At 37.9% G+C, this 144,179-nt stretch overlaps 8 protein-coding genes across 8 annotated transcripts; 3 read left to right on the top strand and 5 right to left on the bottom strand.

Annotated features, from left to right (window-relative positions):
* Window positions 1–8,879: 8,879 nt before the first annotated feature.
* LOC122996651 (mas-related G-protein coupled receptor member B1-like) lies at window positions 8,880–10,225 on the bottom strand. The gene is made up of 3 exons (XM_044372250.1): window positions 10,115–10,225; window positions 9,547–9,731; window positions 8,880–9,412 (listed from the first exon to the last, which is right to left on the bottom strand). The coding sequence occupies exons 1-3, from the start codon at window positions 10,142–10,144 to the stop codon at window positions 8,905–8,907; spliced, it is 723 nt and encodes a 240-aa protein (XP_044228185.1). The 5' UTR covers window positions 10,145–10,225; the 3' UTR covers window positions 8,880–8,904.
* A 4,806-nt stretch (window positions 10,226–15,031) lies between these two features.
* Window positions 15,032–18,502, top strand: LOC122997401. Its single transcript, XM_044373499.1, has one exon. It carries the CDS (start codon window positions 15,032–15,034, stop codon window positions 18,500–18,502), a length of 3,471 nt encoding a protein of 1,156 aa, XP_044229434.1.
* Window positions 18,503–30,774: 12,272 nt separating this feature from the next.
* LOC122997400 (G-protein coupled receptor 4-like) lies at window positions 30,775–42,236 on the bottom strand. Its single transcript, XM_044373497.1, has 4 exons — window positions 42,061–42,236; window positions 32,775–33,081; window positions 31,481–31,668; window positions 30,775–31,346 (listed from the first exon to the last, which is right to left on the bottom strand). Exons 1-4 carry the CDS (start codon window positions 42,234–42,236, stop codon window positions 30,839–30,841), a joined length of 1,179 nt encoding a protein of 392 aa, XP_044229432.1. The 3' UTR covers window positions 30,775–30,838.
* A 10,329-nt stretch (window positions 42,237–52,565) lies between these two features.
* On the top strand, window positions 52,566–54,731 carry LOC122996653 (G-protein coupled receptor 4-like). The gene is made up of 3 exons (XM_044372252.1): window positions 52,566–53,188; window positions 53,857–54,041; window positions 54,176–54,731. The coding sequence occupies exons 1-3, from the start codon at window positions 53,159–53,161 to the stop codon at window positions 54,675–54,677; spliced, it is 717 nt and encodes a 238-aa protein (XP_044228187.1). The 5' UTR covers window positions 52,566–53,158; the 3' UTR covers window positions 54,678–54,731.
* A 6,755-nt stretch (window positions 54,732–61,486) lies between these two features.
* On the bottom strand, window positions 61,487–65,917 carry LOC122997399 (ovarian cancer G-protein coupled receptor 1-like). The gene is made up of 3 exons (XM_044373496.1): window positions 65,803–65,917; window positions 62,148–62,367; window positions 61,487–62,013 (listed from the first exon to the last, which is right to left on the bottom strand). The coding sequence occupies exons 1-3, from the start codon at window positions 65,915–65,917 to the stop codon at window positions 61,506–61,508; spliced, it is 843 nt and encodes a 280-aa protein (XP_044229431.1). The 3' UTR covers window positions 61,487–61,505.
* A 6,209-nt stretch (window positions 65,918–72,126) lies between these two features.
* LOC122996658 (mas-related G-protein coupled receptor member X1-like) lies at window positions 72,127–72,989 on the bottom strand. Its single transcript, XM_044372257.1, has 2 exons — window positions 72,960–72,989; window positions 72,127–72,825 (listed from the first exon to the last, which is right to left on the bottom strand). Exons 1-2 carry the CDS (start codon window positions 72,980–72,982, stop codon window positions 72,330–72,332), a joined length of 519 nt encoding a protein of 172 aa, XP_044228192.1. The 5' UTR covers window positions 72,983–72,989; the 3' UTR covers window positions 72,127–72,329.
* Window positions 72,990–85,382: 12,393 nt separating this feature from the next.
* On the top strand, window positions 85,383–89,233 carry LOC122997398 (ovarian cancer G-protein coupled receptor 1-like). Its single transcript, XM_044373495.1, has 4 exons — window positions 85,383–85,399; window positions 85,528–85,774; window positions 88,407–88,594; window positions 88,729–89,233. The coding sequence occupies exons 1-4, from the start codon at window positions 85,383–85,385 to the stop codon at window positions 89,231–89,233; spliced, it is 957 nt and encodes a 318-aa protein (XP_044229430.1).
* A 2,373-nt stretch (window positions 89,234–91,606) lies between these two features.
* On the bottom strand, window positions 91,607–129,279 carry LOC122997396 (ovarian cancer G-protein coupled receptor 1-like). The gene is made up of 3 exons (XM_044373492.1): window positions 129,073–129,279; window positions 115,170–115,354; window positions 91,607–91,748 (listed from the first exon to the last, which is right to left on the bottom strand). Exons 1-3 carry the CDS (start codon window positions 129,256–129,258, stop codon window positions 91,607–91,609), a joined length of 513 nt encoding a protein of 170 aa, XP_044229427.1. The 5' UTR covers window positions 129,259–129,279.
* Window positions 129,280–144,179: the final 14,900 nt, after the last annotated feature.

Here is a 144,179-nt window from a genome sequence, read left to right as displayed (position 1 = left end):
AGTCAGTGGGATTTTAACTGCTGAAAGTATGGAAACCTGATCACTGTAATCTCAAAATAATAATATTTGTTAAATATTGTTCAAAAATTAAATCATAAATTTTAATCATGCAAAAAATCATCGTACACAGTTGTCAGGACTTGATCAGCTCTCCAAGGTGCTGATCCTGCTGCTGGCTGCAGCTAGAAGCTGTGCAGATTTATTTCCTTCTTTAGTTTAATTGTTTTCTCCTTATTTATTTCCTCATGTGTTCCTCATGTCCTCATGTATTGATGTAGCTGGAAAGTCGATCCGTGTCTGATCTGTTGTTGATATCTGTTTGTTGGGTCTTGACAGACAACCTGAAGAGTCTGTTTAATTACCTTCATATATTGTCACGATTTGGTCAAATTATTTGACAATTTCATCCATCATTACTGCGATTAGTTAATTCTGATAAATAATATGACTAACCGTTATATGTATCTTTTAAAATACGTTAATGTAGACTACAAAATAATGATCTTTCACATTGTCATCTTTTTGTTTGCAATCTTTTGCATGTTTGTGCGCTGCTGTGTGTCTGTGTGTGCGTAACAAGCAGAAAGAGGAAGAGAGGAAAAAGTAGACAGACATGAATATGTAGAGTACATCAGTACAATGTGCGCCAGCTTGACTAAGCCCAGGACACACTGGCTGTAGAGGATTGTAACTTTTCTTGTAAAACACTGAGAAACACATTTAAAATGAACTGATTACAGATCACATTACTCTCTGTTTGGCCAAAACCACACAGAATATGTAACACCCTCAATGATTTTCCATCTAGTTATAGTTTTATCTTCTCTTTAAGTGTCTGAACTCTGTCATGAAAGTATTTTAGAAAAATTTGAACAAATCAAATGAAAATATTATAAACCAGCTTTCATCACTTCCAGGAATTCTTGGAAGAATTTCTAGACAGTGCCACAACCTTTATTCTCATTCGTCTCTGTTTATATTCGTTTTACTTCCCTGTTTTTGTTTTTTTAAATACTGTATATTTCCTGTGTTGTCATCACATGTTTTTCATATTATTTGTTTATGACACAGACAGATACTTGTATTTCTCACATTTCAAATTTGTATAGAAGGGAAGAGAGGGAGAAACTTATTGGTTGGACAGCAGTAAACTGTCACTGTTTGCATGTTTATTTACATGACTGTTTGCATCTCTGTTTTCCTTGTTTTGTATCACTACATTTACAATTTTATGTGCTACATTAAACATAGAGTGACACCATTATTGCCTCAACACTGGATGTTGATAAAACAAAAAAGTACACACAAAATACACAAAATTTACCTGGCTGATAAATGCTCCACTATATTCACCAGCTAGTCTACAGCTAACTGTGTCTGTTTGCCATTTGGTGCTGAGCAGGTAGTGTACAGTGGATTTCTAGATCTTTTTCACTGTAAACAGCTGCCTGCTGCAGTTGAGAATGACACTTTGAGAGCACTGAGAGTGAACCAAGAGAGTGACAGCTAAACAATGAGCTGAAACATTTTGATCTACAAGAGAAGGGAAAGTAGATCAGCCCTGATATTTAATAATGGAAGCATAACTGACTGTAATTTTGTAGGAACTTAAAAGAGTAGAAGTATGTCTAGATAAAGGTTGCCAGTTGGAATGGCAGGTAGAAGAATGCAAAATGCTTTGATTTAGGTTCAGTATTACATGAAATTATACAATGGATTTATGGTTCAGTTATTTATTTATTTATTTATTTATTTATTTATTTTCTCCCTTCATACAGTCATGTGTCTGCTTTATTACTTATACAAGTCTTTCCCAAGCCAAACTGAACAAACCACCATTTTCTGCAAAAGCTTGGTTTCAGCAGTGATTTTTGTCATTTCAATGCACATGAAGTGTGCAGAGTTGATGAAATTCAGTCACAGTTATGCCTAAAAAGTCAGAGGAAACCTTAAAATACAAGATTTCAGTTGCAAAGGTATCTGTGGACTAATCAAACAGGTATTTTGGGCTGGGGAGAGCAAAATTACAGATGTGTGCACTGAATGGAGTTGAAATGACTCAATACTTGTTTTTTATTCAATCACGTATGATTAAATAAATTACAGCTACTTTAATTTATCATCTTTTTTTTGAGCAAATATAATTGACTAATCGTTGCAGATCTATATTTCATCAAAGGATAATTTTTCATATAATACAAGACCTTGTGATGTACTATATATAAATAATTTTCCATGATGATGTGAGGTCATTACTACAGAATTTCATACAGTTCTTTCAGTAATTTAAGGTACAGAGACATTGGTCTAGGATGGTTTGTCTTCTGCACTTGACATCCCACCAGTTGAATAACTCTGTGCTCTCTGATTTTGGACAAGGAGGTTTGCATGTCTGACCAAACCATTTTATGAATCATCTGCATATTTTATATTTTGTTCATAGATTGTGCACTCTGACTATGTTTTGGAGTTAGCATGAAAATAAATTAGAGGAAACAACTGCAGGTTGGTACATTCACCATATTTAACAACACTAACATACTGGTCATCCCTGTAGCGTACTGGTTAAGACTCATACCACAAAATTGTGGTATGAGTCTTAACTTAGTTGCATGTCATCCCCATCTCTCTCTCTCTCCTTGTTTCCTGTCTGACTCTACTGTCTCCTCTCTAAAAAGGATAAAATGTACCAAACACCAAAAAATAAACAACAAACAACTATGTATGCAAAGCTGAGTTTTATAATATTTTCATTTGAAATGTTCAAAATTTTCTGAGTTACATTAATGACAAAATTCAAACTCTCAAAGAGAAGATGAAACCACAACCACAATCAAAATTACACTTAGGTGAAAAAAATGCAAATGAAATAAAACACAGTTGGTTTAACCACAATATTCTGTACACCTACAGTCTAAAGCTGTCTGCTTGTCACAGTTTGCATACTCATTATCATAACTGTTTGCAGTTCTAATGTCATTTTTACACTCCCTTCCTTCTTAAGTGAAAAATAATGTCACAAAATTTACCTTGAAAGTTGCAAGACCACACCTGGATGAGTTCCCTACACCAAGTTTGATGTTTTGTCCTCTGCATCCAAACAGTCTACAGTAAATATGGTGAGTGATAACATGCAGTAGGTTCCTGATACTACGGAAGAGAGGAAAAAGTAGACAGACACGAATATGTAAAGTACATTAGTACAACTAGCTGGAACGTGGTTCCATTTACAACTTTGGGGAAGCTAAAACGGGACGATGGCACTAGTGATGTAACCGACCTACACGCTGATATTTGACATGTTTTTTTCTCTTCCCGAAAACCAATAGTTTTAAAATATTTGTATGAAACAAATATTCGTAAAAAAACAAACAAACAAAAAACACTATTTGTGCTTTGCTGAATAAGGTATTTGTATTTAGGCACACCCTTAGTAACTTAATTAAATTGTGTACCGTATTGTAAAGTGTTGGTTGGAAGAAACAACTGCAACTGACATCAACAGGAATATTCTTTCTGCCAATAATATACTCCCAAGCATATACAGTATATCAGTCCAGTTTAAGATTATCTTGTAGTTTTTTAAGTTTAAGTGACATTAAATGTGTTTGGTGATAATTGTAACTTTTGTCATATTTAAATTGATGAACTCCCGACATTGAGTGTGATCTTCATTTCATCCGCACCTCAACATTGATGTTTCAGCACTGACTCGTGCAACCACTGTGTCATTTCATGTTTCATGCTACCATCTAGTGGCCGAACATAAAACCATCTGTATAATCTCCTACATATGGAATAACTGGCAAGCTGCCAAGCCACATTGCTGATGGTGCAGTGCTGCACTGGCTTCATCCACTCATCTCCAAACTAACAACAATAACAGGTTTGACTCCTGATTCATTAGAAACGGTTTTGTATGGTGGCCCTGAAGACAAAGCACATACAAGAGTGAATGCACAAACATTAATAAAAATGCATGCTCCAAATCAAGAAATGCTACAAATACCAAAATTCATATAAAAAAGGACAAACACATGAAACAAGAAAAATGCTACAAAGCTAATCGCTACACATGAAGTGCTCCAGGCTGCTAGGAGGATTTGGAGCGTGTTCTTCTTATTGTTTGTGCTTTCACTCTTGTTTATGCTTTGTCCTTAGGGGCCACCGTAGTTTTGGACTACAGAACCAAGAAGAGAGTTCAAACAATTTTCTAGTTTGTGTTATTTTTTTTCCCACCCTCATTCTGTGAAGACCCGCCCTTACTGTGCCTCTGATTGGCTCTGACCCTGATATTCTTACCCTAACCCTAACCATCTCACTCCTCTTCTGCATTATGTCTATGACCACTTTAGAGCACACAGTTATGCTCCGTGTGCACTCTAGATATGAAAGTTTGTGTCTATGGCTGCTTCAAAAGGCATGTTTTCACTCTATGCAGGCTGTACATTGGATGATTAAAGTCTCTAACCACTTTAGTTCTGCTCCTTGAGTGCTCTAGATCAGACAGTTCACGTCTCTGACAGATACATTTCATACTGGTTTATTATCCATGTGGATGCCCAGGTACTTGAAAGAGTCCAACTTTTTGTGTTGAGGGTGAGATGATGTTCATCACACCACTGTAAAAAGTTCTGTATTTTAGACTTATACATCTGGTCCTGGATGTCAGAGTTATTTAGAATAAGGGAAACAAAGTCTAGGGAAACACAACAAGGGAACTTTATATTAAAATTAAGATATCCACTTGATTTGATTAATTTGGATGGCTGGCACCTCTCTGTAGGTTCAGATAAACATTTGAACCCATTTTTGCACAAAACATGCAGAAATCAATGACTGTGGATTTTGTTCCCCATTACTTACATTGAAAGCACATTAGGAAGGGATCTTCTAATGGTCAGTGTGAACAGGAGGAATGATTCCAGCGAGCTATTTCAATGTTCATTTGAGCAACTGACTGTTGTTTTAAGACTTGAAAAAATGTGAACATATCCTTTAAGTAATATATGGGGTTATTAAATGTTACATGCTGAACTAAAATCAACAAACAATAGTCTGGCATAGGCCCTCGGAAATGGAGTTTGCAATGGACTCCCATTGTCTAAGCAGCACTTTTGGCGCTATTCCTTTGTCTCGGGTGAAACAAAGGAACAAGCACCTCGTGGTCAGGCCTCACAGGTTACATGTAGGCAATCTATGTGTGACCTCATGATCTGAGGCCCAACACCTCTGTGTTTTAAATTGTGTTCATTTGCATCACCACCATCTGAGATTAATGCACTGAAATCAGGGCTATGCTTTAAACAAACAATAGTTTGTACAGTGTGTCAAAGTTTTTATAGCTGTTCAAAACAAACACACTCAACCTTTGGTGAAAACCTGGAGGGGCTAGCCGAGATTATCTTGGGGATAATGGGGCACACTTTCAAACAATCTCTCCTTGAAAGAATTTATGGTGTTTTACATACTTTCTCACTTCTGCATCACTGGCCAGTAGCATTAAGTTGGCATGACCAATTTTGGAAAGTTGCAACCCAGTGGTTTCAAATACTGTTTGACCATCTGACAAACACTTAAGTGGAAGCATACTGACTCTATAAGATCTCTACAAAAATGAGGAGATGTTCCATTCATTCATTACTGAAATATTCCCACTTGGCGCTGCTATTTAATGGTATCTGACCTTCTCTGCTCTTCTACACCATGGTGAGCTATTCCACACAGATTTCAAGTGTAGACATTAAAATCATTCGGCTCTAGCACACACTGAAAATGGTCTCTGGCTACTTATATCATCATTAAACCCCAATTTGGAGATATAAGTGTCCAAAACAACTAGAAATCCATATCCTTTAAGTAATATATGGGGTTATTAAATGTTACATTCTGAACTAAAATCAACAAACAATAGTCTGTCATAGGCCCTGGGATTCTCCAGGTGTTTAGTGACCATGTGCACTATACTAGTGATTACATCATCAGTTCCTCTGTGGTGTCTGTATGCAAATTGGTATGGGTCTAACTGTGGGCCTTCCTCAGACTGCAGGTTGCTCACCATAGTTATTTCCATACATTTCATCACTTCAGGGGTCAAAGCAGGTTTGATACATATTAGCATAACAATAGCATGCATAATAAATGATAATTAATACTTGTCATATCTAAGTTAAATTCTTGTTTTTTCTTTTAATATTCATCTCAACACTGATGTTAGCAGACAGGAATATCACTCAAATAAACCTCACAATATTTTGCTCAGAGCAAAAACTGCCACTTGTTAGTTTGATATTGGAAGAGTACGATGAAAGCCAACAATGGACGCTGGATATCTGTATTAGACACTGAAAAGGAATAAAACTGACATTTTGCAGCCTTGTGGCCTTTTACAGGATCATGGCTTTCAGAATAACCTCTTGACTTGTATGAGTGTCCTGTTGGATCTCTGCAGTGTCAGAGGGTTAGAAACTATAAATCTGATAGTTATAAAAATCAGTCAGGCGGTCTGAGAGTAGCCCCACTGTGGTCACCACGAAACAGCTAGGGTGAACCGACAGGGCGCACAGTTCGCTCACTCTCATAGCTGAGGTCAGCGTGAGCAGCAAAGCTGTTTTGAATGACAACGCCTTCAGAGAGGAGCACTCCAGAGGCTCATAGGGATCACTCACTAGGGCCTTGTGCACTACCGGCACATTCCACTGGGGGGCAGAGACAGGTCTATAGCCAAAACTCTCATGAAAGGAGGAAACAGCTGCTGCATACACTTTAACAATGGCATGAGACAGCTGCCTTTTTAGGGTTGAACTTTTCCATGTACCTTATTTGTACATCACTTAGGATAACTCACTCCATGGCCATTTAACCTATACATCTAATCAGTTATATGAAGGTATCATTCAGGCTGGATGGAAATATGTCATGTAGCTCACATTAGTCTGTTCTGCTTGTGGCTTTTTAGTTGTTGTTTTTTTTTCATATGAGCAGACAATCAGGACTGTTTGTTGCTCTAAATGAGTTTTTATCCTTCAGGTTAGCCAAAACTTTTTCAGTTCTGCCATTGCAATGCACATAAAGTGTGCAGAGTTGATGAAATTCAGTCACAGTAATGCCTAAAAAGTCAGAGAGAAAACTTTAAAATACAAGATTTCAGTTCCAAAGGTATCTGTGGACTAACCAAACAGGTATTTTGGGCTGGGGAGAGTAAAATGACAGATGTGTGCTCTGAATGGAGTTGAAATGACTCAGTACTTGTTTTTTTAAACTGTTCTTTAATCACATATGATTAAATACATTACAACTACTATAATTTATCATCTTTTGTGTACACTATACAACTTATCAAGTAGTAACCTTAAGCTCTTAGCAATCATACGTTATCTTCTGAAAATGCATGTTTTTCTCTATAAAGTGTCACCCTGCAGAAAGCCAAAGTATTTAAAGAGATTCTGGGAAATATGTTTTTGTTGGATCTCTGCTGTTGCAGTGTCAGCTGATGAGTGCAACAGTTGGTAATCAACAAGTTATAGAAGGGGGAAATGTACAGTAAGCCTCACTACTGTAACTTATAGTGAAAAATATGATATAATTTCTGCTCCACATTATTATCTAAAAAGTATGAGAACTTAACATGAATAAACATACGTTGGTGATTTGAAAAAAAAGCAAATTGCCTCCATGGTATTACACAACAGTAGAGTTGTGCTATATGATGATATATACAAGAAACAATCAGCAGATATTTTGTTGATTTGTAGGGTTTAATTCACATAATTAGTAAAAAGGAAACATTCTCATTTTTGACTAGAAACATATTTTTGTAGAATTTCCAGAAAATTTACAATTTCTTATAAAAGTACTATGTATCTATAAGATGTTATCAGTATTGCCAAGCCATAGCATGCCGACCACAAATCCCCCCAAAATATAACTTATATTAAATAAAAAGAAATAAATCATATGTTGTTTAACTTTTATGCATAAAAATACCCCCCACACACAATAATAGACATATATAGTTATAAGTAGGAAAAGGTAACATATTATAATGTGTATGAGAGGCTAAAGAAGAAGAAAGTCTATAGACTTGATATGATGATCTCCCTGTAGAAATAAGACGGAGTGGCAGCTATAATAACAGGGTGATCATGGTGTTGAACAGCTCAGTTGATCAACAAGTAATATCTGGTTTGCTTCTTTGATTAAAGGGGACATAACATGCACATTTCCAGGTCTATAGTTTTATTCTGGGGCTCTACTGGAATATTTCTGCATGACTTACAGTTCAAAAAACTCCTTATTTATCTAATACTGCCCCTTTATGCAGCCCCTCAGTTCAGCCTCTGTCTGAAACAGGTCGTTTTAGCTCCTGTCTCTTTAAGGCCCCCCCTTGATGAGCCTACTCTGTTCTGATTGGCCAGCTCCAGGAAGCTGCCCCTCAGCAGACTTAAATTATGAATATAAATGACAGAAAATCACAAAAAGCATGCTATGTCCCCTTCAAAGGATAATAATGAGATATCAACTTAATGCACATTTGTTGAAGCCCTAACAGTGAACCAGAAAAAGTTCACCTGCATGGACAAACATTTCCCACCAACCACTTCTCTCACAACATAATCAAAACAATGCTTCCTTTTCATCTACTTGTGATGGTCACACCACTGGCTGACAACAACCAGTCTTAGTAGTTTTCTTTGAGCATAACTGACACAAACATTTCAACTAATGATGTGGCACAAAGTCTTTTGTTGTCATACAGCAAACACTTTATTTATCTCTTTTTTGCTAGTTTAAGTGCATTTTAGTTAACATTCAGACACATTACAGTTAACATCTGTTTTCTCCCTTTTCTTTCTCCCTCTTTCTCTGCCTGCATGGAGCTGACTGTGTACATGTTGTTGTCTTTCATGCTGATGATCTGCTGTTATCATCACTGTCCATTCTGCAACAACACAGAGAGGCCAAAAGCTTGTCTATGACCCCTTTCCTCATGAAAACATACAGAATCAAGTCTGCAAGAGGACTGAATCTGAGAAGAATGAAAGTCAGGTTGTCGAAAGTATAATTATCACTGGCTTCTTCTACCAGGGACCAGATGATGGAGGGTAGAAACAGCAGCGTGTAGATGAGCAGCACCAGGACCAACATTCCCACAATTCGTCGTTTTTCATCAGAGGAGACCGAGATGGCAGCAAACAGCGATTTGAGGGTCCCACCCAGGAAGAATATGAACAGTGGGAAAGGAATGAGGAGGAAGACAGCGAAAATGGTTTCTGAGATCTCAAATTTAACCAAGAAATAGAGAGGAAGGACATAAACAAGAGGAAGGATCCAGACCACGACACAGACTACAAAAGAGATCTTGATGGTTCTTCTGACGCGGTACCACAGTGGCCATGCGATGAGCAAATACCTGAAACACAAGATACACAGTCTATCATCAGATACAGAATATCCCTGACTTTGAGGAGCTTCAGATTTATATGGTAATATAATGGTCATACACATGGAAGTAGCTAAAAACATACAGGACAGACAGATAGCTACCTTTCCAGGGCGATACAGACCATGAAGCCAACACTGGCCAGCACACCAAAGCAGTAAATATAAAAGAAGATTTCTTCGTTCTTCCAGTCAGGTTTTGCCACTTCGACGATCATGCAGCAGAGCTGAATGATGTCAGAGATGAGGAGGTTGATGATGAAGATTGGAGCAACATTGTTATTTTGCACCTGCAAGAAAACAATGGTAGAAATAAAAAAAGCAGCTGGAAACATTTTTTTTTTCAATTTTCATTTAGGACCTTTGCACAAAATGTGCAAAAATACAAGTGGATGGAATTATAGGTAATGATAAATATGTCATTTTGCTCTGCTCAGCAATTGCAGTCAGAAACATTCATGCATTGACCAATGTGTCATCAAATATGACACACTGGCCAATCAATGTTACAAGACTCAACAACAAGAACATATACATATATATAGAACATATATTTCTTGATTGTTTAAATCAAATCCCAAAATAATGAGCTCAAATAATGCTGTACAAATTGTCCTGACAAATCTTTTATGACAATTTCTTCTCTACAAGTTAATGGTGCTGTTAACTTCACCTTAAGAGAAGCTGGAATGAAACTACACATGTTAACTGCATGTGTTTAAGGTCCAATTAGCTTAAAATTATAGGTCATTACAAGACTTCCTTCCAGCCCCCAAGCAGGATGAAGATTCTTCACAGACAGACTGTATGACAGACACATGACCTAAAATTAATAAATCTTAGTCATAAAGTACTCACCTGGGAATAAAGAGAGTGGATGGCCACTAGAGTCAAAAGAAGGCCGATACTAATGATTACGCATGTTATCACATACTCAGTATATAAGTCAAAATAATAGGAGTAGGTTTCATTCCTATAATCACAGTCAGTGCAGTTATGATCATAGTAGGTGTAGTTATGATCATTGTAGTCGGATGTGACATTGCTGTAATCATTGTTTTCCATCTGTGAGGTGTTGATGTAGAAATCTTCTTCTTCTTCAGAGTGAAACCTGTTGTATGAGAGATCAGGTTATGGAAGTTTTTCAATATCTACATAACATTGTTAAGTGACATCACTAAAGTCTTGAGGTGCAAGTTCACACAAATACAGTGTATATTATAGCCACAAAAAAGGTGTCTTTGTTACATTTTCTCCTAATAATATTTCTTCAAGGCTGCAACTTACAATTGTTTTCATCACAGATTAAGCTGCTGATTATTTTCCCTATTAAATGATTAACCTTTGAGTTTATAAAATGTAGTGTTTTATACACTGTAAAAAAATGACACACAATTTCTTTGAGCCTGTGGGGATGTCTTCAGTTTACTATTTGTTTCTCACCAACAATCCAAATCCTAAAGATTTTTAATGTACTGTTGCATATGACAAAGAAAAGGAGCAAATCATAATGTTTAAAAAGCTGAAACCAGAGAATATTTGGTCTTTTTGCTTGAAGAATGATTGAAACAATAATTTGAAAAAACAATAAAGCAATAAAGTAGCAATGAGAATAATCGACTAATCATTGAAGTTCTATATTTCATCAAAAAATAACTTGTCAGATAATACAAGTCCTTGTTATGTATATAAATATTTTTACATGATGATGTGAGGTCATTAATACAGAATTTCATACAGTTATTTCAGTAATTTAAGGTACAGAGACATTGGTCTAGGATGGTTTGTCTTCTGCACTTGACATCCCACCAGTTGAATAACTCTGTGCTCTCTGATTTTGGACAAGGAGGTTTGCATGTCTGACCAAACCATTTTATGAATCATCTGCATATTTTATATTTTGTTTACAGATTGTGCACTCTGACTATGTTTTGGAGTTAACATGAAAAAATTAATTGGAGGAAACAACTGCAGGTTGGTACATTCACCATGTTTAACAACACTAACATACTGGTCATCCCTGTAACGTACTGGTTAAGACTCATACCACAAAACTACAACATTTGTCCAAAACAACAGAACTGGGAAACACTTATTCTTTATGAGATGGAATCATTAATTGACTTTAACGTATCTTGGTTTGTGTAACTCTATCCCTCTGTTAGACTTTTATTTTTTATCTTATTTTATTTCTTTTCATATTGTCACAGCACAAGAAACTCTTTCATATCTCAGCTGTTATCAAAACTGCAAATATCACTATAAATAAATAAAACACAGTTGGTTTAACCACATTATTCTGTACACCTACAGTCCAAAGCTGTCTGCTTGTCACAGTTTGCATACTCATTATCATGACTGTTTGCAGTTCTAATGTCATTTTTACAATCTCTTCATACACAAGTGAAAAAAGTCACAAAATTTACCTCGAAAGCTGCAAGACCACACCTGGATGAGTTCCCTACACAGAGGTTGATGTTTGGTCGTCTGCATCCAAACAGTCTACAGTAAATATGGTGAGTGAAAGCACTGTAACACATTTATAATTAACTGATCTCAGATCACATCACCCTCCGGTTGGCCAAGACCACACTGCATATGTAACATCCTCAAAGATGTCACATACAGGGGTGTGGTTTTATCTTCCTTTGAGAGTTTGAACTTTGTCATGAAAGTAACTTCATGTGAATATTTCCAATGAAAATATAAAACTCAACTTTCATCATTTCCAGGAATTTCTGGAAGACATTTCTAAACAGTGCCACTGCCTTTATTCTCATTCGTCCCTGTTTCTATGTTTCTATATTATGTGTCTTACTTTACCTCAGTTTTATTATTGAAAATACTGTATATTTTACTGTATATTTTATGACACACAAATACTTGTTTTTCTCACATGTCAAATTTGTATAGAAGGGAAGAGAGGGAGAAACTTACTGGTTGGACAGCAGTAAACTGTCACTGTTTGCATGTTGGTTTTCATGACTGTTTGCATCTCTGTTTTCTTGTTTTGCATCACTATATTCACAGTTTTTATGTGCTACATTATGCACAGAGTGACACCATTATTGCTTCTACACTGTATGACAGTAAAACAAAAAAAGTACAAAGGAAACACACAAAATTTACTTTTGAAAGCTGCAGGATCTCAACCTGATTGAGTGGTGAGTATGAGACACAGAGGTTCCTCTACTTAGACTTCTAGAGAATAGAGAAGTTGTACTATTTCAAGATTGTTTGATTGGCATTCTTGCTATAAAGCATGCAGGAGCATTAAAAAAGGCATGAATATTAGGACAAAGCTTAGTCTCGTTCACCTGGTGAATGTAAGTCCAATATTCACTCTCTTTTAGCTCTGTTTTTGTTCTCTACCAACTCATGAGGGGAATATCTGGATGTTTAGCTTCTAAATGCTCCACGATGTTCACCAGCTAGACCACAGCTAACTGTCTGTTGGTGCTGAGCAGGTAGTGTACAGTGGGTTTTTAGAGCTTTTTCTCTGATAACAGCTGCCTGCTGTGGCTGAAAATTAAGTTATAAGAGTGCAGAGAGTGAACCAAGAGGGTGACAGATAAACAATGAGCTGAAACTCTCTATAAAGCTCCGTAAAGCTGAAGAGAGCTGCAGAGTAGCTGATAAGTAATGAATGAGTCGTTAGTATTTTGTGCCGTTCAGTCTGGTTAATCAGACTTCAAAATAAAATTAACCTGAAATTTGTCCCCAAAAGTAGCCTTTGACAGACACACACACAGACACACACAGACACAGATACACATCTCCTGTTCCCCAGCTGTATATCAATATATATCTCATGCTTTATTTCTCACATTTCACACAGTTTTTTAGCATCTAATAATCTCTGTTCCTACCAAAACCATTATTTCCACTATTACAATGTTCCCCAAAGTTTCACACAAACATGCCGACAATGCACAAAATGGAACTGAAGAAAACATGGAGGCATGGAGAGGAACGCAAAACCTGATCATGAAAACTCACAAATAAAAGTACTGTGAACACATAATGAAAAGCAGCAGGAGTACTACTACTACTATCATTACTACTACTACTACAAATAATAATGATAATTAAAGCAGGGAAATACAGCAGGACTAACAGGAAAATATAAACATGTTCAAGAAGTTCCTGTTTAAAATTGTATTCATGCTAAATAGTAAAATACTTCAAAGCTTCCTGGTTACGTGCTGCTGTCCCACCACTACGATGTGTTAAATGTATCAGTGACCACAGATTGTTATCAGCTTCTGAACAGCCCCTGTACAGCAGTTTCATGACACTTATTGCACATCTAACTTCTTCCCCTTTTTTTGCTTACTTCAAATACTTATAGACAATTTTGTGTCTGGTTACTACATTATTCAGTATTTCTAATATAATGTTCAAATTCCTTGAAAAAGAAAAAGAAAACAGGCTTTTCTTTGAAAGTTTGTAACCATCTATATGAGACGTGGCCCCAAAGAACATATTTGGGTAATACAGAGAATAATTCTTTCCAATGAGGTCAATAATAAATTAAAGCTGCAAGCAGTGTTGAACGGGCCCTCGCGCCTCCATGCACGTCGGGCCATGACGCAATCGAAGGTCTTCTGTCACGGGCATGTAGATGTCTTCAGACCCGGGCTGTTTTCAGACAGTGCAAGAAGGAGATAAACATCACTTCCTTTGTCCACTGTTTTGCCTGCTGCTGGGGCTGCTTCGCTGAAATTTCGTAGGGGGCGCTATTCAACCAGTTTGCATCACTGATGGAATATTGTCATGTAGACGTGTTCAGACCAGGACTCTTATCAAACATGTAAAGTTTGGTGCAGACTGGAGCATGTACAATAAAGTTATAGCAACTTCCTCTGTCATGGCGAAGCATCAAATCTCAATGGTGCGAGGATGACAATTTTCTGCAGGGTGAGACATGTCTGTCTTGCTCACACCTGTGGCATCAAAGTTATGCAAGTTTTGGGCCCATTCACTTGAATTTCAATTAGTAAACAAAACTCTTGATGAGTTTGTGTGTAAAACAAATTAATTTCCTAATTTTCATCAAGTTTATTTTTACAAAAGTACAGACTTTTAACCCACATGACCTGGTGAAAGTTTGATTAAAATGTGTACTGTCAGGTGTGTAGAGACAAGAAGTAACTGCAGCTGGACACAGAAAAATACTCATATATTTGAATGGAGAGTGTGAACGAACCGCTAGGTGTTTGGGCCCTAATAAAGGAAAAACTGCAGTACAGAGCTACAAATTTTAGTTTTGATTTTATTTTTCTGCAGCACTTTATCACTAAACTGTCACTCTCACTCAATGAGCTCCATTCAACCCCCCCCCCACACACACACACACACACCCTCCTATTCTCTCTCTCTCCCTCTCAGTTGGAGAGGAGAATGTCACTCTTCATGAAGTTTATAGACTTATAAACAAAGTTCGGGAACCAAAGACCACGCCTTGTACGCAACCCATTTCCGCACCACAGGGTATTTAAACACACCATATCCGCTCCTCTCCCCTCTGTCTCAGCTTGCAAGCACCCTGTGACACACCAGCATAAACTTAAAACTTCTTACTCACATCATGGACCTCGAACTGCTCCTCAACGCTTCGGACGAGGACTCGTTCGAAGTCCCGGAGTCCCCCGGCGTCCGATCTTTCCGGCAGCCTCGCCTGCGCTCCTCGGTTTCCCTCATCCCGGCCTCTCGGCCCTCATCCTCCGTCGACGACGGTATCGTCGAGCCCTCGATCCCCAGCGGCTCCAGGGGAAGGTCCCGTACTCGGCGTCCGAAGGAAGCTACTTATTCCCGACGCTCACTCCAGCCTCGCTCGAGATCCCGGAGCCCGCCCAAGAGGAGCAGCCACCGCGCGCAGCGCTCTCCTCGCCTCCGGTGTACGGACCGCTCCTCGGCCCCAAACATGTCCGAGTGGACCGTCGCTCGCTTAAAGCATTTCCTCAGCCAAAATAACATTCCTTTCCACCGCACCGACAACAAGGCAAGACTGTTTCAATTATACACAAACTCCCTGAAGGACAGCACTCTCTCCCGTCCATCTTCCCACGATCTTCCGGGTTCCCGACGTCGCGCGCGCGACGACGTCCATGACGTCACGGCACGTCGCTCCGCCACACGCACACCTTCCTCCTCAGCAACCTCAGCCTCCCTAGTGCAGTCCGCTTCTAACCCCATGCAGGCGCTCTCTGCTCCACAGCCATTTCCTCCTCCCACTTTCTCTTCAGCTGCACTTACATCCCACGCATATACATTCCATCAACCCAGCATCCCTTCCTCCTCTTCGGCTCCTATCTCTGCTGCTCCTTCCCTCCCGGCCATCCCAGCTGCTCCTCCACCCGCACCAACCACGGCAGCCGCTCAGACAGCACAAACAACAGTGGGCCCCAGCAGCTCCACGAGTTACACCCAACCTGTTCCTCCTCTTCCTTCTTTTCACCCTCCCTGTCTCCTCCCCTACCCCCCGGCTCCCCACGACCCGCACTCTAGCATTACCCGTACCACAGCACCTGCACCTCCTTATCCTACGGCCTTACACACGGCCAGCCTCGGCCTTTTCCTGGCTCCCACACCTCCATCCAGCAGCTACACCCTGGCCACCGCCCAGCCACCAGTGCGCCCCCTAGCATCCGCCCGGCCCTCCCCCGTGTCTCCCACCCTCAGGCAGCAGATCCTAACCGGTAATTACATTGATCTCGCTCAACTCATTCACCCTACATCAATTAATCCTCACATCCCCAGGGAACTGCTCACCTTATTCGGCCCCTCGGAACTTAAACAGCCACTTCCTGCTCGCTCCAAGGACCTCACAGTCGCCGAGTTCGCTTTTGCATTCTCATTGTATAGAGACATAATTTGTTCAGCCTTCCCCGACCGCAGGTCCGAGCTCGATGATTACTTGTCATTAATTCTCGACCTGGCCTTGCGTTTCGGCGGCAACGGTTTCTATACCTACCATATCCTCTTCGCCTCCCAAGCCGCCGGTCGCCTCCAACAGTTCAACCAGGGCACGTACTGGGGAACATTGGACCACGAGCTATACTGCCAAGTTTTCGCAGCTTGCGCTTCTCCGCACTGCGAAACGTGCGGCGCCCCTTCCCATCCCGCCGCAGCATGCACCCTCTCCGCCCCCCTGCCCCGCGCCTCGGTAACAGACAAGCAAAGCCCAGCCACGCCACACTACTTGCCATCGGTGGCTCCCCCACCATCCATCACCCCCAAACCTGCCTTAGATCACCCGTCCATCCTCGGCCCCCTCCCCAAAGGCACGGACAGGAGAGGGAGACCTGTCCTCTACCAGGGAGGACGGATGATCTGCAATAACTTCAACGACCTCAGTTGCAGCTCCTCCAGCTGCAAATTCCTCCACACTTGTTCATTCTGCGGGGGAGCCCACGCCAGAGCCACATGCCCACACAACCCGACAAAGCAACAGCTGTGTAAGCATCTCAATACCCCCGTTAACATCAACGCCCTAGCCACCGCCCTACAAAACCATCCAGACACCCAGTTCGTCAACTTCCTCATTCAGGGCTTCACTTACGGTTTCCATCCGGGTCTGCAGGCCATGCCTGAGTCCACTCACATATGCAACAACTTGCAATCAGCCCTGTCTGAACCCACCACAGTTGACAGACTACTGCAAAAAGAAGTTGATGACGCCTTCATGATTGGCCCTTTCTCCAGCCCCCCTTTCCCGTCTTTCAGAGTCAGCCCAATCGGAGTGGCAACCAGGAAGTACTCTGGGAAAAAGAGGCTCATCATCGACCTCTCGTCCCCCCACGGTTCCACTGTTCCAAGCATTAACAGCCTGATTCCCAGCCTGGACTTTTCCATGCAATACGCCACCATAGACCACGCCATTTCCCTCATCCGACTCGCGGGCCAGGGAGCATGGTTGTCCAAGGCGGACATCACAAGCGCCTTCAAAGTCCTCCCCATCCACCCCGACTACTGGCACCTCTTCGGGGTCTCCTGGAAGGGCGCATACTATTTTGCCGTGCGTCTAACCTTCGGCTGCAAGAGCAGCCCAAAAATTTTCGACTCATTGTCCGAAGCCCTCTGCTGGATTCTTTCCAACAATTATAAACTCCCATACGTCATCCACCTACTTGACGACTTCCTCACGGTCACGCCACCGTCTTCGCCCCCGTCATACGGTCTCACCACAATGATTTCCGCATTCACTGATCTTGGCGTTCCCCTGTCTCCAGAGAAAACAGAAGGCCCAAGCACATCCTTGGAATTCCTCGGCATCACCCTCAACTCCATTACACTCCAAGCATCTCTGCCTACTGAGAAACTCCACCGCATTTCTCTACTCATTCAAAACTTTCTCATGGCCAACACATGCACCAAACGTCAATTACTCTCTCTGCTGGGCCATTTCAACTACGCCACCCGCATCATCCCTCAGGGCCGATCTTTCTTGTCACACCTTCTCTCCATAGCCACCGCCGTCCCATCCATCCACGACCACGTCACGCTAGACAGCGCGCGCAAGATGGAACTAAAAATGTGGCACCAGTTCCTCTCTTCCTGGAACGGCATCTCCTTCTTTTACGACGTCCACGTTACAGACGCCAATGACATCCAGCTGTACACCGACGCCGCCCCTTCAGTCGGCTTCGGTGGTTACTACGGCGGCAGATGGTTCTCCGCCGAATGGCCACCCGACTTCTCTTCCCTGGCCCCTTCCTCCACCATTGCGGAAATGTACCCGATTGTCATCGCTGCCATTCTTTGGGGGCATGAATGGTCCAAAAAGACCATCGCCATCCACTCTGACAACAGCGCCGTCGTCGACATCCTCAACAAAGGCCGGTCACACAATCTGGACATCATGCAGTTCGTGTGCAAGCTCACATTGGTTTCAGCCCAGCACCAGTTCATCATCCGTGCACTCCACATTCCAGGCCATAAAAACGCAATCGCCGATTCACTCTCCCGTTTCATGTTTCAGAAATTCAGACTACTAGCTCCAGCCTCCAACCCTCTTCCAACTCCAGTCCCACCGTTTTCAGCCACAATCTACAACTGAACCCACAACTGGAACAACTGGTCACCAATTCACGGGACAACATCATCAACAGCGTCACCCCTTGAACACTATCTCCATACTTCACCGGTTGGAATTCCTTTAAAACCTTTCACGTCTACCACGGACTCCCATTCCCTTCACCGGACATTCTTACCCTCTCCTGCTTCATCACATTATCCCACACTCAACTCAAGATCAAGTCTTCCACCATACAGACCTACCTCAGCGGAATCAATTTCCCGGATTCCCGGAGCACCATGCCCAGCCTCGTCCCACTCTCATACCCACATCCATCATGACCCGGATAACGTTAAGAAATCCCATTCTCGCTTCTCTGGTTGAAGTCTCTTTGGGGGCCTCGTACAGATGCCAGATCATCGAGACAGCACCCCCACCCTGAGTCTCAACCCCTGTTCCCACTTACCTCCCCGACGTCGACGCATCTCCTCCTTTCATCTATCACTCTCCTATCCACTCCCTCCTTCCCCTCTTTCCCGCCTGCTCTTCTTTCTCCCCATCCCTCGCCCCTCATCCCTTCGACCCCTACCCCCTCATCCCGCATCCCACGACCTCGACCCTCACCCCCGCATCCTCACACCCCCCGACCCTCTCCCTTCCCCCATCCATCCTTCCCTCTCCAACCATCCCTCTAACTATCCTTCCTCCTTTTCACCCTGCCTTCCATCACACTCCCAATAAACCATTACATCCATATTCTAGAAGGAGTGGTCTTGGTTAGTGAAATGAAGTTTATAGACTTATAAACAAAGTTCGGGAACCAAAGACCACGCCTTGTACGCAACCCATTTCCGCACCACAGGGTATTTAAACACACCATATCCGCTCCTCTCCCCTCTGTCTCAGCTTGCAAGTCCCTCCCACCCGACCCCTCCGCTAACTTTCTTCTCTGTTCAAACACAGGAACAGGGGGGCCTCGTACAGATGCCAGATCATCGAGACAGCACCCCCACCCTGAGTCTCAACCCCTGTTCCCACTTACCTCCCCGACGTCGACGCATCTCCTCCTTTCATCTATCACTCTCCTATCCACTCCCTCCTTCCCCTCTTTCCCGCCTGCTCTTCTTTCTCCCCATCCCTCGCCCCTCATCCCTTCGACCCCTACCCCCTCATCCCGCATCCCACGACCTCGACCCTCACCCCCGCATCCTCACACCCCCCGACCCTCTCCCTTCCCCCATCCATCCTTCCCTCTCCAACCATCCCTCTAACTATCCTTCCTCCTTTTCACCCTGCCTTCCATCACACTCCCAATAAACCATTACATCCATATTCTAGAAGGAGTGGTCTTGGTTAGTGAATTGTGAAATATCCTCATAAATCCCATGACTTTGGCCAAATCCTAAATTAAAAATCACATTTTTTTGTAGGAAATTTGTCGGGAATCCACTGATACAGATTTCAAACTGGTCAGACTTATAGTTTAGACATCAGAACCATTTGTTTGACACAAAGTCCATGCCTAGAGATGGCCTCCCCATTGGTTTACATTGTAAGGTGTGATGTGGCACTACAACTTTCAGGGCTTACAATATCTCAACTGTTCGAGTTATTACAAAGTTTTTAACAACTTTTGTTCAGCACAGTGTGATAAGTCATGTATTCAAGTTTGAAGCCGATACCATTAACGCCCTAGGAGGAGATAGCGTTTCTTGGGGGTCCAAAGTTGGTGCAAAGTTGTACTTTGATGGGCTTATTGCGGACTTCCTGTTGGATTTAGTTCAGGGTTGTCAGTGTATGATTTGTAGGTCTTGATGAGACAAAGCTTTGGTTCAATCTCTCTACAACATTCCTATGGGCCGTGGCAGCCATATTAGATACATAGGTGGCGCTGAGTTTTTGAGCATGTTTAGGGGGTCAAATTAAGGGTTGAAGTGGCGTAATAATAAAGAAAGAAGAAGAGAGGAAGAAGAAGAAACAAACAAACACATGAAATACAATAGGGTCTTCGCCCCTTTGGGGCTCAGTCCCTAATAATTAAGTCAATAATAGTTTGTTGTGGATAAGACAGAGAAAAAAAAGGACCAGTAGTAGCTAAAAACATACAGGATAGATAGACAGATAGCTACCTTTCCAGGGCGATACAGACCATGAAGCCAACATTGGCCATCAACCCAAAGCAGTAAATATAGAAGAGAGAAGAAGATTCGATAGATCTTTAAATCCACGGGTTCTGTCACTTTTACGATCATGTAGCAGAACTGAATGACGTCAGAGATGAGGAGGTTGATGATGTAGATTAGAGCAACATTGTTATTTGCACCTGCAAGAAAACAATGGTAGAAATAAAAAAAACAGCAGGAAACATTTTCTTTTCAGTTTTCTTTTAGGACCTTTGCACAAAATGTGCAAAAATAGTGGATGGAATTCTAAGTAATGATAAATATGTCATTTTGCTCTGCCCAGCAATTTCAATCAGAAACACTGGCCAATCAATGTTACAAGACTCAACAACAACAAGAACATATATATAAATAGAACATATATTTCTTGACTGTTTAAATCAAATCCCAAAATGATGAGTTCAAATAATGCTGTAACTGTTCTGACAAACCTGACGACAATTTGTTCTCTACAAGTTAATGGTGCTGTTAACTTCACCTTAAGAGAAGCTGGAATGAAGCTACACATGTTAACTGAATGTGTTTAGGATCCAATTAGCTTAAATTTATAGGTCTGGTGAACAAGACTTCCTTCCAGCCCCCACGCAGGATGAAGATTCTTCACAGACAGACTGTATGACAGACACATGACCTAAAATTAATAAATCTTAGTCATAAAGTACTCACCTGGGAATAAAGAGATTAGATGGCCACTAGAGTCAAAGGAAGGCCGATACTAATGATTATGCATGTCATCACATCCAAGATGAATAGAATTTTTATGTAATGAAATATCTGGATCTTTGGCTGCTAAATGCTCCACTATGTTCACCAGCTAGTCTACAGCTAACTGTGTCTGTTTGCCATTTGGTGCTGAGCAGGTAGTGTACAGTGGATTTCTAGATCTTTTTCACTGTAAACAGCTGCCTGCTGTGGATGAAAATGACGCTATTAGAGTGCTGAGAGTGAACCAAGAGGGTGACAGATAAACAATGAGCTGAAACTCTCTATAAAGCTCCATAAAGCCGAGAGGAGCTGCAGAGTCGCTGATAATTCTCTGCAGGTTCATCATTACAAGCTTCACCTCTGACATTATACTGTACATTGATATTTGATACATTGTTATTATGAAAAATATCAATTCTAGACGCTTTAAGGCGGTCATTATGATCAATTCACAGATATGAACTAATCATTATCTAATGATTCATTAATATCTTCTGCTCTGTTCTTTAGTAACTCATTATTATCAACTTTATAGTCCTATCTACTATATAGTACTTATTAATGATTGTTTAAATTACCACGTTGTTCCTGATTATTACTTAGTGACTTCACTAAATTTTGTGTACTGTATTGTAAAGTATTGGTTGGAATTGGAAAAAACAACATCCCACCAGTTGAATAACTCTGTGCTCTCTGATTTTGGACAAGGAGGTTTGCATGTCTGACCAAATCATTTTATGAATCATCTACATATTTTATATTTTGTTTACAAATTGTGCACTCTGGCTATGTTTTGGAGTTAACATGAAAATTAATTGGAGGAAACAACTGCAGGTTTGTACATTCACCATGTTTAACGACAATAACATACTGGTCATCCCTGTAACGTACTGGTTAAGACTCATACCACAAAACTGCAACATTTGTCCAAAACAACAGAACTGGGAAACACTCATTCTTTATGAGATGGAATCATTAATTGACTTTAACCTATCTTGGTTTGTGTAACTCTATCCCTCTGTTAGACTTTTATTTTTTATCTTATTTTATTTCTTTTCATATTGTCACAGCACAAGAAACTCTTTCATATCTCAGCTGTTATCAAAACTGCAAATATCACTATAAATAAATAAAACACAGTTGGTTTAACCACATTATTCTGTACACTTACAGTCCAAAGCTGTCTGCTTGTCACAGTTTGCATACTCATTATCATGACTGTTTGCAGTTCTAATGTCACTTTTACAATCTCTACATACACAAGTGAAAAATGTCACAAAATTTACCTCGAAAGCTGCAAGATCACACCTGGATGAGTTCCCTACACAGAGGTTGATGTTTGGTCGTCTGCATCCAAACAGTCTACAGTAAATATGGTGAGTGAAAGCACTGTAACACATTTGTGATTAACTGATCTCAGATCACATCACTCTCCGATTGGCCAAAACCACACTGCATATGTAACATCCTCAAAGATGTCACATACAGGGTTGTGGTTTTATCTTCCTTTGAGAGTTTGAACTTTGTTGTGAAAGTAACTTCTTCTCTATTTCTACTCGTCTTACTTTCCCACAGTTTTGTTTTTCAAAATACTGTATATTTTCTGAGTTGTCATCACAACTTTTTCATACTGTTTGTTTATGAGACAGTCAGATACTTGTGTTTCTCACATGTCAAATTTGTATAGAAGGGAAGAGAGGGAGAAACTTACTGGTTGGACAGCAGTAAACTGTCACTGTTTGCATGTTCATTTTCATGACTGTTTGCATCTCTGTTTTCTTGTTTTGCATCACTAAATTCAGTTTTTATGTGCTACATTATACATAGAGTTACACCATTATTGCTTCTACACTGGATGACAGTAAAACAAAAAAAGTACAAAGGAAACACACAAAATTTACTTTTGAAAGCTGCAGGATCTCAACCTGATTGAGTGGTGAGTATGAGACACAAGAGGTTCCTCTACTTAGACTTCTAAAGAAGAGAGAAGTTGTTCTTTTTGAAGATTGTTGCGATTGGCATTCGTGCTATTAAGCATGCAGGAGCATTGAAAAAGGCATGAATATTAGGACAAAGGTTATTCTCATTCGCCTGGTGAATGTAAGTCCAATATTCACTCTGTGCTCTGTTTTTGCTCTCTACCAACTCCTGAGAGAAATATCTGGATCTTTGGATTACTTTGTTCACCAGATAGTCTACAGCTAACTGTCTGTTGGTGCTAAGTAGGTAATGTACAGTGGGTTTTTAGAGCTTTTCCTCTGATAACAGCTGCCTGCTGTGACTGAAAATGACGCTATAAGAGTGCAGAGAGTGAACCAAGAGAGTGACAGCTAAACAATGAGCTGAAACTCTCTATAAGGCTCCATAAAGCCAAGGGGAGCTGCAGAGTCACTGATAATTCTCTATAGGTTCGTAAGTACAAGCTACACCTCTGACATTATACTGTACATTGTTATTTGATATATTGTATATATGAAAAATCAATTATAGACGCTTTAAATAATAAGTAATGAATGAGTAATTTTGTGCTGCTCAGTGTCTGGTTAATCAGACTTCATCAGGAATGCAACAGGGTCACTATGATCAGTTCACAGATGTGAACTAATCATTATTTAATGATTCATTGATATCTTCCACTCTGTTCTTTAGAAACTCATTATTATCTACTATATAGTCATTAGGGAAGTACTTAATGATTGCTCAAATTAGCAGGTTGTTCCCGATTCATTCCTTAGTAACTTGGCTAAATTTTGTGTACCATATTGTAAAGTGTTGGTTGGAATTGGAAGAAACAACTGCAGGCTGACACATCTCCATTTCTAACAACATTAACACAGAATGTCTTCAATATAAATGTTACGACTGAACTTAAACCCAGTTTGTGCTTCTCATTTATTAGCATTACATTTTAAGTCACAGTCTGGTAACAATAAACAAAGAGAATAAGGCAGAAAACAACTGACATCAACAGGAATATTCTTTCTGCCAATAATGTACTCCCATGCATATATAGTATATCAGTCCAGTTTAGGATTATTTTGTAGTTTGCTTAAGTTTTAAGTGGCATTAAATGTGTTTGGTAATTAACTAATTGTAACTTTTGTCATATTTAAATTGATGAACTCCCGACATTGAGTGTGATCTTCATTTTATCTGCACCTCAACATTGATGTTTCAGCACTAACCCATGCAACCACTGTCATTTCATGTTTCATGCTACCATCTAGTGGCCAAACATAAAACCATCTGTATAATCTCCTACATATGGAATAACTGGCAAGCTGCCAAGCCACATTGCTGATGGTGCAGTGCTGCACTGGCTTCATCCACTCATCTCCAAACTAACAACAATAACAGGTTTGACTCCTGATTCATTAGAAAGGGTTTTGTATGGTGGCCCTGAAGACAAAGCACATACAAGAGTGAATGCACAAACATTAATAAAAAAGCATGCTCCAAATCAAGAAATGCTGCAAATACCAAAATTCATACAAAAAGGGAAGACACATGAAACAAGAAAAATGCTACAAAGCTAATGGCTACACCTGAAGTGCTCCAGGCTGCTAGGAGGATTTGAAGGATGTTCTTATTGTTTGTGCTTTCACTCTTGTGTATTGTTTGTCCTTAGGGGCCACCGCAGTTCTTGGAATAAAGAACCAGGAAGAGAGTTCAAACAATTTTCTAGTTTGTGTTATTTTTTTTCCCACCCTCATTCTGCAAAGACACACCTATACTGTGCCTCTGATTGGCTCTGACCCTGATACTCTTACCCTAACCCTAACCATCTCACTCCTCTTCTGCATTATGTCTATGACCACTTTAGAGCACACAGTTATGCTCCTTGTGCACTCTAGATTTTACAGTTTATGTCTATGACTGCTTTAGAGTTCACAGTGCTGATCCCTACTCGCTCTAGATTTGACAGTTCATGTCTCTAACTGCTTTAAAGGGCATGCTATCACTCCATGTAGGCTCTACATTGGATGGTTCAAGTCTCTCACCACTTTAGAGTAACAGTTCTGCTCCCTGAGTGCTCTAAATTGGACGGTTCACATCTCTGACAGACATTTCTTACTAGTTTATTATCCATGTGGATGCCCAGGTCCATGAAGGAGTCTAGCTGCACTATAGTTTAGTCATGGATGACCACTGCTGAATGATCACCAAACAGAAGAGATGATCACCATCACCATCTCTTCTGTTTTTTTTTTATGTTGAGGATGAGATTATGTTCATCACATCACCGTAAAAAGTTCTGTATTTTAGACTTATACATCTGGTCCTGGACATCAGAGTTGTTTAGCATAAGGGAAATACTGTCTAGGGAAACACAACAAGGGAACTTTATATTAAAATTAAGATATCCCCTCAGTGTGATTAATTTGGATGTCTGGCACCTCTCTGTAGGTTCAGATAAACTTTTGAATCCATTTTTGCACAAAACGTGCAGAAATCAATGACTGTGGATTTTGTATATATAGTGAACTAGTATAATAATTATCTATTTCAATTATCTCTCTTAACTGCTGTACAGTAATTTACTCATTGGCCATATGGTGATTATGATTACAATTACAGTTAAGTTCAGCTTCACGTCACGGTCTAAAGGACACTGGATATGACATATGACCTTAAACTTTCTCCTCCAACTACTCCTTTTAATGTCATTAGGGCCTGAGCCCCAAAGGGGCGAAGACCCTCTTGTATCTTTTCTGTTTCTTTCTTTCTTTCTTTCTTTCTTTCTTTCTTTCTTTCTTTCTTTCTTTCTTTCTTTCTTTCTTTCTTATTTCTTTATTGTTCCACCACTTCAACCCTAAATTTGACCCCCTAAACATGCTCAAAAACTCACCAAATTTGGCACGCACATCAGGTCTGGTGAAAAATTTGAAAAAATGTAAAAATTATCCCCAAAAGTGCCAAAATGTGCTCTATACCGCCACCTATGTATCTAAAATGGGCACCACGGCCCGTAGGAATGTCGTAGAAAGATCGAACCAAAACTCAATTATTTGTCACTCTGGGTGTTGAATGTAGCTCACTTTTATAGGATCTACATTATGTACAAACTTTGTATGAAGTTTGGGGTTATTATCATTTATTTTATTTTACAATAATTGTAGGTCTTATATGTATAATCAGTAGTGGGGATGACCTATGAGGGGAAGGGAAAAAATGGAGTGAGGGTGACTGTTAAGTGATAAAGTGCAGTAGAAAAATAAAATCATAACTAAATTTTGTAGCTCTGTATTGCAGCCCGAGCACCTAGCGGTTCGCTCACACTCTCCATTCAAATATATGAGTATTTTTCTGTGTCCAGCTGCAGTTACTAATTGTCTCTACACACCTGACAGTACACATGTTAATCAAACTTTGACCAGGTCATGTGGGTTACAAGTAAAAATTGACTTGATGAAAATTAGGAAGTGAATTTCTTTTACACACAAACTCATCAAAAGTTTTCAAATTATTTATTGAAATTACAGTGAAAGGGCCCAAAACTTGCATAATTTTGATGACACAGGGGTGAGCAAGACATCTCACCCTGCAGAAAATTGTCGTCCTCACTCTGTTGAGATTTCATGTTTCGCCATGACAGAAGAAATTGCTATAACTTTATTTTACATGCTCCGGTCGCACCAAACTTTACATGTTTGTAAAGTCAGACCTGTCAGCCCAGGTCTGGAGACATCTACATGCCTGTGACAGAAGCCCTTGAACTGCACCGCACCCCGACTTGCGCAAGGGTGCGAAGGCCAGTTCAATGCTGCTTGCAGCTTTAATATTATACTGGAAGCTTGTAAGTGTTTAACTGGATGTAAAAGTATCATGGAAACAGGTAACCAGGGTCGAAGCAGTGTGACATCCAGCATGAGTGAGTTTCATCCTGGATACCAGACTCCTCTGTGCTGTATAAATACTGACCAGGACAGTCGGCCTCAGCACACTGGCGACAGACTCCAGAAAGGTAAGTCGACTCACAGACAACAACAGGGACATTTATTTATTGGTTTCATCCAAAAATTTTAATGTATGAGTAAATAATAGTAACTGTATTATTTAACTGTACTTTTTAAATTCCAATATCATAAATAGAAGTCAATGAATATAAATGGTAGAACAGCAGGTGACATATTGCCTGGTTGTGTCTATTTCATCTTCACAACAAGCCATAAAGAGTTCAGATGTCTGAACTCCTCATCTGGTCCGTAAAGGTGAACTGAGACACCCTGAGAAGTAAACTAATCTTAGATGCTTGTAACCTCGAATCTAGAGACACAGATTACAGTTTCATTTTTGTTGTGGGTTTGTATTTTCTACCTTTTCATAGGTAGAGCTATTTCACTTCTTTTGTGATCTTTATATTTTGGCTTGTTTGGTGTTTTGTTGAACAATGTGATTTTAAATTGTCGTTTGTTTTGTTGTTGCTACTGTTGTATGGATCCCAGGAAGACCAGCAGCCACTTTGTGAAAGTTAATGAGGATCCAAATGAAGAATAAAAAAGAGATTGATTAGTAAATCAAAAGTGTCACTTTCATACAGTCCAGTGTTCACATTATTACTTATACAACTCTTTCCCAACACAAACTGAACAATCCATCATTTTCTGAAGGTGCTGAATCTCATCACATAATATTAAAAAGCTGGTTTCAGCAGTTATTTTCTCAGTGAAAGACAGTTGATTAAATGAGGGAAATAACATTTAATGCTGGGATCTCACTTCCAGGTTTTATCAACCCAAGACTGCACTGATGTTTGCAATAAAATGTCTCCTGACACATTCACCATGTAACAACACAAACATTCAGCATAAATGCTTTTGCCAAGCTCACATATTTCAGTTTTCAGTTAAAAGTTTGAAAGCTGTTGGTTAACAGCCTCAAAGTTTTGCAGAGTTTGTTAAGCTGTCACTCAGTCACTGCAGCAGTTTCCTGTTTTTCACCTTCTCACTGTACAGACTGTGAAAAACATGTAGGGTTGAACTTCTCCATGTACCTCATTTGTACCTCACTTTGGATAAAAGTGTTTCCCACATGAATAAATGCAAATGTGAATGTAAAATACAAGAGATACTCAAACAAAACTGGTACAGATACAAGTCTTATCTCGTCCACTTGGGCCTACTGGGCAATATTTTATACATAACCTATACATCTAATCAGTTATATGAAGGTATCCTTCAGGCTGGATGGAAATATGTCATGTAGCTCACATTAGTCTGTTCTGCTTGTGGCTTTTTAGTTGTTTTTTTTTTCATATGAGCAGACAATCAGGACTGTTTGTTGCTGTAAATGAGTTTTTATCCTCACTACTGTAACTTATAGCGAAAAATATGACATAATTTCTGCCCCAAATTGTTATCTAAAAAAGTATGAGAACTTAACAAGAATAAACATAATTGGCATTGGCAATTTGAAAAAAAAAGCAGTAGAGTTGTGCTATATGATGATATATATACAAGAAACAATCAGCAGATATCTTGTTGATTTGTAGGGTTTAATTCACATAATTAGTAAAAAGGAAACATTCCTCATTTTTGACTAGAAACATATTTTTATAGAATTTCCAGGAAATTTACAATTTCTTATAAAAGTACTATGTATAATAATATAAGATGTTATATATATTGCCAAGCCATAGCATGCCGACCACAAAACCCCCTAAAATATAACTTACATTAAATAAAAAGAAATAAATTATATGTTGTTTAACTTTTATGCATACAAATACTCCACACACACAATAATAGACATATATAGTTATAAGTAGGAAAAAAGTAACAAATTACAATGTGTATGAGAGGCTAAAGAAGAAGAAAGTCTATAGACTTGATATGATGATCTCCCTGTAGAAATAAGACAGAGTGGCAGCTATAATAACAGGGTGATCATGGTATTGAACAGCTCAGTTGATCAACAAATAATGTCTGGTTTTTCTTCTTTGATTAAAGGGGACATAACATGCACATTTCCAGGTCTATATTTTTATTTTGGGGCTCCACTGGAATATTTTTGCATGACTTACAGTTAAAAAAAATCCTTATTTATCTTATACTGGCCATTTATGCAGCCCCTCAGTTCAGCCTCTGTCTGAAACAGGCCGTTTTAGCTCCTGTCTCTTTAAGGCCCTCCTCCTGATGAGCCTACTCTGTTCTGATTGGCCAGCTCCAGGAAGCTGCTCCTTGGCAGACTTAAATTATGAATGTAAATGACAGAAAATCACAAAAAGCATGCTATGTCCCCTTCAAAGGATAATTAATAATAGACATCAACTTCCAGCTAAAAAACAAATAAAAACATGTTTAATGCATATTTGTTGAAGTCATACCAATGAACCAGAAAAAGTTAACCTGCACGGACAAACATTTCCCACTAACCACTTCTCTCACAACATAATCAAAGCAATGTTTCCTTTTCATCTACTTGTGATGGTCACACCACTGGCTGACAACAAACAGTGTTAGTAGTTTTCTTTTAGCATAGTTAACACAAAGATTTCAACTAATGATGTGGCACAAAGTCTTTTGTTGTCATACAGCAACACTTCATTTATTTTTGTTTGCTAGTTTAAGTGCATTTTAGTTAACATTTTGTCATTAAACCTCGTTTTTGCTTTCAATTATGTTCTGTGTTTCTTCTCTCTGGCCAAAAGATGCAGCAACAGTTAAGGTGGCCTCTTGTACTGTGACAGACAGGAAGTAGAAGAGATCAACTGGGTGTGCCAGAGGGGAATCTGCCTTTCAGGATCCAGTTTAATCAAACTACTGTGGGACTTTATGACTATGTCTACATTAAACCGGCTAAATTTATTTCCTCTTCTTCCTCTTCCAATAAAATGCCATTTGCTGTTTTTTTTTTTTTTTTTTTTTTTACAAAGCTCCTTTTTCCCTGTACAAACCACAACACCAAGCTGATGTTTTCACATTTACACTCTGGAGCCCATTTTTGGAAAAGCTGTTTTAGTGTGGACACAGAGAAAAACATACATTTAAGAATGTAGCCGGCTGGACATGGTCTACGTTTTGGTGTTTTTATTTGAGGTTAATTTGTAGTACATACTTAAATGTTTATTCCTGCCCACCTGTGTGTCTGTGTAGTCTAGCCTTTGTCTATAAACCCTTCCTTTGTGTCACTAGTCAGGTCAGTTATGTTCAGTCCCAAGTTGCTGTTTGTTTAGTTGACCTCAGTTTAAGTTAAAGTGTCCTTGTTTTAGAAATACTATTTTCTAGTTGTCCTAGTTTTGTATTTTTAATGATTATTTCTTCATTCCAAATGAAGTTGTAAATAAATTACTATTTTTGTTTTTCACACCAGTTGTCCTCACTGCTAGGTGACACTACTGTTAGGTGTCTTACTGGAAATAGTATCGATAGAGGACAGTGACTCTTGTCTCTTTCCTCTTTATTTGACTACATTTCTGTCTGTTTTCTCCCTTTTCTTTCTCCCTCTTTCTCTGCCTGCATGGAGCTGACTGTGTACATGTAGTCGTCTTTCATGCTGATGATCTGCTGTTATCATCACTGTCCATTCTGCAACAACACAGAGAGGCCAAAAGCTTGTCTATGGCCCCTTTCCTAATGAAAAAATACAGAATCAAGTCTGCAAGAGGACTGAATCTAAGAAACATGAAAGTCAGGTAGCTGAAGGTATGATTATATCTGGCTTCTTCTACCAGGTACCAGATGATGTTGGGTAGAAACAGCAGCGTGTAGATGAGCAGCACCAGGACCAACATTCCCACAATTCGTGGTTTTTCATCAGAGGAGACCGAGATGGCAGCAAACAGCGATTTGAGGGTCCCACCCAGTAAGAATATGAACAGTGGGAAAGGAACGAGGAGAAAGACAGCGAAAAAGGTTTGTGAGATCTCAAAACTAACCAAGAAATAGAGAGGAAGGACATAAACAAGAGGAAGGATCCAGACCACGACACAGACTGCAAGAGAGATCTTGATGGTTTTTCTGACGCGGTACCACAGTGGCCATGCGATGAGCAAATACCTGTAACACAAGATACACAGTCTATCATCAGATACAGAATATTCCTGACTTTAAGGAGATTCAGATTTATATGGTAATATAATGGTCATACACATGGAAGTAGCTAAAAACATACAGGATAGACAGATAGCTACCTTTCCAGGGCGATACAGACCATGAAGCCAACACTGGCCAGCACACTATAGTAGTAAATATGATAGAAGGTTCGATAGATCTCCCTGTTGAAAGTATTTGCCACTTTGACGATCATGTAGCAGAGCTGAAAGATGTCAGAGATGAGGAGGTTGATGATGTAGATTGGAGCAACATGGTCATTTTTAACCTGCAAGAAAACAGTGGTAGAAATAAACACAGCAGTTGGAAACATTTTTTTCAATTTTCTGGTGTTTTCATTTAGGATCTCTGTACAAGATGTGCAAAAATACAAATGGATGGAATTCTGAGTAGTGACATATTTGTCATTTTGTTCTGCACAGCAATTGCAGTCAGAAACATTCATGCATTGGTCAATGTGTCATCAAATATGACACATTGGCCAATCAATGTTACAAGACTCAACAACAAGAGTCTACAGCTACACTAACTGCTCTGTGAGGCTGCACAGGGGTCCATTGAGCTAAATGCTAATATGCTCACAATGACAACAACCATCTTAGTTTAGCGAGTTAGCATGCTAAACATAGAGTGATAGAGATTGATTGTCCTCATGGGGAAATTTGTTTCCATTGTGCATTATGTGTACCTCTAAAACATACAGTATAGATGCATAAACACACAAACACACAACAATTTCATGCAGACAAAAGACTAATATACATTGTAATCTTGTGATTAGTGGAAAATTGAATCTAAAACTGCTTTTTTGTCTTTTATCTGTGACCAGATGGAAGTGGAGTGAAAAAGTGATTGCAGGGGTGTCCAGGGTCATGTTACTGTTGATTATCACTAAACACAAAATACAGCTGAGGCAGATCACGTTGTCATTACTTTAGCTGGTATTTGGTTGTGAACCAAAGTATTGGACTTTTTGACCTGATGATGGCACTAAAGGAAAAGTCATCGGATCATCCAGGTCAGTGGGCTTCATCGTCTGGAGACCATGAATGTTTGTACAAAATTTCATATATTTCTTGATTGTTTTAATCAAAACCTAACATAATGAGCTCAAATAATGCTGTACAAATTGTTCTGATAAACCTGATGACAATTTCATCACTACAAGTTAATGATGCTGTTAACTTCACCTTAAGAGAAGCTGGAATGAAGCTACACATGTTAACTGCATGTGTTTAAGGTCCAATTAGCTTAAATTTATAGGTCATTACAAGACTTCCTTCCAGCCCCCAAGCAGGATGAAGTTCATTACAGACAGACTGTATGACAGACACATGACCTAAAATTAATAAATCTTAGTCATAAAGTACTCACCTGGGAATAAAGAGAATAGATGGCCACTAGAGTCAAAGGAAGGCCGATACTAATGATTACGTATGTAACCACATCCAAAATGAATATAATATCTTCAAAATAGTAGTTGCAAAAATCATAGTAGGTGTAGTTATAATCATAGTAGGTGTAGTTATAATCATAGTAGGTGTAGTTATAATCATAGTCAATGTAGTTACAATTATAGAATGTGTAGTTATGATCATTGTAGTGGGATGTGACATTGCTGATATTATTGCTTTCCATCTGTGAGGTGTTGATGTAGAAATCTTCTTCTTCAGAGTGAAACCTGTTGTATGAGAGATCAGGTTATGAAAGTTTTTTAATATCTACATAACATTGTTAAGTGACATCACTAAAGTCTTGAGGTGCAAGTTCACACAAATACAGTATATATTATAGCCACAAAAAAGGTGTCTTTATTACATTTTCTCCTAATAATATTTCTTCAGGGCTGCAGCTAAAAATTGTTTTAATCACAGATTAAGCTGCCAATTATTTTCTTAATTAATCGTTTAGTTTATAAAATGCAGTGTTTTATACACTGTGAAAAAATTGCACTCAGAATTTCTTTGAGCCTGCAGGGATGTCTTCAGCTCACTATTTTTTTCTGACCAACAATCTAAATCCTAAAGATTTTTAATTTCCTGTTGCATATGACAAAGAAAAGGAGCAAATCATAATGTTTAAGGAGCTGAAACCAGAGAATATTTGGTCTTTTTGCTTGAAGAATGATTGAGATAATAATTTTATTGTCAAAATGCCAATAACTATAATCGACTAATTGTCACAGCTCTATATTTCATCAAAAAAATTTCAGATAATACAACTCATTGTGATGTACTGTATATAAATATTTTTCCATGATGATGTGAGGTCATTACTACAGAATTTCATACAGTTCTTTCAGTAATTTAAGGTACAGAGACATTGGTCTAGGATGGTTTGTCTTCTGCACTTGACATCCCACCAGTTGAATAACTCTGTGCTCTCTGATTTTGGACAAGGAGGTTTGCATGTCTGACCAAACCATTTTATGAATCATCTGAATATTTTACATTTTGTTTACAGATTGTGCACTCTGACTAAGTTTTGGAGTTAGCATGAAAATAAAATAGAGGAAACAACTGCAGGCTGGAACATTCATCATGTTTAACAACACTAACATACTGGTCATCCCTGTAGCGTACTGGTTAAGAAATTGCAACATTTGTCCCCAGTTTGATTCCAGCAGATCTTAGTTGCATGTCATCCCCATCTCTCTCTCTCTACTCATTTCCTGTCTGACTCTACTGTCTCCTCTCAATAAAAGTTAAATTGTACCAAATCACCAAAAATGAACAACAAACACCAAGAAAAACCCAACAAAAAAACTGAGACACACTTATTCCTTGTGCGACAAAATCATTAATTGACTTTAACCTATCTTGGGTTGTATAACTCTATCCCTCTGTTAGACTTTTCATCAATAACATATTGTCACAGCACAGGAAACTCTTTCATATCTCAGCTGTCATAAAAACTGCAAATATCACTATAAATACCTCTATGTGGATCAATGTTGTCTCAGAACATACAGTAAATACAAGTAATACAGATAATATATAATAATATAATATAATATTGAACATTTGTTTTTTCATTCTTCTTAACTTAGATCATTTTATTTAATTCAAAATAGTGTAACTTTTTTTGAATGTTATTATCATTTTAGCTATTTTCTCACCCTTTGTTACACAACTTTTAAACATCAAAATTACACTTAGGTGAAAAAAATGCAAATGAAATAAAACACAATTGGTTTAACCACAGTATTCTGTACACCTACAGTCCAAAGCTCTCTGCTTGTCACAGTTTGCATACTCATTATCATGACTGTTAGCAGTTCTAATTTCATTTTTACAATCTCTACAAACACAAGTGAAAGGTAATGTCAGAAAATGTACCTTGAAAGTTGCAAGAACACACCTGGTTGAGTTCTCGACACCAAGTTTGATGTTTCGTCCTCTGCATCCAAACAGTCTACAGTAAATATGGTGAGTGATAACATGCAGTAGGTTCCTGATAATCTACACCTCCTTCTATGGAAGAGAGGAAAAAGTAGACAGGCATGATTATGTAACCAGTAGACTTACTGGTTGGACAGGAGTAAGCTGTCACCGTTTGCCGTCACCATTAGAAGTGGGTTTTTTAGAGCTTTTTCTTTGAAAACAGCTGCCTGCTGCAGCTGAAAATTATGCTATGAGAGCACTAAGAGTGAACCAAGAGAGTGACAGCTAAACAATGAGCTGAAACTTACTATAAAGCTCCATAAAGCCGAGGGGAGCTACAGACTCACTGATAATTCTCTATAGGTTCATCACTATGAGCTACACCTTTGACCTTCTACTGTGTGTTGTTATTTGATATATTTTTTTTATGAAAAACATCATTTATAGATGCTTAAAGTAACTAACAGTTATTTTCATCATTGATTAAGCTGCCGATTATTTTCTCGATTAATTGATTAATCGTTTAGTTTATAAAATGTAGTTTTTTATACACTGTAAAAAATTGCACTCACAGTTTCTTTGAGCCTGCGGGGATGTCTTCAGTTTGCTATTTTTTTCTGACCAACAATCAAAGCCTGAAGATTTTTAATGTACTGTTGCATATGACAAAGAAAAGGAGCAAATCATAATGTTTAAGAAGCTGAAACCAGAGAATATTTGGTCTTTTTGCTTGAGGAATGGTTGAATCAATAATTTGATTATCAAAATACCAATACATATAATCAACTAATTGTTGCAGCTCTATATTTCATCAAAGGACAATTTTTCAGATAATAGAAGTCCTTGTAATGTATATAAATATTTTTACATGATGATGTGAGGTCATTACTACAGAATTTCATACAGTTATTTAATTAATTTAAGGTACAGAGACATTGGTCTAGGATGGTTTGTCTTCTGCACTTGACATCCCACCAGTTGAATAACTCTGTGCTCTCTGATTTTGGACAAGGAGGTTTGCATGTCTGACCAAACCATTTTATGAATCATCTGCATATTTTACATTTTAGATTATGCACTCTGACTATGTTTTGGAGTTTGGAGCATGAAAATAAATTAGGGGAAACACCTGCAGGCTGGTACATTCACCATGTTTAACAACACTAACATACTGGTCATCCCTGTAGCGTACTGGTTAAGACTCATACCACAAAAATACAACATTTATGTCCAGTTTGATTCCAGCAGATCTTAGTTGCATGTCATCCCCATCTCTCTCTCTCTCTCCTCATTTCCTGTCTGACTGTACTGTCTCCTCTCAATAAAGGATAAAATGTACCAAATCACCAAAAAATAATCAACAAACAACCAAAAAAAAAGAGAAACACTTATTTCTTCTGAGATGGAATCATTAATTAACTTTAACGTGTCTTTGGTTGTATAACTCTATCCCTCTGTTAGACTTTTCATCAGCAGAGGAAACTCTTTCATATCTCAGCTGTCATCAAAACTGCAAATATCACTATAAATACCTCTATGTGGATCAATGTTGGCTCAGAACATACAGTAAATACAAGAAATACAGAAATGTAATAATGAACATTTGTTTCTTCATTCTTCTTTATTTAGCTCATTTTATTTAATTTAAAATAGTATAACTTTTCTGAATGTTATTATCTTTTTAGCTATTTTCTCACTCTTTGTTTTGTCTTTGTTACACAACTTTTACACATAAAAATTGCATTTAGTGGAAAAAATGCAAATAAAATAAAACACAGTTGGTTTAACCACATTATTCTGTACACCTACAGTTCAAAGCTGTCCGCTTATCACAGTTTACATACTCATTATCATGACTGTTTGCAGATCTAATGTCATTTTTACAATCTCTACATACACAAGTGAAAAATAATGTCACAAAAGTTACCTGGAAAGCAGTAAGACCACACCTGGATGAGTTCCCTACACCAAGTTTGATGTTTCATCCTCTGCACCCAAGCAGTCTTCAGTAAATATGATGAGTGACAGCATGCAGCAGGTTCCTGATACGAGGAAAAAGTAGACAGGCATGAATATGTAAAGTACATCAGTACAATGAGCAGGAACAAAGCAGGATGAAATAGGCTGGCATAGACAGTATAGGCAAAAGCCAGGAACTCCAAGGCAATATAGGAGTGACCAATGACACTGTAAAAATAAATAATTGACAAATGACAAATAAAAAAATCAACACTAGAAGACAAAAGAGCCCTCTGTGTTTTCAGTTGTGTTCATTTGCATCACCACCATCTGAGATTAATGCACTGAAAGCAGGGGTATGCTTTAAACAAACAATGGTTGTGTGTCAAAGTTCTTATACTCGTACAAAACAAACACACTCAAACGTTGGTGAAAAACTGGAGGGACTGGCTGGATAATCTTGGGGATAGTGAGGCACACTTTCAAACAATCTCTCCTTGAAAGAATTTATGGTGTTTTACATACTTTCTCACTTCTGCATCACTGGCCAGTAGCATTAAGTTGGCATGACCAATTTTGGAAAGTTGCAACCCAGTGGTTTCAAATGTTGTTTGACCATCTGACAAACACTTCAGTGAAAGCATACTGACTCTATAAGATCTCTACAAAAATGGGGAAAATGTTACATTCTGACCTTCTCTGCTCTTCTACACCAATGTGAACTATTCCACACAGATTTCAAGTGTAGACAATAAAATTATTCGGCTCTAGCATACGCTGAAAATGGTCTCTGGCTACTTATATCATCATTAAACCCCAATTTGGAGATATAAGTGGCCAAAACAACTACAAATCCAGATTTTATGAGGTAAAATCAGTGGACTTCCCGCTGATTGCAGAAGGCACATTATCATCATCATCATCCTTGGTTCTCCGATCCTCTAATTATGCTAATATTTAGTGCATTATTCAGGTGCAATTCAAGCAGAGGTGGTCCAACTTTAACTGTGTGGCATAATGCCTAAGGGAAACTTTCTGTGGTTGAACAGATACAGATGCTCCAATATCTACAATTAGCTGGCTGTATGTGTGAGTTCTTGTTTGACATGCCAACAGCCTTAACTAGGCCGAGGATAGTCTGGCTGTAGAGGATTGTAACTTAACCTGTAAAACACTGAGAAACATATTTGCAATTAACTGATCTCAAATCACATCACTCTCCACTTAGCCAAAACTACACAGAATATGTAACATCCTGAATGATGTCACATACTTTTTTCACATACAAAAATACAAAATTTCACATACAAAATTTTGAACATTTGAAATGAAAATATTATAAAACTCAGCTTGCATCACTTCCAGGAATTCTTGGAAGTAATTTCTAAGCAGTACCACTGCCTTTATGCTAATTTTTCTGTTTCTATTTGTCTTTCTTTCCCTTTTGTTAATCAAAATACTGTCTATTTCCCGTATTGTTACAAGTTGTTACAATTGTCACAAATTTTTCTCCTATTTGTTTGTTACTCAGTTAGATATTTGTATTTCTCGCATGTCAAATTTGTATTGAAAGGAAGAGAGGGAGAAACTTACTGGTTGGACAGCAGTAAGCTGTCACCATTTGCATCTTCATTTTCATCACTGTTTGCATCTCTGTTTTCCTTTGTTTTTCATCACTACATTCACAGCTTTTATTGCTACATTATACATTTATTACCTATTTTTTACAACCGAACTTTGTGGAAAGGAGAAGGGGAACAACAGAGTCCCTTTGGAGCACTTTGCATGTGTCAGTAGGTCAGCTTTATCTCTGGGGAACATCCACAACTGTCAAATTTAGGAAATGTGAAACATGTAGCAGGTGGATGTGACTTCCCTCTTTGAGACCTGCTGATAGACATAACAGAGAGAGAAAGACTGAGATAGCGATGTAACCGACTTGCACGCTGGTATTTGACATGTTTTTTTTCTTCCCCAAAACAAATAATTTTTAAAATATTTGTAAAAAACAAAAAAAACAAACACTTTTTGTGCTTTGCCGAATACGGTTTTTGTATTCGGGCACTGTGACGGCCCCTACCTAACCTACCTTAAGTGAAATGATGCTGGTGTGGTAATGAATTATTGTTCTTGTATTATATTCTTGTGTCCATAAGGGTATCTTGGAGAATGATGATGTGGCAGCTAGCTGAATTCGGAGCACCTGGGCCTGATGCTGCCATAGGATAAAATGCCAACTCCCAGCATTGTTCGAGCTCTCTCTCTCACCTTGATGCATTCCAGCACAGCCTGGTGACAATAAACAAAGAGAATAAGGCAAAGGACAGCTCACATCAACTGGAATATTCTTTCTGTCTCAGATCTATTCTTATTAACCTCAGATCTATTCTTATTATGGACAATCTAATAGAAATATTTGTATTACTCAATAAATATCATTTAGCCTCCATTCTGCATTGTCCTTTTTTCTGTGTAAACCTCAATAACAAGTATGAACAGTTGTCAGTGTTTTACCCCTCTACACATGAATACACTCATTAAACATCTACATATAGGCCTACTGTATATACATATAATCAATCAAAGATAAATAAAACAGCATAGTGTAGGATGCACATGATGTAGTCGTCTGCTTACAATACACAGGAAGACAGGGCTGTGAAAAGGGCAAAAGCGTCCTCTGGTGGTCACAGACCATAATGCTCTTCCTAAAACCACCAGTGGTGGGAGAAGTACTGAAGTAAATTAACAATACCACAATGAAAAAAAAATACTCCCTTAAAAGTAAAAGTACTGCATTCAAAATCTTACTTAAGTAAAAGTATTGGAAGCAAGATGTAGAAAACATCAAAAGTACATCAAAAGTACATCAAAGTAAAAGTACTCATTATGCAAACTGTGCTCATTCAGATGAATATGTATCATAAATATATAGTGTATATTTATGAGCACATATAAAAAATAAAATATATATTTATAAGCATAGCTTGAGAGAGAGACATGAGAGACAGCTTGTATGTAAGCTGCATTTTAAAGCTGTCTTTCTCTCTGTCCCAAAGTGGCTCAGTGAATGTGACAAGACAAGAGAAAAATAACAAACATACTGAATGTAAATGGAAAACCAGTTAGCTACCAAACAGTTGGGTGTGAAACAACATCAGCAATGAAAGAGATACGTGTGTGTGTGTGTGGGGGGGGGGGGGGGGGGGGGGGGGGGGGGGGGGGGGACTGGGTTATATTCAAATGTAATGTTTTTCCAAATGAAAGAAGCGATGCATTAATACAGTATATCATAGTAAAGTCAGAGTGAGGAGGTTGGGGTGGACGGATGGGACCTAGGTTCTCATACTGAGTCCGTGTGGTTATGTTTAAGCATCAAAAGCAGTTCACAATTTTTCAAGTCAGTCTTAAAACAACAGTCAGGTGTCCATATGAACAGTGAAAGAGGTTTTCCTCGCTGTAATAATTTGTTGTTCCAAATTTCACCACCCTCTCTGTAAAATGAACTAAATACCTGCAAATCACTCTGAAAATATCCAGGAAATTTGTATAAAATTAAAGAACCTGTAAAGTAAAGCATTACCATTAGTCCCTATGTTCTACTTTAGTCAGCATTACAGGGATGAATCACAACTTATCAACAGGGTTCAAAGTTTGAAACAGAAACAGATACTTAAGTATGTGGATTCAGATCAAGATGATAATCACAAGAATATGTCACTTATCAAATTGATACCATCAGTGTCAAATCAATATCCTTATCAATATAAATTTCAGGTAAAACAGTAACATTTAAATAAACAAGTGAGATGTATTTATATGATACCTTCCTCTTGTGAGTGTCACAATGTTAGAAATAGGACACAACAGCAGAACAACTGGTGGATCTGTTTACAACATCCAAACAAACATTGTTTTACTCAAGAAGTTAGTCAGTAACTCTTAGAAGATTAGCATTGAGCTAAAAGAGACCCAAATAAACAAACAAATAATATGTCATGAGCAGGTGAGATATGGGCCCGTATTAATCAAACTACTCAGAATGACTTCCAGGAATTGTGCTGTAAATACCTCTACCTGAGATTCAGACCTGAGACTCATTTATGAAGTGTCCTACTCTCACTGTCAGTAAGGAGGGGGACTCTTAGGGGAAAGTGTGACGTTGTTGTTTTACGCCACTCAGAGCCACAAAGTATAAATATGATGACATGTTGTAGTTCTCTTACATAGATATATATACATACCATTCAGCCTGTATAGACTGCAAACAAAGATACTCACATGGGTTAAAAACATAATAAATTAGTAAATTGAAATAGTGTAGGTGTGAGGGGTCAACTGATATCAGTAAGATTGTTTATATTTGTTATAGGGGGATTCCCTACTGTTAAATCAGAGACACCCCCAATTTATTTCCTTTTGTAGTTTAGTTTAGTTTAACAGGTTAATTTGCAGAACTTAATTCATCTAATGAGTTAAATTTCAACTGCATAAAAGTTCATGTCTGCAGGCAATGTAGATAATTCAAAATGTCTTTCCAGGATACAGTGTTTGTGAGTTTGTATTTTATTCAGTAGTATTTGTAGATGTGCTGTCTAGCTCCCGCCACCAGGTTATGCTGTTGAGTCAGAAAAAGCGTGTTGTGAAGGAAGAAAACTGTTTTGTTGTGATCGTCCATCGCAGTCGAGAGAGGAAGATACTTGTTTTTAGCAGCAGAGAAAGTGTACTGCCAGACTGTGAGAGTGAACATATACTGCTTTGCTTTTGTTGTTGAGCACAGCGTGAGCAGTTTTCCACACAGCAGCAGGGCACAGTAAAAGGAGTTGGTTATCTTGCTGAAGAGTTGTAGGCGTGCAGCCCGTCGCCTGCATCTCCACACCTAACAGCTCACTATGGCTGTTCCTTCTTGTTTCACTACTCCCTGAAATATTTAAAACTGATCTACTGTAAAAACAAATGCTGAAAATGACCATTCTCTTCTTTTGTAGACACATTTTTGATGGATGATCGCTATCAGTGTTAATATCTGATGAGAGCAGAAAAAAACGTGGAAGTCAGTAATCAGTGATGTAGGCATGTGTGGATGTGTGAGTGTCGGCAACCAAAAACAAAAACAGCCGTGCCGCGCTCGGAATGGACGAGGCGTGATGAAGGAGGAGAGAGAAACTCTGTAGGCAGCCAAGCTTTATAGTCACGACCACACCGGGCCCAGGTGTGGCTCATGATGGCAATGACGATCCTCCGCCCTGCCCCGGATCCAAAAAGGAAAAGCAGCAAATGGAACGCAGGAGCACCTAGTGGAGTGGAGGGGTCGTCACACTATGCAGTGTGCAAAAGTGTCCACCTCCACGGGTGGATCATCTTGTCGCATCAGGAAGAACCAGAGCAGGCAATGGGTGTTGTTTCGATTGGCGAACAGGTCCACTTTCACTCTCCCGAACTGGTTCCAAATCTGCTGCATCCACTCGTCTGGCAGAGGGCTGCCTCCCAACATGAGTTTGGCGCCCCTGTTCACCAGGAGATGTTTTGTGGAGCCTGTCCATCTAGGGCTCTTTAAGTTAGCACCAAAATTTTAAAATGAATTCTAAAATGAACTGGAAGCCAGTACAGTGAGGTTAAAATAGGAGTAATATATGACCATCTGTTGGATTGAGTTTAGAGCCTAGCAGCAGCATTTTTAGACAGTTTGTAAGCGGTGTATGGAAGATTTATTAAGAGTAAGGGTCTCTGGCACAACTTCACCTACTTCCAAGGTGCATGGAGAAGGGAAGGAAGTCTAGAGAGATGAGAACTCCAGCAACACTTGTAGTATGAAGAACAACTTTATTAGTTGACCAACGCGTTTTGGCTTGTGGCTTTCATTAGGATCATCATAAAACACCTTACAAACAACATTTAAATAAAGTAAGTTGGGTATGAAAAAAGGTAAAAAAAAAGTAAAAAAAAATATAAAAGACAACCAATCGTTGTCCAAGATTAACAGAGGCAAGGGGAGTGTCCAAGAGGGGACATGGGTGACACCATATTTGGTCCATTAAATAGAAAGGTGCAACTAGGGGGTGGTACTTGGGTTTTTGTTAATCCAAAAATGTGCCTATTAGATATGGCATACATTAGAAACACTTTGATTAGGATAATAACAATAATAATAATAGTAGTAATATCAAGGATAAAAGGCTTTATAAAGTGCTGTGTATAGCGAGAGAAGAAAGATGCATAACACAACAATATAAATTGATAAAAATTAATAAAAAAAAATCATAATACATCATTAAAAAATTTCATCATTAAAAATATATCATAAAATCACTACAAAACCACATAAATGAGAGGTATTAAAAAAACACTACAGAAACTCATTAACTGAGAAATCTTCATTCATGCCCCCCAGAGATAAACTCTGGAAATAGAAAATCCAAAATGCTTCTCTCTTTTTCCTAAGAAAACTAACATTACCACCTCTTGGGCTGAGCTTAATCACTTCTATGCCTGTGAAAAATAAAGATGAGATGTGATGTTGCTTTTCATTGAAACACGGCTTGCTGCATCCTTTCTCTTAATAGAGCTCCTGTGTTCAGTGATACGCTCTTGAAGAGAACGAGATGTCTCACCTAGAGCTATTAAGACAGGTAAAAAGAGAATTACAGTAGTCCAAACGTCATGAAATAAAAGCATGTATTAATATGTCCATGTCATTTCTTACCACAGATCGGAGTTTGGCTATGTTTCTCAGGTGAAAGAAGCATGATCAAGTCAATGTCTTAATGTGAGCTTCAAAACTCATAGATTGGCCAAACATTACACCAAGATTACATGGAAGACAGAGAAGATGGGGATAAGGCACTAAGGTTCTGCCTGATTGATGATTGAAGATTATCAGGGCCAAAAATCAGGACCTCAGTTTTATCTGCATTTAACTGTAGAAAATTATTTGACATCCAATTTCTGATTGCATTTAAACAGTTGTTAAGTACAGAGAGATTGTGAAGCTCATTAGGTTTAAATGAAAAGTACAACTGGATGTCATCAGCGTACATATGGTAGGAGATGTTCCTGACACTGCTGATAATTTGTCCCAGTGGCAGCATGTATATGGAAAATAAAATGGGTCCCAAGACTGATCCCTGGGGGACACCACATGACAGAGCTGCAGTGTCCAACACAAATTCATTTACACAGACTAACAAAGACCTATCTGTGAGATATGAGGAGAACTATTCCACTGCAGTTCCAGAAATGCCCAGCAGGTGATTTAGCCTGTGGATTAGAATGTCGTGATCCACAGTATCAAACATTGTGCTGAGATCCAATAAAACTAAAACAGAACAATCTCCAGCATCTGCAGCCATTAGAATGTCATTTGAGACCTTAAGGACAGCTGTTTCAGTGGAGTACCGTTTACGGAAACCAGATTGAAATTTGTCAAACACCCTGTGCAATTCCAATGTATGAACAAGTTGCTTCTCAATAGCATTTTCTAAAATTTTGTAAAAGAAAGGGAGTTTCGAGATGGGCCTGTAGTTAGCTGGCAGGGAGGGCTCCAGGTTTGATTTCTTGAATAAAGGCTGAACAATAGCCTACTTAAAGTAGCTGGGGACACACAGTTTATGATACTGACTATGCAGGGGCTGATACAGGTTCCCAGTGCATGCACCGCCTTTAAATGAACAGTGTGGATGGTAGGCTTTGTCTGTAATAATGGTCTGTATAGGACAAGTGACCGGTGAGGGTGGTAGTGACAGAGAAGGCCGATGGGTGGAGCTAGCGGGGGGTCAGTACTCTGAGGAGACAGGGATGGAGGTTCAGGTGAGGGGGTGTGGGTATAAACAGTCAGTCACGTGGGGAAGACTGTACAGCGTACACAGGTAACAGCATTAAGAGAAGGCAGGTTGGGTGGTTGGCTAGAAGGTCAGTTGCATGGTACAAAGTTGCAAAAGCATCAAAGCAGCAGATACTGCTGTTCAAGACCACTGCTCACTTCCTGTTTCAACTGACAACTGGGTATTTTTAGTGGTTTTTGTGCCTAAACCTAACCAGACCTTAACCACAGCATCATCATTCAACTGATAACGGCCATTTAATGTGGCATTAACTGACACACCAAGAGCTTAAAATTTGATCAACATTGAAATGTAGAGATTCAACATATCCATGGTTAGCAGAAACATACAATGCCAACGTTTTATTCTGGTGATTGGGTTGCCATCACTTACATTATAAGTGCTTTATGAAGGGATCTTCTAATGGTCAGTATGAACAGGAGGAATAATTACAACAGTAAAAAACCTGTTTCAGTGTTCATTTGTTCTCCTGACTGTTGTTTTAAGACAGATTTGAAAAAATTGTGAACCCGTCCTTTAACTTAACCATTAAAAACATTGTAGAAAACTATTATTATATGAACAAAATTTCTACTGTGTATTCAGTAGATGCAGCACAGTTTCACATAAAGTCAATGGAAAGTTTTGCCTGGGGCAGCACAAATTGATGCAAATATGCATCTGTGCCAGTTGAAAATGACTCAACTTGAGCAAAACATTCATGGGGCTCTGCTTTATAACCGTACAGAGACGAGATAAGGAGAGAGAGAGACTGGAGGGAAATAACGAGTTTCTGTGAGTTATAAGGTCAGTAAGAAGCTGAACTGAACACAAACACACAGACACAGTCGGTTCGTCTTCTAACGTGCTGTTTGTTGTTGGCTGTTTGTGGAGAATAAACACAAACAGTATAGCAGTCAAATTCGCTTCATTCTGTCTGAACACACCATCAGCAGACAGGGTTGAATTGTTCATTGTTGAGGATAAAATAGGAAGATACAGTTCCTCTAATGGCCGATAGATATCGACTCCAAGAAAAAATGGACAATTCTCTCAACATAGTAAATACTTTTATTTTTCACATGATGTCTAGTTCTTAGTAGCTAATTTCACTCTTTTTAGTGCGTCTTTAGCTGTGATTTTAACTTTGTTTTTGTCATTGTTTGATTGACAAGTATCTTAACCTATCACGGTCAGCTGTGGTCATTTAAAAAACTTAAAAACTACCTTTTGATTGAGAATGATTTATATACATTATTTACTTATTTATTTGCTTATTTTATTGTATTCATGTTGTAAAAATTTGATTTGATTTGATTTTTTTATTATATTAATTTTCCCCTTTTGTCTTTGTATTTTTATCTATTTTATAAGTTTTTAAGTTTTTTTAAACTAGTTTTTGTTTCACTCTTTTTTTATTATTATAGTTTTTAAGTATATTTTATTTTATTATTTTTTCATATTTTTTTATTTTACTGTTTGCTTGTAAAGCACTTTGAATTGCACTAACCTGAATGAAAGGTAGTACAGTACACAAATAAAGTTTGACTGATTGATTGTTTGATTGACTGATTGATTGCCACATGCCAAAAGAAGACCTACAATAGTTTTATTAAACTTGGTGGACTGTTGGTGATGTTTTGAAATATGTGAGAACAAGAAATGGCGAAATGGACATAGACAGAAGAAGAGATGAACAGATGTCTGATCTCTGTCCAAAAAAGACTGGTTAGTTGAACTTTTATACTCTGGAAATAGGATGCTCCTCAAGGGAAGGACAAGTTCAGTGAGATATATATGGGCAAAGAATGCAGAGGCCAGAATCATACACTTGCCCAAATCCTACTGTTTATAAGATACAATAAGTGGACAAAAGTATGTGGACATCAAGACCTGGCTTTGTGTACCAGGGCATGTTGCAACAGGAAAAGGCCCAAACTGTTGACACAAAGTTGGAAGAACACAGTCTAAAATATTATATATTCTGTAGCATCAATGACTTTAGTGTGCTTAAAGGATAGTTTAGGGTTGTCTCAAGTCTGTCTTAATGCAGTATATCCATATGTACCCATACGTGTATGGAAATAGGATCTGGGGTGGCTATAGAGAAAGCCCTGTCCCCTTAACACTTAGTACTGGATCTGTGGACAGACATCTTTGGTCAGAAGATCTCAGGTCTCTGACAGTGTGATATGGAGACAGGAGTTCTGTGATATAAGAAGGGGTTAGACGGGTTTAGACAGGACTTAACGGCTTGCCAAGCGGCAGTGGAGTGGTACATTCTGGTAGTTGTGTGTAGATTTGTTGTTGGAACCAGTTTTTTACTCACGTTACAGAGTGAACCACACACTATGTATTTATTTACACATACCCCCTTGCCAACTGTTGTTAGCTTGACCAGTGATGACACAACCGTGTTCTTCAGACATTTTCTCACAGCCCCTTTTCTACCGAGCCAAAACGGTGTATTTATGTCCATTTTGATAGCTGTTGGCCACAACTCAGTCCTTTCAGGGTCTCCCAAAGGAAAATCTCTGGTATGCATTTGCTCATTGCTTGTTTTTTACGAAACGCACCAGATAAACATAGACAACCATATTCCATGTCTTATTAGGGGCAGAGGTAGGAGCAAATCCAAGTCATCTGTGGAACAAGATTAACTGGAGATCGACTGTGAGATTTCACAAACCAAAAACACAGACTGCAAAAATACTCCAGCAATCAAATCTGTAAAAAAAAAAAAAAAAAAAAAAAAAATCAATTTGAAGTTTACTCTGAGCAAGTCTTGAGTAGCAAAATTTGGATGTCAACTAACTGCAAGCAACTATCAGAATGTGTCCCTCCGCTACAGCTCAGTGAAGAACTTCTGTGGAAAGAAAAAGGGTTGAATTTCATATTAAACATACAGTAACTTTGGAAGATTTGCGACTTTCTTTAGCAAACTCAGACTGCTGAAGCCTCATTTTAGCTTCAACTGAACTTTGGAACGACGGCTGTAGATTTTGTCCCCCATTTCTCACAGTGTAGTTCAGGGACAGTATGGAGAATAGGAATTGTTACAGCAAGCAAAACCCATTTCCATGTACGTATTGGCACGTCAGTATTGAAAAAACCTGAACCTATCCTTTAAAATATGTTCAGATTTAAACATCTAAACATCTAAGACCCCATTTCTAAAGTTGGAAACATTCACAATTTTAGAAACTTTCCAACAATCCAACAATAATGGCTACTTGGAAAGCAAAGACAAATGATTTGGTCCTGCCGATAATGGCGTCTGATCAGACATTAAACAAGTGAACAAGGGCGTCCACATACTTGTGGTCATATAGTTTATATTTTGGTCAGAAAATCCAGAATCACATAACAAAATCCTGCAATTTATTAGATAGTTTTGCTCCAATCTGCATCTCCTCAGCCCTGTGATATTTTGGTCGGATGTGTTCACATCTTTTAGAGGAATTCGCTGCGAGTGAAATTCATATTCTGAATATCTCCACTAATGAGCAACTGAGAGCTGCACAAAAGAAAACACGAAACCATGGTCATTAAAAGATACTTCTCCTCCTCCTCACGAGTCTCTTTGCAGATGCTTTCATCCAGCAGAGAGGCAGGTAATCACGCATGATTTGTTTGGAGGTATTTGTGGGTCTGTTCACATGTAAATGAGGATTTTAAAAATAGAAGGTGAGACTACAGCAGCCGCAGCGGGGCTCAGGGTATTGTTTATGTCAGAAATGTCTCTGTCAGATAAACATGATCTTGCGGGTTGAAACATTGCAATAAATACTTGGGAGGCTGCTAAGTTCAGTATGCAGACAGCCTCTCCTTTTCCATGGTGCTGTTTTATCCTGCACCTGTACCCAAATTGGGTTGGATATGCACACGATCCACCTTTTTCACTGAGATCTGGGAACAAGCAGAAGCACTCAGATGATCAGACAGCTTATAAACAAACCAACAGCCTTATAAACAACCGGCCTGAACACGTCTACATGACAATATTCCATCAGTGATGCAAACTGGCTGAATAGTGCCCCCTACAAAATTTCAGCAAAGCAGCCCCAGCAGCAGGCAAAACAGTGGACAAAGGAAGTGATGTTTATCTCTTTCTTGCACTGTCTGAAAACAGCCCGGGTCTGAAAACATCTACATGCCCGTGACAGAAGACCTTCGATTGCATCATGGCCCGACGTGCATGGAGGCGTGAGGGCCCGTTCAACACTGCTTGCAGCTTTAATTTATTATTGACCTAATTGGAAAGAATTATTGTCTGTATTAGCCAAATATGTTCTTTGGAGCCACGTCTCATATAGACGGTTACAAACTTTCTAAGAAAAACCTGTTTTCTTTTTCTTTTTATTATTTGAAGTAAGCAAAAAAAGGGGAAGACATTAGAATGGCAATAAGTTTCCTGAAACTGCTGTACAGGGGCTTTTAAGAAGCAGATAATCTGTGGTCGCTGATACATTTAACACATCATAGTGGTGGAACAGCAGCACATAACCAGGAAGCTTTGAAGTATTTTACTATTTAGCATAAATACAATTTTAAGCAGGAACTTCTTGAACACATTTATATTTTCCTACGTTAGTCCTGCTGTATTTCCCTACTTTAATTATCATTATTATTTGTAGTAGTAGTAGTAATGATAGTAGTAGTATTACTCCTGCTGCTTTTCATTATGTGTTCACAGTACTTTTATTTGTGAGTTGAGGTTTCATGATCAGGTTTTGCGTTCCTCTCCATGCCTCCATGTTTTCTCCAGTTCCATTTTGTGCATTGTCGGCATGTTTGTGTGAAACTTTGGGGAATATTTTAATGGTGGAAATAATGGTTTTGGTAGGAACAGAGATTAGTAGATGCTAACAAACCTGCTGCCTTTTGTTATTACAAACAACAGGTTGCACTGTGAAGAACGGCACCGTTCTACAGCGACTACATCTTTGACTACAATGACACCCTGTATGACTACGTGTTTGAAGAGTTTGTCTTTCTATAAAATGATTTTCCAACATTCTTACGCGTGATTACGTGGACTGTGATCTCGATAGGTTTTCCACTGACCTTTCTGGCTATCTATGCACTGTATTCACTGGTACATAAAGAATTATCAAGTTTTCCTGTATGTAGAGATACATAGCCCTGAGAGGAATTTAACTAATTTAACTAATACATTTATAATAAATCAAATGATACATCTGAAGCTGAAAAAAATGACACTCCTGACATTAACATTCAATAATAAGCTGTTTATTCTGACTGAATTAACATCATTACATTAAGTCTTTAACCCTCCTAATTTAGTTTTAGGTCAAATTTGACCTGTGTTTGAATTCATTAACAAGCCCTGAAAAAAACACTAATTATCATCCAGTAAAATGTTGTATCTGCTGAGTGACTTATTATTCATCAATAACCATAATATATATATACTTACTTTGATATTTTATGTACCTTAGACCACCTTTAACTTACAATGTACAAATCATTTTGAGTTTAAAATAGGCACAATTTATCTATTTTATTGCTTATGATGAACAGAACAGGCAAATAAGACCATGAGATGATCTGATAAACAAAATAATTCCCAAATAACTTGTTTATATTTTCTTACATGTTAAAAATGTGCATGCTGTGCCAGGTGTGCAGTGAAATGTGAGAAATAAAGCATGAGATATATACTGCTATACAGCTGGAGAACAGGAGATGGATATCTGTGTCTGTGTGTGTGTGCGTGTGTGTCTGTCAAAGGCTACTTTTGGGGGCAAATTTCAGATTAATTTTATTTTGAAGTCTGATTAACCAGACTGAACAGCATAAAATACTAACGACTCATTCATTACTTATCAGCTACTCTGCAGCTCTTATATTTTCATTGGAAATATTCACATGAAGTTACTTTCATGACAAAGTTCAAACTCTCAAAGGAAGATAAAACCACAACCCAGTATGTGACATCATTGAGGATGTTACATATGTTGTGTAGTTTTGGCCAATCGGAGAGTGATGTGATCTGAGATCAGTTGATTACAAATGTGTTTCAGTTCTTTCACTCACCATATTTACTGTAGACTGTTTGGATGTGTAGGGAACTCATCCAGGTGTGGTCTTGCAGCTTTCGAGGTAAGTTTTGTGACATTTTTCACTTGTGTATGTAGAGATTGTAAAAATGACATTAGAACTGCAAACAGTCATGATAATGAGTATGCAAACTATGACAAGCAGACAGCTTTGGACTGTAGGTGTACAGAATACTGTGGTTAAACCAACTGTGTTTTATTTCATTTGTGTTTTTTTCCCGTAAATACCATTTTGATGTGTAAAAGTTGTGTAACAAAGACAAAAAAAGGTGAGAAAATGACTAAAAAGATAATAACATTCAGAACTTTTCACTATTTTGAATGAAATAAAATGGGTTAAATAAAGAAGAATGAAGAAACATATATTCATTATTATATTTCTGTATTTCTTGTATTTCTTGTATTTACTGTATGTTCTGAGCCAACATTGATCCACATAGAGGTATTTATAGTGATATTTGCAGTTTTGATGACAGCTGAGATATAAAAGAGTTTCCTCTGCTGTGACGATATGAAAAGAAATAAAATAAGATAAAAAATAAAAGTCTAACAGAGGGATAGAGTTACACAAACCAAGATAGATTACAGTCAATTAATGATTCCATCCCATAAGTGTTTCTTTTGTTTGTTTGTTTTATTTGTTGGTTATTTTTGGTGTTTGGTACATTTTATCCTTTATTGAGAGGAAACAGTAGAGTCAGACAGGAAATGAGGAGAGAGAGAGAGAGAGATGGGGATGACATGCAACTAAGATCTGCTGGAATCAAACTGGACATAAATGTTGTAGTTTTGTGGTATGAGTCTAAACCAGTATGCTACAGGGATGACCAGTATGTTAGTGTTGTTAAACATGGTGAATGTACCAGCCTGCAGTTGTTTCCTCCAATTAATTTTTTCATGTTAACTCCAAAAAATAGTCAGAGTGCACAATCTGTAAACAAAATATAAAATATGCAGATGATTCATAAAATGGTTTGGTCAGACATGCAAACCTCGAGTTATTCAACTGGTGGGATGTCAAGTGCAGAAGACAAACCATCCTAGACCAATGTCTCTGTACCTTAAATTACTGAAATAACTGTATGAAGTTCTGTAGTAATGACCTCACATCATCATGTAAAAATATTTATATACATCACAAGGACTTGTATTATCTGACAAGTTATTTTTTGATGAAATATAGAACTTCAATGATTAGTCGATTATTCTCATTGCTACTTTATTGCTGATTTTTTCAAATTATTGTTTCAATCATTCTTCAAGCAGAAAGATCAAATATTCTCTGGTTTCAGCTTCTTAAACATTATGATTTGCTCCTTTTGCTCCTCTTTGTCATATGCAACAGTACATTAAAAATCTTTAAGATTTGGATTGTTGGTGAGAAACAAATAGTAAGCTGAAGACATCCCCGCAGGCTCAAAGAAATTGTGAGTGTAATTTTTACAGTGTATAAAACACTACATTTTATAAAATAAAAGATTAATCATTTAATCGAGAAAATAATCAGCAGCTTAATCAATGATGAAAATAATTTTTAGTTGCAGCCCTGAACAAATATTATTAGGAGAAAATGTAACAAAGACACCTTTTTTGTGGCTATAATATACACTGTATTTGTGTGAACTTGCACCTCAAGACTTTAGTGATGTCACTTAACAATGTTATGTAGATATTAAAAAACTTTCATAACCTGATCTCTCATACAACAGGTTTCACTCTGAAGAAGAAGAAGATTTTTACATCAACACCTCACAGATGGAAAACAATGATTACAGCACTGCAAGCAAGGCAACCTACCCCAGTTTTGCTGGACCATATATTATACATGTGATAACATGCGTAATCGTTAGTATCGGCTTTCCTTTGACTCTAGTGGCCATCTACTCTCTTTATTCCCAGGTGAGTACTTTATAACTAAGATTTATTAATTTTAGGTCATGTGTCTGTCATACAGTCTGTCTGTAAAGAATCTTCATCCTGTTACAAACCTGGCTCAGGGCTTGCAACAAAGGAGAGAGTCCACACACTGATGAACGGTGCAAAACGATATTTATTTAACTAAACATAACAATTCATACTTAAATATGGGAATGTTAGGCATCAGTGGTGTAAAGTGGGTGTGTGGATGCATGAAATGTTGGCTGTAAAAGTAAAGGAACAGAAGTTCAACACAAATAATCTAAAGTGAAAGCCATGTGGACGGGGTGCTGCTGTTCAGCTGAAAAGAAAGAGAGAGACTCCTGGGCCAGCAGTCCTTTTATATCCTTTGGGCCACTCCCTCCTCAGGTGCAGCCGATCAGCTATGACAGACCTCTTAGCCTACCACTCCTGGAAGAAAATAACAAGAGTGTAACTGAAGAGAACTAGAGGCAGATAAATAAAGAGAGAAAGAAAGCAAGAGAGAAAGAGAGAAAAAGAGAGAGGGCTGTCACAATCCTGCTTGGGGGCTGGAAGGAAGTCTTGTAATGACCTATAAATTTAAGCTACTTGGACCTTAAACACATGCAGTTAACATGTGTAGCTTCATTCCAGCTTCTCTTAAGGTGAAGTTAACAGCATCATTAACTTGTAGAGAAGAAATTGTCATCAGGTTTATCAGAATTTTTCACTCCGCTCCCATCTGGTTGCATATAAAGGACAAAAAAGCGGTTTTAAATTCCATTGCAGACTAATCATCAGATTACGATATATATATATATATATATATATATAAGTATTTTCCTCTGCTTGAAATCGTTGTATGTATGTGTATGTATGCATCTATATGTCTATGTTTTAGAGGCACATATAATGCACAGTGTAACCAAATTTCCTCATGAGGACAATCAATATCTATCACTCTGTCTTTAGCATGCTAACACGCTAAACTAAGATGGTCATTGTCATTGTGAGCATATTAGTATTTAGCTCAATGGACCACTGTGCCTAAGTACAGCCTCACAGAGCAGTTAGCATAGCTGTAGACTCTTGAGGTTGTTGAGACTTGTAACATTGATTGGCCAATGTGTCATATTTGATGACACATTGGCCAATGCATGAATGTTTCTGACTGCAATTGCTGTGCAGAGCAAAATGACATATTTGTCACTACGCAGAATTCAATCCACTTGTATTTTTGCACATTTTATGCAAAGGTTCTAAATGAAAATTGAAAAGAAAAAAAAAATGTTTCCAGCTGCTTTTCTTTATTTCTACCAATTTTTTCTTGCAGGTGCAAAATAACAATGTTGCTCCAATCTACATCATCAACCTCCTCATCTCTGACATCATTCAGTTCTGCTGCATGATCGTCGACGTGGCAAAACCTGACCGGAACATACATATAGCCTTCTCTATTATTTACTTCTATAGTGTGCTGGCCAGTGTTGGCTTCATGGTCTGTATCGCCCTGGAAAGGTAGCTATCTGTCTATCCTGTATGTTTTTAGCTACTTCCATGTGTATGACCATTATATTACCATATACATCTGAATCTCCTTAAAGTCAGGAATATTCTGCATCTGATGATAGACTGTGTATCTTGTGTTTCAGGTATTTGGTCATCGCATGGCCACTGTGGTACCGCTTCAGAAGAACCATCAAGATCTCTCTTGTGGTCTGTGTTGTGGTTTGGATCCTTCCTCTTGTTTATGCCCTTCATTTATTTTTCCGGATTTTATCTTCACACATCATTGTCACCGTCTTCCTCCTCGTTCCTTTCCCACTGCTCATATTCTTCCTGGGTGGGACCCTGAAATCACTGTCTGCTGCCATCTCAGTCTCCTCTGATGAAAAACGACGAATTGTGGGAATGTTGGTCCTGGTGTTGCTCATCTACACGCTGCTGTTTCTACCCTCCGTCATCTTGAACCTTGTAGAAGACGCAAGATATAATCATACCTTTCACAACGTGACTTACACGATTCTTAAGTTCACTCCTCTTGCAGACTTGATTCTGTATTTTTTCATGAGGAAAGGGGCCATAGACAAGCATTTGGCCTCTCTGTGTTGTTGCAGAATGGACAGTGATGATAACAGCAGATCACCAGCATGAAAGACAACAACATGTACACAGTCAGTTCCATGCAGGCAGAGAAAGAGGGAGAAAGAAAAGGGAGAAAACAGATGTTAACTGTAATGTGACTTTGTGCCACATCATTAGTTGAAATGTTTGTGTCAGTTATGCTAAAAGAAAACTACTAAGACTGGTTGTTGTCAGCCAGTGGTGTGACCATCACAAGTAGATGAAAAGGAAACATTGTTTTGATTATGTTGTGAGAGAAGTGGTTGGTGGGAAATGTTTGTCCATGCAGGTGAACTTTTTCTGGTTCACTGTTAGGGCTTCAACAAATGTGCATTAAATTGATGTCTATCATTATTATCCTTTGAAGGGGACATTACATGCTTTTTGTGATTTTCTGTCATTTATATTCATAATTTAAGTCTGCCGAGGGGCAGCTTCCTGGAGCTGGCCAATCAGAACAGAGTAGGCTCATCAAGGGGGGGCCTTAAAGAGACAGGAGCTAAAACGACCTGTTTCAGACAGAGGCTGAACTGAGGGGCTGCATAAAGGGGCAGTATTAGATAAATAAGGAGTTTTTTTGAACTGTAAGTCATGAAAAATATTCCAGTAGAGCCCCAGAATAAAACTATAGACCTGGAAATGTGCATGTTATGTCCCCTTTAATCAAAGAAGCAAACCAGATATTATTAGTTGATCAACTGAGCTGTTCAACACCATGATCACCCTGTTATTATAGCTGCCACTCCGTCTTATTTATACAAAGAGATCATAATATCAAGTCTAAAGACTTTCTTTTTCTTTAGCCTCTCATACACATTATAATATGTTACTTTTTTCCTTCTTATAACTATGTATGTCTGTGCCACTAGGTGATGCTGTTGAGTCATAAAAAGCGAGTTGTGAAGGAAGAAAACTCGTTTTTAGCAGCAGAGAAAGTGTACTGCCAGACTGTGAGAGTGAACATATACTGCTTTGTTTTCGTTAAGAGCAAAAATAAAGACATTGCTAGTTGCGTGACAGTCCTGCATCTGCCTGAGTCCTTGGCTGCAACAGAGGCCTAGTAATTGGGCCTAATTTGACTCATCTGTGAAATCAGCCTCATTCAACCTCATCATCTTACAATTCCTGTGATATTGCGGCATCTTGCAGATATTGCACAGGCTCATATGGTCACTGCAGTATAGCATCTTCTCTTTCACTGTACAGTTCCCATTTAACTACACCTCCTGTTAACATAGTCCCCTACATGAGGGGAAACAGTATTGTTTCTGTAATGTCACAGAGTTTGGGGAAATCCACTGTGTGAATAGCCTCTCTAGCCTAAATAAATAATAAGATTGTAGACCTCACAGAAATATTTGACTTGTTGTAATGAAGTTAAGATTCATTATCCAGCCAAGGGGACATGATTGTGTTCATGTTTTACTCAGTTCTCACATTCACAATATCTGTATAGCACAATCAAAGTTTCAGTACGTTTATTCACATCAAGCTTTCATAAAACATAACTGTCCCCTGAAACTCCTAACAGGTTGGGACACCTCTGTAGCTCTGCTAAAGATTGATTTGAAGTGATTTTGTAAATTAAGAAAGTTGATAAAATACTATTAATCCACTCTATCTTTCACTCACACCCCATAGACGCGCGCACACACACACACACACACACACACACACACACACACACACACACACGTGTCTGCTGTCCCCCAGATATACATGGATATATCTGTATAGCAGTTTATAGGCTGCGGCTTTCTTGCACTGCATTTCTCACACACAGACACACACAGACACACACACACAAATGTTGACCTACATGTCTTTCTGGGACATTACGAAGAGTTACATTCAGTTCCTGGAGACTTACCCTAACCCTAACCATAACCTTAACCTTAACTCAGCTATTGTCCCCAGTTGGACTAGCCGTCCCAAATTAACTGGTTTTTAATCTGAATTTTGTCCCCAAAAGTAGCCTATGACAGATACACACACACACAAACACACATACAGACACAGATACACATCTCCTGTTCTCCAGCTGTATAACAGTATATATCTCATGCTTTATTTCTCACATCTCACCGCACCTGACCTACAGAAAATATAAACAAGTTATTTTGGGAATTATTTTGTTTATCAGATCATCTCATGGTCTTATTTGCCTGTTCTGTTCATCATAAGCAATAAAATAGATAAATTGTGCCTATTTTAAACTAAAAATGATTTGTACATTGTAAGTTAAAGGTGGTCTAAGGTACATAAAATACCAAAGTAAGTACATATATATTATGGTTATTGATGAATAATAAGTCACTCAGCAGATACAACATTTTACTGGATGATAATTAGTGTTTTTTTCAGGGCTTGTTAATGAATTCAAACACAGGTCAAATTTGACCTGCGGACACTAAATTAGGAGGGTTAAAGACTTAATGTAATGATGTTAATTCAGTCAGAATAAACAGCTTATTATTGAATGTTAATGTCAGGAGTGTCATTTTTTCAGCTTCAGATGTATCATTTGATTTATTATAAATGTATTAGTTTAATTAGTTAAATTCCTCTCAGGACTATTGTATCTCTACATACAGGAAAACTTGATAATTCTTTATGTACCAGTGAATACAGTGTGTAGATAGCCAGTAAGGTCAGTGGAAAACGTATCGAGATCACAGTCCACGTAATCACGTGTAAGAATGTTGGAAAATCATTTTATAGAAAGACAAACTCTTCAAACACGTAGTCATACAGGGTGTCATTGTAGTCAAAGATGTAGTCACTGTAGAACGGTGCCGTTCTTCACAGTGCAACCTGTTGTTTGTAATAACAAAAGGCAGCAGGTTTGTTAGCATCTACTAATCTCTGTTCCTACTAAAACCATTATTTCCACTATTACAATGTTCCTCAAAGTTTCACACAAACATGCCGACAATGCACAAAATGGAACTGGAGAAAACATGGAGGCATGGAGAGGAACGCAAAACCTGATCATGAAAACTCAACTCACAAATAAAAGTACTGTGAACACATAATGAAAAGCAGCAGGGGTACTACTACTGCTATCATTACTACTTCTACTACAAATAATAATGATCATTAAAGTAGGGAAATACAGCAGGACTAACAGGAAAATATAAATGTGTTCAAGAAGTTCCTGTTTAAAATTGTATTTATGCTAAATAGTAAAATACTTCAAAGCTTCCTGGTTACGTGCTGCTGTTCCACCACTATGATGTGTTAAATGTATCAGCGACCACAGATTATCTGCTTCTTAAAAGCCCCTGTACAGCAGTTTCAGGAAACTTATTGCACATCTAACCTCTTCCCCTTTATTTGCTTACTTCAAATACTTCAAGTACTTGAACATGTGGGGCTAATACAAAAAAAATGATAATTAATAAAACAAAATAATGAAATTAGAAGTGTTACTGTCAGACAATTTTGTGAAAGCTGTCTGGTTACTACATTATTCAATAATTCTAATATAACGTTCAAATTCCTTGAAAAAAAAAAAAGAAAACAGTTTTATCTTAGAAAGTTTGTAACTGTCTATATGAAACGAGGCTCCAAAGAACATATTTGGGTAATACAGAGAGTAATTCTTTCCAATGAGGTCAATAATAAATAATTAAGTCAATAATAGTTTCTTGTGTGATAAGAAAGAGAAAAAGGACCATGAAGTCTTTCACAACGAATTACAGGAGTGAAAACCTGCTGGGTGATGGTAGGAAGAAGTGACACTTGATATTTCTTATGTTGTTGTTTTTATATTCTGTTTAGGTTGTAAAAAAGTATGAAATGCTTTAGTTTTAAGTTCTTTCATTTGACAAATGACTTTTTGTATGTCATTTATTGTAATTTATATTTCTTATGATACCAGTTGTTAAAAATATAAGCTATGGCTAATACGTATAAACATCAACATCAACATAATTTAAAAACAACAACAAAAAACACCATCAGCTACTCTATAGGTTCATTTTCATCATATCATCTTCTCCTGTCTTAAGTTATGTTGCTTAAGAACTTTTATAAGACAGATTTTACACACTAAACATCACTGTGGCAAAATTGTACCCAGTTTGGTTCAATATCGCACCAATACAACATTATGTTAACTTTACTCAGTAGCAATAGTGTCACACACAACAAGCTGAAACTGCTAAAAACTGTTACAAATGTTTTGGTTCTGACACAAAATGACATTCAAGATACACAGGTTATTAACAATCATTAATAAACCCTGACATGTAAGTTTAAAAAGAGTAGAGTAGAATGTGTACTGATACATTCACCATGTCTTACTAACACTATCCATATATTACTATTTAGAATAAATGTTATAAGTTTCATAAAGGACTGATAAACACGGATGCTGTTCATCATAACTTATGGGTGACATAGCATCTCTATACTGTTGCTAGTAGGAAACCTTTCATCAATAAACATATTATCACATCACAACCAACTCTTTTTAATAGCCTTAGCTGTTACCAAAGAGGCTGTTGAAGACATAACAGAAAGAACAACTTTTAATAAAAACCTCAGACAGTATTTTCTAGATATATGGACTCATGTCACTGACATGTCGGGACATTGCTGTTACCTTATTTTTCTCTTAATGACGCACATTAGCTGCCTGTTAATCTAAATCTTATTCTGAACAGATAACAACTTGTACTTGTATATGACTCACCTTTCCTGTTACAAACATGTGGCTGATATTTGGTTTCATCATGTCCATATCTGTAAAAGCTGTTGGTTCACACCCTCAAAGTTTTGCAGAGCTTGTTAAGCTGTCACTCAGTCACTACAGCAGTTTCCTGTTTTTCACTTTCTCACTGTACAGACTGTGAAAAACATGTAGAGTTGAACTTTTCCATGTACCTCATTTGTACCTCACTTTGGATAAAAGTGTTTCCCACATGAATAAATGCAAATATGAACGTAAACTACAAGAGATACTCAAACAAAACTGGTACAGATACAAGTCTTATCTCGTCCACTTGGGCCTACTGAGCAATATTTTATACAGTGTAATATTACAGAAACTTTTCATAGGACAACTCACTCCATAACCTTTTAACCTATACATCTAATCAGTTATATGAAGGTATCATTCAGGCTGGATGGAAATATGTCACGTAGCTCATATTAGTCTGTTCTGCTTGTGGCTTTTTAGTTGTTGTTTTTTTTTCATATGAGCAGACAATCAGAACTGTTTGTTGCTCTAAATGAGTTTTTATCCTTCAAGTTATCCAAAACCTTTTCACTTCTGTCATTGCAATGCACATAAAGTGTGCAGAGTTGATGAAATTCAGTCACAGTAATGCCTAAAAAGTCAGAGAGAAAACCTTCAAATACAAGATTTCAGTTCCAAAGGTATCTGTGGACTAACCAAACAGGTATTTTGGGCTGGGGAGAGTAAAATGACAGATGTGTGCTCTGAATGGAGTTGAAATGACTCAGTACTTGTTTTTTAAACTGTTCTTTAATCACATATGATTAAATAAATTACAACTACTATATTATCATCTTTTTTTGTACACTATACAACATATCAAGTAGTAACCTTAAGCTCTTAGCAATCACATGTTATATTCTGAAAATGCATGTTTTTCTCTATAAAGTGTTTCCCTGTAGAAAGCCAAAGTATTTAATTAAAGAGATTCTGGGAAATATGCCTTTGTTGGATCTCTGCTGTTGCAGTGTCAGCTGATTAGTGCAACAGTTGAACATGATTAAGTTATTTGAAAGAAAAAAAAAGAAAGCAAAATGCCTCCATGGTATCACACAGTAGAGTTGGGCTATTTTGTTGATTTGTCAGATTTAATTCATAGAGTTAGTCAAAAGCAAACATTCTCGTTTTTGTCTAGAAACATGTTTTTATTGAATTTCCATGAAATTTACAATTTCTTATAAAAGTATTGTGATATAAGATTTTTATCAATATTGCCAAGCCATAGCATGCCGACCACAAACCCCCCTAAAATAAAACTTTAATAAAAAAAGTAAATCATTTGTGGTTCAACTTTTTTGCACAAAAATACCCCCCCCCCCCCTTCCCAAACACCCAAATAATAAAGATACATTAGTCATATGTAGGAAAACAGTAACAAATTATAAGAGGCCCAAGAAAAAAAAGTCTATAGACTTGATATGATGATCTCCCTAGACGGAGTTGCAGCTATAATAACAGGGTGATCATGGTGTTGAACAGCTCAGTTGATCAACTAATAATATCTGGTTTGCTTCTTTAATTAAAGGGGACATAACAGGAACGGTTGCAGGTCTATAGTTTTATTCTGGGGCTCTACTGGAATATTTTCTCATGACTTACAGTTCAAAAAATAACATATTAAAAAACTTATTTATCTTGTACTGGCCCTTTATGCAGCCCCTCAGTTCAGCCTCTGTGTGAAACAGGCCGTTTTAGCTCCTGTCTCTTTGAGGCCCCCTCCCACTGAGCCCACTCTGTTCTGATTGGCCAGCTCCAGGAAGCTCCCCCTCGGCAGACTTAAATTATGAATATAAATGACAGAAAATCACAAAAAGCATGTTATGTTCCCTTCAAAGGATAATAATGATAGATATCAACTTCAAGCTAAAAAACATATAAAAACTTGATCCCACTAACCACTTCTCTCACAATATAATCAAAACAATGATTTCTTTTCATCTACTTCTGATGGCCTTTGTTGTCATACAGCAAACACTTTATTTATTTCTTGTTTGCTAGTTTAAGTGCATTTTAGTGAACATTCAGACACATTACAGTTAACATCTGTTTTCTCTCTTTTCTTTCTCCCTCTTTCTCTGCCTGCATGGAGCTGACTGTGTACATGTTGTTGTCTTTCATGCTGATGATCTGCTGTTATCATCACTGTCCATTCTGCAACAACACAGAGAGGCCAAAAGCTTGTCTATGGCCCCTTTCCTAATGAAAAAATACAGAATCAAGTCTGAAAGAGGACTGAATCTGAGAAGAATTAACCTCAGTTTGACGAGGGTATCATTATCTCTGACTTCTTCTATCAAGAGCACGATGATGTTGGGTAGAAACAGCAGTGTGTAGATGAGCAGCACCAGGACCAACATTCCCACAATTCGTCGTTTTTCATCAGAGGAAACCGAGATGGCAGCAGAAAGCGATTTGACGGTCCCACCCAGGAAGAATATGAGCAGTGGGAAAGGAACGAGGAAGAAGACGGCGGAAATGGTTTTTGAAATCTTAAATTCAAACCAGAAATAGAGAGGAAGGACATAAACAAGAGGAAGGGTCCAGACCACAACACAGACAACAAGAGAGATCTTGACGGTTCTTCTGAAGCGGTACCACAGTGGCCATGCGATGACCAAATACCTGTAACACAAGATACACAGTCTATCATCAGATACAGAATATTCCTGACTTTGAGGAGCTTCAGATTTATATGGTAATATAATGGTCATACACATGGAAGTAGCTAAAAACATACAGAATAGACAGATAGCTACCTTTCCAGGGCGACACAGACCATGAAGCCAACACTGATCATCAAACCAATGAGGTGAATATCAGAGAAGATTCGATAGATCTTCCAGTCAGATTTTGCCACTTCGACGATCATGCAGCAGAACTGAAAGATGTCAGAGATGAGGAGGTTGATGATGTAGATTGGAGCAACGTGGTCATTTTTAAACTGCAAGAAAACAATGGTAGAAATAAACAAAGCAGCTGGAAACATTTTTTTTCTTTTACAGTTTTCTGGTGTTTTCATTTAGGATCTCTGTACAAAATGTGCAAAAATGCAAGTGGATGTAATACTGCGTGGTGACAAATATGTCATTTTGCTCTGCCCAGCAATGGCAGTCAGAAACATTCATGCATTGCCAATGTGTCATATTTGATGACACATTAGCCAATCAATGTTACAAGACTCAACAACAGCAAGAGTCTACAGCTACACTAACTGCTCTGTGAGGCTGTACTTAGGCACAGGGGTCCATTGAGCTAAATGCTAATATGCTCACAATGACATATTGATTGTCCTCATTGGGAAATTTGTTTCCACTGTGCATTATGTGTACCTCTAAAACATATAGTAGATAGATGTGTACACACACATACCTACCATGATTTCATGCAGACCAAATAGACTAAAATATATTGTAATCTTGTGAGTAGTGGTTAATGGAATTTAAAACTGCTTTTTCTGTCTAAGTGTCTTTTATTTGTGACCAGATGGGAGGAGTAGAGTCAAAAATTGATTGCTGGGGTGTCCAGGGCCGCGTTAAATCTGCTTATTAGCACTAAACACAAAATACAGCTGAGGAGGATCACATTGCCATTAGTTTAGCTGGTATTTCGTTGTGTGAGAGAAAAAATGCTCGTTTGTGAAGGAGAGATGTTCAATGTTCAATTTATGGAAGTGTTCAACTTATGAGCTAAGTCTTTTAAATACAGTTTACCAATATGCTTTTTTATGATACTGTCAAGAGGCCCACAGGGTAAGACAAAGAAAAGGAAAACAATTCTATTTACCCAGTGAAGGTCTCTTTTGGTGTCCTGCCGACAATGCCAAATGTGATAGGGAAAGTCTTGTACTTGTTGAATAATTGTTCAAGAGACTCCACAGGCTCCAGTTGATGTTTACTTGAATATACGAAGTTTATTGAGAACAAATATCTGACGTCAGAGATGCCTTTGGCACAGTGTACACATGGATACGGTCATACCAAAAACAAACAGGAAAACTTCTTATAGAATTGCTCAGGTCATGCCACCAGGGAAGGTAGAAACAAGGACACTTGGTGTCAGAATGAACTCTAATTGGAAAACAATGTGGGGAGCTGTTGTTACCCATCCAAGGTGACCATCCTATCTCCCAGCCTGGTGCTGTGAACCTAAAACATCTCTTGTAAGAGACCTTGGAGGCCCAAGTCAGGCCCTGCAGAAGAGTTTCATTGATTGAAGTTCACTGGTTGAACACTTCCATAAATTAAACATTGAACATCTCTCCTTCACAAATGAGCATTTTTTCTCCCACAGGTTTTAAACCAAAGTACTGATGATGGCACTAAAGGAAAAGTCAGGGGATCAATCAGGTCAGTGGAGACCATGAATGTCTGTACAAAATTTCATATATTTCTTGATTTGATTTAATCAAAGCCAAAAATAATGATCCCAAATTATGCTGTACAAATTGTTCTGACAAACTTGATGACAATTTATATTCTACAAGTGAAGGATGCTGTTAACCTGGAATGAAGCTACCAGGGATGTGCAGAGAGCCCAGTATTTGTATTTGTATCTATATTTATTGAGGCAGCAAAATTATTTATGTTTGTGTTTGTATTTGAATAAAAGTGGAAATAGGTGTAAAAATCCCATCTGAAATATTATTGTTTATTTTTATTTAGCTTTAAATTTTAGGATATTAAAGTGTTAAAGTGTTTGTGAATAAACTATCTTAAGAAGGAGGTCGCCACACCAGGTCTTGAACTTGAGTCTCTCAGATCATAGACGACTGTGTTGACTACTGAGCTAAAACAAACACATTGCAAATGTGCATCAGACCTCTACTTATTTATACACCCATAACAAAGAGACAGCATGGCGTGTAACGTGTAGAGAAGAACTTGAAAGTTGATTCTTGCTTTGCACTTTTCATTTATTGCCTATTTTTTACAACCTAACTTTGTGGAAAGGAGAAGGGGAACAACAGGACTTTGCTTGTGTCAGTAACTCAGCATTATCTCTTGGGGAACACCCCCAACTCCAGGAGTGATGTCCAAATGGAAAAAAAGGAAATGTGCTTCATGTAGCAGGTGGATGTAACTCCCCTTGTTGAGACCTGCTGATAGATGTAACAGTGCAGCAGAGGAGAGAGACTGAGATAGAGATGTAACTGACCTGTGACTTGGTATTTGACATGTTGTTGTTTTTTTTCTTCCAGAAAACAAATAATTCTTAAAATATTTGTATAAAAACAACTATTTGTGCTTTGTTGAATAACGTATTTGTATTGGGGCACACCCCTGGAAACTACACATGTAAACTGCATGTGTTTAAGGTCAAATTAGCTTAAATTTATAGGTCATTACAAGACTTATCAGCCCCCAAGCAGGATGAAGATTCTTTACAGACAGACTGTATCTTAACCTATTACAGTCAGCTGTGGTCATTTAAAAAACTACCTTTTGATTGAGAATGATTTATATACATTATTTACTTATTTATTCGCTTATTTTATTGTATTCATGTTGTAAACATTTGATTTGATTTGATTTTTTTATTATATTATTATTTTTCCCCTCTTGTCTTTGTATTTTTATCTATTTTATAAGTTTTTAAGTTTTTTTAAACTAGTTTTTGTTTCACTCTTTTTTTATTATTATAGTTTTTAAGTCAATTTTATTTTATTATTTTTTCATATTTTTTTATTTTACTGTTTGCTGTCTACATGTGTTCTGTCTTATTATTAGCTTGTCAGTCATCTGTAAAGCACTTTGAATTGCACTAACCTGAATGAAAGGTGGTACAGTACACAAATAAAGTTTGACTGATTGATTGATTGATTGACTGATTGATCGTCACATGCCAAAAGAAGACCTACAATAGTTTTATTAAACTTGGTGGACTGTTGGTGATGTTTTGAATTGTTTATTGAAATGAAGTCACTGATTACATTCCACTGTCAACATCAGATTAATGCTAAATGAATGCTAATATGTAATGTATGTATTAGCCAACTCATACAGTAGAAAGTAACACCAAAAGGAGTATTTGTGTGAAGTGAGAGCAAGAGAAAAGTGTGTGTGAGACGCATTTAACATATTCTTTCATAAAAGAATGAAAAATGAAACATCTATTTCCCCAGAAAAAGAGAGAGAGATTTCTGAGGAAGAGAGTGATATATATAGAAGGAGTCCACTTACTGTAAGAGAGCGGAAATATGTGAGAAAAACTGTGGAAGGAATAGAGATGGACATAGACAGAAGAAGAGATGAACAGATGTCTGATCTCTGTCCAAAAAAGACTGGTTAGTTGAACTTTTATACTCTGGAAATAGGATCCTCCTCAAGTGCAGGACAAGTTCAGTGAGATATATTTGGGCAAAGAATGTTTATAAGATACACTAAGTGGACAAAAGTATGTGGACATCTGGACCATCTGGATCTCTGACAGTGTGATATGGAGACAGGAGTTCTATGATATAAGAAGGGGTCAGACAGGGATAGACGGGGATAGACAGGGCTTTCCAAGCAGCATTGGAGTGGTACATTCTGATAATTGTGTGTAGATTTGTTGCCAGAACCAGTTTTTTACTTTCATTTTCTCACAGCCCCTTTTCTACCGAGCCAAAACTGTGTATTTATGTCCATTTTGATAGCTGTTGGCCACAACTCAGTCCTTTCAGGGTCTCCCAAATGAAATCTCTGGTATGCATTTGTTCATTGCTTGTTTCTTACGAAACGCACCAGATAAACACAGACAACCATATTCCATGTCTTATTAGGGGCAGAGGTAGGAGCAAATCCAAGTCGTCTGTGGAACAAGATCAACTGGAGATCGACTGTGAGATTTCACAAACCAAAAACACAGACTGCAAAAATACTCCAGCAATTGAATCTGTAAAAAAAAAAATTCAATTCGAAGTTTACTCTGAGCAAGTCTTGAGTAGCAAAATTCGAATGACGTCAACTAACTGCAAGCAACTATCAGAATGTGTCCCTCCGCTACAGCTCAGTGAAGAACTTCTGTGGAAAGAAAAAGGATGAATTTCATATTAAACATACAGTAACTTTGGAAGATTTGCGACTTTCTTTTGCAAACTCAGACTGCTGAAGCCTCATTTTAGCTTCAACTGAACTTTGGAACAACGGCTGTAGATTTTGTCCCCCATTTCTCACAATGTAGTTCAGGGACAGTATGGAGAATAGGAATTGTTACAGCAAGTAAAACCCATTTCCATGTATGTATTGGCACGTCAGTATTGAAAAAACCTGAACCTATCCTTGAAAATATGCTCAGATTTTTATAGTACATGGCAGATCATCTAAAACATCAAAACATCTAAACATCTTACTTGGAAAGCAAAGTCAAATGATTTGGTCCTGCCGATAATGGCGTCTTATCAGACACTAAGGGTGAACAAGGGCGTCCACATACTTGTGGTCATATAGTTTATATTTTGGTCAGAAAATCCAGAATCACATAACAAAATCCTGCAATTTATTAGATAGTTTTGATTCAATCTGCATCTCATCAGCCCTGTGATATTTTGGTCGGATGTGTTCACGTCTTTTAGAGGAATTCGCTGCGAGTGAAATTCATATTCTGAATATCTCCACTAATGAGCAAAAAAAAGAAAAAAGAAAACAGGTTTTTCTTAGAAAGTTTGTAACCATCTATATGAAACAAGGCTCCAAAGAACATATTTGGGTAAAACAGAGAATAATTCCTTCCAATGTGGTCAATAATAAATAATTAAGTCAATAATAGTTTCTTGTGTGATAAGACAGAGAAAAAAGGACCATGAAGTGTTTCACAACATATTACAGGAGTGAAAACCTGCTGGGTGATGGTAGGAGGAAGTGACACTTGATATTTCTTATGTTGTTGTTTTTATATCCTGCTTAGGTTGTAAACAGTATGAAATGTTTTAGTTTTAAATTCTTTAATTTGACAAATGACAAAACTTTTTGTATGTAATTTATTAGAATTTATATTTCTTATGATATGTAAGCTATGGCTAATATGTATAAACATCAACATCAACATGATAAAATAATTTTAAAAAACACCATCAGCTACTCTATAGGTTCATTTTCATCATGTCATCTTCTCCTGTCTTAAGTTATGTTGCTTAAGAACTTTTATAAGATTTTACACACTAAACATCACTGTGTCAAAATTTTACCCAGTTTGGTTCAATATCGCACCAATACAACATTATGTTAACTTTACTCAGTAGCAATAGTGTCACACACAACAAGCTGAAACTGCTAAAAACTGTTACAAATGTTTTGGTTCTGACACAAAATGACATTCAAGATACACAGGTTATTAACAATCATTAATAAACCCTGACATGTAAGTTTAAAAAGAGTAGAGTAGAATGTGTACTGATACATTCACCATGTCTTGGTTTCATCATGTCCATATCTGTAAATCAAAGAGTATGATCTGATCTATGTGAAAAGTGTTATTTGACATTATATGAATAAAATTGACTTTACTTCCTCTGATATTTGTACTGAAATGTACATGCATTAATATCACCAGGGTAAAATAAAATTTTCTTTTCTGAATAATGTCCTCAGTAGATATAAACAGGCAGGTGTGTATGCATTGTTCATCAGAAAGACAGACATAACCATCCAGAAATGTATGTTTTTTTGACTAGTCAGTCCTGTTCAAAGGATTATTTACAAAAGTCACAATACAGCAAAAACTTCTGCAGCATTGCAGTACTGCAGCATAATTCACTCATTGTTGCTTGTTTGTGTGCTTAATATGTTTTAACCACTCTGTCAAAAGAGCAGAGTAAAAATATAATTTAAACTATGTGAAAACAGGCAGAACAGTAGTTTTTTTTTTTTTTTTGTGCAAAAGTTAATAACCAAGTTAAAATATTTATTAGTGACACATAAATGGTTCAATATCAGTAATAAGCTACACACCAGAGAATAAAGAGGATAGATGGCCAGTATGGTCAAAGGAAGACTGACAGATGACAATCTACACTGTCACATATGAGACAATTGATCATAATCAGCTATTTTGAAAGGTGCTGTTGATGTAGAAATCTTCCATTGGTCAGAGTGAGACTACTCGGCAGCTGGTTTCTCAACAATATTTTCACCACTTCTTGTGAGGTTATATTGCAATATCATATACAGAGGAACTGTAAGTGTTGAAACTGTTTGTTGTTTTATATTCTTGTCATAGAAGTAAGTCACAACAGTTAGAACAGTTAGAATGAAAACATGATTAAAGGAAATGTATCAATTATCCAGTTTCTGAGTCTGTGTCGTGGTGGCAGCAGGTTAAGCAAAGTCTGACACTTCTCTCCTTTACTTCTTCATGCTTTATTTTTTATTCTATATTCTTCTGTGTTACGTTTATGGAAGCAAACACCAAGACCCATTCTTTGTATGCTTCATACTTGGTTAATAAAAACAGACTCTGATTCTGACTTGGAAGCACAAACCACCTTAACTGGCTCCTTCAGTAAAAAGGAAAAACAGTCCAGATGTCTGAACTCCTCACCTGGTCTCTAAAGTTGAGCTCAGACACCCTGAGAAGTAAACTAATCTTAGATACTTATAACCTTGAATCTAGAATCATAGATTACATTTTTATTTTTGTTGTGGGTTTGTAATTTCTACCTTTTCATATGTAGAGCTATTTCACTTCTTTTGTGATCTTTTTATTTTGGCTTGTTTGGTGTTTTGTTGAACAATGTGATCCTAAATTGTAGTTTGTTTTGTTGTTGCTACTGTTGTATGGATCCCAGGAAGACTAGCGGCCACTAGTGAAAGCTAATGAGGATTCAAATAAAGAATAAATAAGAGATTGATTAGTAAATCAAAAGTATCGCCTTCATACAATCCAGTGTCCACATTATTACTTGCAACTCTTTCCCAACACAAAATGAACAATCCAGCATTTTCTGAAGGTGCTGAATCTCATCACATAATATTAAAAAGCTGGTTTCAGCAGTTATTGTTCTCAGTGAAAGACAGTTGATTAAATGAGGGAAATAACATTTAATGCTGGGATCTCACTTCCAGGTTTTATCAACCCAAGACTGCACTGATGTTTGCAATAAAATGTCTCCTGACACATTCACCATGTAACAACACAAACATTCAGCATAAATGCTTTTGCCAAGCTCACATATTTCAGCACTAAGTGTTTCAGCTAAAAGTTTGAAAGGTGTTGGTTCACAGCCTCAAAGTTTTGCAGAGCTTGTTAAGCTGTCACTCAGTCATTGCAGCAGTTTCCTGTTTTTCACCTTCTCACTGTACAGACTGTGAAAAACATGTAGGGTTGAACTTCTCCATGTACCTCATTTGTACCTCACTTTGGATAAAAGTGTTTCCCACATGAATAAATGCAAATATGAACGTAAACTACAAGAGATACTCAAACAAAACTGGTACAGATACAAGTCTTATCTCGTCCACTTGGGCCTACTGAGCAATATTTTATACAGTGTAATATTACAGAAGCTGGTCATAGGAAAACTCACTCCATAGCGTTTTAACCTATACATCTAATCAGTTATATGAAGGTATCATTCAGGCTGGATGGAAATATGTCATGTAGCTCATATTAGTCTGTTCTGCTTTTGGCTTTTTAGATTTTTTTTTTTTTTCATACGAGCAGACAATTAGGCCTGTTTGTTGCTGTAAATGAGTTTTTATCCTTCAGGTTAGCCAAAACCTCTTTAGTTTTTTCATTGCAAAGCACATAAAGTGTGCAGAGTTGATGAAATTCAATCACAGTAATGCCTAAAAAGTCAGAGAGAAAACCTTAAAATACAATTTAAAAAAAAAGAAGCAAAATGCCTCCATGGTATATTACACAACAGTAGAGTTGGGCTATATGGTGATATATACAAGAAACAACCAGCAGAGATTTTGTTGATTTGTCAGTTTTAATTCACAGAGTTAGTCAAAAGCAAACATTTTCATTTTTGTCTAGAAACATATTTTTTATTGAATTTCCATGACATTTACAATGTCTTATAAAAGTACTATGATATAAGATTGTATCTATATTGTCAAGCCATAGCATGCCGACCACAAAACCCCCTAAAATATAACTTACATTAAATCAAAAGAAATAAATTATATGTTGTTTAACTTTTATGCATACAAATACCCCCCACACACAATAATAGACATACATAGTTATAAGTAGGAAAAAAAAGTAACATATTATAATGTGTATGAGAGGCTAAAGAAGAAGAAAGTCTATAGACTTGATATGATGATCTCCCTGTAGAAATAAGACGGAGTGGCAGCTATAATAACAGGGTGATCATGGTGTTGAAGAGCTCAGTTGATCAACTAATAATATCTGGTTTGCTTCTTTGATTAAAGGGGACATAACATGCACATTTCCAGGTCTATAGTTTTATTCTGGGGCTCTACAGGAATATTTTTTCATGACTCACAGTAAAAAAAAATCCTTATTTATCGTATACTGCCCCTTTATGCAGCCCCTCAGTTCAGCCTCTGTCTGAAACAGGTCGTTTTAGCTACTGTCTCTTTAAGGCCCCCCCTTGATGAGCCTACTCTGTTCTGATTGGCCAGCTCCAGGAAGCTGCTCCTTGGCAGACTTAAATTATAAATATAAATGACAGAAAATCACAAAAAGCATGTTATGTCCCCTTCAAAGGATAATAATGATAGACATCAACTTCCAGCTAAAAAACAAATAAAAACATGTTTAATGCACATTTGTTGAAGCCATAACAATGAACCAGAAAAAGTTAACCTGCACGGACAAACATTTCCCACTAACCACTTCTCTCACAACATAATCAAAACAATGATTTTTTTCATCTACTTGTGATGGCCACACCACTGGCTGACAACAAACAGTGTTAGTAGTTTTCCTTTAGCATAGTTAACACAAAGATTTCAACTGATGATGTGGCACAAAGTCTTTTGTTGTCATACAGCAAACACTTTATTTATTTTTTGTTTGCTGGTTTAAGTGCATTTCAGTTCTGCCATTAACCCTCTTATTTGCTTTAAATTACTTTCTTTGTTTCTTCTCTCTGGCCAAAAGATGCAGCAACAGTTCAGGTGGCCTCTTGTACTGTGACAGACAGGAAGTGGAAGAGGCCGACTGGTTGTGCCAGAGGTGAGTCTGCCCTTCATGATCCAGTTAAATCAAATTACTGTGGGACTTTATGACTATGTCTACATCAAGCCAGCTAAATTTGTTTCTTCTTCTTCCTCCTCCACTAAAATAACGTGCTACTCTACTTTCCATCTGTTTTGTCAGCGATATGTCAGCATTTCTACAAAGCTCCATTTTCCTTGTACACACCACAACACCAAGCTGGCGTTTTCACATTTACACTCTGGAGCCCATTCTTGGAAAAGCTGTTTTAGTCTGGACAGAGAGAAAAACATATATTTACAAATGTTTATGTATATTAGTGTAGACATGATCTAAGTTTTGTTGTTTGACGGTTAGACTGGCTGTAAATACTTTCTTGATTTAAATCTTTGTTTGTATTGAGGTTAATTTGTAGTACAGACTTAAATGGTTATTCCTGCCCACCTGTGTGTCTGTGTAGTCTAGCCTTTGTCTATAAACTCTCCCTTTGTGTCACTAGTCAGGTTTGTTTCGTTCACATCAATTTAAGTTAAAGTGTCCTTGTTTTTGAAATTCTATTTTCTATTTTTCCTATTTTTGTATTTTGAATGATTATTTGTTCATTCCAAATTAAGTTGTAAATAATTTACTATTTTTGTTTTTCACACCAGTTGTCCTCACTGCTAGGTGACACTACTGTCAGGTGTCTTATTGGAAATAGTATCGATAGAGGACAGTGAATCTTGTCTCTTTCCTTTTTATTTGACTACATTTCTCCATCTGTTTTCATCCTTTTCTTTCTCCCTCTTTCTCTGCCTGCATGGAGCTGACTGTGTAAATGTTGTCGTCTTTCATGATGATAATCTGCTGTTATCATCACTGTTCATTCTGCAACAACACAGAGAGGCCAAAAGCTTGTCTATTGCCTCTTTCCTAAACATCAAGTCTGCAAGAGGACTGGACCTAAGAAGCATTACACTAAGGTCGCTGAAGGTATGATTATATCTGGCTTCTTCTACCAGGTACCAGATGATGTTGGGTAGAAACAGCATCGTGTAGATGAGCAGCACCAGGACCAACATTCCCATAATTCGTCGTTTTTCATCAGAGGAGACCAAGATGGCTGCAGACAGCGATTTGAGGGTCCCACCCAAGAAGAATATGAACAGTGGGAAAGGAACGAGGAGGAAGACGGCGAAAATAGTTTCTGTCACCTTAGATTTAACCCAGAAATAGACAGGGAGGACATAAAGAAGAGGAAGGGTCCAGACCACAACACAGACCAGAAGAGAGATCTTGATGGTGCTTCTGACGTGGTACCACAGTGGCCATGCGATGAGCAAATACCTGTAACACAAGATACACAGTCTATCATCAGATACAGAATATTCCTGACTTTGAGGAGCTTCAGATTTATATGGTAATATAATGGTCATACACATGGAAGTAGCTAAAAACATACAGGATAAACAGATAGCTACCTTTCCAGGGCAATACAGACCATGAAGCCAACGCTGACCATCACACTAAAGTCGTAAATATAAGGGAAGATTCCATTTATCTCCCCGTCCTCACGTTTTGCCACTAAGACGATCATGTAGCAGAGCTGAATGATGTCAGAGATGAGGAGGTTGATGATGTAGATTGGAGCAACATTGTTATTTTGAACCTGCAAGAAAACAATGGTAGAAATAAAAAAAAGCAGCTGGAAACATTTTTTTTCCAGTTTTCTGGTGTTTTCATTTAGGATCTCTGTACAAAATGTGCAAAAATACAAGTGGATTGAATTCTGCGTAGTGACATATATGTCATTTTGCTCTGCACAGCAATTGCAGTCAGAAACATTCATGCATTGGTCAATGTGTCATCAAATATGACAAACTGGCCAATCAATGTTACAAGACCCAACAACCTCAAGAGTCTACAGCTATGCTAACTGCTCTGTGAGGCTGTACTTAGGCACAGGGGTCCATTGAGCTAAATACTAATATGCTCACAATGACAATGACCATCTTAGTTTAGCGTGTTAGCATGCTAAAGACAGGGTGATAGATATTGATTGTCCTCATGAGGAAATTTGTTTCCACTGTGCATTATATGTGCCTCTAAAACATAGACATATAGATGCATACATACACATATATACAACAATTTCAAGCAGAGGAAAATACTTATATATATATATATCGTAATCTGATGATTAGTCTGCAATGGAATTTAAAACTGCTTTTTTGTCCTTTATATGCAACCAGATGGGAGCGGAGTGAAAAATTATGATAAACCTGATGACACTTTCTTCTCTACAAGTTAATGATGCTGTTAACTTCACCTTAAGAGAAGCTGGAATGAAGCTACACATGTTAACTGCATGTGTTTAAGGTCCAAGTAGCTTAAAATCATAGGACATTACAAGACTTCCTTCCAGCCCCCAAGCAGGATTGTGACAGCCCTCTCTCTTTTTCTCTCTTTCTCTCTTGCTTTCTTTCTCTCTTTATTTATCTGCCTCTAGTTCTCTCCAGTTACACTCTTGTTATTTTCTTCCAGGAGTGGTATGACAGACACATGACCTAAAATTAATAAATCTTAGTCATAAAGTACTCACCTGAGAATAAAGAGAGTAGATGGCCACTAGAGTCAAAGGAAGGCCGAAACTAATGATTACGCATGTCACCAGATTCATAATATATTTGGCATGATTGAAGTCAGAGGACCAATCGTCATTATGATAGTTGGTGTAGTTATGACCATAGTAGGTGTAGTTATGATCATAGTAGGTGTAGTTATGATCATAGTAGGTGTAGTTATGATCATAGTAGGTGTAGTTATGATCATCATAGTCAGACGTGACATTGCTGTAATCATTGCTTTCCATCTGTGAGGTGTTGATGTAGAAATCTTCCATTCTTCAGAGTGAAACCTGTTATATGAGAGATCAGGTTATGGAGGTTTTTTAATATCTACATAACATTGTTAAGTGACATCACTAAAGTCTTGAGGTGCAAGTTCACACAAATACAGTGTATATTATAGCCACAAAAAAGGTGTCTTTGTTACATTTTCTCCTAATAATATTTCTTCAAGGCTGCAACTAAAAATTATTTTCATCATTGATTAAGCTGCCGATTATTTTCTCGATTAAATGATTAACCTTTGAGTTTATAAAATGTAGTGTTTTATACACTGTAAAAATTACACTCACAATTTCTTTGAGCCCGCGGGGATGTCTTCAGTTTACTATTTGTTTCTCACCAACAATCCAAATCCTAAAGATTTTTTTAATGTACTGTTGCATATGACAAAGAAAAGGAGCAAATTATAATGTTTAAAAAGCTGAAACCAGAGAATATTTGATCTTTCTGCTTGAAGAATGATTGAAACAATAATTTGAAAAAATCAGCAATAAAGTAGCAATGAGAATAATCGACTAATCATTGAAGTTCTATATTTCATCAAAAAATAACTTGTCAGATAATACAAGTCTTTGTGATGTATATAAATATTTTTACATGATGATGTGAGGTCATTACTACAGAATTTCATACAGTTATTTCAGTAATTTAAGGTACAGAGACATTGGTCTAGGATGGTTTGTCTTCTGCACTTGACATCCCACCAGTTGAATAACTCTGTGCTCTCTGATTTTGGACAAGGAGGTTTGCATGTCTGACAAAACCATTTTATGAATCATCTGCATATTTTATATTTTGTTTACAGATTGTGCACTCTGACTATGTTTTGGAGTGAAAATAAATTAGAGGAAACAACTGCAGGTTGGTACATTCACCATGTTTAACAACACTAACATACTGGTCATCCCTGTAGCATACTGGTTAAGACTCATACCACAAAACTACAACATTTGTTCCCAGTATGATTTCAGCAGATCTTAGTTGCATGTCATCCCCATCTCTCTCTCTTCGTTTCCTGTCTGACTCTACTGTCTCCTCTCAATAAAAGCTAAAATGTAGCAAACACCAAAAGATAAACAACAAACAACCAAAACAAAACAAAAAAACAACAAAACTTATTCCTTCTGGGATGGAATCATTAATTGACTTTAACCTATCTTTGGTTGTATAACTCTATCACTCTAACTTATTGTCACAGCAGAGGAAACTCTTTCATATCTCAGCTGTCATCAAAACTGCAAATATCACTATAAATACCTCTATGTGGATCAATGTTGGCTCAGAACATACAGTAAATACAAGAAATACAGAAATATAATAATGAACATTTGTTTCTTCATTCTTCTTTGTTTAGTTCATTTTATTTAAATCAAATTAGTGCATTTTTAATGCTATTATCTTTTTAGCTATTTTCTCACCCTTTGTTTTGTCTTTGTTACGCAACTTTTACACATCAAAATTGTGTAATGTAAGTAATGTCAAAAAATTTACCTCAAAAGCTGCAAGACCACACCTGGATGAGTTCCCTACAATAGGTTTGATGTTTTGTCCTCTGCATCCAAACAGTCTAACTGATCTCAGATCACATCACTCTCCAATTGGCCAAAACGACACTGCATATGTAGCGCCCTCAATGATGTCACATACAGGATTGTGGTTTTATCTTCCTTTGCGAGTTTGAACTTTGTCGTAGTAACTCAAAAAAATTTGAACATTTCAAATGAAAATATTCTAAAACTCAACTTTCATCACTTCCAGGAATTCCTTGAAGAAATTTCTGAACAGTGCCGTTACCTTTATGCTCATTCTCCTCTGTTTCTATTCATGTTTCTTTCCCTCAGTTTTGTTTTTCAAAATACTGTATATTTTCCGTGTTGTTATCACAAGTTTTTCATACTATTTTGCATGTTACACAGTCAGATACTTGTATTTCTCACATGTCAAACTTGTTTTGAGGGGAGGAGAGGGAGAAACTTACTGGTTGGATGGCAGTGAACTGTCACTATTTGCATGTTTATTTTCATGCATCTTTTTTTTCCTTTGATTTTCATCACGAAATTCAAAGTTTTTATGTGCTACATTATACATAGAGTGACACCATTATTGCCTCTACACCGGATGTTGATAAAACAAAAAAAGTACACACAAAATTTACCTTTGAAAGCTGCAGATCCCAAGCTGAATGAGTTCCTTACACCAAAGTTTAATGCTTTGTCCTCTGCAATCTGCAGTAATGTGGTGAGAATGACACACAGGAGGTTCCTCTACTTAGACTTCTAAAGAAGAGAGAAGTTGTACTTTGAATATTGTTGTGATTGGCATTCTTGCTATAAAGCATGCAGGAGCATTGAAAAATATCTGGATCTTTAGTCTCTAAATGCTCCACTATGTTCATAAGTCAGTCATTAACTGTGTCTGTTTGCCATTTGGTGCAGAGCAGGTAGTATACAGTGGGGTCTTAGAGTTTTTTCTATGAAAACAGCTGCCTGCTGTGGCCAAAAATGATGCTATTATAGCGCTGAGAGTGAACCAAGAGACTAACAGCTAAACAATGAGCTGAAACTCTCTATAAAGCTCCGTAAAGCTGAGGGGACTCTGATTGTGCTTTAAGACTAAAGGCTAAAATTTACCACACACCAAAAAATAAACAACAACCAAAACAAACAAACAAAAAAACAAACTAGGAAACACTTATTCCTACTGGGATGAATTCATTAATTGACTTTAACCTATCTTTGGTTGTATAACTCTATCCCTCTAACTTATTGTCACAGCAGAGGAAACTCTTTCATATCTCAGTTGTCACCAAAACTGCAAATATCACTATAAATACCTCTATGTGGATCAATGTTGGCTCAGAACATACAGTAAATACAAGAAATACAGAAATATAATAATGAACATTTGTTTGTTCATTCTTCTTTATTTAGCTCATTTTATTTCATTCAAAATAGTGCAACTTTTTTTAATGTTATTGTCTTTTTAGCTATTTTCTCACCCTTTGTTTTGTCTTTGCTACACAACTTTTACACAACAAAATTGCATTTAGTGGAAAAAATGCAAATAAAATAAAACACAGTTGGTTTAACCACAGTATTCTGTACACCTACAGTCCAAAGCTGTCTGCTTGTCACAGTTTGCATACTCATTTCCATGACTGTTAAATAATGTCACAAAATTTACCTCGAAAGCTCCAAGACCACACCTGGATGAGTTCCCTACACCAAGTCTGATGTTTCGTCCTCTGCATCCAAACAGTCTACAGTAAATCTGGTGAGTGATAACTTGCAGTAGGTTCCTGATACTATGGAAGAGATGAAAAAGTAGACAGACATGAATATGCAAAGCACATCAGTACAACACACAGAAACATAGTTCCATTTACAGCTTTGCCAGCTTGTTTTGATACATATCACCACCTGTTACATGGGGCGGAGCAGGTGAACACAAGTGCAGACTCAGACGAGGAGAAAGGGATAAGGTAAATAAGGTATTTATTGACAGGTGGAGGGAATAAGGGGTGCAGGCCATGGGAAGTTGAAACGGGATGGTAGCACTATTTGCCATCTGTGTGTAAGCAGTGCTCACAAGTCGCTTTTGTGAAACAGACCCCTGAAATGAAATAGGCTGAAACATCAGGTACAATTCAAGCAGGGGTGAACCAGCTTTATCTGTGTAGAAGGTGACTTGGACCTTTTGGCTTGGTTTGTAGGGCAGCTGGTAAACTGTCAACAAAGCCAACTTTGGTAAACATGCTTACTTTAAATCTCTGGTAGAGGGAATTTTGCATAATACCTCAGGATAACTGTCTGTGGTTACATAGATACAGATGCCCCAGTATCTACAATTAGCTGGCTGTGTGTGTGAATTCATATTTGACATGCCAACAGCCTTGATAAGTCCGTAGACACGCTGACTGTAGGATTGTAATTTATAAAAACACAGAGAAACACATTTGCAATTAACTGATCTGACATCACATCACTCTCCATTTGGCCAAAACCACACAGAATATGTAACACCCTCAATGATGTCACATAAAGGGTTGTAGTTTTATCTTCTCTTTGAGTTTGAACATTGTCATGAAAGTAACTCAGAAACTTTTGAATATTTCAAATGAAAATATTATAAAACTCAACATTCATCATTTCCAGGAATTCCTGGAATAAGTTTCTAAGCAGTGCTACTACCTTTATGCTCATTCTTCTCTGTTTCTGTTCATTTTACCTTCCCTCAGTTTTGTTTTTCAAAATACTGTATATTTTCTGTGTTGTTATCACAAGTTTTTCATATTATTTGTTTATGACACAGACAGATACTTGTATTTCTCACATGTCAAATTTGTATTGAAGGGAATAGAGGGAGAAACTTACTGGTTGGACAGCAGTGAACTGTCACTATTTGCATGTTCATTTTCATGAGTGTTTGCATCTCTGTTTTCGTGTTTTGTATCACTACATTTACAGTTTTTATGTGATACATTATACATAGAATTACACCATTATTGCCTCTACACTGGATGACAGTAAAACAAAAAAAAACTACACAGAAAATATACAAAATGTACCTTTGAAAGCTGTAGATCCCAAGATGAAGATGAGTTCCCTAAACCAAAGTTTAATGCTTTGTCCTCTGCAATCTGCAGTAATGTGGTGAGAATGAGACACAGGAGGTTCCTCTACTTAGGCTTCTAAGGAAGAGAGAAGTTGTACTTTGTGAAGATTGTTTTATTGGCATTCTTGCTATAAAGCATGCAGGAGCATTGAAAAAGGCATGAATATTAGGACAAAGGTTAGTCTCATTCACCTGGTGAATGTAAGTCCAATATTCACTCTCTTTTAGCTCTGTTTTTGCTCTCCACCAACTCCTGAGAGAAATATCTGGCTCTTTACCCTCTAAAATCTTCTTTAATGATAAAATTCTAACTATTAGAGACAAAATTAACCACCTCCTGCCCTCAACAGGCACCGTTTTCTCCCCAAACACAGGCACCTTAGAAACAGCAGTAAATCCTGGCATTTTAGCCAATTATAGACCTATATCTAACCTTCCATTTCTCTCTAAGATCCTTGAGAAAGCAGTCTCTTATCAGTTATGTGACTTTCTACATAACAATAGTTTATTTGAGGATTTTCAGTCAGGATTTAGAGGCATCATAGCACAGAGACAGCACTGGTGAAAGTCACAAATGACCTCCTAACTGCATCGGACAAAGGATTTGTCTCTATACTTGTCCTGTTAGATCTTAGTGCCGCATTCGACACAATTGACCATCAAATCCTTTTGCAGAGACTGGAACATTTAATTGGCATTAAAGGAACTGCATTAAGCTGGTATAAGTCCTATTTATCAGACCGATTTCAGTTTGTACATGTTAATGATGAATCCTCCGTGAAGGCAAAAGTTAGACACGGAGTTCCACAAGGTTCTGTACTCTGACCTATTCACCTTGTATATGCCTTCTTTAGGTAATATTATTAGGAAACACTCCATACATTTTCATTTATGCAGATGATACCCAATTATATTTATCAATGAAGCCAGATGAAACCAATCAGTTAAACAAACTCCAAGCATCCCTTAAGGACATAAAGACCTGGATGACCTGCAATATTCTACTACTAAACTCAGATAAAACTGAAGTTATTGTGCTTGGCCCTAAACACCTTAGAAACACATTATCTAATGATATAGCTACTCTGGATGGCATTACCCTGGCCTCCAGCACCACCGTAAGGAATCTGGGAGTTATATCTTTGATCAGGATATGTCCTTTAACTCCCACATAAATCAAATTTCAAGGACTGCCTTTTTTCACTTACGCAATATCACAAAAATCAGGCACATCCTGTTCCTAAAACATGCAGAAAAACTAGTCCACGCATTTGTTACTTCTAGGCTGGATTATTGCAATTCCTTATTATCAAGCTGCTCTAACAAGTCTCCAAAGACTCTCCCTCAGTTTTGTTTTTCAAAATACTGTATATTTTCTGTGCTGTTATCACAGGTTTTTCATACTATTTGTTTATGGCAGATACTTGTATTTCTCACATGTCAAAGTTGAATATAAGGAAAGAGAGGGAGAAACTTATTGGTTGGACAGCAGTGACCTGTCACTGTTTGCATGTCTGTTTCCTTGTTTTGTATCACTTCATTTACAGTTTTTATGTGCTACATTATCGTAGAGTGACATCATGGTCTCCACTTTTCTTACACATCTGACGGTCAGATAGCATGGGACACAGCACCGATCTGCCCCTCATTATCTACCATCAGACACGTGTGTTTTATACATTGAAGTGGGTAAGTGCAGAGAGGCCAACGCCCAGGCGATTCCATCCTGCAACTGTTTAGCCAAAACATTTGGTTCTCATGTGACTTCGTCTCCAGAGATCACGTCCGCCATCCTTGAGATGGCGTGACGTCATCTCACGAGATCACGTCAGCCATCTTAAATCTCACATGACGTCATCTTCTCAGATCACATTCGCCATCTTGCAACACACAAACACACACACACACACGTGCACGCTCCCACTTGCATGTGTTTCACTGTACATAGCTGTTGTTATTGCTTAGGTGGAATTAAATTTTAGGATAGTGATTTATAGATCAAAGCAAAAGCAAAGCAACAGCTAACTTTGTTAACTTTGCTATAGTTTAATAAACACTGTTATATCTTTAAAAAGAAGTCTTCTGTGATTATTGTGCTCATTTATTGTCAAAAGTAGCTGATTGAGAGAGTCAGAGCTCGGACTCAGACCTTCACTGTTCATCTTTATAAATGTTAATGTCTCTCAGTTATTGACATTCTTAAAGTGAACACCCCTTTTGAGACTGATTTCACTGTTTTGGTTATTGGTCCCTGACCACAAGGTAGTGCACCATCGTTACTAATTTACATCAATAACTTTATTATTTTTTCATAATTGATATTTATCTTCGGTAATTATTAATTATTGCTAATAACCAAACTGCTCCTACCGAGTCCCAACAGCGGAAATAGGCTTGGCCTATATCAGTCTGATCAGCATCATCCAAATATTGTTTTGATAGGCCTTACTGTTCATGAGTTATTAGCCAAAACATAAAACATGTAATAACTGGCGACATAGCGGTGCTATCGGTACCATGTTTTAATATGTTAAGCATTTCCACAAGGGACACCTGTTCATGAAGTATGAATAGTTTTGCACTTTTAGTTTTTGAGATATTAGCTTTCAAACATTCCTCGAATAGACTTTCCATTATAAATTTTAATATTTTAAAAAATTATATAAAATCACTGAAATATGCTAGAAAGATGAAAAGTAATACCACAAATGTCCTGAAAGAGCTTAACATTTTTATATTTGTAGAAAAAGTAGAAAGCTTGCCAAAAACATAAGAATAACAATAAAGGTTTGAAGAACAAAAGTTTGATTGATTTCAGCAAAATCTTAGTAGCCTCAATAAAAACCTTATCTTCTAAGAGGAACTGATTTAATTTCCAATATCCAGGGCCTCTCTTATGTTCAGAGGTAATCATATTTATTCCAATACGGTTATGATCTGAACTAATCAAAACCCCAAAGATCCTATCTACTATCTGAGTCTATTTGTAGAGCATTAAAAGTAGTATTATTTATATTCTTAACCATTATCATGACCCCTTTATTATTCCTTTGACCATGTGATTAAAAAATATCACTTCCCCATTCATCAGCCCATTGTTTTTCATCTTCGGGTGTGGAATGTGTTTCTTATAGTCAATAAATCTTGTAGTTTTTATCTTTTAGCCATGCAAAAACCTTCCTTTTTTTCTTGGTATCAGCCAAACCATTGCAGTTATAACTGGCTATGCAAATCTCACTCATCATATACAGAATTAAGATATCAAGTTGTTTTTAACTTTTGGAATACTGCTGATGATAACAACTGCTTTAGGCCATGGGGCGTTCAGGCCACATCATGCCAACAAGGGGTCCGCACCCCACCCACCCCAGGCACCCAAGGGCCTATGGGACCAGTCCTCCCAGTCCATTATAGTTGATGACCATGTTGATTGAAGTATTAAGCCTAATTTACATTTTGATTTTGTTTTAGCCATCATCCACCTCCTTGCCCCTAACACACTGTCACACATTTGTGTTGGTGTACAAAAAGAAAAAAGAAAACATAAAAGAATAAACATTTCTTAAATTTGGCAAATAGTTGCTCAAAGGAGTTTTCTAGACTTGCATTCATCCATTGGCAAATTATACTTTGCTCACATTGCTCTATTTCAATTAGAGTGAAAGAGAAGGGAGAAAAAAATAAAAAAAAATAAATACATATAAATCCATACATATAAATATAAATACATCACATAAAAACAGTTAATGTAGTGATACAAAACAAGGAAAACAGAGATGCGAACAATCATGTAAATTAACATGCAAATGATGACAGTTTACTGCAGTCCAACCAGTAAGTTTCTCCCTCTCTTCCCCTCAAAACAAGTTTTTCATGTGAGAAATACAAGTATCTGACTGTGTAACATGCAAAATAGTATGAAAAACTTGTCATAACAACACGGAAAATATACAGTATTTTGGAAAAAAAAAAAACTGAGGGAAAGAAGGATGAATAGGAACAGACACGAATGGGCATAAATGTAGTGGCACTGTTTAAAAACATTGTTCCAGGAACTCCTGAAAGTGATGAAAGCTGAGTTTTATAATATTCTAATTTCAAAGTCTCAAAGAGAAGATGAAACCACAACCTTGTATGTGACATCTTTGAGGGTTTTACATATTCTGAGATCAGTTAATTTTTAATGTTTTTCTCAGTGTTTTACAGGATAAGTTACAATCCTCTACAGCCAGCATTTCCTAGGCCTCATGTCCAGCTAATTGTAGATACTGGAGCATTGTATCTATTTAACCACAGGCAGGTTTCCTGAGGCAAAATTGCAAAATTCCCTCCACCAGAGACTAAAGTAAGCATGTACGCAAAAATTGATTTTTGTGGCAGTTTACCAGCTGCCCTACTAGACCAAGCCAAAAGCCCCGTTTCAGCTTTCCCTGGCCTGAACCCCTTCTTCACCCCCACCTGTCAATAAATACATTATTTACCTGATCCTTGTCTCCTCGTCTGAGTTTGCACTTGGGTTCACCTGCTCCGCCTCATGTAACAGGTGGTGATATGTATCAAAACAAGTAAATGGAACCACATTCCTGCGTGTTGTACTAATGTAATTTGCATATTCATTTCTGTCTACTTTTTCCTCTCTTCCATAGTATCAGGAACCTACTGCATGTTATCACTCACCATATTTACTGTAGGCTGTTTGGATGCAGAGGACCAAACATCAACCTCTGTATAGGGAACTCATCCAGGTGTGGTCTTGCAGCTTTTGAGGTAAATTTTGTGACATTATTTTTCACTTGTGTATGTAGAGATTGTAAAAATGACATTAGAACTGCAAACAGTCATGATAATGAGTATGCAAACTGTGACAAGTGGACAGCTTTGGGCTGTAGGTGTACACAATACTGTGGTTAAACCAACTGTGTTTTATTTCATTTGCATTTTTTCATCTAAGTGTAATTTTGATGTATAAAAACGAAGACAAAACAAAGGGTGAGAAAATATCTAAAAAGATGATAACATTCAAAACTTTACATTATTTTGAATTAAATAAAATGAGCTAAACAAAGAAGAATAAAGAAATAAATGTTCATTATTATATATCTGTATTTCTTGTATTGATCCAACATTGATCCACCTATAGGTATTTATAGTGATATTTGCAGTTTTGATGACAGCTGAGATATGAAAGAGTTTCCTCTGCTGTGACAGCTTGTTCTCACTCCCAACTCGTCACATATCATCGCTTGGTCAGGACCCCGTGGCGTCACTTTTTAACACACTGGGTAGTCTGATAGACTTTTGTTGAGCTCCCACAATGTCTGGAATAGATGCTATGATGACGTCTAAATAAGGTGACAAATTAGTGACTGCCGTAATACATTGAAAATGACGCTAAAGGGGTACTCCGTGCGTTAAAAAGTGACACCACGGGGTCCTGACCAAGCTTCGATATGTGACAAGTTGGGAGTTAGAACATGTTGGCTGTAACAATATGTAATTGATGAAAAGTCTAACAGAGTGATTGAGTTATACAACCCAAGATAGATTGAAGTCAATTAATGATTTCATCCCAGAAGGAATACGTGTTTCTCAGTTTTTTTGTTTTATTTGTTAGTTATTTATTTTTGGTGATTTGGTACATTTTAGCCTTTATTGAGAGGAGACAGTAGAGTCAGAGAGGAAATGAGGAGAGAGAGAGAGATGGGGATGACATGCATCTAAGATCTGCTGGAATCAAACTGGGGACAAATGTTGCAATTTTGTGGTATGAGTCTTAACCAGTACGCTACAGGGATGACCAGTATGTTAGTGTTGTTAAACATGGTGAATGTACCAGCCTGCAGTTGTTTCTTCCAACTTATTTTCATGCTAACTCCAAAACATAGTCAGAGTGCACAATCTGTAAACAAAATATAAAATATGTAGATGATTCATAAAATGTTTGGTCAGACATGCAAACCTCCTTGTCCAAAATCAGAGAGCACAGAGTTATTCAACTGGTGGGATGTCAAGTGCAGAAGACAAACCATCCTAGACCAATGTCTCTGTACCTTAAATTAATGAAACAACTGTATGAAATTCTGGAGTAATGACCTCACATCATCATGGAAAAATATTTATATACATAACAAGGGCTTGTATTATCTGAAAAATTGTCCTTTGATGAAATATAGAGCTGCAACGATTAGTCGATTATATGTATTGGTATTTTGATAATCAATTATTCAACCATTCCTTAAGCAAAAAGACCAAATATTGTCTGGTTTCAGCTTCTTAAACATTATGATTTGCTCCTTTTCTTTGTCATATGCAACAGTACATTAAAAATCTTTAGGATTTAGATTGTTGGTTGGAAAAAAATAGCAAACTGAAGACATCCCCATGGGCTCAAAGAAATTGTGAGCCATTTTTTCACAGTTTACACTGTATTTGTGTGAACTTGCACCTCATGACTTTAGGGATGTCACTTAACAATGTTAGGTAGATATTGAAAAACTTAACCATAACCTGATCTCTCATACAACAGGTGTCACTCTGAAGAAGAAGAAGAAGATTTCTACATCAACACCTCAAAGATGGAAAGCAATAATTACAGCAATGTCACATCCGACTATGATTATAACTACACCGACAATGGTGACAGCAGCAGCTTCTACTACAGCGACTACAGTGGTTTTGGCTTAGAAGAATTCTTCTTAGATGCAATGAAATGCGTAATCATTAGTTTCGGCCTTCCATTGAGTCTACTGGCCATCTACTCTCTATATTACCAGGTGAGTACTTTATGACTAACGCCTGGGACACACAGCCTGCGAGACACGCAGCACATCATCTAGAGATTCGAGGTCTCGCCTGTTTTTTTGGAGCGGGGTTTAACTGGTTAAATGATTAATATAATGAATAAAAGAACACGTCCTGTGTGAGGAGTGTATGTGGCTGACACAGAAGTATCCCCAACCAGACCCGACCATGCCTGTCAGAAAGAAAGCCACTTTTTATTTTTAACAATTGAGCACACGCTTCTGAATCTTTTTCCAACTAAACTAAATATAACTGAAATGTATAATTAAATTATATGAAACATGCTATTATTGATAGCCATTATCAAAGCCAAACTCTATGTAGAAAGATAGAGCTGGCAGCAGAAGAACCGCAGCAGCAACACTGTCTGTGTGACGCAACAGTTCAGCAACGCACGCACACTGCTGAGGTTCATGCAGGCTGTGTGTCCCAAGTGTAAGATTTATTAATTTAAGGTCATGTGTCTGTCATACAGTATGTCTGTAAAGAATCTTCATCTTGCTTGGGGGCTGGAAGGAAGTCTTGTAATGACCTATAAATTTAAACTAATTGGACCTTAAACACATGCAGTTAACATGTGTAGCTTCATTCCAGCTTCTCTTAAGGTGAAGTTAACAGCATCATTAACTTGTAGAGAAGAAATTGTCAGAAAAGATTTGTCAGGACAATTTGTACAGCATTATTGTGGCTCATTTAATTGGGTTTTGATTAAAACAATCAAGAAATATATGAAATTTTGTAGTTATTCATGGGGTGCATTCCACCATGGATGCAAAGAGAGACACCAAGCGAGGAGAGAGGAAAACCAAGAAATGTGTTTTTAGAGACATGAGACGTCCTCCCCTCTGAAGCATCATGTGAAGCGACGTCCATTTCCGATGACAGCGGCAGCTGATCACAGCTGGATCAGCTGTCAGTCGGCTATAACAGCTGTAGAAACTTCTGATGGAGTTTGTGTCTGCACACATTTGCACTGTGATAATACTAATAAAGGTGCACAGTTATCACTGCCAGCAGCTGTTTCCTCTCTGCAGCCTGTTACCTGTTACACCTAAATAAAAACAAACATGAATAAAAACCTGTATTTTCTGTATTTACACTGTGTACTGTGTCCTGCTTAGAGGCACAGGAACCATGTCTACTTGCAGAATGCGTTCATACTATTTATTGATTATTTGCAACTGTAGCCTATTTATGATATTCTGATTGTGAATTCATTAATTAATAACCCAGAATATGATCATGTGTCTTTTGAACACTGGAAAATCTGTATTTGGCTAAATGTTTCAGGGAAAATGGACATTATCTAACTCATATCAAACCCGACGCTCAGGAATTTTCAGCCTCATGTGACTGAATGGAAATGACGATAAATGATGTAAAATATAAATGTGCTTAACTGTTATTAAATAAATAAATTAAAGTCAGAAAGAGTCTCTCTGTCTGCAAGAAACAGTTTAATGGGGGAAATAACAGATTATGAAAAGAAAAATCTTTCTAATAAATGAAGAAAGTTGTTTATGGCTTTGTCGATAAGACCTACAGTTAACAGATTTTTTAACTAGATGATGAATCAGAAAACACATAAAACATGAGCTTACAATAACTGATATTCAATAAGGGGGCGTGTCGGCTCGAAAAAGACTCCCCTGAAGGCTGCTCCCGTGTTTCCTCACTCCTCGCTCCTCGATCCTTGCTCCTTGGAACAGAAATAAGAGACCTGGGACACCTGTCAAAATGGCGCACCAGGAACAACTTCTTGTTTAGGAGAGGAGCGAGGAGTGAGGAAAGAGCAAATAAGAGACTTGAGATGTACCCATGATCTTCAGAGGATGAAGCCCATTGATTTGGTTGATCCCCTGAATTTTGCTTTAGTGCCATCATCAGGTCACAAAGTGCAATAGTTTGGTTTACAACCAAATACCAGCTAAACTAATCACACGGCAAACTGCCTCAGCTGTATTTTGTGTTTACTGAACAGATTTAACATGACCCTGGACACACCTGCAATAAATTTTTCACTCTACTCCCATCTGGTCGCAGATAAAAGACACTTAGAAAAAGCGGTTTTAAATTCCATTGCCCACTAATCACAAGATCACGATATATATTAGTCTTTTTGTCTGCATGACATCATCGTGTGTGTGTGTGTGCATGCATCTATCTACTGTATGTTTTAGATGCATAATGCACAGTGGAAACAAATTTCCCCATGAGGACAATCAATATCTATCGCTCTATCTTTAGCATGCTAACACACTAAACTAAGATGGTCATTGTCATTGTGAGCAAATTAGCATTTAGCTCAATGGACCACTGTGCCTAAGTACAGCCTCACAGAGCAGTTAGCATAACTGTAGACTCTTGTTGTTGTTGAGTCTTGTAACATTGATTGGCCAATGTGATGACACATTGGCCAATGCATGAATGTTTCTGACTGCAATTGCTGTGCAGAGCAAAATGACATATTTGTCATTACGCAGAATTCCATTCACTTGTATTTTTGCACATTTCATGCAGAGATCCTAAATGAAAACACCAGAAAATTAAAAAAAAAAAGAGTTTCCAGCTGCTTTGTTTATTTCTACCATTGTTTTCTTGCAGGTTCAAAATACCAATGTTGCTCCAATCTTCCTCATCAACCTCCTCATCTCTGACATCATCCAGCTCTGCTGCATGATCGTCTTTATGGCAGAACATGTGAACTTTGATATACGTACCCCCTTCATTTATATTTACTACTATAGTGTGCTCGCCAGTGTTGGCTTCATGGTCTGTATCGCCCTGGAAAGGTAGCTATCTGTCTATCTTGTACGTTTTTAGCTACTTCCATGTGTATGACCATTATATTACCATATAAATCTGAATCTCCTCAAAGTCAGGAATATTCTGTATCTGATGATAGACTGTGTATCTTGTGTTTCAGGTATTTGGTCATCGCATGGCCACTGTGGTACCACGTCAGAAGCACCATCAAGATCTCTCTTGCAGTCTGTGTCGTGGTCTGGACCCTTCCTCTTGCTTATGTCCTTTCTGTCTTTTTCCCCTATGACTTTGATATCTCAGACATTATTTTTGCTGTCCTCCTCCTCATTCCTTTCCCACTTCTCATATTCTTCTTGGGTGGGACCCTTAAAGCCCTGTCTGCAGCCATCTCGGTCTCCTCTGATGAAAAAAGACGAATTGTGGGAATGTTGGTCCTGGTGGTGCTCATCTACACGCTGCTGTTTCTACCCAGAATAATCGTGTTACTGTCATACAAAGCCCAAAGTAATCATGACTTCCGCAAACTGACTGAAATGCTTCTTGAGTTCAGTCCTCTTGCAGACTTGATTCTGTATGTTTTCATTAAGGAGACCATGGACAAGCTTTTGGCCTCTTTGTGTTGTTGCATAATGGACAACAATGATAACAACAGATCATCAACATGAAAAAAGGAAAGAGACAAGAGTCACTGTCCTCTATCGATACTATTTCCAATAAGACACCTAACAGTAGTGTCAGGGACCTAGCGGTGAGGAAAACAGGTGTGAAAAACAAAAATAGTAAATTATTTACAATTTCATTTCGAATGAGCAAATAATCATGTAATATAATAAACATAATTTCTAAAATGAGGGCGCTTTAACTTAAATTTAGGTGAACTAAACAAACAGCAACTTAAGACTGAACATAATTGACCTGACTAGTGACACAAAGGGAGGGTTTATAGACAAAGGCTAGACTACACAGACACACAGGTGGGCAGGAATAACCATTTAAGTCTGTACTACAAATTAACCTCAATACAAACAAAGATTTAAATCAAGAAAGTATTTACAACCAATTTAACTGTCAAACAAAAACAATAAAACTTAGACCATGTCCACAGTAAGCAGGTTACGTTCCTGAATGTATGTTTTTCTCTCTTTTCTGTCATTTATAGTTATAATTTAAGTCTGCCAAGGGGCAGCTTCCATGAGCTGGCCAATCAGAACAGAGTGGGCTCATCAGGAGGGGCCCTTAAAGAGACAGGAGCTAAAACAGCCTGTTTCAGACAGAGGCTGAACTGAGGGGCTTCATAAAGGGCCAGTATAAGATAAATAGGAATTTATTTGAACTATACGTCATGCAAAAATATTCCAATAGCCCCAATAGAGCCCCAAAATAAAAAATGTTGACCTGAAAATGTGCATGTTATGTCCCCTTTAATGAAAGAAGCAAACCAGATATTTCTTGTTGATAAACTGAGCTGTTCAACACCATGATCACCCTGTTATTATAGCTGACACTCTGTCGTATTTCTACAAGGAGAGCATCATATCATGTCTATAGACTTTCTTCTTCTTTGGCCTCTCATACACATTGTAGTTTATTATTAATCTATATTATTATTTGGGGGGGTATTCTGTGTTACTTATTTTTTTCCTACTTATAAATAATGTATGTTAATCATTTGTGTGTGTGTGTGTGTGTGTGTGTGTGGTGGGTGGGGGGAGGTGGCGGGTATTTTTGTTCAACAAAAAATTAAACCACATATGATTTACTTTTTAATTTAATGTAAGTTATATTGGGTTATATGGGTTTTGTGGTGGGCATGCTATGGCTTGGCAATATAGATAAAATATTATATCACAGTACTAGAAATTGTAAATTTCCTGGAAATTCAATAAAAATATTTTCTACACAAAAATGAGAAATACTTGTTGTAAATGCTTTAGACTAACTCTGTGAATTAAACCTGACAAATCAACAAAATCTCTGGTTGTCTGTGGTATATATCATCATATAGTTCAACTCTACTGTGTAATACCATGGAGGCTTTTTTTTTTTTTTTCAAATAACCATATCATGTTCATTTGTGTTAATGACCATGATGCTTTTTTAGATAATAATTTGGGGCAGAAATTATATAATATTTTTCAATACAAGTTACAGTAGAGAGGCCTACTGTACATTTCCCCCTTCTTAAACTTGTTAAACTTGTTGCAGTAATCAGCTGACAACAGAGATCCAATAAAAACATATTTCCCAGAATGTCTTTAAGTACTTTGACTTTCTGCAGGGTGACACTTTATAAAGAAAAACATGCATTTTCAGAGGATAACGTATGATTGCTAAGAGCTTAAGGTTACTACTTGATAAGTTGTATGTAGTATAGTGTACAAAAAAGATGTTAAATTATAGTTCAATCAAGAGAGACTCAGTTTCTTTAAGTGACAATAATTTTATTGAACATGCATAATGAGATGAAAATGTGAAAAGTCTTTGGTGATTAGACCCCATCGTGATGTCATCATATTTATAAGGGGGAGGTTAAGGCAAGAGTAGAATAGGATAATAGGAAAGAGAACTGAGAAAAACATGCAAACCAACGCAATATATCTCAATCTTTCCCGGACCAGATGGCAATGGATTTCTAGTAAAATATGTAATGAAAAAATTAAACAGGGAGTAGCAGTATTAATAATAAGTTATACTGTTATATATTTAATATATGAGATAAATGAGCTGAAAGAATGAAAAGAATGCCCTGAATAATGCTAACTTACATGAAAGACAGCAGCAGATGATAGACTATGATGAAGGTGTGCTGCTACTGCTATTGGACAGATGTGACTCGCTGATGTAAGCAACTGATATCTCGATTGACAGCCCTGGCAAAGACAACCAAGGAATAATGAGTAAAAATGTGTGAGATGTGAATGCAGAATGATATGAGATATAAAACTATGGCCTATGCGTGCAAAGATAGTCTTCCTGACTGAACTTATCTAAAGCTCCATACATAGGAGAACAACAAGTGAATGAAGCAAAGATAATGTTTATTCTACCGGATGATAAGAGATGATTAAGTATTGAAGTAATAGAGGAAGAGTAAGAGTCCAGACCACGACACAGACCACAAGAGAGATCTTGATGGTGCTTCTGACGTGGTACCACAGTGGCCATGCGATGACCAAATACCTGTAACACAAGATACACAGTCTATCATCAGATACAGAATATTCCTGACTTTGAGGAGATTCAGATATATATGGTAATATAATGGTCATACACATGGTAGTAGCTAAAAACATACAGGATAGACAGATAGCTACCTTTCCAGGGCGACAAAGAGCATGAAGCCAACACTGGCCAGCACACTAAAGTAGTAAATATAAAAGAAGATTCGATAGATCTTCAAATCCTCAGGTTCTGCCACTAAGACCATCGTGCAGCAGAGCTGAATGATGTCAGAGATGAGGTTGATGATGTAGATTGGAGCAACATTGTTATTTTGCACCTGTAAGAGAACAATGGTAGAAATAAACAAAGCAGCTGGAAACATTTTTTTTCAATTTTCTGGTGTTTTCATTTAGGATCTCTGTACAAGATGTACGGGCCAATGTGTCATATTTTATGACACATTACAAGACTCACCAACAAGAGTCTACAGCTATGCTAACTGCTCTGTGAGGCTGCACAGGGGTCCATTGAGCTAAATGCTAATATGCTCAAATTGACAATGACCATCTTAGTTTAGCGTGTTAAAGATGAAGTGCTAAAGATAGAGTGATAGATATTGATTGTCTTCATGGGGAAATTTGTTTTTACGGTGCATTATGCTTCTAAAACATACAATAGATAGATGCATAAACACACATACACACCACGATTTCATGCAGACAAAAAGACTAATATATATTGTAATCTTGTGATTAGTGGAAAATTGAATTTAAAACTGCTTTTTTGTCTTGTATCTGTGACCAGATGGGAGTAGAGTGAAAAATTGATTGTGGGGTGTTCAGGGTCATGTTACATCAGTTTATTAGCACTAAACACAAAATACAGCTGAGGCCGATCACATTACCATTAGTTTAGCTGGTATTTGGTTGTAAACCAAAGTATTGGACTTTTGAAGTCATCGGATCAACCAGGTCAGTGGGCTTCATCCTCTGGAGACCATGAATGTTTGTACAAAATTTCATATATTTATTGATTGTTTTAATCAAAACCTTAAATAATGAGCTCAAATAACGCTGTACAAATTGTTCTGATAAACCTAACGGCAATTTGTTCTCTACAAGTTAATGATGCTGTTAACTTCAACTGCATGTGTTTAACGTCCAATTAGCTTAAATTTATAGGTCATTACAAGACTTAGCAGCCCCCAAGCAGGATGAAGAGTCTTTACAGACAGACTGTATGACAGACACATGACCTAAAATTAATAAATCTTAGTCATAAAGTACTCACCTGGGAATAAAGAGAGTAGATGGCCACTAGAGTCAAAGGAAGGCCGATACCAATGATTACCCATGTAACCACATTCAAGATGAATAGAATTTCTTTGTCAAAATAGGAGTTGCAAAAATCATAGTCGGTGTAATTATAATCATAGTCGATATAGTTACAATCATACTAGGTGTAGTTATAATGATAGTAGTGGGATGTGACATTGCTGTAATTATTGCTTTCTATCTTTGAGGTGTTGATGTAGAAATCTTCTTCTTCAGAGTGAAACCTGTTGTATGAGAGATCAGGTTATGGAAGTTTTTTAATATCTACATAACATTGTTAAGTGACATCACTAAAGTCTTGAGGTGCAAGTTCACACAAATACAGTGTATATTATAGCCATAAAAAAGGTGTCTTTGTTACATTATCTCCTAATAATATTTCTTCAGGGCTGCAACTAATAATTATTTTCATAACCGTTTAAGCTGCCGATTATTTTCTTGATTAATCATTTAGTTTATAAAATGTAGTGTTTTATACACTGAAAAAATTACACTCACAATTTCTTTGAGCCTGCGGAGATGTCTTAAGTTTGCTATGTTTTTTCTGACCAACAATCCAAAAAAGCCTGAAGATTTTTAATTTCCTGTTGCATATGACAAAGAAAAGGAGCAAATCATAATGTTTAAGGAGCTGAAACCAGAGAATATTTGATCTTTCTGCTTGTTGAATGTTTGAAAGAATAATTTGATTATCAAAATACCAATAAACATAGTCGACTAATCATTACAGCTCTATATTTCATCTTTAAAAAACATTTTTCAAATAATACAAGTCCTGGTGATGTACATAAATAATTTTCCATGATGATGTGAGGTCATTACTACAGAATTTCATACAGTTATTTCAGTAATTTAAGGTACAGAGACATTGGTCTAGGATGGTTTGTCTTCTGCACTTGACATCCCACCAGTTGAATAACTCTGTGCTCTCTGATTTTGGACAAGGAGGTTTGCATGTCTGACCAAATCATTTTATGAATCATCTGCATATTTTATATTTTGTTTACAGATTGTGCACTCTGACTATGTTTTAGAGTTAGCATGAAAATAAATTAGAGGAAACAACTGCAGGTTGGTACATTCACCATGTTTAACAACACTAACATACTGGTCATCCCTGTAGCGTACTGGTTAAGACTCATACGACGAAACTGCAACATTTGTCCAAAACAACAGAACTGGGAAACACTTATTTCTTCTGGGATGGAATCATTAATTGACTTTAACCTATCTTGGGTTGTATAACTCTATCCCTCAATGATTTTCCATCTAGTTATAGTTTTATCTTCTCTTTAAGACTCTGAACTCTGTCATGAAAGTATTTTAAAAAAAAATTGAACATTTCAAATGAAAATATTATAAACCAGCTTTCATCACTTTCAGTAATTCTTGGAAGAATTTCTAGACAGTGCCACAACCTTTATTCTCATTCGTCTCTGTTTATATTAGTTTTACTTCCCTGTTTTTGTTTTATTAAATACTGTATATTTCCTGTGTTGTCATCACATGTTTTTCATATTGTTTGTTTATGACACAGACAGATACTTGTATTTCTCACATTTCAAATTTGTATAGAAGGGAAGAGAGGGAGAAACTTACTGGTTGGACTGCAGTAAACTGTCACTGTTTGCATGTTTATTTACATGACTGTTTGCATCTCTGTTTTCCTTGTTTTGTATCACTACATTTACAATTTTATGTGCTACATTAAACATAGAGTGACGCCATTATTGCCTCAACACTGGATGTTGATAAAACAAAAAAGTACACACAAAATACACAAAATTTACCTTTGAAAGCTGCAGATCCCAAGCTGAATGAGTTCCTTACACCAGAGTTTAATGCTTTGTCCTCTGCAATCTGCAGTAATGTGGTGAGAATGACACACAGGAGGTTCCTTTACTTAGTCTTCTAAAGAAGAGAGAAGTTGTACTTTGTGAATATTGTTTAATTGGCATTCTTGCTATCAAGCATGCAGGAGCATTGAAAAAGGCATGAACATTAGGAGAAAGGTTAGTCTCATTCACCTGGTGAATGTAAGTCCAATATTCACTCTCTTTTAGCTCTGTTTTTGCTCTCTACCAACTCCTGAGGGAAATATCTGGATCTTTGGCTGCTAAATGCTCCACTATGTTCACCAGCTAGTCTACAACTAACTGTGTCTGTTTGCCATTTGGTGCTGAGCAGGTAGTGTACAGTGGATTTCTAGATCTTTTTCACTGTAAACAGCTGCCTGCTGCAGTTGAGAATGACACTTTGAGAGCGCTGAGAGTGAACCAAGAGAGTGACAGCTAAACAATGAGCTGAAACATTTTGATCTACAAGAGAAGGGAAAGTAGATCAGCCCTGATATTTAATAATGGAAGCATAACTGACTGTAATTTTGTGGGAACTTAAGAGTAGAAGTATGTCTAGATAAAGGTTGCCAGTTGGAATGGCAGGTAGAAGAATGCAAAATGCTTTGATTTAGGTTCAGTATTACATGAAATTATACAATGGATTTATGGTTCAGTTATCTATTTATTTATTTATTTTCTCCCTTCATACAGTCATGTGTCTGCTTTATTACTTATACAAGTCTTTCCCAAGCCAAACTGAACAAACCACCATTTTCTGCAAAAGCTTGGTTTCAGCAGTGATTTTTGTCATTGCAATGCACATGAAGTGTGCAGAGTTGATGAAATTCAGTCACAGTTATGCCTAAAAAGTCAGAGGAAACCTTAAAATACAGGATTTCAGTCCCAGAAGTATCTGTGGACTAATCAAACAGGTATTTTGGGCTGGGGAGAGGAAAATGACAGATGTGTGCTCTGAATGGAGTTGAAATGACTCAATGCTTGTTTTTTATTCAATCACGTATGATTAGATAAATTACAGCTACTTTAATTTATCATCTTTTTTTTGAGCAAATATAATTGACTAATCGTTGCAGATCTATATTTCATCAAAGGATAATTTTTCATATAATACAAGACCTTGTGATGTACTATATATAAATAATTTTCCATGATGATTTGAGGTCATTACTACAGAATTTCATACAGTTATTTCAGTAATTTAAGGTACAGAGACATTGGTCTAGGATGGTTTGTCTTCTGCACTTGACATCCCACCAGTTGAATAACTCTGTGCTCTCTGATTTTGGACAAGGAGGTTTGCATGTCTGACCAAACCATTTTATGAATCATCTGCATATTTTATATTTTGTTCATAGATTGTGCACTCTGACTATGTTTTGGAGTTAGCATGAAAATAAATTAGAGGAAACAACTGCAGGTTGGTACATTCACCATGTTTAACAACACTAACATACTGGTCATCCCTGTAGCGTACTGGTTAAGACTCATACCACAAAATTGTGGTATGAGTCTTAACTTAGTTGCATGTCATCCCCATCTCTCTCTCTCTCCTCGTTTCCTGTCTGACTCTACTGTCTCCTCTCTAAAAAGGATAAAATGTACCAAACACAAAAAAATAAACAACAAACAACTATGTATGTAAAGCTGAGTTTTATAATATTTTCATTTGAAATGTTCAAAATTTTCTGAGTTACTTTAATGACAAAATTCAAACTCTCAAAGAGAAGATGAAACCACAACCACATCAAAATTACACTTAGGTGAAAAAAATGCAAATGAAATAAAACACAGTTGGTTTAACCACAGTATTCTGTACACCTACAGTCTAAAGCTGTCTGCTTGTCACAGTTTGCATACTCATTATCATGACTGTTTGCAGTTCTAATGTCATTTTTACACTCCCTTCCTTGATGAGTGAAAAATAATGTCTACAGTAAATATGGTGAGTGATAACATGCAGTAGGTTCCTGATACTACGGAAGAGAGGAAAAAGTAGACAGACATGAATATGTAAAGTACATTAGTACAACTAGCTGGAAGGTGGTTCCATTTACAACTTTGGGGAAGCTAAAACGGGACGATGGCACTAGTGATGTAACCGACCTGCACGCTGATATTTGACATGTTTTTTTCTCTTCCCGAAAACAAATAGTTTTGAAATATTTCTATGAAACAAATATTCGTAAAAAAACAAACAAACAAAAAACACTATTTGTGCTTTGCTGAATAAGGTATTTGTATTCAGGCACACCCTTAGTGACTTAATTAAATTGTCTACCGTATTGTAGTTTTGGTTGGAAGAAACAACTGCAACTGACATCAACAGGAATATTCTTTCTGCCAATAATATACTCCCAAGCATATACAGTATATCAGTCCAGTTTAAGATTATCTTGTAGTTTTTTAAGTTTCAAGTGGCATTAAATGTGTTTGGTGATAATTGTAACTTTTGTCATATTCAAATTGATGAACTCCCGACATTGAGTGTGATCCTCATTTTATCTGCACCTCAACATTGATGTTTCAGCACTGACTCATGCAACCACTGTGTCATTTCATGTTTCATGCTACCATCTAGTGGCCAAACATAAAACCATCTGTATAATCTCCTACATATGGAATAACTGGCAAGCTGCCAAGCCACATTGCTGATGGTGCAGTGCTGCACTGGCTTTATCCACTCATCTCCAAACTAACAACAATAACAGGTTTGACTCCTGATTCATTAGAAAGAGTTTTGTACAGTGGCCCCTAAGGACAAAGCACATACAAGAGTGAATGCACAAACATTAATAAAAAAGCATGCTCCAAATCAAGAAATGCTACAAATACCAAAATTCATATAAAAAAGGAAAAACACATGAAACAAGAAAAATGCTACAAAGCTAATTGCTACACCTGAAGTGCTCCAGGCTGCTAGGAGGATTTGGAGCGTGTTCTTCTTATTGTTTGTGCTTTCACTCTTGTTTATGCTTTTTCCTTAGGGGCCACCGTAGTTTTGGACTAAAGAACCAGGAAGAGAGTTCAAACAATTTTCTAGTTTGCGTTATTTTTTTTCCCACCCTCATTCTGTGAAGACCCGCCCCTACTGTGCCTCTGATTGGCTCTGACCCTGATATTCTTACCCTTACCCTAACTATCTCACTCCTCTTCTGCATTATGTCTATGACCACTTTAGAGCACACAGTTATGCTCCGTGTGCACTCTAGATATGAAAGTTTGTGTCTATGGCTGCTTCAAAGGGCATGTTTTCACTCCATGCAGGCTCTACATTGGATGATTAAAGTCTCTAATCGCTTTAGAGTGCATAGTTCTGCTCCCTGAGTGCTCTCGATCAGACAGTTCACGTCTCTGACAGATACATTTCATACTGGTTTATTATCCATGTGGATGCCCAGGTACTTGAAAGAGTCCAACTTTTTGTGTTGAGGATGAGATGATGTTCATCACACCACTGTAAAAAAGTTCTGTATTTTAGACTAATACATCTGGTCCTGGACGTCAGAGTTATTTAGAATAAGGGAAACAAAGTCTAGGGAAACACAACAAGGGAACTTTATATTAAAGTTAAGATATCCACTTGATTTGATTAATTTGGATGGCTGGCACCTCTCTGTAGGTTCAGATAAACATTTGAACCCATTTTTGCACAAAACATGCAGAAATCAATGACTGTGGATTTTGTCCCCCATTACTTACATTGAAAGCACATTAGGAAGGGATCTTCTAATGGTCAGTGTGAACAGGAGGAATGATTACAGCGAGCTATTTCAATGTTCATTTGAGCAACTGACTGTTGTTTTAAGACTTGGAAAAATGTGAACATATCCTTTAAGTAATATATGGGGTTATTAAATGTTACATGCTGAACTAAAATCAACAAACAATAGTCTGGCATAGGCCCTGGGATTCTCCAGGTGTTTAGTGACCATGTGCACTATACTAGTGATTACATAATCAGTTCCTCTGTGGTGTCTGTATGCAAATTGGTATGGGTCTAACTGTGGGCCTTCCTCAGACTGCAGGTTGCTCACCATAGTTATTTCCATACATTTCATCACTTCAGGGGTCAAAGCAGGTTTGATACATATTAGCATAACAATAGCATACATAATAAATGATAATTAATTCTTGTCATATCTAAGTTAAATTCTTGTTTTTTCTTTTAATATTCATCTCAACACTGATGTTAGCAGACAGGAATATCACTCAAATAAACCTCAAAATATTTTACTCAGAGCAAAAACTGCCACTTGTTAGTTTGATATTGGAAGAGTATGATGAAAGCCAACAATGGACGCTGGATATCTGTATTAGACACTGAAAAGGAATAAAACTGACATTTTGCAGCCTTGTGGCCTTTTACAGGACCATGGCTTTCAGAATAACCTCTTGACTTGTATGAGTGTCCTGTTGGATCTCTGCAGTGTCAGAGGGTTAGAAACTATAAATCTGATAGTTATAAAAATCAGTCAGGCGGTCTGAGAGTAGCCCCGCTGTGGTCACCACGAAACAGCTAGGGTGAACCGACAGGGCGCACAGTTCACTCACTCTCATAGCTGAGGTCAGCGCAAGCAGCAAAGCTGTTTTGAATGACAACGCCTTCAGAGAGGAGCGCTCCAGAGGCTCATAGGGATCACTCACTAGGGCCTCATGCACCACCGGCACATTCCACTGGGGGGCAGAGACAGGTCTATAGCCAAAACTCTCATGACAGGAGGAAACAGCTGCTGCATACACTTTAACAACGGCATGAGACAGCTGCCTTTTTAGGGTTGAACTTTTCCATGTACCTTATTTGTACATCACTTAGGATAACTCACTCCATGGCCATTTAACCTATACATCTAATCAGTTATATGAAGGTATCATTCAGGCTGGATGGAAATATGTCATGTAGCTCACATTAGTCTGTTCTGCTTGTGGCTTTTTAGTTGTTGTTTGTTTTTTTTCATATGAGCAGACAATCAGGACTGTTTGATGCTCTAAATGAGTTTTTATCCTTCAGGTTAGCCAAAACTTTTTCAGTTCTGCCATTGCAATGCACATAATGTGTGCAGAGTTGATGAAATTCAGTCACAGTAATGCCTAAAAAGTCAGAGAGAAAACTTTAAAATACAAGATTTCAGTTCCAAAGGTATCTGTGGACTAACCAAACAGGTATTTTGGGCTGGGGAGAGTAAAATGACAGATGTGTGTTCTGAATGGAGTTGAAATGACTCAATATTTGTTTTTTAAACTGTTCTTTAATCACATATGATTAAATACATTACAACTACTGTAATTTATCATCTTTTGTGTACACTATAAAACTAATCAAGTAGTAACCTTAAGCTCTTAGCAATCATACGTTATCTTCTGAAAATGCATGTTTTTCTTTATAAAGTGTCACCCTGCAGAAAGTCAAAGTATTTAAAGACATTCTGGGAAATATGTTTTTGTTGGATCTCTGCTTTTGCAGTGTCAGCTGATTAGTGCAACAGTTGGTAATCAACAAGTTTAAGAAGGGGGAAATGTACAGTAGGCCTCACTACTGCAACTTAGAGTGAAACATATGATATAATTTCTGCTCCACATTATTATCTCAAAAGTATGAGAACTTAACATGAATAAACATACGTTGGTGATTTGAAAAAAAAGCAAAATGCCTCCATGGTATTACACAACAGTAGAGTTGTGCTATATGATGATATACACAAGAAACAATTAGCAGAGATTTTGTTGATTTGTAGGGTTTAATTCACATAATTAGTAAAAAGGAAACATTCTCATTTTTGTCTAGAAACATATTTTTATAGAATTTCCAGAAAATTTACAATTCCTTATAAAAGTACTGCGTATAATAATACAAGATGTTATCAGTACTGCCAAGCCATAGCGTGCCGACCACAAAACCCCCGAAAATATAACTTACATTAAATCAAAAGAAATAAATCATATGTTGTTTAACTTTTATGCATACAAATACCCCCCCCCCCCCCCACACACACACACAATAATAGACATACATAGTTATAAGTAGGAAAAAGTAACATATTATAATGTGTATGAGAGGCTAAAGAAGAAGAAAGTCTATAGACTTGATACGATGATCTCCCTGTAGAAATAAGATGGAGTGGCAGCTATAATAACAGGGTGATCATGGTGTTGAACAGCTCAGTTGATCAACAAATAATATCTGGTTTTTCTTCTTTGATTAAAGGGGACATAACATGCACATTTCCAGGTCTATAGTTTTATTCTGGGGCTCTACTGGAATATTTCTGCATGACTTACAGTTCAAAAAACTCCTTATTTATCTTATACTGCCCCTTTATGCAGCCCCTCAGTTCAGCCTCTGTCTGAAACAGGTCCTTTTAGCTCCTGTCTCTTTAAGGCCCCCCCTTGATGAGCCTACTCTGTTCTGATTGGCCAGCTCCAGGAAGCTGCCCCTTGGCAGACTTAAATTATGAATATAAATGACAGAAAATCACAAAAAGCATGTTATGTCCCCTTCAGAGGATAATAATGATAGATATCAACTTAATGCACATTTGTTGAAGCCCTAACAGTGAACCAGAAAAAGTTAACCTGCATGGACAAACATTTCCCACCAACCACTTCTCTCACAACATAATCAAAACAATGCTTCCTTTTCATCTACTTGTGATGGTCACACCACTGGCTGACAACAAACAGTCTTAGTAGTTTTCTTTGAGCATAACTGACACAAACATTTCAACTAATGATGTGGCACAAAGTCTGTTGTTGTCATACAGCAAACACTTTATTTATTTTTTGTTTGCTAGTTTAAGTGCATTTTAGTTAACATTCAGACACATTACAGTTAACATCTATTTTCTCCCTTTTCTTTCTCCCTCTTTCTCTGCCTGCATGGAGCTGACTGTGTACATGTTGTTATCTTTCATACTGATGATCTGCTGTTATCATCACTGTCCATTCTGCAACAACACAGAGAGGCCAAAAGCTTGTCTATGGCCCCTTTCCTCATGAAAACATACAGAATCAAGTCTGCAAGAGGACTGAATCTGAGAAGAATGAAAGTCAGGTTGTCGAAGGTATAATTATCTCTGGCTTCTTCTACCAGATTCCAGATGATTTTGGGTAGAAACAGCAGCGTGTAGATGAGCAGCACCAGGACCAAAATTCCCACAATTCGTCGTTTTTCATCAGAGGGGACTGAGATGGCAGCAAACAACGATTTGAGGGTCCCACCCAAGAAGAATATGAGCAGTGGGAAAGGAACAAGGAAACAGACAGAGGAAATGGTTTTTAAGACCGTAATTTCAACCTGGAAATAGAAAGGAAGGACAAAAACAAGAGGAAGGGTCCAGACCACAACACAGACAACAAGAGAGCTCTTGATGGTTCTCCTTAAGCGGTACCACAGTGGCCATGCGATGAGCAAATACCTGAAACACAAGATACACAGTCTATCATCAGATACAGAATATCCCTGACTTTGAGGAGCTTCAGATTTATATGGTAATATAATGGTCATACACATGGAAGTAGCTAAAAACATACAGGACAGACAGATAGCTACCTTTCCAGGGCGACACACACCATGAAGCCAATACTGGCCAGCACACCAAAGCAGTAAATATAATAGAAGATTTCATCGTTCTTCCAGTCAGGTCTTGCCTTTTTTACGATCATGCAACAGAACTGAATGATGTCAGAGATGAGGAGGTTGATGATGAAGATTGGAGCAACATTGTTATTTTGCACCTGCAAGAAAACAATGGTAGAAATAAAGAAAAGCAGCTGGAAACATTTTTTTTTTTTCAATTTTCATTTAGGACCTTTGCACAAAATGTGCAAAAATACAAGTGGATGGAATTATAGGTAATAATAAAAATGTCATTTTGCTCTGCCCAGCAATTTCAGTCAGAAACATTCATGCATCAACCAATGTGTCATCAAATATGACACACTGGCCAATCAGTGCTACAAGACTCAACCACAAGAACATATATATATATATAGAACATATATTTCTTGATTGTTTAAATCAAATCCCAAAATAATGAGCTCAAATAATGCTGTACAAATTGTCCTGACAAATCTTTTATGACAATTTGTTCTCTACAAGTTAATGGTGCTGTTAACTTCACCTTAAGAGAAGCTAGAATGAAACTACACATGTTAACTGCATGTGTTTAAGGTCCAATTAGCTTAAAATTATAGGTCATTACAAGACTTCCTTCCAGCCCCCAAGCAGGATGAAGATTCTTTACAGACAGACTGTATGACAGACACATGACCTAAAATTAATAAATCTTAGTCATAAAGTACTCACCTGGGAATAAAGAGAATAGATGGCCACTAGAGTCAAAGGAAGGCCGATACTAATGATTACGCATGTTATCACATATATAAAATATGGTTCAACAAAATAGGGGTTGGTTGCATCACTATTATCATCGTCGAATGTGACATTGCTGTTATTATTGCTTTTCATCTGTGAGGTGTTGATGTAGAAATCTTCTTCTTCTTCAGAGTGAAACCTGTTGTATGAGAGATCAGTTTATGGAGGTTTCTTAATATCTACATAACATTGTTAAGTGACATCACTAAAGTCTTGAGGTGCAAGTTCACACAAATACAGTGTATATTATAGCCACAAAAAAGGTGTCTTTGTTACATTTTCTCCTAATAATATTTGTTCAAGGCTGCAATTAACAATTATTTTCATCACAGATTAAGCTGCTGATTATATTCTCGATTAAATGATTAACCTTTGAGTTTATAAAATGTAGTGTTTTATTCACTGTAAAAAAGAAAAAATTACACTCACAATTTCTTTGAGCCTGCGGGGATGTCTTCAGCTTACTATTTGTTTCTCACCAACAATCCAAATCCTAAAGATTTTTAATGTACTGTTGCATATGACAAAGAAAAGGAGCAAATCATAATGTTTAAGAAGCTGAAACCAGAGAATATTTTGGTATTTTCCCATGATGATGTGAGGTCATTACTACAGAATTTCATACAGTTCTTTCAGTAATTTAAGGTACAGAGACATTGGTCTAGGATGGTTTGTCTTCTGCACTTGACATCCCACCAGTTGAATAACTCTGTGATCTCTGATTTTGGACAAGGAGGTTTGCATGTCTGACCAAACCATTTTATGAATCATCTGCATATTTTATATTTTGTTTACAGATTGTGCAATCTGACTATCTTTTGGAGTTAACATGAAAATTAATTGGAGGAAACAACTGCAGGCTGGTACATTCACCATGTTTAACGACACTAACATACTGGTCATCCCTGTAGCGTACTGGTTAAGACTCATACGACGAAACTGCAACATTTGTCCAAAACAACAGAGCTGGGAAACACTTATTCCTTCTGGGATGGAATCATTAATTGACTTTAGCCTATCTTGGGTTGTATAACTCTATCCCTCTGTTAGACTTTTCACCAGTAACATATTGTCACAGCGCAGGAAACTCTTTCATATCTCAGCTGTCATCAAAACTGCAAATATCACTATAAATACCTCTATGTGGATCAACGTTGGCTCAGAACATACAGTAAATACAAGAAATACAGAAATATAATAAAGAACATTTGTTTCTTCATTCTTCTTTATTCAGCTCATTTAATTCAAAATAGTGCACTTTTTTTGAATGTTATTATCATTTTAGCTATTTTCTCACCCTTTGTTTTGTCTTTGTTACGCAACTTTTAAACATCAAAATTACACTTAGGTGAAAAAAATGCAAATGAAATAAAATACAGTTGGTTTAACCACAGTATTCTGTACACCTACAATCTAAAGCTGTCTGCTTGTCACAGTTTGCATACTCATTATCATGACTGTTTGCAGTTCTAATGTCATTTTTACAATCTCTTCCTTCTTAAGTGAAAAATAATGTCACAAAATGTACCTTGAAAGTTGCAAGACCACACCTGGATGAGTTCCCTACACCAAGTTTGATGTTTTGTCCTCTGCATCCAAACAGTCTACAGTAAATATGGTGAGTGATAACATGCAGTAGGTTCCTGATACTATGGAAGAGAGGAAAAAGTAGACAGATATGAATATGCAAAGTACATCAGTACAACACGCAGGAATGTGGTTCCATTTACAACTTTGCTTGCTTGTTTTGATACATATAACCACCTGTCACATGGGGCGGAGCAGGTGAACACAAGTGCAGACTCAGACAAAGAGACAGGGGTAAGGTAAATAAGGTATTTATTGACAGGTGAGGGTGAAGAAGGGGTTCAGGCCAGGGGAAGCTGAAACAGGATGGTAACACTATTTACCATCTGTGTGTAAGCAGTGCTCACAAATCGCTTTTGTCAAACAGGCCCTGAAATAAAATAGGCTCAGGTTGGCTGCTGGCATAGGCAGTATAGGCAAAAGCCAGGAGCTCCAGGGTAATGTAGGGGTGCCCAACGACACAGGAAAAATAAATAATTGACAATAACAAATAAAAAATCAACACTAGAAGACAAAAGAGCCCTCTGTGTTTTAAATTGTGTTCATTTACATTACCACCATCTGAGATTAATGCACTGAAACCAGGGGTATGCTTTAAACAAACAATAGTTTGTACAGTGTGTCAAAGTTTTTATAGCTGTTCTAAACAACCACACTCAATTTTGGTGAAAAGCTGGAGGGGCTAGCTGAGATTATCTTGGGGATAATGGGGCACACTTTCAAACAATCTCTCCTTGAAAGAATTTATGGTGTTTTACATACTTTCTCACTTCTGCATCACTGGCCAGTAGCATTAAGTTGGCATGACCAATTTTGGAAAGTTGCAACCCAGTGGTTTCAAATACTGTTTGACCATCTGACAAACACTTAAGTGGAAGCATACTGACTCTATAAGATCTCTACAAAAATGAGGAGATGTTCCATTCATTCATTACTGAAATATTCCCACTTGGCGCTGTTATTTAATGGTATCTGACCTTCTCTGCTCTTCTACACCATGGTGAGCTATTCCACACAGATTTCAAGAGTAGACATTAAAATCATTTGGCTCTAGCACACACTGAAAATGGTCTCTGGCTACTTATATCATCATTAAACCCCAATTTGGAGATATAAGTGTCCAAAACAACTAGAAATCCAGATCTAATAAAGTGAAAATCAGTGGTCTTTTTGCTGATTGCAGAAGGCACATTATCATCATCATCCTTGGTCCTCCGATTCTTCAATGCTAATATTTAGAGCATTATTCAGGTGCAATTCAAGCAGGGGTGAACCAGCTTTAACTGTGTAGAAGGTGACTTGGACCTATTGGCTTGGTCTAGTATGGCAGCTGGTAAACTACCACAAAAAACAACTTTTGCATACATGCTTACTTTAGTTTCTGGGAGAGGGAATTTTGCATAACGCTTCAGGAAAACTTCCTGTGGTTAAATAGATACAGATGCTCCAGTATCTACAATTAGCTGGCTGTGTGTGTGAATTTGTGTTTGACATGCCAACAGCCTTGACTAGGCCGAGGACACGCTGGCTGTAGAGGATTGTAACCTATCCTGTAAAACACTGAGGGCCCTATTTTAACAAACTTAAGCACATGGTCTGAAGCGCATGGTGCAAGTGTATCTAAGTCCTGTCCAAATCCATTTTTGATAGTTTAATGGTGGAGAAAATGGTTGCAGCACCAGATGCATGGTTCAAAACGGTTGTCCTTAGTCTCTTAATTAATCATTGGTTTGTTTTTAGTGTAACATGCAATAAATCAATCAGAGTGTCATCTCCCATTCCCTTTAAAAGCCCAGTGCACTTGCACCTTGGGGGATTGCTATTATAATGGCACATTTGCTAAGTAGTAAGAAGGAGTGCCTCTCTGCAGAGGAAACAGATCTGCTTGTGCAGAAAGTGAAAGCACACAATCTATTACAAGCACACACTGGCCTCTGATGCTCCTGGACCCTCCTGTGGCCATCCCCAGACTACCAATTTAAGATTCTGCTCATTATTTTGGTGCAAATTTCTTTATGTTTTTTTTTTTGAAAAGGGTTTTTTTTTTTTTTTTTAATTCAACTGTTCTCTTTAAAATCATTTTGATCAGTCAGGGAGTAACAGGTAAAGTCAGTGGGATTTCAACTGCTGAAAGTATGGAAACCTGATCACTGTAATCTCAAAATAATATTATTTGTTAAATATTGTTCAAAAATTAAATCATTAATTTTAATCATGCAAAAAATCATCGTACACATTTGATCAGCTCTCCAATGTGCTGATCCTGCTGCTGGCTGCAGCTAGAAGCTGTGCAGATTTATTTCCTTCTTTAGTTTAATTGTTTTCTCCTTATTTATTTCCTCATGTGTTCCTCATGTCCTCATGTATTGATGTAGCTGGAAAGTCGATCCGTGTCTGATCTGTTGTTGATATCTGTTTGTTGGGTCTTGACAGACAACCTGAAGAGTCTGTTTAATTACCTTCATGTATTGTCACAATTTGGTCAAATTATTTGACAATTTCATCCATCATTACTGCGATTAGTTAATTCTGATAAATAATATGACTAACCGTTATATGTATCTTTTAAAATACGTTAATGTAGACTACAAAATAATGATCTTTCACATTGTAATCTTTTTGTTTGTAATCTTTTGCATGTTTGTGCGCTGCTGTGCGTCTGTGTGTGCGTAACAAGCAGAAAGAGGAAGAGAGGGAAAAGTAGACAGACATGAATATGTAGAGTACATCAGTACAATGTGCGCCAGCTTGACTAAGCCCAGGACACACTGGCTGTAGAGGATTGTAACTTTTCTTGTAAAACACTGAGAAACACATTTAAAATGAACTGATTACAGATCACATTACTCTCTGTTTGGCCAAAACCACACAGAATATGTAACACCCTCAATGATTTTCCATCTAGTTATAGTTTTATCTTCTCTTTAAGACTCTGAACTCTGTCATGAAAGTATTTTAGAAAATTTTGAACATTTCAAATGAAAATATTATAAACCAGCTTTCATCACTTTCAGTAATTCTTGGAAGAAATTTCTAGACAGTGCCACAACCTTTATTCTCATTCGTCTCTGTTTATATTAGTTTTACTTCCCTGTTTTTGTTTTATTAAATACTGTATATTTCCTGTGTTGTCATCACATGTTTTTCATATTATTTGTTTATGACACAGACAGATACTTGTATTTCTCACATTTCAAATTTGTATAGAAGGGAAGAGAGGGAGAAACTTACTGGTTGGACAGCAGTAAACTGTCACTGTTTGCATGTTTATTTACATGACTGTTTGCATCTCTGTTTTCCTTGTTTTGTATCACTACATTTACAATTTTTATGTGCTACATTAAACATAGAGTGACACCATTATTGCCTCAACACTGGATGTTGATAAAACAAAAAAGTACACACAAAATACACAAAATTTACCTGGCTGATAAATGCTCCACTATATTCACCAGCTAGTCTACAGCTAACTGTGTCTGTTTGCCATTTGGTGCTGAGCAGGTAGTGTACAGTGGATTTCTAGATCTTTTTCACTGTAAACAGCTGCCTGCTGCAGTTGAGAATGACACTTTGAGAGCGCTGAGAGTGAACCAAGAGAGTGACAGCTAAACAATGAGCTGAAACATTTTGATCTACAAGAGAAGGGAAAGTAGATCAGCCCTGATATTTAATAATGGAAGCATAACTGACTGTAATTTTGTGGGAACTTAAGAGTAGAAGTATGTCTAGATAAAGGTTGCCAGTTGGAATGGCAGGTAGAAGAATGCAAAATGCTTTGATTTAGGTTTAGTATTACATGAAATTAGACAATGGATTTATGGTTCAGTTATCTATTTATTTATTTATTTTCTCCCTTCATACAGTCATGTGTCTGCTTTATTACTTATACAAGTCTTTCCCAAGCCAAACTGAACAAACCACCATTTTCTGCAAAAGCTTGGTTTCAGCAGTGATTTTTGTCATTGCAATGCACATGAAGTGTGCAGAGTTGATGAAATTCAGTCACAGTTATGCCTAAAAAGTCAGAGGAAACCTTAAAATACAGGATTTCAGTCCCAGAAGTATCTGTGGACTAATCAAACAGGTATTTTGGGCTGGGGAGAGGAAAATGACAGATGTGTGCTCTGAATGGAGTTGAAATGACTCAATGCTTGTTTTTTATTCAATCACGTATGATTAGATAAATTACAGCTACTTTAATTTATCATCTTTTTTTTGAGCAAATATAATTGACTAATCGTTGCAGATCTATATTTCATCAAAGGATAATTTTTCATATAATACAAGACCTTGTGATGTACTATATATAAATAATTTTCCATGATGATTTGAGGTCATTACTACAGAATTTCATACAGTTATTTCAGTAATTTAAGGTACAGAGACATTGGTCTAGGATGGTTTGTCTTCTGCACTTGACATCCCACCAGTTGAATAACTCTGTGCTCTCTGATTTTGGACAAGGAGGTTTGCATGTCTGACCAAACCATTTTATGAATCATCTGCATATTTTATATTTTGTTCATAGATTGTGCACTCTGACTATGTTTTGGAGTTAGCATGAAAATAAATTAGAGGAAACAACTGCAGGTTGGTACATTCACCATGTTTAACAACACTAACATACTGGTCATCCCTGTAGCGTACTGGTTAAGACTCATACCACAAAATTGTGGTATGAGTCTTAACTTAGTTGCATGTCATCCCCATCTCTCTCTCTCTCCTCGTTTCCTGTCTGACTCTACTGTCTCCTCTCTAAAAAGGATAAAATGTACCAAACACAAAAAAATAAACAACAAACAACTATGTATGTAAAGCTGAGTTTTATAATATTTTCATTTGAAATGTTCAAAATTTTCTGAGTTACTTTAATGACAAAATTCAAACTCTCAAAGAGAAGATGAAACCACAACCACATCAAAATTACACTTAGGTGAAAAAAATGCAAATGAAATAAAACACAGTTGGTTTAACCACAGTATTCTGTACACCTACAGTCTAAAGCTGTCTGCTTGTCACAGTTTGCATACTCATTATCATGACTGTTTGCAGTTCTAATGTCATTTTTACACTCCCTTCCTTGATGAGTGAAAAATAATGTCTACAGTAAATATGGTGAGTGATAACATGCAGTAGGTTCCTGATACTATGGAAGAGAGGAAAAAGTAGACAGACATGAATATGTAAAGTACATTAGTACAACTAGCTGGAAGGTGGTTCCATTTCCAACTTTGGGGAAGCTAAAACGGGACGATGGCACTAGTGATGTAACCGACCTGCACGCTGATATTTGACATGTTTTTTTCTCTTCCCGAAAACAAATAGTTTTGAAATATTTCTATGAAACAAATATTCGTAAAAAAACAAACAAACAAAAAGCACTATTTGTGCTTTCCTGAATAAGGTATTTGTATTCAGGCACACCCTTAGTAACTTAATTAAATTGTGTACCGTATTGTAAAGTGTTGGTTGGAAGAAACAACTGCAACTGACATCAACAGGAATATTCTTTCTGCCAATAATATACTCCCAAGCATATACAGTATATCAGTCCAGTTTAAGATTATCTTGTAGTTTTTTAAGTTTAAGTGACATTAAATGTGTTTGGTGATAATTGTAACTTTTGTCATATTTAAATTGATGAACTCCCGACATTGAGTGTGATCTTCATTTTATCTGCACCTCAACATTGATGTTTCAGCACTGACTCATGCAACCACTGTGTCATTTCATGTTTCATGCTACCATCTAGTGGCCAAACATAAAACCATCTGTATAATCTCCTACATATGGAATAACTGGCAAGCTGCCAAGCCACATTGCTGATGGTGCAGTGCTGCACTGGCTTCATCCACTCATCTCCAAACTAACAACAATAACAGGTTTGACTCCTGATTCATTAGAAAGAGTTTTGTACAGTGGCCCCTAAGGACAAAGCACACACAAGAGTGAATGCACAAACATTAACAAAAAAGCATGCTCCAAATCAAGAAATGCTACAAATACCAAAATTCATATAAAAAAGGAAAAACACATGAAACAAGAAAAATGCTACAAAGCTAATTGCTACACCTGAAGTGCTCCAGGCTGCTAGGAGGATTTGGAGCATGTTCTTCTTATTGTTTGTGCTTTCACTCTTGTTTATGCTTTGTCCTTAGGGGCCACCGTAGTTTTGGACTAAAGAACCAGGAAGAGAGTTCAAACAATTTTCTAGTTTGTGTTATTTTTTTTCCCACCCTCATTCTGTGAAGACCCGCCCCTACTGTGCCTCTGATTGGCTCTGACCCTGATATTCTTACCCTAACCCTAACTATCTCACTCCTCTTCTGCATTATGTCTATGACCACTTTAGAGCACACAGTTATGCTCCGTGTGCACTCTAGATATGAAAGTTTGTGTCTATGGCTGCTTTAAAGGGCATATTTTCACTCTATGCAGGCTGTACATTGGATGATTAAAGTCTCTAACCACTTTAGTTCTGCTCCTTGAGTGCTCTAGATCAGACAGTTCACGTCTCTGACAGATACATTTCATACTGGTTTATTATCCATGTGGATACCCAGGTACTTGAAAGAGTCCAACTTTTGTGTTGAGGGTGAGATGATGTTCATCACACCACTGTAAAAAGTTCTGTATTTTAGACTTATACATCTGGTCCTGGACGTCAGAGTTATTTAGAATAAGGGAAACAAAGTCTAGGGAAACACAACAAGGGAACTTTATATTAAAGTTAAGATATCCACTTGATTTGATTAATTTGGATGGCTGGCACCTCTCTGTAGGTTCAGATAAACATTTGAACCCATTTTTGCACAAAACATGCAGAAATCAATGACTGTGGATTTTGTTCCCCATTACTTACATTGAAAGCACATTAGGAAGGGATCTTCTAATGGTCAGTGTGAACAGGAGGAATGATTACAGCGAGCTATTTCAATGTTCATTTGAGCAACTGACTGTTGTTTTAAGACTTGGAAAAATGTGAACATATCCTTTAAGTAATATATGGGGTTATTAAATGTTACATGCTGAACTAAAATCAACAAACAATAGTCTGGCATAGGCCCTGGGATTCTCCAGGTGTTTAGTGACCATGTGCACTATACTAGTGATTACATCATCAGTTCCTCTGTGGTGTCTGTATGCAAATTGGTATGGGTCTAACTGTGGGCCTTCCTCAGACTGCAGGTTGCTCACCATAGTTATTTCCATATATTTCATCACTTCGGGGGTCAAAACAGGTTTGATACAGGTTTGAGACGCTGGATATCTGTATTAGACACTGAAAAGGAATAAAACTGACATTTTGCAGCCTTGTGGCCTTTTACAGGATCATGGCTTTCAGAATAACCTCTTGACTTGTATGAGTGTCCTGTTGGATCTCTGCAGTGTCAGAGGGTTAGAAACTATAAATCTGATAGTTATAAAAATCAGTCAGGCGGTCTGAGAGTAGCCCCGCTGTGGTCACCACGAAACAGCTAGGGTGAACCGACAGGGCGCACAGTTCGCTCACTCTCGTAGCTGAGGTCAGCGCAAGCAGCAAAGCTGTTTTGAATGACAACGCCTTCAGAGAGGAGCGCTCCAGAGGCTCATAGGGATCACTCACTAGGGCCTCATGCACCACCGGCACATTCCACTGGGGGGCAGAGACAGGTCTATAGCCAAAACTCTCATGACAGGAGGAAACAGCTGCTGCATACACTTTAACAATGGCATGAGACAGCTGCCTTTTTAGGGTTGAACTTTTCCATGTACCTTATTTGTACATCACTTAGGATAACTCACTCCATGGCCATTTAACCTATACATCTAATCAGTTATATGAAGGTATCATTCAGGCTGGATGGAAATATGTCATGTAGCTCACATTAGTCTGTTGTGCTTGTGGCTTTTTAGTTGTTTTTTTTTTCATGTGAGCAGACAATCAGGACTGTTTGTTGCTCTAAATGAGTTTTTATCCTTCAGGTTAACCAAAACTTTTTCAGTTCTGCCATTGCAATGCACATAAAGTGTGCAGAGTTGATGAAATTCAGTCACAGTAATGCCTAAAAAGTCAGAGAGAAAACTTTAAAATACAAGATTTCAGTTCCAAAGGTATCTGTGGACTAACCAAACAGGTATTTTGGGCTGGGGAGAGTAAAATGACAGATGTGTGTTCTGAATGGAGTTGAAATGACTCAGTACTTGTTTTTTTAAACTGTTCTTTAATCACATATGATTAAATACATTACAACTACTGTAATTTATCATCTTTTGTGTACACTATACAACTTATCAAGTAGTAACCTTAAGCTCTTAGCAATCATACGTTATCTTCTGAAAATGCATGTTTTTCTTTATAAAGTGTCACCCTGCAGAAAGTCAAAGTATTTAAAGACATTCTGGGACATATGTTTTTGTTGGATCTCTGCTGTTGCAGTGTCAGCTGATTAGTGCAACAGTTGGTAATCAACAAGTTTAAGAAGGGGGAAATGTACAGTAGGCCTCACTACTGCAACTTATAGTGAAACATATGATATAATTTCTGCTCCACATTATTATCTCAAAAGTATGAGAACTTAACATGAATAAACATATGTTGGTGATTTGAAAAAAAAGCAAAATGCCTCCATAGTATTACACAACAGTAGAGTTGTGCTATATGATGATATACACAAGAAACAATCAGCAGATATTTTGTTGATTTGTAGGGTTTAATTCACATAATTAGTAAAAAGGAAACATTCTCATTTTTGTCTAGAAACATATTTTTATAGAATTTCCAGAAAATGTACAATTTCTTATAAAAGTACTGTGTATAATAATATAAGATGTTATATATATTGCCAAGCCATAGCATGCCAACCACAAAACCCCCGAAAATATAACTTACATTAAATAAAAAGAAATAAATCATATGTTGTTTAACTTTTATGTATAAAATACCCCCCACACACAATAATAGACATACATAGTTATAAGTAGGAAAAAGTAACATATTATAATGTGTATGAGAGGCTAAAGAAGAAGAAAGTTCAAAAAACTCATTCAACAACTTATTTATCTTATACTGCCCCTTTATGCAGCCCCTCAGTTCAGCCTCTGTCTGAAACAGGTCGTTTTAGCTCCTGTCTCTTTAAGGCCCCCCCTTGATGAGCCTACTCTGTTCTGATTGGCCAGCTCCAGGAAGCTGTCCCTTGGCAGACTTAAATTATGAATATAAATGACATAAAATCACAAAAAGCATGGTATGTCCCCTTCAGAGGATAATAATGAGACATCAACTTAATGCACATTTGTTGAAGCCCTAACAATGAACCAGAAAAAGTTAACCTGCATGGACAAACATTTCCCACCAACCACTTCTCTCACAACATAATCAAAACAATGCTTCCTTATCATCTACTTGTGATGGTCACACCACTGGCTGACAACAAACAGTCTTAGTAGTTTTCTTTGAGCATAACTGACACAAACATTTCAACTAATGATGTGGCACAAAGTCTTTTGTTGTCATACAGCAAACACTTTATTTATCTCTTGTTTGCTAGTTTAAGTGTATTTTAGTTAACATTCAGACACATTACAGTTAATATCTGTTTTCTCCCTTTTCTTTCTCCCTCTTTCTCTGCCTGCATGGAGCTGACTGTGTACATGTTGCTGTCTTTCATACTGATGATCTGCTGTTATCATCACTGTCCATTCTGCAACAACACAGAGAGGCCAAAAGCTTGTCTATGGCCCCTTTCCTCATGAAAACATACAGAATCAAGTCTGCAAGAGGACTAAATCCGAGAAGAATGAAAGGCAGGTTGTCGAAGGTATCATTAAGTCTTGCGTCTTCTACCAGGGACCAAATGATGTTGGGCAGAAACAGCAGTGTGTAGATGAGCAGCACCAGGACCAAAATTCCCACAATTCGTCGTTTTTCATCAGAGGAGACCGAGATGGCAGCAAACAGCGATTTGAGGGTCCCACCCAGGAAGAATATGAGCAGTGGGAAAGGAACGAGGAGAAAGACAGCGAAAATGGTTTCTGAGATCTCAAATTTAACCAAGAAATAGAGAGGAAGGACATAAACAAGAGGAAGGGTCCAGACCACGACACAGACTGCAAGAGAGATCTTGATGGTTCTTCTGAAGTGGTACCACAGCGGCCATGCGATGAGCAAATACCTGTAACACAAGATACACAGTCTATCATCAGATACAGAATATTCCTGACTTTAAGGAGATTCAGATTTATATGGTAATATAATGGTCATACACATGGAAATAGCTAAAAACATACATGATAAACAGATAGCTACCTTTCCAGGGCGACACAGACCATGAAGCCAACACTGGCCAGCACACTATAATAGTAAATATAACAGAAGATTTCTTCGTTCTTCCAGTCAGGTTTTGCCACTACGACGATCATGCAGCAGAGCTGAATGATGTCAGAGATGAGGAGGTTGATGATGAAGATTGGAGCAACATTGTTATTTTGCACCTGCAAGAAAACAATGGTAGAAATAAAAAAAGTAGCTGTTGTGGTGTAGTTTCATTAAAAGTCATTGGTGTGCTTAAAGACAATATTAAGCTATGCAGATTGATTTTATAAGTTTATAAGCAATAAGGGCTAGTGGGATACAATTTGTATTGGTGTAGTTATAATCTCACGAACCATATTTAATCACACTGTACATATAGAGGCACAGTAGAAGAATCATAATCATACACTGGAGAAATTTGAGTGTGTTTGTATTACATGTCATGTTGCTTGGGTCTGCATTAAAGTCTTCACCTTTTAGAAAAAATACCCTCTGGAAGAGATCAAGAAATAAGGGTGTAAAATGACTAAGAATAACTAGAATAAAATAAGAGGCCAGAAGACAACTGGACAATAATGGTATAAAGTGATTCCCAATACTTATATATAAAAAATTGGACACAATCAGGAAGAATTATGTGGGCCGAGATATGCCCACAAACAGCTCAAAACATGGTCTGAAGAGTTTTTGCCAGCAACGAGTGACGAGGAAAAAAGTAACATAATAATTGGTCAAAAATTAGGGAGGCTGGATGATAAGGTGTGGCCTAAGCTGACCCAAGGACATAAAAACAATGCCCCAGAGAAAAACCTTTGGAGCGATTTGATACTTTGTAAAAAGTGCTACTCGTTCCCCTTTTTTGCCAGCATTAAAGAACACTTTGCTACTTGGACCTCTGACTCCCTTTTTATTAAGAGAGAGTTTTTTTGCTCTGATACATTTTTCTGCAACAATTCGACACAACAAATGGCGAGCCAGCCAGGAGGAAGTTGGATCCTTCGCCGGGGCGGCACTCTCACCTCCCTTAAGACCCACGGGCCACCAAATTCTTGAGGTAAGCAGAGCCTTTTTTATATCTGCCAATTAATAGTGGTGTCTGTGTGGGAGATGTGATCCGCCCAGGTAAATGATCTATTCCTCTGAACCTAACCTGTCTAAATTTAAGCAAATTATAAGAGGCCAAGTAGCTGGTGTAATATGTGTTAAGTGTTTTGTCTGTCTTTTGATGTTTGTGTTTGCTATGCCTCAGCAAAACCATGGTGCGGAAAAGAATGAATGTGATGAGATCATATTTAATGTATGTATAGTTGTTTGGATGTTAGCAACTGTGGTTTTTGCGGGAGGGTTGATTAGGTTGGCAATAAACCAGGGATAGCTAGAAAGATCAGAGCAGTATTTCCCTGACACCCGATGTGAAAAAAAAAAAAAAAAAAAAGAAAAGGCGCCAAGTTGGGGGTTGCATCGCATTTCCATCCTGGACCATCCATTAAATTGGATCTGGCTGACTGGAGTGCGATGTGACTCACCGATGGGTGATAAATGACGGGTGATCAATAAAAAAAAAAATAAAAAATAAAAAATTTTTTTTTTTTTTGAGCGTTGGGTTGTGCGGCATGGGGTCTTCATCCTGGGACACCCATTAAATTGGGTCTGGTAGATTGAAATTCCATGCCAAAAACAGCCCAACAGAGCAAAGGTTGAGGTTTTCTTAAATTAGACTGCCATACCTAATCAAAACAAACATAAGTGTGAGTTTTTGTAAGCGCTTAGAGTTAAAGGTCAAAGGTTGCCTCAGGATAAAGGCGTACCTTAAAGTTCACGATACCGCTCCCAAAGAGTGGGGGGTCTGCATAGATGAACAAAATATATCTCGAGAAACAGAAATTAGTGTTTTAAGGGTAAAACGAGCTAATTTTTAAGCCTCAGGATAAAGGCTTATCTTAAAGTTCATGATACCGCTCCCAAAGAGGGGAGGTCTGCATAGATGAACAAGAATATATCTCGAGAAACAGAAATTAGCGTTTTAAGGGTAAAACGAGCTAATTTTTAAGCCTCAGGATAAAGGCTTATCTTTTACATCACCTAGAAGAGGTGATAATTCTGTTAAAGTTAGTATGAAGTAGTGTACAAAAATATAATATACATGTATGAAAGGATTATAAAAAAAAAAAAAAGAGGCCCCTTTCTAGTGTATAAGGGAGAGGAAAAAAGGAGGGAGAAGTGAAGAGCTAGAAGTCCCAAAGACAACAGATAGTAAGCCTGGGCATTGTGCCAAGGCAGGCCTGTGCATAAATCTGGGCGCGAAGCCAGAGCAGGTGTAGATAAGGAGTGCAGAGCACACACACACACACACATACGCTTACACACATACACACACATACACACACACACACTCTTACACACATACACACACACACACACACGCTTACACACATACACATACACACACATACACACACACACACACACACACATACGCTTACACACATACACACACACACATACGCTTACACACATACACACACATACACACACACACTCTTGCACACATACACACACACACACGCTTACACACATACACACATACGCTTACACACCTACACGCACTCACACTCACGCACACACACACATATTCCCACATACACAAGTGCAGGAGAAAGTGGATGATCGTGTCAAACATATACACACATTCCCACATACACAGGTGCAGAGAAAGTGTATGAACATACACAAACTCAAGAATAACATTAAACAAATAGAATAGAGTGTAAAAATAGTGAATGGCTCAACAAAGAGAAGAAAGTAATAGTGATAATGAAATACAGGCCCCTAGTCATTTTTTGAAGAAGGGAAATGTGGAAACGAAAGGCATAAAAACACATTTTTGGCTGGAACACACATATTTTGACGAGGACGGCACAGAACACTGGCAGACTGAACAAGAAATTAACCAGAAATTGTGGCAACTGACAAAGATCATAAATTTGAATCAAACAAAAGAAGAGTTCCCAGCAGTACCTTGGGAAGACGTGATACGCAGTTTATGGGCGCCATTCACCCTAGCTGCAATATTGGAAAATCTTTGCCTATACCCCAAAGGTGTAGCTATTCTTCCTTTGCGCCCTTTTTTAGGAATCCCTGAAAATTTAGCAATCGCAGGGAGACATAGAGGGGCAGTAGATCCGCGGCTGCAGATTTGGATTGTTCCCAGGAACGTAGAGTGGGAGACAGGTAAATTTGGGTATCTTGAAAAAACCCGAGCCGAAGACGGGAGTGAGTTCTTAAAGTACAAACCAGAGTTAGTACCAAGGTTAAAACAGGCTACTACAGTAGGCAAAATATTAGTTTTAATACTAACAAGGGAAGACGGACAGCCAGAAATCACCAGAAAAGAAGACAGTGCTAAACAAGGAGTGATGGGAGCTAAAATAACAAAACAGGAAGGGCTGCTAACCCCAGTAGAGCTAGTAATAAGACAGCATCCAGACCAGGTCAAACAAATAAGACATTGTATGAAGACGTGGCATAAGCGAACAACAGGCATCCTTCAGTGGCCTGAGAAGGGGACTTTCGATGTGGCCTGCTGTAAAGAAGTAGAAGCTAACATCAAACACTACAAGGCAAAAGACACCAGCAATAGCAGGGAAGGAAAGCGCGCCAGAGAACGTGAAGTGCTCAGATGGTTTAGAGACACTGCTAAGCAACATATATTGGACATAAAACAGATGCCCGCTTTAAAGAGCAAGAAAAAGAAGGCAGAGCAGCAAATTACCCCCTCAGCTCCGATGGAAACAAGCCAGCCACCTCCATATTCCCCCCAGCAAGAGGCTGTACGAGTAAAGCAGTGCCCACTGGTGGAAAGAGAAGCTAAAGCAGAGGGAGAAATCACCGGACGATTCACATTGAACTGGGACACTCAAGATCTTCCAGCACGCAATGAGTCATCAAGGGTACCAGCTGCCTCCCCTCTTTGTGAAGAAGAAAAAGGAGGTGTGCGATCCGATGACACCTGGGAGACTTACAGGCAAGCTACACGCTCCTTGGAGGATGAATTAGATACAGATAAAGCCAGGACAGCATATCTCGATGCCTGTGAGGCTTATGGACAGAAGACACGCTCCCAGGTAGACAAATTAGACCCAAACGAAGCCAAAACAACATAACGACAAGGAAATGACAGCCTGTGGATCAGAGAGACGACATGCCTCACCTGTGCAGAGCCAGAAAAAGGAGGGATGCAGCCAGAAGGGGTCACAGTATACAGAACGACGATACCGAACTGACGATATAATGACACCCCGCGCTCATTTCCTCCCAAGATGTGAGGGGACTCAGCTCCCACCACCAAAAGAAGCTCACACAGTAGAAGATGAAGTGGAGGGAAAAAGACGCCGAGCAATACTACATGAGGAGTTTATGAGAGCAAAAGAACGTCTAGAGGAGCGTCTGCTGAAAGAGCAGAGAGAACGAGAAATGCTAAAAAATTTGGAGAAAAGATGGCTGGTGTTGGAACATCTGGAGGAGATGGAACAACTGGAAGAGATGCAAAGACATTCAAAAGTATTACAAGGGGAATCAATAGAATTGGCAGAATGGACAACCAGGCCAGAAGCCTCTTTCAGCCCCCTAGATATGCAACTCCGAAATGGAAAAACTACAGGACCAAACGCTCAACAGACACCCCTTCGCCAGATGCCATTAGTGACCAAGGGTCGAAACTAGACTCCTCAATATACTCCGTGGTCCTTCTGTGACATGATTGGTCTAGCAGGAAGACTGCCAGACTTGAATGAGGGAGCTAATAAGTGGATCACAGCATTAGAAGAAAGCACAGCAGGAGTCACCTTGGCTTTGGGTGACATCAAAGCATTGCTCATGCACATGGCAGGAACTGCTGCTACAGAAGAAGTTTTTAAGGGAGCACACATGCTGGCGCTGCTGCTAGGAAATAGCCACGATCCATTAGGATTTAATGGATATCGGAGCCGAATATGGGCCCAGCTGAGGAAACAATACCCTGAAAAGATGGACCCATCTAAATTGGAGGGAGAAAGACTAAGGGATGAAGAGTGTCCTGCAAAATTCCTAAGGTCTTTTCAAAATAAATGGAGGGAGGAAACTGGTGGAGCATGGAACGAGAATAGCACAACTGAAAGCCTGTTCAAGGTCATGGCAAAGAAAGCCATGCCTCAAGAAGTGCAAAAGCGCTTGGATAATGTAGTGGGGCTGATGAAAATGGACTGGCCTCTGTTTTCTGAACATCTTGTACATCATGTGGAAAATGTGAGAAAAGAAAAACAGAAAGAAGCAGAGGTAAATAAAAACCTGGCTAGTAAGCTCACCCAGCTCCAATTGAATGATCTACACTCCAAACAAAAAAAGGAAAAAACAAAAATATAGGCTCCAGTAGTGGCAGTGGAGCAACCTCTAGCTCCACAGTCTGCAACACCCCAGACACCCAAACAGCCCCAAGCACAGCCTGAAGTCACACCCGTGACGCCACCTGCTTCCCTACCACCTATTCATGTGCATGTTAACCAGCCTCAGGTAAATCAAGGGCCCCCCTATAGAGGACAGCCGAGGTCAAGGGGAGGAAACTATCGCCCTGGGAGAGGAAGAGGACAAAATCCACAGATGAACAGACAAACACAGTCCCAAAACCAGTCCAACTCAAACCAAGATGAAGAAATGTTGTGTTGGGGGTGCGACCAGAAAAGACACCGCCGAAGGGACTGCCCCACCAATCCATGGGTGGGACCAGCCAAAGATTGGCAATAGGGGCGCCTAGAGAAGCCAGAGGGGACACACATGACACCGGTCATCTCAACACAACCACAAGAAGAACCCACTATTGCCGTTGAAATACAGAGTCGAAAATACACCTTTATGGTGGACACAGGAGCTACGTACTCCTGTATAGGCAGCGAAGGTTCCTCATTTCCCCTCTCAGGACAATCCATCCAGACTGTAGGCTTCTCTGGGACAACCCAAATAATTCCCCTAACACGACCGGTGCATATGATAGTATCAGGAAAATCAATAACGGCATCCCTACTCTATTCAGAAAACACCCCTATCAACCTATTGGGACGAGACATCCTGTGCCCACTAAAGGCAACTATTACCTGCACCCACACAGGTCTCAAATTGGACTTAAAAGACAGTGTTTCAAGCATGATGACAGTCCAAGGGCTAAAAGAATTTGAAAAACTAACCACTCATGTTCAGCCTGCAGTATATTGGATACAATGGCCGCCCAACTCAGAGCTAATACACCAGTGGAACACCTGGAAAGCGTGGGTACAAAGAGAGCTGCCCTCTGCATCTGAACCACAGCCGCCACTGCACTGTACTATGCTGTATGATGAAACCCAACAACACACGGATTACAGAGAATGTTGGAAAGAGCTGGTGGGTGGAAAAATATTCTCCATGGTATGTCAGGACCTCTATGTAGGACCACAAGGAGCTGCAGCAGCAGTCATCCTGCCACCAGAATTGCGCCATTGGTTCCAAGTGGCCAACTCCACCCCACATGTCACTCTCATGGTTGCAGTTGGAAAAAAGGCTAAGGACATGGGACCTATGGTGAAGAAAGCCTTACAAATAACAACATGGAAACCAACTCAAAAAAAACATGTGCAGTCCTCTGCCAGTGGACAATATCTGAAAATATCCCTACGAACGTATGATGAAGGCACTGGGATCCAAGTGTTGCTCAGCCAGAGATCTCCTACTCAAGCGCCACTCTCAGAAGAACACAGTGTGCTATTACTACAGAGCTATTACTACAGGGGCTGTGGTCACAACATAAAACAGATGTAGGGCTGGTTAGGTCAGCGCAGCCGGTCCAAATGAAAACAAAACAGGGCATCATACTGCCATATAAAAAAACAATACCCATTAAAGCCCCATCAAATAGCAGGTATAGAACCCACCATCAAGGGCTTGGTAGCAGCAGGCGTGCTAAAACCAACAAAAAGTCCATGTAACACACCAATTTTTCCTATCAAGAAACCACACTCAAATGATTATCGACTGGTACATGATTTACGTGCCATTAATGCTATTGTAGATGCAGAAATGCCAGTGGTCCCAGACCCACACACTCTGTTGTCTAATATTCCTCATGATGCCTGCTGGTACACAGTCATTGATCTATGTTCAGCATTCTTTAGTGTACCATTGCATCTAGACTCACAATACTTGTTTGCCTTTACATATAAAAACCAGCAGTACACTTATACACGTCTTGCGCAAGGCTACGTGGACAGCCCATCAATTTTTAACAGAGTTCTAGCCAATGATTTGCAACATCTAAACGTCACTAGCACAGTGCTACAGTATGTAGATGATCTGCTGGTTTGTAGTCTAACAAAAGAACAATGTGTACAGGACTCACTCTCAGTTCTACAGGCTCTAGCAAGAGGGGGACATAAGGTAAGCAAAGACAAATTGCAGTTTTGCCAAACACAGGTAGAGTATTTAGGAAGACAGTTATGTGGCAATAAACGAGCAATCGCTCCCTCACAAATCGAGGCAGTATCAAAAGCTCCAAAACCACAGACAGTGGGCCACATGCTGTCATTCCTGGGAATGACTGGATTTAGTCGACCATGGATCTGTGATTATGCTATAAAAACAGCCCCACTACGTGGCCTAATCCGTGCTGCAGGACAAACAAATGGCTCAGCTGAGTTGCAATGGACTGCTGAAGCTGAGGGCGCATTTTTGGCTTTAAAACATGACCTGCAACAAGCACCAGTGTTAGGTAATCCTAACTATGCTAATGTTTTTCATTTATATGTTGCAGAAAAAGCAGGCTATGCATGTGCGGTGTTAATGCAGGATACGCCAACAGGTAAGCAACCACTAGCATACTATAGTACCAAATTGGACAACATTGAAACAGGTCTGCCACCCTGCTATCAGAGGCTAGCAGCAGCTGCCTTTGCCTTTCAGAAGGCATCAGCAATCACAATGGGCCATCCAACCATTTTGTACACATCTCATCAGCTGCACGCTTTGATCACGAGCCCCAGATTTGTGTTAACACAAGCAAGACGAACAGGCTATGAGGTAATCCTCTCAGCCCCTGAACTCACAGTGCAACGATGCACTATAGTTAATCCAGCCACACGCATGATGCTGCCTATAGAGGGCACACCACATGATTGCGTCCAGTCTACAGATGTGTTCCTACGTCCTCGTCAGGACCTACATAACCAGCCTATAATTGCAGAACTTACACTTTTTATAGATGGTTCTTGTTTCAGGGATGCTACAGGAAACCACGCTGGATATGCTATAATACAGTTGCATCCCGATGATACCTTTACGGAAGTACAAACATTGAAATTGCCTCAGCCTTGTTCAGCACAATTGGCAGAAATGAAGGCTTTGACTGCAGCATGTCATTTGGCTGCAGACAAAACGCTGAATGTTTATACAGACTCACAGTATGCATACGCAGTATGCCATGTTCATGGAGTTATTTGGAAACAAAGAGGTTTTTTGAGAGCAGATGGCTCCCCAGTAACCCATGGGGAGGCTATATCAGCTCTGCTGGAAGCTATACATCACCCTAAGGCACTAGCCATCATCAAATGTGCAGCACACCAAAAAACAAACTCATTGATTGCCAAGGGTAACAACTTGGCAGACGAGGCTGCAAAATGTATAGCTACATCCACATGTATGGGACCACAGCTAGTGGCAGAAGATTGTGAACCCTTAACAAACTTAGCATCCCTTATTGCAGCACAACAACAGTCAGGTCCATATGCACACTCTGCATGGCTTCAAAGGGGGGCGGTTAAAACAACAGATGAGGGTCCCTCACAGGGGCTATGGCGCAGTACACAAGGCCACTTTGTTCTCCCCACATCACTGATACAAATCGCAATTCGTGATGCTCACGGCCGGGACCATTGTGCAAGGGGAGAAGTATTGAGAAGGCTTCAGAAGGTATGGTGGTCGCCATATTTAGCGGCAATGGTGGATAGAACATTGCATGAATGTGAGGTGTGTGCACAGCATAATGTAAGGAAAGCATTTTCAGCACCAATAGCACACATCCCGCCACCAGAAGGACCGTTTCGCCACTTAATGTTAGATTTCATAGATATGACAGAACGAGTAAAAGGGTTCAGATACATCCTGGTGGTAATCGACAGATTCAGCAGATGGATAGAAGCGATCCCAACGAAAGGTCCAGACTGTAGATCTGTAGCTAAGTTCTTGTGCAAAGAGGTTTTTCCGAGATTTGGAATACCAGACACTATCAGTTCTGATAATGGGCCGTCATTTGTAGCGGAGACACTCAAAATAGCCTTAAAGATGTTAGGGATCAAACAAAAGTTTGGGTGTGTGTACCATCCACAGTCTCAGGGGGCTGTGGAAAGGGCAAATGGTACCTTAAAGATGAAGCTTAGGAAAATTATGGCAGATAGCCAGTACAAGGTTAACTGGGTGGATGCTTTGCCGTTGACATTGATGTCTATGCGAACACAAGCTAACCGACTAACGCATCTAACACCGCATGAAGCGCTTACAGGGAGACCGATGCCGGTTCCCTATCGTAGGGGGCCATATGAAGGGCCACCCCTTGAACAATGTGAAAGAGAATTAACATGTTATTTGCAACATCTAACTCAAATACACAAGGTTGTGTTTCAACAGATAAAAACTGCGGTGGAGAGCAAGGACGTGGAAATCCCAGAACAACTGAAGACAGTCGAGCCTGGTGATTGGGTCTACGTAAAAGTATTCAAACGAAAGTGGGATCAGCCAAGGCGAGAAGGACCTTTTAAGGTGATCCTAGCCACCCCAACTGCACTAAAAGTAGAGGGTAAGAGATTTTGGTTTCATCTCAACCATTGCTGCAGAGCACGAAGCTGACAAGAACCAGATAGGGACGGCAACGCCTCCCGACAAGAGGAGAGACAGCAGTGCGGGCCTCAAGGAGAAAGAAGATCACAAAGATTAGCTGCTAGATGTAGAGAGTCAGTAAGCAGTGGGAGGAGAGACAGTTAGAGGGTCAACAAGTGGTGAGCCACAGAGTAGTAGCTCAACCCCAGTCAGACAGAGTCATGAGGATCCAGCAGAAGTCAGGGAAACGTCAGGTGTCTCATCAGGAGAGGAAATATCAGCCGGAGCCATTCCCATTGAACGTAACCCACAGAGTCATTATAATTGGAAGAAAAAAGCATGAAAGACGTCCAGGGAGTGACAGACGGAAAGCATTGCTACTAGTGATTTTGGGGATGGGTTTAATACTCACTAGGTATAGTAGCACAGAAAGAGTGTCAAAAGAAGAGCAGTTGGAAGAATGCGCCCTAGCCACAGGTCTAGTAGCAGCATTAGAGGGAAAGATATGGAAGGAAGAGGTAATTGCACTCACATACATAAGATCAGCCCAGTACAATCAAACCCTAACATTAGGACCTGGAGACGTGAAAATAGACACATATGCAGTCCACAAACAATGCCTGGCAGAGGGGATAGTACAAATACGGGTGCAATGCTATTACAATCAGTGTACGAACATAAGGTCCAAACGCATAATGAATGCCGAAGAAGCGGTCAAATTGACTCGGGTGTATGTGAACGATAGTAAAGTTAGAAGCCTGCAGGAAACAGTGCACCAAAGTGATGAAGAGGAGGTATTAGGATGGGAGAGCAATTTGTTTTATCAATTGGTAAAATATTCTGCTAGACAGGTCAGCCAACGCGCTTGTATTACATGCTATAACTCAAAAAGACTGCCAGAAATAAAACCAATTCCAGGGATAAAAGAAGAAACATGTTCAAATAAATCCACTTGCTTTGCTTACTGTGCAACGGTAATGGCAAGTTGGGAGAGTATAACAAATATGAATTAGACTAAAAATACATCTATATGCCCTCAATGAGTAGATAATGAACTAAACACCTGGACACCATCCTTAACTAAAATAACTAAAAAGATAAAACATCCCTTCTGTATAACAAGGGGACAAGAAATGAAAAAGAAAATGGTAGCGCTCAATGGTAAGCTGCAGCAACAAACTGAAAAGGTAGCATTGAAACAAAAGGGGACAACGATGAATAATGTTAGCGACTTGGGAATAGTGCTAAGTGTAGAATCAGAAGATGGTCTACGGCTAGATTATAGGTGGCTGCGTATGCCAGAACAGGGGAGAGTTAAACACCTACCAAGCAGCATGCCTTACTTTATATATAGTACTACAAACACTGCAGCAATACAATGTGAACAAGTTATAATAGATCAAGGGCTACCACTGATTGTTATGAACAATAATAGGTACTACAGTCAGTTCATCTTACCATCCTTAGACAACGGCACAAGACCACTAGCAGATATATTTTGGCTGTGTGACGACAACCAACAAGTAAAAGTAACGTTAATGGAATGTAATGGAAGTGGACAGGGATATGCGCACCAGTTATGGTAACGGGACAAGGTACTGTAATTAGTGAGCAGGTAGTAAAAAATAGAACAACCAAAAGAATTAGGCGAACGGCTCAGACTCCATGGAAATTGGAGGATAACATATACATAGCATGGAACCAGGAGCCCATTGGAGTACCAAAAAGACCATCAGGTGGTAGGGGAGGACTGTGCTAAAATCTCATTAACATATGAATACGATTTAGTAACAGCAGGATATAATCAGGCAACAGCAAGATATTACGGCTATCCTGATTTTCCCTACTTTCCCCTTACCACTAAATATACAGTCAACATGATCAGGACTAGAACGACTATCAACTAGATACGAGCAGAAGTATAAAAAAATGCTTGAGTTATGGCAGCTTGGCAGGGAGATGGATGCTGAAGCAGAGGAGGAAAAAGGAGTAATAACTGGCAGAAGTCTGTGTCAATCCTCATTATGTGATGTTCCACCCTAGGTAGACATGGCTGAACAGTGGCTGTACTATTACGGCATGGATGGGCAATCCAATGCAGATTACCAGGATGGCCTACACATGCCAACAGGACCAACACCAGGGGGAAATGCAGCTCCAGGTTGGGCCGGTGTGTATACCTGGACATTCCAGCCACCTTCGACAGGACCCACCTGGACTGAGAGCAGACCACCACCACCCCACAAGCCACCATCAACTCCATGGCTCTTGAGGAGCAGGACCCGCCAGGAACAGCAACCACAACCACCGTAACCCATGCAGTACTTATACACTGAATCAGAAGGCATCAAAGGGGGGAAGGGCGCCAGCTCCACTACTAAACGAGAAATTGACGACAACTCCGTGGAGACTGACCTGCTGCCCGCTCCACCCTCATTATGGGAAGGACCAAAATCTAGTCCTACAATCAGCTAACTACTGTATTGTCCAATGATTGTTTTTGATTTGTTTTCTTGCTACCTAAGACTACTACTAATACTTATGATACTGAAACAAAATGAATGTGCCTGAACCCCTATGACTTAGATGTATTTGTCACCCATTCCCCATATTGCAGGATCCCTGTTATTAAGAGATGACATGGTTTGTGAACCTAAATACAGTGTACATAAATATCGATTGGCAATGGGACCTTATCATCCCCAAGCATTATCGATGGGACTTTTAGTCCCAAAGGGGGGAAATGTGGTGTAGTTTCATTAAAAGTCATTGGTGTGCTTAAAGACAATATTAAGCTATGCAGATTGATTTTATAAGTTTATAAGCAATAAGGGCTAGTGGGATACAATTTGTATTGGTGTAGTTATAATCTCACGAACCATATTTAATCACACTGTACATATAGAGGCACAGTAGAAGAATCATAATCATACACTGGAGAAATTTGAGTGTGTTTGTATTACATGTCATGTTGCTTGGGTCTGCATTAAAGTCTTCACCTTTTAGAAAAAATACCCTCTGGAAGAGATCAAGAAATAAGGGTGTAAAATGACTAAGAATAACTAGAATAAAATAAGAGGCCAGAAGACAACTGGACAATAATGGTATAAAGTGATTCCCAATACTTATATATAAAAAATTGGACACAATCAGGAAGAATTATGTGGGCCGAGATATGCCCACAAACAGCTCAAAACATGGTCTGAGGAGTTTTTGCCAGCAACGAGTGACGAGGAAAAAAGTAACATAATAATTGGTCAAAAATTAGGGAGGCTGGATGATAAGGTGTGGCCTAAGCTGACCCAAGGACATAAAAACAATGCCCCAGAGAAAAACCTTTGGAGCGATTTGATACTTTGTAGAAAGTGCTACTCGTTCCCCTTTTTTGCCGGCATTAAAGAACACTTTGCTACTTGGACCTCTGACTCCCTTTTTATTAAGAGAGAGTTTTTTTGCTCTGATACATTTTTCTGCAACAATTCGACACAACACTGGAAACATTTTTTTTTTCAATTTTCATTTAGGACCTTTGCACAAAATGTGCAAAAATACAAGTGGATGGAATTATAGGTAATAATAAATATGTTATTTTGTTCTGCCCAGCAATTGCAGTCAGAAACATTCATGCATCGACCAATGTGTCATCAAATATGACACACTGGCCAATCAATGTTACAAGACTCAACAACAACAAGAACATATACATATATATAGAACATATATTTCTTGATTATTTAAATCAAATCCCAAAATAATGAGCTCAAATAATGCTGTACAAATTTTCCTGACAAATCTTTTATGACAATTTGTTCTCTACAAGTTAATGGTGCTGTTAACTTCACCTTAAGAGAAGCTAGAATGAAACTACACATGTTAACTGCATGTGTTTAAGGTCCAATTAGCTTAAAATTATAGGTCATTACAAGACTTCCTTCCAGCCCCCAAGCAGGATGAAGATTCTTTACAGACAGACTGTATGACAGACACATGACCTAAAATTAATAAATCTTAGTCATAAAGTACTCACCTGGGAATAAAGAGAGTAGATGGCCACTAGAGTCAAAGGAAGGCCGATACTAATGATTATGCATGTTATCACATGTATAAAATATGGTTCAACAAAATAGGGGTAGGTTGTGTTGCTATAATCATAGTCAGTGTAGTTATGACCATCATAGTCGGATGTGACATCGCTGTAATCATTGTTTTCCATCTGTGAGGTGTTGATGTAGAAATCTTCTTCAGAGTGAAACCTGTTGTATGAGAGATCAGGTTATGGAGGTTTTTTAATATCTACATAACATTGTTAAGTGACATCACTAAAGTCTTGAGGTGCAAGTTCACACAAATACAGTGTATATTATAGCCATAACAAAGGTGTCTTTTTTACATTTTCTCCTAATAATATTTGTTCAAGGCTGCAACTAACAATTATTTTCATCACTGATTAGGTTGTTGATTATTTTCTTGAATAATTATTTAGTTTGTAAAATGTAGTGTTCATACAATGTCGAAATATGGCGCTCACAATTTCTTTGAGCCTGCAGGGATGTCTTCAGCTTACTATTTGTTTCTGACCAACGACCCAAATCCTAAAGATTTTTTAATATACTGTTGCATATGACAAAGAAAAGGAGCAAATCATAATGTTTAAGAAGCTGGAACCAGAGAATATTTGGCCTTTTTGCTTGAAGAATGATTGAAACAATAATTTGAAAAAACAATAAAGCAATAAAGTAGCAATGGGAATAATCGACTAATCATTGAAGTTCTACATTTCATCAAAAAATAACTTGTCAGATAATACAAGTCCTTGTGATGTATATAAATATTTTTACATGATGATGTGAGGTCATTAATACAGAATTTCATACAGTTCTTTCAGTAATTTAAGGTACAGAGACATTGGTCTAGGATGGTTTGTCTTCTGCACTTGACATCCCACCAGTTGAATAACTCTGTGCTCTCTGATTTTGGACAAGGAGGTTTGCATGTCTGACCAAACCATTTTATGAATCATCTGCATATTTTATATTTTGTTTACAGATTGTGCACTCTGACTATGTTTTGGAGTTAGCATGAACATAAATTAGAGGAAACAACTGCAGGCTGGTACATTCACCATGTTTAACGACACTAACATACTGGTCATCCCTGTAGCGTACTGGTTAAGACTCATACCACAAAACTACAACATTTATGTCCAGTTTGATTCCAGCAGATCTTAGTTGCATGTCATCCCCATCTCTCTCTCTCTCTCTCTACTCATTTCCTGTCTGACTCTACTGTCTCCTCTCAATAAAGGATAAAATGTACCAAATCACCAAAAATAACCAACAAACAAAGCAAACAAACAAAAGAAACACTTATGGGATGGAATCTTTAATTGACTGTAATCTATCTTGGTTTGTGTAACTCTATCCCTCTGTTAGACTTTCATTTTTTATCTTATTTTATTTCTTTTCATATCGTCACAGCAGAGGAAACTCTTACCCAAAGTGTGAAGTTCCACCCATGGATCCAGGTTATCAAAACTAGAGATTCCCCTCTTATCTTTCTCTTTTCTCCACGAGCTGCAGCAGGAGCAGCTCCTTGCTCTCTTTCACACCTTCAGCAGCTGCTGGAGCAGCTCTCTGCTCTCTTGTGTGGCCTGCTCACAGCAGACACACACAGTCTTCTTTACGGCAGAAGACGCAAGAGCCTGCCTAAGACTCAGAAACTAAGTTTCCTTGTGCCAGCAGCTAACACACAAGTCTGCTGGCCAGTTTAACAAGTACAGGAGCCGCGAAATGGAGTTAGCTTGCCGCTAACTCTGCACAAAGGAGTGACCTGGGCCCTCTGCACGACTGGAGTACTCTCTCCCCAGCAACGCCTGCATCTTTCAGCTTCAGAGCCAAAGCCTTCTCAGCCTGACTCACCCACGGGTTCACCGGCTACAAAGCAGGACACCACAAAGCATCTCTTCTTTCATGGACTGGTAACAACTGGGCATAGCCTAGCAACACAGTGAAGCATAGTACGGCTAAGCAAGAATGTTTAACTCAAACAATGTACTGTACGTGTATTGATTTGGTTGAGGTTATACATTGAACTGTTGTTGTGATGTCCTTGTTGCCTAAAGTCAGGTTACTGCATAGCCACACTGCTAGGTTAATGTTAGCATGCTTAACACGTTACATCCAGTAACTAGGCCTTGCATGCAACTAACCTCGTTTTAACCTGGCACCTTTAGCATACACCAATTGGCCTTGAATAGAGAACCACACAGTTAAGAGGTTAAAACCTAGTTTGGCAAACTTTGGTTCAGGCAGCACATGGTCTGGCCTTTTATCTCTGTAGTTCCCTTTATCAGCCAAAGTGTCGGCATGCCATGTGCTCAGTCACCAGGTGACTGCAGCCATCTTGCTATTGTCTTCCCCTATACACACACAAGTCCCAAATTCATAGATTAGTACACTTTGAGACTGAATTGGTTATCTTTTTCCCTGAGTCCAGGGTGGTGCCCCGTTATTATTAATTCTTATTAATAATTTTATTGATTTTAATAATTAACGATTATCTTTGATAATCGTTAATTGCTTATTATTGCTGATAGCCAAACTTGTAGCCACGGCCCAACAAAATGGTATTTACAGGAAAAAACGCAAAAGAAATAAAACATAGTTGGTTTAACCACAGTATTCTGTACACCTACAGTCCAAAGCTGTCTGCTTGTCACAGTTTGCATTCTCATTTTCATGACTGTTTGCAGTTCTAATGTCATTTTTACAATCTCTTCATACACAAGTGAAAAATGTCATAAAATTTACCTGGAAAGCTGCAAGACCACACCTGGATGAGTTCCCTACACAGAGGTTGATGTTTGGTCGTCTGCATCCAAACAGTCTACAGTAAATATGGTGAGTGAAAGCACTGAAACACATTTGTGATTAACTGATCTCAGATCACATCACTCTCTGATTGGCCAAAACCACACAGGATATGTAACATCCTCAAAGATGTCACATACAGGGTTGTGGTTTTATCTTCCTTTGAGAGTTTGAACTTTGTTGTGAAAGTAACTTCTTCTCTATTTCTACTCGTCTTACTTTCCCACAGTTTTGTTTTTCAAAATACTGTATATTTTCTGAGTTGTCATCACAACTTTTTCATACTGTTTGTTTATGACACAGACAGATACAGTATTTCTCACATGTCAAATTTGTATAGAAGGGAAGAGAGGGAGAAACTTACTGGTTGGACAGCAGTAAACTGTCACTGTTTGCATGTTCATTTTCATGACTGTTTGCATCTCTGTTTTCTTGTTTTGCATCACTAAATTCAGTTTTTATGTGCTACATTATACATAGAGTTACACCATTATTGCTTCTACGCTGGATGACAGTAAAATAAAAAAGTACAAAGGAAACACACAAAATTTACTTTTGAAAGCTGCAGGATCTCAACCTGATTGAGTGGTGAGTATGACACACTGGAGGTTCCTCTACTTAGACTTCTAAAGAAGAGAGAAGTTGTTCTTTTTGAAAATTGTTGCGATTGGCATTCGTGCTATTAAGCATGCAGGAGCATTGAAAAAGGCATGAATATTAGGACAAAGGTTATTCTCATTCACCTGGTGAATGTAAGTCCAATATTCACTCTGTGCTCTGTTTTTGCTCTCTACCAACTCCTGAGAGAAATATCTGGATCTTTGGATTACTTTGTTCACCAGACAAAGTTCACCCAACAAAATGGTATTTACAGGAAAAAACGCAAATGAAATAAAACATAGTTGGTTTAACCACAGTATTCTGTACACCTACAGTCCAAAGCTGTCTGCTTGTCACAGTTTGCATACTCATTTTCATGACTGTTTGCAGTTCTAATGTCATTTTTACAATCTCTTCATACACAAGTGAAAAATGTCATAAAATTTACCTGGAAAGCTGCAAGACCACACCTGGATGAGTTCCCTACACAGAGGTTGATGTTTGGTCGTCTGCATCCAAACAGTCTACAGTAAATATGGTGAGTGAAAGCACTGAAACACATTTGTGATTAACTGATCTCAGATCACATCACTCTCTGATTGGCCAAAACCACACAGGATATGTAACATCCTCAAAGATGTCACATACAGGGTTGTGGTTTTATCTTCCTTTGAGAGTTTGAACTTTGTTGTGAAAGTAACTTCTTCTCTATTTCTACTCGTCTTACTTTCCCACAGTTTTGTTTTTCAAAATACTGTATATTTTCTGAGTTGTCATCACAACTTTTTCATACTGTTTGTTTATGACACAGACAGATACAGTATTTCTCACATGTCAAATTTGTATAGAAGGGAAGAGAGGGAGAAACTTACTGGTTGGACAGCAGTAAACTGTCACTGTTTGCATGTTCATTTTCATGACTGTTTGCATCTCTGTTTTCTTGTTTTGCATCACTAAATTCAGTTTTTATGTGCTACATTATACATAGAGTTACACCATTATTGCTTCTACGCTGGATGACAGTAAAACAAAAAAGTACAAAGGAAACACACAAAATTTACTTTTGAAAGCTGCAGGATCTCAACCTGATTGAGTGGTGAGTATGACACACTGGAGGTTCCTCTACTTAGACTTCTAAAGAAGAGAGAAGTTGTTCTTTTTGAAAATTGTTGCGATTGGCATTCGTGCTATTAAGCATGCAGGAGCATTGAAAAAGGCATGAATATTAGGACAAAGATTATTCTCATTCACCTGGTGAATGTAAGTCCAATATTCACTCTGTGCTCTGTTTTTGCTCTCTACCAACTCCTGAGAGAAATATCTGGATCTTTGGATTACTTTGTTCACCAGACAAAGTTCACCCAACAAAATGGTATTTACAGGAAAAAACGCAAATGAAATAAAACATAGTTGGTTTAACCACAGTATTCTGTACACCTACAGTCCAAAGCTGTCTGCTTGTCACAGTTTGCATACTCATTTTCATGACTGTTTGCAGTTCTAATGTCATTTCTACAATCTCTTCATACACAAGTGAAAAATGTCATAAAATTTACCTGGAAAGCTGCAAGACCACACCTGGATGAGTTCCCTACACAGAGGTTGATGTTTGGTCGTCTGCATCCAAACAGTCTACAGTAAATATGGTGAGTGAAAGCACTGAAACACATTTGTGATTAACTGATCTCAGATCACATCACTCTCTGATTGGCCAAAACCACACAGGATATGTAACATCCTCAAAGATGTCACATACAGGGTTGTGGTTTTATCTTCCTTTGAGAGTTTGAACTTTGTTGTGAAAGTAACTTCTTCTCTATTTCTACTCGTCTTACTTTCCCACAGTTTTGTTTTTCAAAATACTGTATATTTTCTGAGTTGTCATCACAACTTTTTCATACTGTTTGTTTATGACACAGACAGATACAGTATTTCTCACATGTCAAATTTGTATAGAAGGGAAGAGAGGGAGAAACTTACTGGTTGGACAGCAGTAAACTGTCACTGTTTGCATGTTCATTTTCATGACTGTTTGCATCTCTGTTTTCTTGTTTTGCATCACTAAATTCAGTTTTTATGTGCTACATTATACATAGAGTTACACCATTATTGCTTCTACGCTGGATGACAGTAAAACAAAAAAGTACAAAGGAAACACACAAAATTTACTTTTGAAAGCTGCAGGATCTCAACCTGATTGAGTGGTGAGTATGACACACTGGAGGTTCCTCTACTTAGACTTCTAAAGAAGAGAGAAGTTGTTCTTTTTGAAAATTGTTGCGATTGGCATTCGTGCTATTAAGCATGCAGGAGCATTGAAAAAGGCATGAATATTAGGACAAAGGTTATTCTCATTCACCTGGTGAATATAAGTCCAATATTCACTCTGTGCTCTGTTTTTGCTCTCTACCAACTCCTGAGAGAAATATCTGGATCTTTGGATTACTTTGTTCACCAGACAAAGTTCACCCAACAAAATGGTATTTACAGGAAAAAACGCAAATGAAATAAAACATAGTTGGTTTAACCACAGTATTCTGTACACCTACAGTCCAAAGCTGTCTGCTTGTCACAGTTTGCATACTCATTTTCATGACTGTTTGCAGTTCTAATGTCATTTTTACAATCTCTTCATACACAAGTGAAAAATGTCATAAAATTTACCTGGAAAGCTGCAAGACCACACCTGGATGAGTTCCCTACACAGAGGTTGATGTTTGGTCGTCTGCATCCAAACAGTCTACAGTAAATATGGTGAGTGAAAGCACTGAAACACATTTGTGATTAACTGATCTCAGATCACATCACTCTCTGATTGGCCAAAACCACACAGGATATGTAACATCCTCAAAGATGTCACATACAGGGTTGTGGTTTTATCTTCCTTTGAGAGTTTGAACTTTGTTGTGAAAGTAACTTCTTCTCTATTTCTACTCGTCTTACTTTCCCACAGTTTTGTTTTTCAAAATACTGTATATTTTCTGAGTTGTCATCACAACTTTTTCATACTGTTTGTTTATGACACAGACAGATACAGTATTTCTCACATGTCAAATTTGTATAGAAGGGAAGAGAGGGAGAAACTTACTGGTTGGACAGCAGTAAACTGTCACTGTTTGCATGTTCATTTTCATGACTGTTTGCATCTCTGTTTTCTTGTTTTGCATCACTAAATTCAGTTTTTATGTGCTACATTATACATAGAGTTACACCATTATTGCTTCTACGCTGGATGACAGTAAAATAAAAAAGTACAAAGGAAACACACAAAATTTACTTTTGAAAGCTGCAGGATCTCAACCTGATTGAGTGGTGAGTATGACACACTGGAGGTTCCTCTACTTAGACTTCTAAAGAAGAGAGAAGTTGTTCTTTTTGAAAATTGTTGCGATTGGCATTCGTGCTATTAAGCATGCAGGAGCATTGAAAAAGGCATGAATATTAGGACAAAGGTTATTCTCATTCACCTGGTGAATGTAAGTCCAGTATTCACTCTGTGCTCTGTTTTTGCTCTCTACCAACTCCTGAGAGAAATATCTGGATCTTTGGATTACTTTGTTCACCAGATAGTCTACAGCTAACTGTCTGTTGGTGCTAAGTAGGTAATGTACAGTGGGTTTTTAGAGCTTTTCCTCTGATAATAGCTGCCTGCTGTGACTGAAAATGACGCTATAAGAGTGCAGAGAGTGAACCAAGAGAGTGACAGCTAAACAATGAGCTGAAACTCTCTATAAGGCTCCATAAAGCCAAGGGGAGCTGCAGAGTCACTGATAATTCTCTATAGGTTCGTAAGTACAAGCTACACCTCTGACATTATACTGTACATTGTTATTTGATATATTGTATATATGAAAAATCAATTATAGACGCTTTAAATAATAAGTAATGAATGAGTAATTTTGTGCTGCTCAGTGTCTGGTTAATCAGACTTCATCAGGAATGCAACAGGGTCACTATGATCAGTTCACAGATGTGAACTAATCATTATTTAATGATTCATTGATATCTTCCACTCTGTTCTTTAGAAACTCATTATTATCTAGTATATAGTCATTAGGGAAGTACTTAATGATTCCTCAGTTACCAGGTTGTTCCTGATTCATTCCTTAGTAACTTGGCTAAATTTTGTGTACCATATTGTAAAGTGTTGGTTGGAATTGGAAGAAACAACTGCAGGCGGATACATCTCCATTTCTAACAACATTAACACAGAATGTCTTTAATATAAATGTTACGACTGAACTTAAACCCAGTTTGTGCTTCTCATTTATTAGCATTACATTTTAAGTCACAGTCTGGTAACAATAAACAAAGAGAATAAGGCAGAAAACAACTGACATCAACAGGAATATTCTTTCTGCCAATAATATACTCCCAAGCATTTATAGTATATCAGTCCAGTTTAGGATTATTTTGTAGTTTGCTTCAGTTTTAAGTGGCATTAAATGTGTTTGGTAATTCACTAATTGTAACTTTTGTCATATTTAATTTGATCTTCATTTCATCTGCACCTCAACATTGATGTTTCAGCACTGACTCATGCAACCACTGTCATTTCATGTTTCATGCTACCATCTAGTGGCCAAACATAAAACCGTCTGTATGTTCTCCTACATATGGAATAACTGGCAAGCTGCCAAGCCACATTGCTGAAGGTGCAGTGCTGCACTGGCTTCATCCACTCATCTCCAAACTAACAACAATAACAGGTTTGACTCCTGATTCATTAGAAAAGGGTTTTGTATGGTGGCCCCTGAAGACAAAGCACACACAAGAGTGAATGCACAAACATTAATAAAAAAGCATGCTCCAAATCAAGAAATGCTACAAATACCAAAATTCATACAAAAAGGGAAGACACATGAAACAAGAAAAATGCTACAAAGCTAATGGCTACACCTGAAGTGCTCCAGGCTGCTAGGAGGATTTGGAGCATGTTCTTATTGTTTGTGCTTTCACTCTTGTGTATGGTTTGTCCTTAGGGGCCACCGCAGTTCTTGGACTAAAGAACCAGGAAGAGAGTTCAAACAATTTTCTAGTTTGTGTTATTTTTTTTCCCACCCTCATTCTGCAAAGACACGCCTATACTGTGCCTCTGATTGGCTCTGACCCTGATATTCTTACCCTAACCCTAACCATCTCACTCCTCTTCTGCATTATGTCTATGACCACTTTAGAGCACACAGTTATGCTCCTTGTGCACTCTAGATTTTACAGTTTATGTCTATGACTGCTTTACAGTGCACAGTGCTGATCCCTACTCGCTCTAGATTTGACAGTTCATGTCTCTAACTGCTTTAAAGGGCATGCTATCACTCCATGTAGGCTCTACATTGGATGGTTCAAGTCTCTCACCACTTTAGAGTAACAGTTCTGCTCCCTGAGTGCTCTAAATTGGACGGTTCACATCTCTGACAGACATTTCTTACTAGTTTATTATCCATGTGGATGCCCAGGTCCATGAAGGAGTCTAGCTGCACTATAGTATAGTCATGGATGACCACTGCTGAATGATCACCAAACAGAAGAGATGATCACCATCATCATCTCTTCTGTTTTTGTTTTTATGTTGAGGATGAGATTATGTTCATCACATCACTGTAAAAAGTTCTGTATTTTAGACTTATACATCTGGTCCGGGACATCAGAGTTGTTTAGCATAAGGGAAATACTGTCTAGGGAAACACAACAAGGGAACTTTATATTGAAATTAAGATATCCACTTGATTTGATTAATTAGGATGGCTGGCACCTCTCTGTAGGTTCAGATAAACTTTTGAATCCATTTTTGCACAAAACGTGCAGAAATCAATGACCTCTCTCTTAACTGCTGTACAGTAATTTACTCATTGGCCATATGGTGATTATGATTACAATTACAGTTAAGTTCAGCTTCACGTCATGGTCTAAAGGACACCGGATATGACATATGACGTTAAACTTTCTTCTCTTCTCGAGTTACATGCTGAACCTCCAACTACTCCTTTTAATGTCATTGTATCTTTTCTGTTTCTTTCTTTCTTTCTTTCTTTCTTTCTTATTTCTTTATTGTTCCACCACTTCACCCCTTAAATTTGACCCCCTAAACATGCTCAAAAACTCACCAAATTTGGCACGCACATCAGGTCTGGTGAAAAATTTGATAAAATGTAAAAATTATCCCCAAAAGTGCCAAAATGTGCTCTATACCGCCACCTATGTATCTAAAATGGGCGCCACGGCCCGTAGGAATGTCGTAGAAAGATCGAACCAAAACTCAATTATTCGTCACTCTGGGTGTGACAGTTGAATGTAGCTCACTTTTATAGGATCTACATTATGTACAAACTTTGTATGAAGTATGGGGTTATTATCATTTATTTTATTCTACAATAATTGTAGGTCTTATATGTATAATCAGTAGTGGGGATGACCTATGAGGGGAAGGGAAAAAATGGAGTGAGGGTGACTGTTAAGTGATAAAGTTCAGTAGAAAAATAAAATCATAACTAAATTTTGTAGCTCTGTATTGCAGCTCGAGCACCTAGCGGTTCACTCACACTCTCCCTTCAAATATATGAGTATTTTCCTGTGTCCAGCTGCAGTTACTAATTGTCTCTACACACCTGACAGTACACATGTTAATCAAACTTTGACCAGGTCATGTGGGTTACAAGTAAAAATTGACTTGATGAAAATTAGGAAGTGAATTTCTTTTACACACAAACTCATCAAAAGTTTTCAAATTATTTATTGAAATTACAGTGAAAGGGCCCAAAACTTAATTATTTTGATGACACAGGGGTGAGTAAGACATCTCCCTTTTGTTGTTGCTACTGTTGTATGGATCCCAGGAAGACTAGCAGCCACTTTGTGAAAGTTAATGAGGATCCAAATGAAGAATAAAAAAGAGATTGATTAGTAAATCAAAAGTGTCACTTTCATACAGTCCAGTGTTCACATTATTACTTATACAACTCTTTCCCAACACAAACTGAACAATCTATCATTTTCTGAAGGTGCTGAATCTCATCACATAATATTAAAAAGCTGGTTTCAGCAGTTATTCTTCTCAGTGAAAGACAGTTGATTAAATGAGGGAAATAACATTTAATGCTGGGATCTCACTTCCAGGTTTTATCAACCCAAGATTGCACTGATGTTTGTAATAAAATGTCTCCTGACACATTCACCATGTAACAACACAAACATTCAGCATAAATACTTTTGCCAAGCTCATATATTTCAGTTTTCAGTTTAAAGTTTGAAAGCTGTTGGTTAACAGCCTCAAAGTTTTGCAGAGCTTGTGAAGCTGTCACTCAGTCACTGCAGCAGTTTCCTGTTTTTCACCTTCTCATTATACAGACTGTGAAAAACATGTAGGGTTGAACTTTCCCATGTACCTCATTTGTACATCATTTAGGATAAAAGTCTCCCACATGAATAAATGCAAATGTGAATGTAAAATACAAGAGATACTCAAACAAAACTGGTACAGCTACAAGTCTTATCTCGTCTACTTGGGCCTACTGAGCAATATTTTGTATAGTGTAATATTACAGAAGCTGGTCATAGGACAACTCACTCCGTAACCTTTTAACCTATACATCTAATCAGTTATATGAAGGTATCCTTCAGGCTGGATGGAAATATGTCATGTAGCTCATATTAGTCTGGTCTGCTTGTGGCTTTTTAGTCGTTTTTTTTTTCCCCATATGAGCAGACAATTAAGACTGTTTGTTGCTCTAAATGAGTTTTTATCCTTCAGGTTAGCCAAAACCTTTTCAGCTCTGTCATTGCAATGCACATAAAGTGTGCAGAGTTGATAAAAGTCAGTCATAGTAATACCTAAAAAGTCAGAGAGAAAACTTTAAAATACAAGAAGGTATCTGTGGACTAACCAAACCCGGATTTTGGGCTGAAGAGAGTAAAATGACAGATGTGTGCTCTGAATGGAGTTGAAATGACTCAATATTTGTTTTTTAAACTGTTCTTTAATCACATATTATTAAATACATTACAACAACTATAATTAATCATCTTTTGTGTACACGATACAACTTATCAAGTAGTAACCTTAAGCTCTTAGCAATCATACGTTATCTTCTGAAAATGCATGTTTTTCCTTATAAAGTGTTTTTGGAAAAGCTGTTTTAGTGTGGACACAGAGAAAAACATATATTTAAGAATGTAGCCAGCTGGACATGGTCTACGTTTTGGTGTTTTTGTTTGAGGTTAATTTGTAGTACAGACTTAAATGTTTATTCCTGCCCATCTGTGTGTCTGTGTAGTCTAGCCTTTGTCTATAAACCCCATGATTATCTTGTTGCTTTGCGCTTTAATGATACAAAGCATGACATCTCTTCCTCATGATTTTATGGTATGGAGAAGGTAAAGGTGCCACCTAGAGGTGATGACCATGACCTGTTACTGAATAGATGTGAAGCTTTTTGGATCTTCACATTACAGACATTGTCCCCCAAAGATCTTAATGATGAGTTGCTACTAAATGTGATGCTGTGTATATTAGTTTGACTGGGATCAGCCAGGACAGATTATTATTTGATTGTTACTACACTGTAAAAAAAAAAAAAAAAAAAAAAAGATGGTAAAAATGGTAAAAAGTCTGGAAGCAAAAGTTGCCAAACACTTACCGTCAAATAGCAGTAAAAAACCTTTAGTTATTCTACAGAGATTTATTTTAAAAATAAGGATATTTACTTTGGACATTGTCTACATTTTTACAGTCCAACCATTATAAAATAAAAAGAAAATGTCATTATAAAACATTGCTAGAATGTTACACAAATGTATAAATCTGCACAAAAAATGAAAAAGATTGCAGAACTACCTTAAAATTAGACTCTTGTTTTCATTCAGTAATCTTTGGTAAATTCATAGGTTTATCCAATCCATCCACAAGAGCTCCCCATCAAAGTATAGATTTCTGGATGTAAAACAGAAAAAATATGTAAAATTACATTAAAATTACCCTCCTTTAACACCCATTAATGATATCTTGAGAGCTTTAAGCTTTTATTTTATGTGATTATCCAATCTATTTACAGGAGATCCCTGGTAAATGTTGGTTTTACATACATTTCCCCATTAATGTATGAGGTTAACTTTATATACAAGCAGCTCTCCGATATATTTTCCCATAAATGTATGGAGTATACATTATATAAACATTTTTGACAGTAATTAAAATCAACTCTCCAATATATTTACAGGCTTTTCCCATTAATGTATAGTGTTTACTTTATATAAACATTGTGACAGTAATTGCAAGCAACTCCCCAATATATCTACAGACATTTCACATTAATATATGGAGTTCTGAATGTACAAAAACTAGAAAGTCTATGTAAAAGTACCTTTATATCAACTTTGACACTGAATAAATATATACATTATTCTACTGACATTTTACAATATTGTGCAATCCATTCAATACAGACCCCCATTTGAGATGTATGAGAATATATCATAAAATTACCTATTACTGCTTGCTTTACAAAGTAATTCTGTAGACATCGCCCAAGCCTAGTATACAGGTACATTTTATGTTTCAAATATGAAAGTTTACTATAGAATAAAGCTTATTTTGGTATTACAAATTACTACAAAATTAGTTTCACATTCATTGTATATGAAGCAGCTCCAGACTTATTCAGGATGGCATCACAAATTTGAGTCTTACGTCTCTGGTTTGTGGCTTTGGGAGAAAGTAGTTCATGTTCACAAATATCAGAAGTGGGAGTAAGTTACACATGTGCAAGTCACAAGCAAGTCTCAAGTCTTAACCTTAAAGGCTCAAGCAAGTCTTAAATCACTGTGACTCTCACTGTGACTTAGACTCAAGTAAACCAAGTCAAGTCAATGCTAAACATCAAGCAAGAAAAGTCAGTTAAGTCACAAGTCAGTCACCATGAAAGAAGCACTTAAAACACGAGAGAAGAGGTTACAATGGCAAGCCATGTCATGAGAGAACTGCACGTTAGTTAGTCGCTACAACTAGGGATGGCTATGGTTAGGATTCATTAATACAACTATTTATGGTTGTTGTTGTTGTTTTTTTTTGGGGGGGTGGATGTCAACATAAAATTAAAGAACATCATGCAGGTTGATTAACTTTATGAATTAACTTCACATTAATTAACTATTTGAACAAAAATAAATAATCTGATCTAACATGTTTTCCAGGATCTAGGGTTCATAATTTTGTATTTTATGCAGTATTAATGTGTGTGGATATGTTGTATGACTTCTGCCATTCTGCCACCAGGTTGTGCTTTTGAGTATGGTGAGAGTTTTGAAGCAGAAGTAGTAGAAGAAGAGGAACTTCCTCCAGTTGCAGTAGTTAGCACAAAGCTAGTGGGTTTTAACAGCAGCAAAAATATGCTGTTGGACTGTAAGCCACACATACTGCTTTGTTGTGGTTTTTAAGTGCGCAGATTAAAAAAAACTGCAAGTTATACTACAGCCTGAGTCTCTGTCTGCAACACATGACTACTTTGGTATATTTACTCACCAAATGGAAAATCTCCCTGCATTTGGTGCTTGCACAACGAAACATAGTATTCTATCTGATGATTACTATTTTCTGCTATGGATTGTGTAGACTGATACATCCATTAATTTAGAACACTGAAATTGTTCAAACATCAAGCATCATCAAGGAAAAATACCATCTTGTTTGTCTGATCTTGAAGGATTGCATTTGTCACACAATTGATTAAAGAGAAAGAGACCATTCTGCTGTGGTTAAGTTACATCGACTTTGAGCTAGTGAGGGACTGCGAACAGAACAGTGAAGCTCTGTCATGAAAAGCTGTCAATTCATAAGCTGTCTTGTCTGAATCAGAAATGGTCTGGTAATATTAAGCTTGAGAGAAATGGTATGGGAAAATGCTTTCAACAAGCTTTGAGCTCAATCCTGTCCTGTTGCATCGTTTTCTAGGTCCTGTTAGACACTGTCTTTAAAGCCTGGGTTGCACACACTTCACTAGAAGCCACCCTTTCATGTCTCAAAACGTTAACTGTTAATGCTCAATATCTACAATAATGCAAATAGGCCATTCAGCTAAATAAAAACTGCAGCAAGCTGTCCTTTAAATGTGATCAACAAATTCTTAAAACCATTTGTAAAACTGACTGGTATCCTGTGTTGGGATGCTTAATTTGGAGTGATGTAGTAGTCTCTACATTTAGAACCAGTTAAAACTCTGGTGCAGTATTTTGCACAAGCTTTAGGCAAGAGAGTGATTTTCAGTTTTTGACTTGCAATATAATGTTTGTTTTTTATTTTAAACTGTATATTCTGCATAATTCAAACAAATATACGCATTTTATATAAAATAACGTGATTAAATCCCTATCATGTAATGCACATGTCAATATGTATGGTAACAAAAAACACTGTCTTGGCAGCATCTCACAAAAAAAACAAAGTCGTCAGCCCTCACAAATAAGTGTATATCACTTTTTTAATGATGCACAGCAACAAAAAAGGGTTTCAGCCCTAGGCTTTCCTCAGCATTAGGATGGAACATAGGATACAACAAACATACATTTTTATCACCATTTGATTTGATATGTAGCCCCAACACCAATATGTTGTGCATCAAGACCTAAATACAATAGCTCTCTTTAGCCTCAAGCACCCTATAAGTGGCAGGTTCTG

Source organism: Thunnus albacares, chromosome 14 (genome assembly GCF_914725855.1).
Source record: "Thunnus albacares chromosome 14, fThuAlb1.1, whole genome shotgun sequence".
NCBI lineage: Eukaryota > Metazoa > Chordata > Actinopteri > Scombriformes > Scombridae > Thunnus > Thunnus albacares.
Note: the sequence above shows the minus strand (reverse complement) of the source record. Positions and strands in the feature narration are given on the sequence as shown.

What these genes read in the sequence shown, in the direction of transcription:
- LOC122996658 (XM_044372257.1), bottom strand. Translation starts at nt 72,982, where the DNA reads ATGGTCTGTATTGCCCTGGAAAG. An exon ending in GTCTGTATTGCCCTGGAAAG is followed by an intron (nt 72,826 to 72,959) that starts GTAGCTATCTGT and finishes CTTGTGTTACAG; the next exon opens with GTATTTGCTCATCGCATGGC.
- LOC122997396 (XM_044373492.1), bottom strand. Translation starts at nt 129,258, where the DNA reads ATGGAAAACAATGATTACAGCGATGTCACATCCGACTATGATGGTCAT. An exon ending in TCTACTCTCTTTATTCCCAG is followed by an intron (nt 115,355 to 129,072) that starts GTGAGTACTTTA and finishes GTTTTCTTGCAG; the next exon opens with GTGCAAAATAACAATGTTGC. An exon ending in GTCTGTGTCGCCCTGGAAAG is followed by an intron (nt 91,749 to 115,169) that starts GTAGCTATCTGT and finishes CTTGTGTTACAG; the next exon opens with GTATTTGGTCATCGCATGGC.
- LOC122997400 (XM_044373497.1), bottom strand. Translation starts at nt 42,236, where the DNA reads ATGTTGGGAGGCAGCCCTCTGCCAGACGAGTGGATGCAGCAGATTTGG. An exon ending in TCTATTCTCTTTATTCCCAG is followed by an intron (nt 31,669 to 32,774) that starts GTGAGTACTTTA and finishes GTTTTCTTGCAG; the next exon opens with GTTAAAAATGACCATGTTGC. An exon ending in GTCTGTATCGCCCTGGAAAG is followed by an intron (nt 31,347 to 31,480) that starts GTAGCTATCTGT and finishes CTTGTGTTACAG; the next exon opens with GTATTTGCTCATCGCATGGC.
- LOC122996651 (XM_044372250.1), bottom strand. Translation starts at nt 10,144, where the DNA reads ATGTGTAGTTTCATTCCAGCTTCTCTTAAG. An exon ending in TCATTCCAGCTTCTCTTAAG is followed by an intron (nt 9,732 to 10,114) that starts GTGAAGTTAACA and finishes GTTTTCTTGCAG; the next exon opens with GTGCAAAATAACAATGTTGC. An exon ending in GTCTGTATCGCCCTGGAAAG is followed by an intron (nt 9,413 to 9,546) that starts GTAGCTATCTGT and finishes CTTGTGTTTCAG; the next exon opens with GTATTTGCTCATCGCATGGC.
- LOC122997399 (XM_044373496.1), bottom strand. Translation starts at nt 65,917, where the DNA reads ATGTACCACTCCAATGCTGCTTGGAAAGCCCTGTCTATCCCCGTCTAT. An exon ending in CACTGTCAGAGATCCAGATG is followed by an intron (nt 62,368 to 65,802) that starts GTCCAGATGTCC and finishes AAATGTTTCCAG; the next exon opens with CTGCTTTGTTTATTTCTACC. An exon ending in GTCTGTGTCGCCCTGGAAAG is followed by an intron (nt 62,014 to 62,147) that starts GTAGCTATCTGT and finishes CTTGTGTTACAG; the next exon opens with GTATTTGGTCATCGCATGGC.
- LOC122997398 (XM_044373495.1), top strand. An exon ending in TCTACTCTCTATATTACCAG is followed by an intron (nt 85,775 to 88,406) that starts GTGAGTACTTTA and finishes GTTTTCTTGCAG; the next exon opens with GTTCAAAATACCAATGTTGC. An exon ending in GTCTGTATCGCCCTGGAAAG is followed by an intron (nt 88,595 to 88,728) that starts GTAGCTATCTGT and finishes CTTGTGTTTCAG; the next exon opens with GTATTTGGTCATCGCATGGC.
- LOC122996653 (XM_044372252.1), top strand. Translation starts at nt 53,159, where the DNA reads ATGTGTAGCTTCATTCCAGCTTCTCTTAAG. An exon ending in TCATTCCAGCTTCTCTTAAG is followed by an intron (nt 53,189 to 53,856) that starts GTGAAGTTAACA and finishes TTTTTCTTGCAG; the next exon opens with GTGCAAAATAACAATGTTGC. An exon ending in GTCTGTATCGCCCTGGAAAG is followed by an intron (nt 54,042 to 54,175) that starts GTAGCTATCTGT and finishes CTTGTGTTTCAG; the next exon opens with GTATTTGGTCATCGCATGGC.
- LOC122997401 (XM_044373499.1), top strand. Translation starts at nt 15,032, where the DNA reads ATGGACCTCGAACTGCTCCTCAACGCTTCGGACGAGGACTCGTTCGAA.